Source organism: Staurois parvus, unplaced genomic scaffold, assembly GCF_062004578.1.
Source record: "Staurois parvus isolate SC_StPar_1 unplaced genomic scaffold, SC_StPar_1.0 ptg000942l, whole genome shotgun sequence".
NCBI classification, from domain to species: Eukaryota; Metazoa; Chordata; class Amphibia; order Anura; family Ranidae; genus Staurois; species Staurois parvus.
The window spans coordinates 404,728-548,906 of NW_028318738.1; the positions used below are offsets into that span (position 1 = coordinate 404,728).

The window sequence follows — 144,179 nt, forward strand, 5'->3', positions numbered from 1 at the left end:
TCCTCCTGCTATCCAATCCCTTCTCTTACTGAAGAGAGTGACAGTGACATCACTCCTGTCAGTCAGCAGGCTGCCGGAGATTGGAGCCTTGCAGCCGGATATCGGGCAATTATCCTGATTATCCAGCAACTCCAATCAAAAGCAAGTTCCCCTTCCTGGACCTCATGATGAGCCGACATTGACCTCCCAGCACTGCCTCAGAGCAAACAAGTCATAGGAAGGATCAGATTTATCATTCCTTGTCTGCAGATCTAAAACTCATCAAAACCAGTTCAGAGACCAAACAAACCCAACAGAGAAAAGGGGATTTCTGATCCAGCAAGCCGAGGACCTTGAAAATGTACTAAACGTTAAGCAGTCCCAGCGATGTGGAAATTTATCAAAAAACTATTTGTCCAAGGGACTAAATCGGGGTCCCAAACTACTTGTCCCTCATGACAATCTACTTGTCCTGATAAAAATAATAATGTAACCCAAACCATATTTATATCCGGTGTTTATTGTTCCACTATTACTGAATGAGACGTTTTATCACGAAGGACTGTCAATGGATGGATGTCCCTTTAACCACTTGCTGTCTGCCTGATGTTTAAAAATGGCAGGATGGTGGCACTCCAGGGGCAGGTTGCAGTTCATAAATGGCACCCGCTATTTCTAGCTGTGTGCACTCCCTGGTAGTGCGTAGCACCGCAATCCTGTGCCCGCTGTGTCCTCTGGACACAGTGAAACACCGATCGTCGGATGGGACCTCTGTACGAGGTCCCGATCATGTGATCACTGATTGGCCAATCAGTGATCACATGCAAAGTAATAAGCAAGATGTCACTTGTGACATCATTGCTTACTAAGTGTGAAATCTGTGAATGATCACTGAGGTCACATGGTACAGGGCCATTCACAACAGCCTTGTACCATGTGACAAGCTGTGACCAATCACAGCTCACTTAGTAGTTCTCAATGGCTGCAAGAATGCAGACAGAGAGAAAGAGAAATGATTGTTTTTGCATCCTATATGGGTGTAAAAGCAATCACTGTAAAAAAAAAAAAAAAAATCTTCATCACCCCCCACCATGGTGACACTGTACTGCTAGGGTGACAGTTTGTAAAAAAAAAAAAAAACATAAATAATAATATAAAAAAATAAAATAAAAATGTAAAAAAAAGTTTTAAAATTATAATTTTTGGTTATAAACTAATTTGGCTTACTTTTTTTTTTTACTAAAAAGATAACGGAATAAATTTTGGCCAAGATTTATGATGAAATATTATTTATTTGCAAAATCTTATAAGAAAAACACTTTGTTTCAAAATTTTTGGTCTTTTTCATTTACATAGCAAAAAAATAAAAATCCCAGTGGTGAATAAATACCACCAAAATAAAGCTTTATCTGTCTCAAAAAAATGGTAAAAATGTATATGGGTACAGTGTTGCATGACCGCGCAATTGTCATTCCAAGTGTGATAGCGCTGAAAATTGCCCTGAACAGGAAGGGGGTGAGAGTGTCCGGACAGGAAGTGGTTAAAGCATGAAATGACTTTGCCAGGGTGGAGAATATGAAGGTTGATGCACATGGAAGCACTTGGGTGCTCAGAACAAGCACATGCTGAGCAGACAAATCAAGCTCCAGTGTCCTCCAGGATTGGATCATTTTGTTTTCCGTTCAGCCCACTGATTGGATGAGCAATGTGAGTAATGTATGGACTGCCTTAATGAGCCGACCTTAAAGAAGGATTTCATTCCAACCAGCAACTGTTGGGACAATGAACATCTTAGTCAGGTCTACATACAACATAATGTATAGAGTGCAGGGGCCAGGAGTAAGTACAAAACACAACATAGAGAGTGCAGGGGCCAGGAGTAAGTAGAAACACAACATAGAGAGTGCAGGGGCCAGGAGTAAGTACAAACACAACATATAGAGTGCAGGGGCCAGGAGTAAGTACAAACACAACATATAGAGTGCAGGGGCCAGGAGTAAGTACAAAACACAACATAGAGAGTGCAGGGGCCAGGAGTAAGTAGAAACACAACATAGAGAGTGCAGGGGCCAGGAGTAAGTACAAACACAACATAGAGAGTGCAGGGGCCAGGAGTAAGTACAAAACACAACATAGAGAGTGCAGGGGCCAGGAGTAAGTACAAAACACAACATAGAGAGTGCAGGGGCCAGGAGTAAGTAGAAACACAACATAGAGAGTGCAGGGGCCAGGAGTAAGTACAAACACAACATAGAGAGTGCAGGGGCCAGGATGAGCACCATGTTCACATAAGAGTCCCCCCTTGCATCAAAGTCCCCATCTTTACCCCTTACGTCAGTGTCCAGCGGAGACCCCCCTTACGTCAGAGCTCAGCGGAGTCCCCCCCCCTTACGTCAGAGCTCAGCGGAGTCCCCCCCCCTTACGTCAGAGCTCAGCGGAGTCCCCCCCCTTACGTCAGAGCTCAGCGGAGTCCCCCCCCTTACGTCAGAGCTCAGCGGAGTCCCCCCCCCTTACGTCAGAGCTCAGCGGAGTCCCCCCCCCTTACGTCAGAGCTCAGCGGAGTCCCCCCCCCCTTACGTCAGAGCTCAGCGGAGTCCCCCCCCTTACGTCAGAGCTCAGCGGAGTCCCCCCCCTTACGTCAGAGCTCAGCGGAGTCCCCCCCCTTACGTCAGAGCTCAGCGGAGTCCCCCCCCTTACGTCAGAGCTCAGCGTAATCCCCCCCCTTACGTCAGAGCTCAGCGGAGTCCCCCCCCTTACGTCAGAGCTCAGCGGAGTCCCCCCCCTTACGTCAGAGCTCAGCGGAGTCCCCCCCCTTACGTCAGAGCTCAGCGGAGTCCCCCCCCTTACGTCAGAGCTCAGCGGAGTCCCCCCCCTTACGTCAGAGCTCAGCGGAGTCCCCCCCCTTACGTCAGAGCTCAGCGGAGTCCCCCCCCTTACGTCAGAGCTCAGCGGAGTCCCCCCCCTTACGTCAGAGCTCAGCGGAGTCCCCCCCCTTACGTCAGAGCTCAGCGGAGTCCCCCCCCTTACGTCAGAGCTCAGCGGAGTCCCCCCCCTTACGTCAGAGCTCAGCGGAGTCCCCCCCCTTACGTCAGAGCTCAGCGGAGTCCCCCCCCTTACGTCAGAGCTCAGCGGAGTCCCCCCCCTTACGTCAGAGCTCAGCGGAGTCCCCCCCCTTACGTCAGAGCTCAGCGGAGTCCCCCCCCTTACGTCAGAGCTCAGCGGAGTCCCCCCCCTTACGTCAGAGCTCAGCGGAGTCCCCCCCCTTACGTCAGAGCTCAGCGGAGTCCCCCCCCTTACGTCAGAGCTCAGCGGAGTCCCCCCCCTTACGTCAGAGCTCAGCGGAGTCCCCCCCCTTACGTCAGAGCTCAGCGGAGTCCCCCCCCTTACGTCAGAGCTCAGCGGAGTCCCCCCCCTTACGTCAGAGCTCAGCGGAGTCCCCCCCCTTACGTCAGAGCTCAGCGGAGTCCCCCCCCTTACGTCAGAGCTCAGCGGAGTCCCCCCCCTTACGTCAGAGCTCAGCGGAGTCCCCCCCCTTACGTCAGAGCTCAGCGGAGTCCCCCCCCTTACGTCAGAGCTCAGCGGAGTCCCCCCCCCTTACGTCAGAGCTCAGCGGAGTCCCCCCCCCCCTTACGTCAGAGCTCAGCGGAGTCCCCCCCCCTTACGTCAGAGCTCAGCGGAGTCCCCCCCCCCTTACGTCAGAGCTCAGCTGTCAACTGGACATAGAATAGGGAAGTATGAAGCTCCTGGAAGAACAGGGAGGGGGGAGGTAGATAAGGAGAGAAGGGAAGGAGGTGGGGAAAGCTCCATGGTAGAGCAGAGATCGCTCACCCCCAGGCTGCTCTCTGCAGGCTCAGACATCACCAATTGTACAACCAGATGGATCTTCAAATATCCCGCCCACGGGGCAGTCACAGAGCAGAGGGGCGGGAAGAGGCGGAGCAAAACAATCTCTCTCCTCTCCCGTCTATGCGGGGAGGGAGGGGGGAAGTGTGCTGTCTGAACAAGTGTCACAGACACTGAGAGTGCCCAGCTATAGCTCGCCCCCCCCCTCGGAGTCTACCAATCACTTTCTTAAGTAAGCCCTGCTGCTTGCCTGCAACAGGGATAAATGTAAGAACACATCCTGCACAGCGCCCAGAACTACATGTCCGGAGAGTCGGGGGATAGGATTTGTAAATCCCTGAGTCCAAACTAAATGTGTTCCCATGGGGGGAGTAGTCCTTCAATGTCCAGCAACCCTCCTATTCCCCCCTCACATCCACATCCTATTATTGTGTGACCAATACCATCCAAATCATTCTTACTTTCATTTCCCAAAGTTATCCGTCTACAAGGAGACCTGTATAGATCACATGATGGCACCAATGAGGATGGAGGAGGACCGGAGTCACATGACTGAGAAGATACTAAACCTCACCCTGGAGATCATCTACCTGCTGACCGGAGAGGTGAGGAGGATTCTGGGAGGTCACATGACATCACTCTTATCTCTATTAATAAAACACAGACCTGACCGGAGAGGTGAGGAGGATTCTGGGAGGTCACATGACATCACTCTCATCTCTATTAATAAAACACAAATCCGACCGGAGAGGTGAGGAGGATTCTGGGAGGTCACATGACATCACTCTCAACTCTATTAATAAACCACAGACCTGACCGGAGAGGTGAGGAGGATTCTGGGAGGTCACATGACATCACTCTTATCTCTATTAATAAAACACAGACCTGACCGGAGAGGTGAGGAGGATTCTGGGAGGTCACATGACATCACTCATCTCTATTAATAAAACACAGACCTGACTGGAGAGGTGAGGAGGATTCTGGGAGGTCACATGACATCACTTATCTCTATTAATAAAACACAGACCTGACCGGAGAGGTGAGGAGGATTCTGGGAGGTCACATGACATCACTCTCATCTCTATTAATAAAACACAAATCCGACCGGAGAGGTGAGGAGGATTCTGGGAGGTCACATGACATCACTCTCAACTCTATTAATAAACCACAGACCTGACCGGAGAGGTGAGGAGGATTCTGGGAGGTCACATGACATCACTCTTATCTCTATTAATAAAACACAGACCTGACCGGAGAGGTGAGGAGGATTCTGGGAGGTCACATGACATCACTCTCATCTCTATTAATAAAACACAGACCTGACCGGAGAGGTGAGGAGGATTCTGGGAGGTCACATGACATCACTCTCATCTCTATTAATAAAACACAGACCTGACTGGAGAGGTGAGGAGGATTCTGGGAGGTCACATGACATCACTCTCATCTCTATTAATAAAACACAGACCGGACCGGAGAGGTGAGGAGGATTCTGGGAGGTCACATGACATCACTCTCATCTCTATTAATAAAACACAGACCGGACCGGAGAGGTGAGGAGGATTCTGGGAGTCTAACATGATATTCCTATTGTTTCCTCTATACAGAGATTTCCTCTTCTGAAGTCAGGTGATCATATGACCATCACAGTGCCTCCATGTGACTCCCTAAACCCTGAGAGACACAACATGCAGAAGATTCTAGAAGTCACCAAGAAGATGATGGAGCTGCTGACAGGAGAGGTGAGCGGTGCCGGGAATTCTGGGACATTCTCCAGTAACAGACAAGGGATGTGTCTGGATGGTGACTGTATCATTGTGTGTGTCAGGTTCCTATAAGGTGTCAGGGTGTCACTGTCTATTTCTCCATGGAGGAGTGGGAGTATTTAGAAGGACACAAGGATCTCTACAAGGACGTCATGATGGACAATCAGCCGCCCCTCACATCACCGGGTAAGAGGAGACTTTATTGTAAAGGAGAGAGCAGTACGGAGGATCCACCTAGATCCCCCATCATCTGATAAACACATAGAAACAATGGATTCAGTCAGTGTGTGTGTTTCCTACAGATGGATCCAGTCATGGGAACCCACCAGAGAGATGTCCCCGTCCTCTGTATTCCCGGGATTCCACACAGGAAGGTCACACCATCCCTCACCATCATCAGGTAGATGATGACAATTATTGGTAGTTGTGATTTATACACAGCATGTTTGTTACAATGAATGTTTTATTATATCTTTCAGAGTGGAATCCTCGGGGATGATAATATTGATGTTAAAGAAGAGTATAAAGAGGAGGATGAGGAGTATGGAGTGATGGAGGAGTTTTCAGAAGGACACAAGGATATGATGGAGCCACCTAATACCAGGAACCCACCAGAGAGATGTCCCCGTCCTCTGTATTCCCGGGATTCCACACAGGAAGGTCACACCATCCCTCCCCATTGCAAGGTTGGTGGGATGGAGCATCTAGAACATGAACTCATAGAGACAATGTGTGGATGTTTATGTGACATTATATTTTACAGATGATATTTTCTCTCATTTCCTTGATTTAGAGTGGAGATCCAATCGATATAGAATTTGAGGTGAAAGCAGAAGAAGAAGAGGCGTATGTGAGGGATGATCAGCAGTCTATGGAGGAGGATGGAATAACGGGGACATTTATAGAGGAGGACACTCCTACAGAGATCAGCACAGGTGGGTCATGAACACTAAATCCATTCCTCCACCCATACTGCTCACTGATTGGTCCAGAGTAGGGCGGGGACTGGGTGATATCAGCCTGTAATCCCCTGGTCACTTTCCTGAGCTGTGTTCCCCGTCCTGTATTCCTGGATTTCTCTCGGATAATCTTCCTTCTCTGTGCTGCAGACACAATTTATGTCTCTAGACTGGATTTATGGAGGTTCTGGGGTTCAGCTGGCAGCAAAATGTGGATTTTCGCCATAGACATTACTAGACCTAGACACCTGGGGTGTGTGATTTGAGTCTTCTTCCCCATTCCCGGGTCTAGTAAGATCTCTGACAGAACATTTCTCCCAGGGTTCCTTGCTCTGTTATCTGCTGGCTGTGCCGGGTGGAGGGATATGTCTGTAATGTCTCAGACCCAAGTCACTGAGTGCAGTCTCAGGAGATGGGAGGCAGCAGTAAACATTTAATCTTCCACTGATTACTGAATACCAGTATTATGAGTCCTGACCCTTACACTGTATAATTTATATTGTACATTACATACTCCTGACCCCTGCACTATATACTCTATGTTGTACATTATATACTTCTGACCCCTGCATTATATTCTCTGTTGTAAATTACATACTCCTGACCGATGCAATATATAGTCTATTTTTTATAATACATACTCTTGACCCCTGCACTATATACTCTATGTTGTACATTACATACTCCTGACCCCTGCACTATATACTCTATGTTGTACATTACATACTCCTGACCCCTGCACTATATACTCTATGTTGTACATTACATACTCCTGACCTTTACACTGCATACTCTATTTTGTACATTACATACTCCTGACCCCTGCATTATCTACTCTGTTGTGCAATACATACCCCTGACCCCTGCACTATATGCTTTATGTTGTACATTGCATACTCCTGACCCCTGCACTATATGCTTTATGTTGTACATTGCATACTCCTGACCCCTGCTCTATATACTCTTATGTTGTACATTACATACTCCTGACCTTTACACTACATACTCTATTTTGTACATTACATACTCCTGATCCCTGCACTATATACTTTATGTTGTACATTATATTCTCGTTACCCCTGCACTTTTTATTATGTTGTGCATTACATACTCCTAACCCCTGCACTATATACTCTGTTGTGCATTACATACTCCTGATCCCTGCACTTTATACTTTATGTTGTACATTACATACTCCCCACCCCTGCACTATATACTCTGTTTTACATTACATACTCCTGACCCCTGCACTAAATACTCCATGTTGTACATTACATCCTTCTGACCCCTGAACTATATACTCCATGTTCTGCATTACATCCTCTGGACCCCTGCACTATATACTCCATGTTGTACATTACATACTCCTGACCCCAGCAATATATAGTCTATGTTGTACATTACATACTCCTGACCCCTGCACTATATATCTATGATGTGCATTACATTCTCCTGACCCCTGCACTATATACTCTGTTGTACATTACATTCTCCTGACCACTGCACTTTATACTCCATGTTGTACATTACATACTCCTGACCCCTGCACTATATACTCTATGCTGTACATTACATACTTCTGACCCCTGCACTATATACTCTATGTTGTACATTACATACTCCTGACCCCTACATTATATACTCTGTTGTGCATTACATATCCCTGCACTATATACTATATATTGTACATTAAACTCTGCTGCCCCCTGCCCTATATACTCTGTTGTACATTACATACTCCCCACCCCTGCACTATATACTCTGTTTTACATTACATACTCCTGACCCCTGCACTAAATACTCCATGTTGTACATTACATCCTTCTGACCCCTGCACTATATACTCCATGTTCTGCATTACATCCTCTGGACCCCTGCACTATATACTCCATGTTGTACATTACATACTCCTGACCCATGCACTATATAATCTATTTTGTGCATTACATTCTCCTGACCCCTGCACTATATACTCTGTTGTACATTTCATACTCCTGACCCATGCACTATATACTCCATGTTGTACATTACATACTCCTGACCCCTGCACTATATACTCTATGCTGTACATTACATACTCCTGACCCCTGCACTATATACTCTGTTGTACATTACATTCTCCTGACCACTGCACTTTATACTCTTAGTTGTATATTACATTCTCCTGACCACTGCACTTTATACTCTGTGTTGTATATTACATACTCCTGACCCCTGCACTACATACTCTGTGTTGTATATTACATACTCCTGACCCCTGCACTATATCCTCTATGTTGTACATTACATACTCCTGACCCCTGCACTATATCCTCTATGGTGTACATTACATACTCCTGACCCCTGCACTATATACTCCATGTTGTACATTATATACTCCTGACCCCTACACTATATACTCTGTTGTACATTCCATACTCCTGACCCCTGCACTATATACTCCATGTTGTACATTACATACTCCTGACCCCTGCACTATATACTCCATGTTGTACATTACATACTCCTGACCCCTGCTCTATATACTCCATGTTGTACATTACATACTCCTGACCCCTGCTCTATATACTCCATGTTGTACATTACATACTCCTGACCCCTACACTTTATACTCTGTTGTACATTCCATACTCCTGACCCCTGCACTATATACTCCATGTTGTACATTACATAGTCCTGACCCCTGCACTATATACTCTATGTTGTACATGACATACTCCTGACCCCTGCACTATATACTCTATGTTGTACATGACATACTCCTGACCCCTGCACTATATACTCTATGTTGTACATTCCATAGTCCTGACTTCTTCTCTCCCCCCTCCCCCCACTGCTATATATACACATAATATGGATTCTCTTTTGTTCCCCCCATTTCCTCCCAACTGGACATTTTATATCGGATGATGTGATTGGAGCACAGACTTTTACATGGTGATAATAATGTGATAACACCCTCCAACTTTGGACCCTTAAACAGAAAGTGATAATGAGGGAGGAGTCAATACCCCAATGATGGTGGTCTTCAGGATCAGTCCAGTCTTCATCTTGGTTGTTCTCCCCCCATCCTCACTCTCTGACCTCTGGTGGGGCTCAGCCCCGCTGTTCTTCATGACTAAATCATGGACTAAATAAGGAAGTGCAGTACTTCTTGTGTTGGGAAGATGGCGATGAGTGATAGAGGGGGTGGGGACCCTCGTCCTATAATCCCCTCATCACTGTCCCTCCTATAAAAGACAGTTCTGGTTGTTTCCTCACTCTCTGACTAAGGTCCATGAATAAAGAAATGACCTGGTAGGAGATCAGAGGAGCCATTTCCTAGTTCCCTTGAGGGTGGAATTGTAAGCTCCTCAGAGACCAAGCTGCCTGATGTGGGCGGAGTCCTGGTTTGAGGGAACCAATCAGCTCCTGTCTAGTAATCCTCTTTGTCTTTGTATTTTAGTCCATGGCCGGGAGATGAGGAAAACCTCTGAGGATTGTCTCACTTTGTCTCCAGACTGGAAAGTAGAAGATGAGGACATCACACAGTATAGTCCAGGAGAAAACCCGGCTCCCTCCAATGTCCATCCGGCACCACCCAGTGTAGATGGACCATCGGATTCCTTGTATCCTGAGGAACCTCAGACTGTGCGGGACCGGCCCGCCCTTCCAACAGAGAAAAGCTTCTCCTGTACTGAGTGCGGGAAGAGGTTCCATTCTAAATCTGGTCTTAATGTGCATAAAAGATCTCATACAGGGGAGAAACCGTATTCCTGTCCTGAGTGCGGGAAATGTTTTTCAGTGAAGTCCAATCTTTACAGTCATCAGAGATCTCACACAGGGGAAAAGCCATATTCCTGTCCTGAGTGCGGGAAATGTTTTTCAAGGAAGTCCATTCTTTACACCCATCAGAGATCTCACACGGGGGAGAAGCCGTATTTCTGTCTTGAGTGCGGGAAATGTTTTTCACAGAAGCCCAATCTTTATAAACATCAGCGATATCATACAGGTGAGAAGCCATATTCCTGTCCTGAGTGCGGGAAGGATTTTTATTCTAAATCTAGTCTTAATATGCATAAAAGATCTCACACGGGGGAGAAGCCATATTCTTGTCCTGAGTGTGGGAAAAGTTTTTCACAGAAGTCCGATCTGCACATACATCAGAGATCTCACACGGGGGAGAAGCCGTATTCTTGTCCTGAGTGTGGGAAAAGTTTTTCACAGAAGTCTGATCTGCACATACATCAGAGATCTCACACGGGGGAGAAGCCGTATTCTTGTCCGGAGTGTGGGAAATGTTTTTTAGTGAAGTCCCATCTTTCCAGACATCAGAGATCTCACACGGGGAAGAAGCCATATTCCTGTCCTGAGTGCGGGAAGGATTTTTGTTCTAAATCTAGTCTTAATATGCATAAAAGATCTCACACGGGGGAGAAGCCATGTTCTTGTCCTGAGTGTGGGAAAAGTTTTTCACAGAAGTCCGATCTGCACAAACATCAGAGATCTCACACGGGGGAGAAGCCGTATTCTTGTCCTGAGTGTGGGAAAAGTTTTTCACAGAAGTCCGATCTGCACATACATCAGAGATCTCACACGGGGGAGAAGCCGTATTCTTGTCCGGAGTGTGGTAAATGTTTTTTAGTGAAGTCCCATCTTTCCAGACATCAGAGATCTCACACGGGGAAGAAGCCATATTCCTGTCCTGAGTGTGGGAAATCTTTTTCAGAGATGTACAGTCTTTACACACATCAGAGATCTCACACGGGGGAGAAGCCATATTCCTGTCCTGAGTGTGGGAAATCTTTTTCAGAGATGTACAGTCTTTACACACATCAGAGATCTCACACGGGGGAGAAGCCACTTTCCTGAGTGAGGGAAATGTTCCTCACTGAAGTCCTGTCTTCCTTTACATCAGGGGTCCCACACAACCCTGGAGGTGTATTAGTGCCTTGAGTGTGGGAAATGTCTTCTAGATGAATGTTGCTGGACATCCCAGCTCTCATGTGGGGAAGAAGCACACCCTGATATACACCTCAGATATACTCCATGGCTGATCTTCATCATGGAAGAAACAGTCCATAAGGAGATCAGAGGTCCCCAAAGACATGGATGAAGTGTGGGACCGGGTTGGCCATTGATGGCAGGAGAAGAATAAAAATGGAGTCCTGCCCTGTGATTGGCTGAGTACATTTTGTGGTGGGAGATTTCACAAACACTTGGAGGTGTATGGAGAACAATGTTGAACGGATGTGACCGACATTCTCCAGCTGGGAGGAGTTTTGGCCGTATTTTATTTCTTATGATCATTGGCTCCATCTAGTGGCCATAAAATATATTGGGCTAGTTTTACTGATGGAGATATTTCATAAATATCACCTCATTGTGGCCACTAGATGGAGCCGGCGATCATAGGAAATCACTGTGTTACTTAACATAGGGCCGGATGTTGTCACAGCTGGAGGAATGATTGTCTCATTGGTCCAATGAATGTTCTATAAATAGAGCCCTTGGGGGGTACATGCGTGGCCGGCTCCTGGATGGACGCGCTTTGAGTTCAGCTCCATCCACCCGCCAGATACAGTGCGGCTCATCCCGACACCGAGTGCTCTAACCTGCACCGATCAGCAGATAAAGGGTGTACAACCCTCGGTAGCCATGCCTCGCCGCCGAAAAACCTCTGGACAGCCAGGGAAATGAACCCAATTCTTCCCTGCTGTCACAACAGGGGTCCAAGATGGCGCCGGCTGCATGGACACAGGACACAGCAGCCATGAGGGGGACAGCAGATCCCAGCAGCCGGACATCAGACTCTGTTCTCCACTATAACCTGGGGACCCGGGTGAGTTATCTCCCCCCTGTCACCCACCACAAGCAGCCCAGCCAAATTTACACCCCGTCTAGATTCAAACTCACTATCTGCCTGTCAGCCTCTCATTCCTCCATCACCTCAGCACATCACAGAACCATCCCTGATAGAATCTTTCCCTGCCTCAGCCCAGCCTATCACAGAAATGTGTATGAAGAACATGCGTCTATCCCTGCGACAAACACTACATAACGATATGACAGGATCACTATCCCAGATCTCAAATGTGGTCCAGCAACAAGATCACAGATTACACCATATTGAGACGAGAATGGGAGGTATAAGTACAGCACACAACCATTTGACGCACATGATGACCACGCTTCTGAAATCGAGCAAATAAACCTGAAAATAGCGGAGTTTGAAGATCGCTCAAGACGCAACAATATAAAATTCAGAGGTATCCCTGAAAATATCGCCAACGATACACTACTATCATCCATCCAACAATTCACAAAGCATCTCATTCCATCTCTCTCAGATATGGAGCTCGTCATAGATCGAGCACATAGAATACCCAAACCTGCATTCCTATCAGCGTCCATCCCCAGAGATGTCCTGGCTCACATTCACTTCTACCAGATCAAAGAAAAAGTAATGACAGCAGCCAGAACCCCCCCCCCCCGCCTGCTCCCGCCATCACATACAAACATCAGATTATATACGGATTTGTCAAAGGCCACTCTCCTTAACTGCAAAAGATGATCAACATTACCAAAGCCTTACAAAATCACGGAATAGGCTATCAATGGGGATTCCCCACAAAACTGACCGTCAGACATCAGGGCAGAACACACACAATCAAAAACCTAGAGGCAGGCATCAACCTATTGAAGACATGGAACATAATACCCGTGGAACCCCACCAATCCACCTCTACCAATCTGCAACAAATGGAGGCAGAGTGAACCTGACTTACTACACTCTATACAATCCAACCACACCACCTCGGACGCTATACCTCAACCTATTATTCTCTGGCAATGGCCCCAACCACACCACCTCGGACACTATACCTCAACCTATTATTCTCTGGCAATGGCCCCAACCACACCACCTCGGACGCTATACCTCAACCTATTATTCTCTGGCAATGGCCCCAACCACACCACCTCGGACGCTATACCTCAACCTATTATTCTCTGGCAATGGCCCCAACCACACCACCTCGGACGCTATACCTCAACCTATTATTCTCTGGTAATGGCCCAACCACACCACCTCGGACGCTATACCTCAACCTATTATTCTCTGGCAATGGCCCCAACCACACCACCTCGGACGCTATACCTCAACCTATTATTCTCTGGCAATGGCCCCTTACAGAATATTCTTACATTACGAGACTCTGTTTGGCATAACCCTTTCTACGGTCTATGCTTGTTCACACCCCCCTGTTTTGAAGTGGCACTCCCTGCTACTCATGTTACTTGCATTTTCCGCAAGTCTTTTTTATTCCTGTTTACTTTCACCCCCCCTGCACCATCAGTCGATCATCCGAACCAACTGTTCACCTGAAACCAACCAAACAACATGGAAAATACCACACGCATCATCAAGCAAACCAATACCACTCTACCAAACACATAGAAATTTCTCTTGTCCTACCAATTCTCTCCATTCTATGTCAATTCGCACAGAAATGACTCCTCTACTACACCAACCCAACCAACGAACTACAAAATGATTGACATAACATCACTTAATGTTCGGGGTCTAAACTCCCCCTTTAAGAGATGGATGCTCCAAAAGGAAGCCCGTACGCTTCATGCTGATATACTTTTCATACAAGAATCACATTTCACAACCACCAAGACCCCTAAACTACAACTGCACCGATTCTTCCATATTTATATGGCCAATAACTCTAAGAAGAAAAATGGGGTTATTATAGCCATAAAAGACTCTATACAATTCCACCACATCTCAGAAATAGCAGATCCTCAAGGTCGCTACCATGTCTTAATCTGCAAAGGTAACAATATACCATATACCCTAGTAAATGTTTATGGACCCAACAACAACCAAATGCAATTCTACCACAATCTCCATTCCAGCATCTCTTCTCACAAACAAGGCGGACTTCTCATTGGCGGAGACTTCAATGTCATCGGCAACCCACTCCTGGACTCTTCCACCAACAAACGCTCCCCAAAACATTACTTTAATTGTTTCTTACATGACCATGATCTATACGACATCTGGAGATGCCATCACAGCAATGAAAGAGACAACACCTACTACTCCCCATCTCACCTATTCTACTCTAGAATCGACTTCTTTGTTACAGACAAATAGACCCTACAACATATAACGTCATCCAAAATTGGCACCATAACCTGGTCTGATCACGCTCCAATCAACATAACCCTGGACGACAAGCAACATTCCTCAATCCCCCCATAGCTGGAGACTGAATTCCTCGATATTGAAGAACCCAGACAACCAAAAACACTTGCTAGAAGCTCACAGAGTATTTTTTGAATTTAACCACTTCCTGTCCGGACACTTTCACCCCCTTCCCGTCCAGGCCAATTTTCAGCTTTCAGCGCTCTCACATTGTGAATGACAATTACTCAGGCATACAGCACTGTATCTAAATGAAATTATTATCATTTTTTTCAAACAAATAGAGCTTTAATTTGGTGGTATTTAATCATCACTGGGGTTTTTATTTTTTGCTAGAAAAATTAAAAAGACTGAAAATGTTAAAAAATAACATGTTTTTCTTAGTATTTGATAATAAATTTTGCAAATAAATATACTTTCTTCATAAACTTAGGCCAAGATCCATTGTGCTAGTTTTTTTGGTAGACATAACCCAAATCAGTGTGTATTATTTAGTCTTTGTGAAAGTTATAGAGTCCACAGACCATGGTATATATATTTGAAAATGTATCAATCCTGATGGACGGACTACCTATATAATTTCTTGGGGCCCTAAAATGACCCCTTTTTGGAAAGTAGACAGTCTGAGGTATTTAATGAGAGGCATGGGGAGTTTTTTGAAGTTGTCATTTTTTGCCAATTTTTGAAGGAAATGATGAAAGTAAACACTATTTTTTTTTTCCACAAAGTTGTCATTTAACAAGTTCTTTCTCTCACACGGCATAGGCATACTTGCAATTACACCCCAAAACACATTCTGCTACTCTTCCTGAGTATGGCGCTACCACATGTGTAAAACTTTTTCACAGCCTAACCACATAGAAGGGCCCCACATCCAATAAGCACCCTTAGGCGTTCTAGGGGCAAAAATTACACATCTAATTTCTTGACTATCACAGTTTTGGAGGTCCTGGGGAATTACCCAAGAAAACACCTCAAGGTATGTTTTAAGAGGCATGGGGAGTCCTCTGAAGACTTAATTTTTTGCCACATGTTTTTGGAAAATGTGAAAAGAAAATGAAAATGTATTTTTTTTACACAAAGTTGTCAATCTATGAGATATTTCTATTACACAGCATAGGCATACTTAAAATTACACCTCAAAACGCATTCTTTAACTCCTGCTGAATATGGCAATACCAAATGCGTGAGACGTTTTCACAGTCTGGCCACATAGAGGGGCTCTGCATCCAATAAGCAACTGTTAGCGTTCTAAGGGCAAAAATTACACATCTAATTTCTTAACTACCTATTGCTGTTTTGGAGGTCCTGGAGCATCAGGACAATGGAATTATCCACAAAAAGACCCCATTTTGGAAAGCAAACACCCCAAGGTATGTTTTAAGAGGCATGGGGAGTCTTCTGAAGACTTCATTTTTTGCCACAAGTTTTTGGAAAATGTGAAAAGAAAATGAAAATTTATTTTTTTCTACGCAAAGTTGTCAATATAGAAGATATTTCTAATACACTGCATAGGCATACTTAAAATTACACCCCAAAAACACATTCTCTAACTCTTCCTGAGTATAATGATACCACACGTGCAAGACTTTTTCACAGCCTTGCCAAATAGGGGCCCCACATGCAATAAGCACCGTTAGGCATACTAAGGGCAAAAATTACACATCTAATTTATTGACTACGTATCACAATTTTGGAGGTCCTGGAGCAGCAAAGTCTTCTGAAGACTTAATTTTTTAAAGATTTTTATAAAATGTGAAAAAAAGTAGTTTTTTTTTTTTTAATGCAATGTAACCAATAATAACATATTTCTAACACACTGCATAGGCATTCTTAGAATAACACATCAAAACACATTCTGCTACTTTTCCTGAGTATGGGGATACCACATGTGTAAGACATTTTCAGTGTTTGGACTGATTACTGGTCATTGCAACCTGTTTATCACAAACATTAGCAAACATTATATATCAATAAAGCATAGTGTAGCTTCACCTACGGCCTGTTCCTAAAAGCTTAACCTACTAGTACGTGGCTGTCCACATAGCACTATGTTCATTCACCAAGAAGTTGAACAAAAGATAAACCAAAGAGTACCTGTGGTTTCAGTGCAGAGGATGGGTGGCACCAGTGTCTCGCAGGAAGGTAGTCAGTGGGATGTGCAGATGGATCAGTACCGGTGTCATGCATAGACGTGGTGAGCAAACAGGCAAAGCAGTGGTCCAGGAAGAAGACAGGAACATGGTCCATAAAAAGGCCACAGTCAATACAGACAGCAAGCAAAGACGTGGGAAAAGGATTGGTCCAGGCAGAAACATTAAGCTTAGGGCCTTGGTTAGGTAAGACTGGACAAAGGGGTAGAGGCTTCATCCCACCCAAATCTCTTTGAAGCCTCTGGTCTCCAGACCCTGATCCGGGAATTAAAAAACCCAAAGAAAACGAAAAGTTTTCTCTGCTCAGAAACACTACTCTGGATCCCCTCACATACATGAGACCCCTGTGTTGTCTTGAATCCCACTACTAAAGTGGGAGGGCAAAAGATCAGTCCAGGAGGCAGGCAGAGGCATGGTTGATTAACAGGCCGAGGTCAGTTCAGGCAGCAAGCAGAGGCATGGTTGATTAACAGGCCGAGGTCAGTTCAGGCAGCAGGCAGAGGCATGGTTGAGTAACAGGCCGAGGTCAGTTCAGGCAGCAAGCAGAGGCATGGTCGATTAACAGGCCGAGGTCAGTTCAGGCAGCAGGCAGAGGCATGGTTGATTAACAGGCCGAGGTCAGTTCAGGCAGCAGGCATAGGCATGATCGAGTAACAGGCCGAGGTCAGTTCAGGCAGCAAGCAGAGGCATGGTCGAGTAACAGGCCGAGGTCAGTTCAGGCAGCAGGCAGAGGCATGGTTGATTAACAGGCCGAGGTCAGTTCAGGCAGCAGGCATAGGCATGATCGAGTAACAGGCCGAGGTCAGTTCAGGCAGCAAGCAGAGGCATGGTCGAGTAACAGGCCGAGGTCAGTTCAGGCAGCAGGCAGAGGCATGGTCGAGTAACAGGCCGAGGTCAGTTCAGGCAGCAGGCAGAGGCATGGCAAATAAACAGGCCAAGGTCAGTTCAAATGGAAGGCAGGAAAATGAATTCAGGCAACAGGCAGAAACGTGGCAGGGAAATAGCAAACAGAGGACAAAGAGATATATCTTCACCGTACTTCACTAATAATGCAGTGCGGTATGGTAGATACGGAAGCACTCTTCTATACAAAGACCAAGCTTTGAGGGACACTGGGGACAGTAGTATCGGGTGTCAGATCGAATTCTATGTTTGGAGCATACCCGACATCTCTTTTGAGGATTGCAGTCTGTTTCGGTAGGGGGGACGATATGGGGGAAATGTCTTTCATTCAATCGGCTCACTGCATCAGACCGAATTTGTTCAGGTACGGGTCTTCCTTGATAGATGAGGGATGTGATAATCTCTTCCTGATATTGTAAGAAGGTGACAGGTCTTTGTGTGGACTTCTGGAAAACGATGTAGGAATTGTACAGGGCCATATGGAAAGGTAGAAGGATACTTTTTTATACCAGTAGATTGATCTTCTGTTGGGTATGTAGGGCTGTAACATTTGATCATTTAAATCCACTCCCCCCATGAACAGGTTGTATTCATGTATGCATTGGGGTTTTCAGATGGGACCACGACTTCCTTGAATTTCCAATGAGCTGCTGTTATGGATAGATGAAAGGACATACACATCCCGTTTGTCTCTCCACTTAAGGGCCATGATCTCTTTATTTCTCAAGCTAGCTGACTCCCCCCTGTTTAGCCTGGTGGCAACCAATTGTTGTGGAAAGCCCTTCAGATTGGGTCGAACTGTGCCACAGGCTACAGTGTCCTTGAGATAAAGGTGGCGGAAAAGGGGCAGGCTTGTGTAGAAATTGTCCACGTAAAGGTGGTACCCCTGATTGAAGAGGGGGTATACCAGGTCCCAGACAACGTTTCCGCTACTCCCCATATAGGCTGGGCATTCAGGGGGCTCTAGCTGACTGTCCTTTCCCTCGTAGATACGGAACTTGTACACATACCCTGTGGCCCTTTCGCAGAGTTTGTTCATCTTCACCCCGTATCTGGCCCGTTTACTTGGAATGTACTGTTTTATGATCAGCCTCCCAGTGAAATGGATTAGGGATTCATCCATACAGATGTTTTTTTCAGGACAATATATTTCTGAAAATTTTTGGTTGAAATAATTGATTAGTGGACGAATTTTATAAAGTTTGTCATACTCGGGGTGATCTCTGGGGGGGAACAGGGAATTATCGTTGAAATGTAGAAAGTACTTAATTGTTTTATAGCGGGTCCTGGACATAGTGGCAGAAAAGAGCGGCATGTGTTGAATGCGATTTGTCGACCAATAAGCATGCAGTTCATTTTTTTTGTTAGTCCCATATTAAATGTAAGGCCAAGAAACACTTTAAATTCTTCAACTGTGAGGCATTTCCACTCAAATGTTTGAGCATAACAGGAGTTGGGATTTTGGGTGATGAATTGCTGGGTGAACATATTGCATTGGTGCACAACTGAATTCAAAAAATCTTCAGTGAAAAATAAATGGAAATAATCAATGGCTGTAAAATTTTGGGTTTCTGCCTGAATGCCTGGTTGGGCTATGAATGGGGGAATTATAGGTACTCCTGATCCTGAAGGTAGCCACACAGGGTTTAAAAGAGCATCTGGGACAGCAGTATGGGCCCTAATCCTTGGTGGCTGATGTTACACCCGAGTACTAGAACTTGCACTTACAGTGCTGGTAGTAGCCATGTCAGAGGAACGTATTGAGCTGTTGGTGGTTGCTTGCTGCTCCTTGGAGTTCCTCATTCTTTTTGTTGGAACACCTTCTTCTGAGTCAGAGAGTGAACCGCTGCTGTGTACTGGTTGATATACAGAATCTGAGTCTGACAGTGAGAGTTCTCCGTCACTCTCATCTGTCATACTCAGAATTTGAAATGCCTCCTCGCTTCTATATGATCTTTTGGCCACATTTTTGACACGGATCAGGAGCCACTGGTATGGCAGTGATCAGGATGATGGTGTTGCAGTGAGGGACAGATATCTGGCTGCGGTTGGTTCACACTAGTCACTGTTGGGCAAAGATCAGAGATACCGTGAGCTGGCAGGCAATGTTTTGTGAGTGTGTAGGGTGAAATCTACTCACAGTTAGCTGTACTGGATCTCTCTCCTCACACACGATGGCAGTGAACAGGATCCACTGGTGTGGCAGAGATCAGGGACACTGTATGAACAGGGACACTGTAAGGTGATCAGGGACACTGCTGGACCACTTGTGTGGCGATCAGGGACACTGCTGGGCCACTGCGGTGATCAAGGACACTGCTGGGCCACTGCGGTGATCAAGGACACTGCTGAGCCACTTGTGTGGCAATCAAGGACATTGCTGGGCCACTGCGGTGATCAGGGACACTGCTGGGCCACTTGTGTGGCGATCAGGGACACTGCAGCAATCAGGGACACTGTGGCGATCAGGGACACTGCTGGACCACTTGTGCGGCGATCATGGACACTGCTGGGCCACTGCGATGATCAGGACACTGCTGGGCCACTTGTGTGGCGATCAGAAACACTGCTGGGCAACTGTGGTTATCAGGGACACTGCGGTGATCAGGGACACTGCTGGACCACTTGTCCGGTGATCAGGGACACTGCTGGGCCACTTGTGTGGTGATCAGGAACACTGCTGGACCACTTGTGTGGCAATCAGGGCACTGCGGTGATCAGGGACACTGCTGGGACACTGCGGCGATCAGGGACACTGCTGGACCACTTCTGCGGCGATCAGGGACACTGCTGGGCCACTGCGATGATCAGGACACTGCTGGGCCACTTGTGTGGCAATCAGAAACACTGCTGGACTACTGCGATGATCAGGGACACTGCGGTAATCAGGGGCACTGCTGGACCACTTGTCCGGCGATCAGGGACACTGCTGGGCCACTTGTGTGGTGATCAGGAACACTGCTGGGCCAATGCGGTGATCAGGGACACTGCTGGGCCAATTGTGTGGTGATCAGGAACACTGCTGGGCCAATGCGGTGATCAGGGACACTGCTGGGCCAATTGTGTGGTGATCAGGAACACTGCTGGGCCACTGCGGCAATCAGGAACACTGCTGGGACACTAAGCGGCGATCAGGGACACTGACAATCAGGGACACTGCTGGGCCACTTGTTGGGCGATCAGGGCCACTTGTGGGCAATCAGGACCACTTGTGGGCAATCAAAGCCACTTGTGGGCAATCAGGGCCACTTGTGGGCGATCAGGGACATTTGTGGGTGATCAGGGACACGTGGGGCAATCAGGGCCACTTGTGGGTGATCAGGGACATTTGTGGGTGATCAGGGACACGTGGGGCAATCAGGGACACTTGTGGGCGATCAGGGCCACTTATGGGGGCGATCAGGGCCACTTATGGGCAATTAAAGCCACTTGTTGGGGTGATCAGGGACACGTGGGGCAATCAGGGCCACTTGTTGGGGTGATCAGGGACACTTGTGGGTGATCAGGGCCACTTGTGGGCGATCAGGGCCACTTTAGGGGCGATCAGGTGTCACTGAGGTGGAGGGCAGTTAGCTACTACCTATTCTTCGCTCCTTCTCCTCTCACAGACAACTCCGTGTGAGGAGGAGGCGGAAGTCGCACCATGCGGCTTTTGTTTACACTTAAGATGTGTCCTTATTGGACACAGCTGATCACATGGTATGGGACCGATTTCATTGGTCCCATACCATGTCACGTAATCCACCGTGTCCGTTGGACTCGGCGATCATCGGGCTCGCAGGTGCGCGCTCTAGGAGCCGTGCACGAGCCTCAGATACAAGGTGCCGTTTAGAAACGGCAACCCGCTCCTGGAGGTGTCCCATCCTGCCGTTTATAAACAGCGGCCGGATGGGAAGTGGTTAATACTTGGAATAAATTTCCAGTAGAGGTAGTGAGCCAGTGACAAATCACAGAGATCATCACAATAGTACACAATGAATGGCTATGAATGAAAGCCATTCATTGTATACAACTGTCGTGTGATCACTGTGGAAGTCCATGTGTGGACATTTCTACCTATGATAAATGACAGGCTAAACCCACCTGGAGACTTTCTCCACACCTGGAGTGTGCTGAGTTCTTGGAGAACGTCTACACAGTGTTTCCAGATTGGCTTTATCACCCCAACGAGCTCGCTCCAGTTCATGGATGTCATCATTATGTTTGGAGGATCTCACCAGTCAGGAGCCTTTCCTGTCATCCTACATGTTCCCTTCTGAGGATTGTTCTATCCTTCCAAACAAATGTATGAAATCATGGATGAGTCCTCCTTCTATGTGATCTAGAAGATCTTCAATCACAATGTCTTTATGGATGAAGTGGATGGCCCAGTTTATATATTATTTATTGCTTTACAGCTTTATTCCCTCCAGGATTCATTCTTTATTTATAGAACCATTCAAGGAAGTGTTCTTACTTTGAGAGATCTCCACCACCATTCCTCTGTGACCATTACATCCTTGTCATTTATGTCTAACATCCTCATTATGAGTGGATTGATAGATATTTTTATACTTTAGGATGTATTTTTGCATTTTGTTTACCCAAAAAGATCTGTTTTGGAGGTCTCTGTTTTATTATGTATACCTTTGTTTGTATCTTGTGTTCTGTGTCTTTAAGACTTTTCTATCTGTAATAAAATATATTATATAAACAGTTGGTTGCATAAGAGTTAGGTTTATTGTTTCTTACTGTTTTTTAGTTATTTTGGCACTTCCCTGGTATCCCTGTAAGGTAGATATAATGCTGGAATGGTTATTAGGGGACGTTTCTCGGGGCTGCAGTTTTTCTGAAATCCACAAGATGGTGATCTCATTTCTCACGAAACAGGACTTCTCTATGGAATACAGACAGGAAGTGATGTCAGGAACAGAGAGGAAGTTCCAGGTGAGAGGTGAGTTGGGGGGAATCAGATCGGAGACGTTGGTGGAAGTGGCAGCAGAGGAGGTAATAAGATGTTATGTTCTATTTACAGCCAGTAACCCCCCATCATGTCCGTCCTCTTCCTCCATAGTCACTGTGACGTTTTTATCTCCAGCAGATGATGATACGCTTCAATATTTAGACGGACACAAGGATCTCTACAAGGACGTCATGATGGACAATCAGCCGCCCCTCACATCACCGGGTAAGAGGAGACTTTATTGTAAAGGAGAGAGCAGTACGGAGGATCCACCTAGATCCCCCATCATCTGATAAACACATAGAAACAATGGATTCAGTCAGTGTGTGTGTTTCCTACAGATGGATCCAGTCATGGGAACCCACCAGAGAGATGTCCCCGTCCTCTGTATTCCCGGGATTCCACACAGGAAGGTCACACCATCCCTCACCATCATCAGGTAGATGAGGAACAATCACTGATAGTATCATTAGGATCTGTACATTATCTGCATTGTTACCATTGATGTCATTTTTATTATATATTCAGAGTGGAATCCTCGATGATTATATTATTGTTGTTAAAGAAGAGTATAAAGAGGAGGATGAGGAGTATGGAGTGATGGAGGAGTTTTCAGAAGGACACAAGGATATGATGGAGCCACCTAATACCAGGAACCCACCAGAGAGATGTCCCCGTCCTCTGTATTCCCGGGATTCCACACAGGAAGGTCACACCATCCCTCACTATTACAAGGTTGGTGGGATGGAGAATCTAGAATATGGATTCATAGAGACAATGTGTGGATTTTGTGTGTGATGTCACAATAATAAATCTTACATTTTACAGATGATATTTTCTCTCATTTCCTTGATTTAGAGTGGAGATCCAATCGATATAGAATTTGAGGTGAAAGCAGAAGAAGAAGAGGCGTATGTGAGGGATGATCAGCAGTCTATGGAGGAGGATGGAATAACGGGGACATTTATAGAGGAGGACACTCCTACAGAGATCAGCACAGGTGGGTCAGGAACACTAAATCCATTCCTCCACCCATACTGCTCACTGATTGGTCCAGAGTAGGGCGGGGACTGGGTGATATCAGCCTGTAATCCCCTGGTCACTTTCCTGAGCTGTGTTCCCCGTCCTGTATTCCTGGATTTCTCTCGGATAATCTTCCTTCTCTGTGCTGCAGACACAATTTATGTATCTAGACTGGATTTATGGAAATTCTGTGGTTCAGCCGGCACAAAAATGTTCATTTCACCATAGATGTTACTAGACCTAGGCACCTGGGGTGTATGCTTTTGATCTTCTGCCCCATGATGGGTCTAGTAAGATTTCTGAGAGAAATTCTCCCAGGGTTCCTTGCTCTGTGGTCTGCTGGCTGTGCCGGGTGGAGGGATATGTCTGTAGTGTCTCAGACCCAAGTCACTGAGTGCAGTCTCAGGAGATGGGAGGCAGCGGTGTGGGATCTCTGCAGCTTGTCTACAGTAAACATTTAATATTCCACTGATTACTGAATACCAATATTATGAGTCCTGACTCTTACACTATATAATTTATATTGTACATTACATCCTCCTGACCCCTGCACTATATACTCTATGTTGTACATTACATACTCCTGACCCCTGCACTATATACTCTATGTTGTACATTACATACTCCTGACCCCTGCACTATATACTCTATGTTGTACATTACATACTCCTGACCCCTGCACTATATACTCTATGTTGTACATTACATACTCCTGACCCCTTCACTATATACTCTGTGTTGTACATTACACAATTCTGATAATGTATATAGTCCTAACATTTGTATCCTATATAATAAGTTGTACACTACATAGTCCTTACTTCTGTTACACCCATATCCTCCCAGCTGGACATTTTATATCGGATGATGTGATTGGAGCACAAACTTTACATGGTGATAATAATGTGATAACATCCTCCAACTTTGGACCCTTAAACAGAAAGTGATAATGAGGGAGGAGTCAATACCTCAATGATGGTGGTCTTCAGGATCAGTCCAGTCTTCATCTTGGTTGTTCTCCCCCCATCCTCACTCTCTGACCTCTGGTGGGGCTCAGCCCCGCTGTTCTTCATGACTAAATCATGGAGTAAATAAGGAAGTGCAGTACTTCTTGTGTTGGGAAGATGGCGATGAGTGATAGAGGGGGTGGGGACCCTCGTCCTATAATCCCCTCATCACTGTCCCTCCTATAAAAGACAGTTCTGGTTGTTTCCTCACTCTCTGACTAAGGTCCATGAATAAAGAAATGACCTGGTAGGAGATCAGAGGAGCCATTTCCTAGTTCCCTTGAGGGTGGAATTGTAAGCTCCTCAGAGACCAAGCTGCCTGATGTGGGCGGAGTCCTGGTTTGGGGGAACCAATCAGCTCCTGTCTAGTAATCCTCTTTGTCTTTGTATTTTAGTCCATGGCCGGGAGATGAGGAAAACCTCCGAGGATTATCTCACTTTGTCTCCAGACTGGAAAGTAGAAGATGAGGACATCACACAGTATAGTCCAGGAGAAAACCCGGCTCCCTCCAATGTCCATCCGGCACCACGCAGTGTAGATGGACCATCGGATTCCTCGTATCCTGAGGAACCTCAGACTGTGAGGGACCAGGCCAGCCTTCCAACAGGGAAGAGCTTCTCCTGTACTGAGTGTGGGAAATGTTTCAGTTATAAATCCCAGCTTAATGTGCATAAAAGATCTCACAGGTGGGAGAAGCCATATTCTTGTCCTGAGTGCTGGAAATGTTTTAGAAGGAAGTCCGATCTTTCCAGACATCAGAGAACTCACACAGGGGAGAAGCCGTATTCCTGTCCTGAGTGTGGGAAATGTTTTACAAGGAAGTCCGATCTTTACAAACATCGGATATCTCACACAGGGGAGAAGCCATATTCCTGTTCTGAGTGTGGGAAATGTTTTTTAATGAAGTCCGAACTTTACAGACATCAGAGATCTCACACGGGGGAGAAGCCGTATTCCTGTCCTGAGTGCGGGAAATTTTTTACAAGGAAGTCCGTTCTTTCCAGACATCAGAGATCTCACATGAGAGAGAAGACATATTCCTGTCCTGAGTGCAGGAAATGTTTTTCGCAGAAGTCCCATCTTTACAGACATCAGAGATCTCACACGGGGGAGAAGCCATATTCCTGTCCTGTGTGCGGGAAATGTTTTTCACAGAAGTCCCATCTTTCCACACATCAGAGATCTCACATGGGGAAGAATCCACCTTCCTGTCCTGAGTGAGGGAAATGTTCCTCACTGAAGTCCTGTCTTCCTGTACATCAGGGGTCCCACACAACCCTGGAGGTGTATTAGTGCCTTGAGTGCGGGAAATGTCTTCTAGATGAATGTTGCTGGACATCCCAGCTCTCATGTGGGGAAGAAGCACACCCTGATATACACCTCAGATATTCTCCATGGCTGATCTTCATCATGGAAGGAACAGTTGATAAGGAGATGAGAGGCCCCCAAAGACATGGATGAAGTGCAGTAAATGTCGGGGTACAGAGTGGTCAGTAGATCCTGGAAATGAAGGACACAACTTCAGCCCTTCTTGGGTGTCGGAGTTGCGTTTCCTGATAATGATATAGCGGGTTACAGAGCTAGAAGCCGGGAGAGCCCAGATCTCGTTATCGGGGAACTTTACACAGACAACAAGAACTTCTGAAGTTGATGTCCTTCATTTCAAGGCTCTACAGAACAGTGGTGACCCCGAAGCGTCTCTCTGTCTTCAGTCCATCCTTCTCCCATCCCCCAACAGGAGGGAAGGAGAACTCCGCCCCAAACTAGGGGGGAACTTCCCTCTCATTATTTCCCTTTGCTTCTGTGTGGGTTTGGGTGGTTGGAGGAGTGCGGCACGAGAGGGAACACAGCTTGTTGTTCTATGTCTACATATGGGGTCTGGGTAGAGGGGATCCACCGGAAAATATTTCTACTCTTTGATTTTGTGCAAATCGTTTCAGTTTGAAGGGCGATATTATGTGTGGTTTGTAAAAAGGATTGGCCTAATAGTTACCACCCCACTTAGAGAATAGATGAACTAATATAACCAGCATTCATTCAGCCATGTCACAATGTGGGATCTTTTCATACAGTGATTTCCTATGATCATTGGCTCCATCTAGTAGCCATAATGTGGTATTGAACTGTTTTTCCTGATTGAGGCATTTTGGAAATAATACCTCATTATGGCCACTAGAGGGAGCTGATGATTATAGGAAGTCACTGAGTTTAATACCGGAGATCACACCCCCCAACATATTATTAGTGTGCTATGTGAGGGGCGGTGTCATACAAATACCGGAGATCACCCCCCCAACATATTATTAGTGTACTATGTGAGGGGGCGGTGTCATACAAATACCGGAGATCACACCCCCCAACATATTATTAGTGTGCTATGTGAGGGGCGGTGTCATACAAATACCGGAGATCACCCCCCCAACATATTATTAGTGTACTATGTGAGGGGGCGGTGTCATACAAATACCGGAGATCACACCCCCAACATATTATTAGTGTACTATGTGAGGGGTGGTGTCATACAAATACCAGAGATCACACCCCCCCGACATATTATTAGTGTACTGTGTGAGGGGCGGTGTCATACAAATACCGGAGATCACACCCCCAACATATTATTAGTGTACTATGTCAGGGGGGTGTCATACAAATACCGGAGATCACCCCCCAACATATTATTAGTGTGCTATGTGAAGGGCGGTGTCATACAAATACCGGAGATCACCCCCCCAACATATTATTAGTCTACTATGTGAGGGGGGTGTCATACAAATACCGGAGATCACCCCCCCAACATATTATTAGTGTACTATGTGAGGGGCGGTGTCATACAAATACCAGAGATCACACCCCCCAACATATTATTAGTGTACTATGTGAGGGGCGGTGTCATACAAATACCGGAGATCACACCCCCCAACATATTATTAGTGTACTATGTGAGGGGCGGTGTCATACAAATACCGGAGATCACACCCCCAACATATTATTAGTGTGCTATGTGAGGGGCGGTGTCATACAATTACCGGAGATCACCCCCCCAACATATTATTAGTGTACTATGTGAGGGGCGGTGTCATACAAATACCGGAGATCACACCCCCCCAACATATTATTAGTGTGCTATGTGAAGGGCGGTGTCATACAAATACCGGAGATCACACCCCCCCAACATATTATTAGTGTACTATGTGAGGGGCGGTGTCATACAAATACCGGAGATCACCCCCCCAACATATTATTAGTGTACTATGTGAGGGGCGGTGTCATACAAATACCGGAGATCAAACCCCCAACATATTATTAGTGTGCTATGTGAGGGGCGGTGTCATACAAATACCGGAGATCAAACCCCCAACATATTATTAGTGTACTATGTGAGGGGCGGTGTCATACAAATACCGGAGATCACACCCCCAACATATTATTAGTGTGCTATGTGAGGTGCGGTGTCATACAAATACCGGAGATCACCCCCCCAACATATTATTAGTGTACTATGTGAGGGGGGGTGTCATACAAATACCGGAGATCACCCCCCAACATATTATTAGTGTGCTATGTGAGGGGCGGTGTCATACAAATACCGGAGATCACACCCCCCAACATATTATTAGTGTACTATGTGAGGGGCGGTGTCATACAAATACCGGAGATCACCCCCCCAACATATTATTAGTGTACTATGTGAGGGGCGGTGTCATACAAATACCGGAGATCACACCCCAACATATTATTAGTGTACTATGTGAGGGGCGGTGTCATACAAATACCGGAGATCACACCCCCAACATATTATTAGTGTGCTATGTGAGGGGCGGTGTCATACAAATACCGGAGATCACACCCCCCAACATATTATTAGTGTACTATGTGAGGGGCGGTGTCATACAAATACCGGAGATCACCCCCCCAACATATTATTAGTGTACTATGTGAGGGGCGGTGTCATACAAATACCGGAGATCACACCCCCAACATATTATTAGTGTGCTATGTGAGGGGCGGTGTCATACAAATACCGGAGATCACACCCCCAACATATTATTAGTGTGCTATGTGAGGGGCGGTGTCATACAAATACCGGAGATCACACCCCCAACATATTATTAGTGTACTATGTGAGGGGGGGTGTCATACAAATACCGGAGATCACACCCCCCCAACATATTATTAGTGTGCTATGTGAGGGGCGGTGTCATACAAATACCGGAGATCACACCCCCCAACATATTATTAGTGTGCTATGTGAGGGGCGGTGTCATACAAATACCGGAGATCACACCCCCCAACATATTATTAGTGTGCTATATGAGGGGCGGTGTCATACAAATACCGGAGATCACACCCCCCAACATATTATTAGTGTGCTATGTGAGGGGCGGTGTCATACAAATACCGGAGATCACACCCCCCAACATATTATTAGTGTGCTATGTGAGGGGCGGTGTCATACAAATACCGGAGATCACACCCCCCAACATATTATTAGTGTACTATGTGAGGGGCGGTGTCATACAAATACCGGAGATCACACCCCCCTAACATATTATTAGTGTACTATGTGAGGGGCGGTGTCATACAAATACCGGAGATCACACCCCCAACATATTATTAGTGTGCTATGTGAGGGGCGGTGTCATACAAATACCGGAGATCACACCCCCCAACATATTATTAGTGTACTATGTGAGGGGCGGTGTCATACAAATACCGGAGATCACACCCCCAACATATTATTAGTGTGCTATGTGAGGGGGGGTGTCATACAAATACCGGAGATCACACCCCCCCAACATATTATTAGTGTGCTATGTGAGGGGCGGTGTCATACAAATACCGGAGATCACACCCCCCAACATATTATTAGTGTGCTATGTGTGGGGCGGTGTCATACAAATATCGGAGATCACACCCCCCCAACATATTATTAGTGTGCTATGTGAGGGGCGGTGTCATACAAATACCGGAGATCACACCCCCCAACATATTATTAGTGTACTATGTGAGGGGCGGTGTCATACAAATACCGGAGATCACACCCCCCAACATATTATTAGTGTGCTATGTGAGGGGCGGTGTCATACAAATACCGGAGATAACCCCCCCAACATATTATTAGTGTGCTATGTGAGGGGCGGTGTCATACAAATACCGGAGATCACCCCCCCCCAACATATTATTAGTGTGCTATGTGAGGGGCGGTGTCATACAAATACCGGAGATCACACCCCCCAACATATTATTAGTGTACTATGTGAGGGGCGGAGTCATACAAATACCGGAGATCACACCCCCCAACATATTATTAGTGTACTATGTGAGGGGGGGTGTCATACAAATACCGGAGATCACACCCCCCAACATATTATTAGTGTGCTATGTGAGGGGCGGTGTCATACAAATACCGGAGATCACACCCCCAACATATTATTAGTGTGCTATGTGAGGGTCGGTGTCATACAAATACCGGAGATCACACCCCCCAACATATTATTAGTGTACTATGTGAGGGGCGGTGTCATACAAATACCGGAGATCACACCCCCCAACATATTATTAGTGTACTGTGTGAAGGGGCGGTGTCATACAAATACCGGAGATCACACCCCCAACATATTATTAGTGTACTATGTGAGGGGCGGTGTCATACAAATACCGGAGATCACACCCCCCCAACATATTGTTAGTGTGCTATGTGAGGGGCGGTGTCATACAAATACCGGAGATCACACCCCCCAACATATTATTAGTGTGCTATGTGAGGGGCGGTGTCATACAAATACCGGAGATCACACCCCCCAACATATTATTCGTGTACTATGTGAGGGGCGGTGTCATACAAATACCGGAGATCACCCCCCAACATATTATTAGTGTACTATGAGGGGCGGTGTCATACAAATACCGGAGATCACACCCCCCCAACATATTATTAGTGTACTATGTGAGGGGCGGTGTCATACAAATACCGGAGATCACACCCCCAACATATTATTAGTGTACTATGTGAGGGGCGGTGTCATACAAATACCGGAGATCACACACCCAACATATTATTAGTGTGCTATGTGAGGGGCGGTGTCATACAAATACCGGAGATCACCCCCCAACATATTATTAGTGTGCTATGTGAGGGGCGGTGTCATACAAATACCGGAGATCACACCCCCCAACATATTATTAGTGTGCTATGTGAGGGGCGGTGTCATACAAATTCCGGAGATCACACACCCCCCAACATATTATTAGTGTACTATGTGAGGGGCGGTGTCATACAAATTCCGGAGATCACACACCCCCCAACATATTATTAGTGTGCTATGTGAGGGGCGGTGTCATACAAATACCGGAGATCACACCCCCAACATATTATTAGTGTACTATGTGAGGGGCGGTGTCATACAAATACCGGAGATCACACCCCCTGACATATTATTAGTGTACTATGTGAGGGGCGGTGTCATACAAATACAGGAGATCACACCCCCCAACATATTATTAGTGTGCTATGTGAGGGGCGGTGTCATACAAATACCGGAGATCACACCCCCCAACATATTATTAGTGTGCTATGTGAGGGGCGGTGTCATACAAATACCGGAGATCACACCCCCCAACATATTATTAGTGTACTATGTGAGGGGCGGTGTCATACAAATACCGGAGATCACACCCCCCAACATATTATTAGTGTACTATGTGAGGGACGGTGTCATACAAATACCGGAGATCACACCCCCCAACATATTATTAGTGTACTATGTGAGGGACGGTGTCATACAAATACCGGAGATCACACCCCCCAACATATTATTAGTGTACTATGTGAGGGGCGGTGTCATACAAATACCGGAGATCACACCCCCCCGACATATCATTAGTGTACTATGTGAGGGGCGGTGTCATACAAATACCGGAGATCACACCCCCAACATATTATTAGTGTGCTATGTGAGGGGCGGTGTCATACAAATACCGGAGATCACACCCCCAACATATTATTAGTGTGCTATGTGAGGGGCGGTGTCATACAAATACCGGAGATAACCCCCCAACATATTATTAGTGTACTATGTGAGGGGCGGTGTCATACAAATACCGGAGATCACACCCCCCCCCAACATATTATTAGTGTACTATGTGAGGGGCGGTGTCATACAAATACCGGAGATCACACCCCCAACATATTATTAGTGTGCTATGTGAGGGGCGGTGTCATACAAATACCGGAGATCACCCCCCAACATATTATTAGTGTGCTATGTGAGGGGCGGTGTCATACAAATTCCGGAGATCACACACCCCCCAACATATTATTAGTGTGCTATGTGAGGGGCGGTGTCATACAAATACCGGAGATCACACCCCCAACATATTATTAGTGTACTATGTGAGGGACGGTGTCATACAAATACCGGAGATCACACCCCCCAACATATTATTAGTGTACTATGTGAGGGACGGTGTCATACAAATACCGGAGATCACACCCCCCAACATATTATTAGTGTACTATGTGAGGGGCGGTGTCATACAAATACCGGAGATCACACCCCCCCGACATATCATTAGTGTACTATGTGAGGGGCGGTGTCATACAAATACCGGAGATCACTCTCATACATTTATGAGTTGAAGAACATAAATAAATAAAACCATATCATTAATCTAATCATTGATAGAAAACTCAAAATTGCTAATTTGGCCTTTAGATGGCGCTAAGTATCATAGTAATCAGCGCCACCTAGTGTACAAGGGCAACATGTTTCATTTGAAATCAATGGGAAATATTCATCCAGCTCAGCAAATAGACTCCTAACATTCACCATTCCCCATTCACACAGCAGGAATGGACATGAACTCTCACTGAGGGAATTGCTATACAAACATTCTATGAATGGACCCCCAAATGTCAGGAGACGTTTCTATAAAGACGGGAAGTATGGAGCAGAGAAATGAATAGACCTCCCAGCAATGTTATTACCAGGCTGCAGCTAGGGGGAGCTCTAATGTCACCCCAGCAGAGTGATCCCATCTAGCCCACATTAACCCTCTCACTGCCAGAGCTGTTTCTGCATGATTTTGCACACATGGGAAAATGCAGATTTTGGTCCTGAAGATGAGATAAACCCCCAAACATCTATTCTGTGACATCAGAGGCCCTGGAGAATAAAATGGTGGTGATTGTTAAGGTGTTCCCCGTACACAGATTCCCCTTCATATCCGCCTTTATTTCCTCCTTTCCCCCATTTTCTATGTTGGGATCTTTTCTACAATACTTTGTTATAATAATGGAACACGTTGTGTATTGTATTGTACACCAATAATAATGACTCCGCCCCCACATTCCAGACAAGGGATCTTCCTGACCAATCGGATTCCTTCCTTTACTTTTTCCTGATTCTATGATTACAATTAGAGATGAGCGAAGAAATGAAAAATTCGATTCGACTGATTCGGCGAATTCGTGGACAATATTCGATTTGAGTCGAATATATTCGCTGTGAATTTAACTTAAAAAAGGGTGTTTCTAGGCTTCAGAGAGACTTAATATTAGTGCAGAACACTGTACCTTTAATTTAAATGCCCTTGGAGTCTGCTGGGGAAGAGAAATAATACTGTCAGTCAGTATGACATGCAGATGAGTGCCGTCGATCTTAGAATCACCGCACACTTCACTCATTTGGCCAGTCACGGGGCCAAAACCAGTGTTTGGAGCCACAGTGTGGCGGTGGAGGCAGCAGCAATGGGAGGCCATACAGCACCCTATGACAAAATGGAAACCAGCAGGAGTGTGAGGAGACCTCAAAGTGGCACATGGCAGAGTGGGAGCAATGGGAGGCGGTACAGGGACCCAGGTCACACTGTGGGACCAGCATCAGCGTGAACAGGCGGTACGGGGGCCCATGGCCGATTTGACCTCGTTCATCCCATAGTCCTGCCGACTCACGAATAGCGTGGCCTCCTCAAAGGGCCTGAGCAAGCGCAGGTGTCACGCATGAGCTGCCAATGGCTGACATCTAAGTTACACAGGGGAGTACCTTTATCCGCTTTTAACATCAGGAAATCTGTGATGGCCTTTCGCTGTTCGTAAAGGCGGTCTAACATATGTAGTGTTGAATTCCACCTTGTTGCAACGTCACAGCATGAGGAGTCGGTACGGGGGCCCATGGCAGATTACGTGCCTGGCAGCAGCAATGGGAGGCCCGTAATCTGCCAGCACCCTATGTCAAAAAATTGAACACACCAGCAGTGTGAGGAGACCTCAAAGTGGCACATGGCAGAGTGGGAGCAATGGGAGGCGGTACAGGGACCCAGGTCACACTGTGGGCTCAGCAGCAGCGTGACCAGGCGGTACGGGGGCCCATGGCCGATTTGGGGCCTGGTGGCACCTATGGAAGGCCTGTAATCTGCCAGCAACCTATGACAAAATGGACAACCGCAGGAGTGTGAGGAGATTTCAAAGTGGCACATGGCAGAGTGGAAGCAATGGGAGGCCGTACAGGGACCCAGGTCACACTGTGGGCTCAGCAGCAGCGTGACCAGGCGGTACGGGGGCCCATGGCCGATATGGGGCCTGGCGGCACCTATGGAAGGCCTGTAATCTGCCAGCAACCTATGACAAAATGGACAACCGCAGGAGTGTGAGGAGACCTCAAAGTGGCACATGGCAGAGTGGGAGCAATGGGAGGCGGTACAGGGACCCAGGTCACACTGTGGGCTCAGCAGCAGCGTGACCAGGCGGTACGGGGGCCCATGGCCGATATGGGGCCTGGCGGCACCTATGGAAGGCCTGTAATCTGCCAGCAACCTATGACAAAATGGAAAACCGCAGGAGTGTGAGGAGACCTCAAAGTGGCACAAGGCAGAGTGGGAGTAATGGGAGGCCGTACAGGGACCCAGGTCACACTGTGGGACCAGCAGCAGCGTGACCAGGCGGTACGGGGGCCCATGGCCGATATGGGGCCTGGCGGCACCTATGGAAGGCCGCTAATCTGCCAGCAACCTATGACAAAATGGAAAACCGCAGGAGTGTGAGGAGACCTCAAAGTGGCACATGGCAGAGTGGAAGCAATGGGAGGACGTACAGGGACCCAGGTCACACTGTGGGACCAGCAGCAGCGTGACCAGGCGGTACGGGGGCCCATGGCCGATTTGGGGCCTGGCGGCACCTATGGAAGGCCTGTAATCTGCCAGCAACCTATGTCAAAATGGAAAAGCACAGGAGTGTGAGGAGACCTCAAAGTGGCACATGGCAGAGTGGAAGCAATGGGAGGCCGTACAGGGACCCAGGTCACACTGTGGGCCCAGCAGCAGCGTGACCAGGCGGTACGGGGGCCCATGGCCGATTTGGGGCCTGGCGGCACCTATGGAAGGCCTGTAATCTGCCAGCAACCTATGACAAAATGGACAACCGCAGGAGTGTGAGGAGACCTCAAAGTGGCACATGGCAGAGTGGGAGCAATGGGAGGCGGTACAGGGACCCAGGTCACACTGTGGGCTCAGCAGCAGCGTGACCAGGCGGTACGGGGGCCCATGGCCGATATGGGGCCTGGCGGCACCTATGGAAGGCCGCTAATCTGCCAGCAACCTATGACAAAATGGAAAACCGCAGGAGTGTGAGGAGACCTCAAAGTGGCACATGGCAGAGTGGGAGCAATGGGAGGACGTACAGGGACCCAGGTCACACTGTGGGACCAGCAGCAGCGTGACCAGGCGGTACGGGGGCCCATGGCCGATTTGGGGCCTGGCGGCACCTATGGAAGGCCTGTAATCTGCCAGCAACCTATGTCAAAATGGAAAAGCACAGGAGTGTGAGGAGACCTCAAAGTGGCACATGGCAGAGTGGAAGCAATGGGAGGCCGTACAGGGACCCAGGTCACACTGTGGGCCCAGCAGTATCGTGACCAGGCGGTACGGGGGCCCATGGCCGATTTGGGGCCTGGCGGCACCTATGGAAGGCCTGTAATCTGCCAGCAACCTATGACAAAATGGACAACCGCAGGAGTGTGAGGAGATTTCAAAGTGGCACATGGCAGAGTGGAAGCAATGGGAGGCCGTACAGGGACCCAGATCACACTGTGGGCTCAGCAGCAGCGTGACCAGGCGGTACGGGGGCCCATGGCCGATATGGGGCCTGGCGGCACCTATGGAAGGCCTGTAATCTGCCAGCAACCTATGACAAAATGGACAACCGCAGGAGTGTGAGGAGATTTCAAAGTGGCACATGGCAGAGTGGAAGCAATGGGAGGCCGTACAGGGACCCAGGTCACACTGTGGGACCAGCAGCAGCGTGACCAGGCGGTACGGGGGCCCATGGCCGATTTTGGGCCTGGCGGCACCTATGGAAGGCCTGTAATCTGCCAGCAACCTATGTCAAAATGGAAAAGCACAGGAGTGTGAGGAGACCTCAAAGTGGCACATGGCAGAGTGGAAGCAATGGGAGGCCGTACAGGGACCCAGGTCACACTGTGGGACCAGCAGCAGCGTGACCAGGCGGTACGGGGGCCCATGGCCGATTTGGGGCCTGGAGGCACCTATGGGAGGCCCGTAATCTTCCAGCACCCTATGACAAAATGGAACCCTGGGCTGGGGCAGGCAGAACTGCCGTATCTTTATCACGTTTTTCCCAGGCCACCGAATGGCGACGCTGCATATGCTGACGCAACGCTGTAGTCCCAACATGGGCCCCCTGGCCACGCTTGACTTTCTGGCCACATAGTCGACATTAGGCTACGTTTACTTCCTCGGGCGGCTTGACGAAAACTTGCCACACCGCCGAGTAGGAAACTTTGCACCCGCTACTCCTCACTGGCTGACTGCTACTTCCTCCGTGCACACCGGCACCACTACTGGCTGTGGTGGTAGGCTGCAGTGGAGCTGCTGCTCTACTCCGTGGCCGTTTGCCTCCACTGACACAGCTGCGACCCTGCTGCCTCCTGGCAGCAGCAATGGGAGGCCGTACAGGGACCCAGGTCACACTGTGGGCCCAGCAGCAGCGTAACCAGGCGGTACGGGGGCCCATGGCCGATTTGGGGCCTGGTGGCACCTATGGAAGGCCTGTAATCTGCCAGCAACCTGTGACAAAATGGACAACCGCAGGAGTGTGAGGAGATTTCAAAGTGGCACATGGCAGAGTGGAAGCAATGGGAGGCCGTACAGGGACCCAGGTCACACTGTGGGACCAGCAGCAGCGTGACCAGGCGGTACGGGGGCCCATGGCCGATTTGGGGCCTGGCGGCACCTATGGAAGGCCTGTAATCTGCCAGCAACCTATGACAAAATGGACAACCGCAGGAGTGTGAGGAGATTTCAAAGTGGCACATGGCAGAGTGGAAGCAATGGGAGGCCGTACAGGGACCCAGGTCACACTGTGGGCTCAGCAGCAGCGTGACCAGGCGGTACGGGGGCCCATGGCCGATATGGGGCCTGGCGGCACCTATGGAAGGCCTGTAATCTGCCAGCAACCTATGACAAAATGGACAACCGCAGGAGTGTGAGGAGATTTCAAAGTGGCACATGGCAGAGTGGAAGCAATGGGAGGCCGTACAGGGACCCAGGTCACACTGTGGGACCAGCAGCAGCGTGACCAGGCGGTACGGGGGCCCATGGCCGATATGGGGCCTGGCGGCACCTATGGAAGGCCGCTAATCTGCCAGCAACCTATGACAAAATGGAAAACCGCAGGAGTGTGAGGAGACCTCAAAGTGGCACATGGCAGAGTGGGAACAATGGGAGGCGGTACAGGGACCCAGGTCACACTGTGGGCTCAGCAGCAGCTTGACCAGGCGGTACGGGGGCCCATGGCCGATATGGGGCCTGGCGGCACCTATGGAAGGCCGCTAATCTGCCAGCAACCTATGACAAAATGGAAAACCACAGGAGTGTGAGGAGACCTCAAAGTGGCACATGGCAGAGTGGGAGCAATGGGAGGCGGTACAGGGACCCAGGTCACACTGTGGGCTCAGCAGCAGCGTGACCAGGCGGTACGGGGGCCCATGGCCGATATGGGGCCTGGCGGCACCTATGGAAGGCCGCTAATCTGCCAGCAACCTATGACAAAATGGAAAACCGCAGGAGTGTGAGGAGACCTCAAAGTGGCACATGGCAGAGTGGGAGTAATGGGAGGCCGTACAGGGACCCAGGTCACACTGTGGGACCAGCAGCAGCGTGACCAGGCGGTACAGGGGCCCATGGCCGATATGGGGCCTGGCGGCACCTATGGAAGGCCGCTAATCTGCCAGCAACCTGTGACAAAATGGAAAACCGCAGCAGTGTGAGGAGACCTCAAAGTGGCACATGGCAGAGTGGGAGCAATGGGAGGACGTACAGGGACCCAGGTCACACTGTGGGACCAGCAGCAGCGTGACCAGGCGGTACGGGGGCCCATGGCCGATTTGGGGCCTGGCGGCACCTATGGAAGGCCTGTAATCTGCCAGCAACCTATGTCAAAATGGAAAAGCACAGGAGTGTGAGGAGACCTCAAAGTGGCACATGGCAGAGTGGAAGCAATGGGAGGCCGTACAGGGACCCAGGTCACACTGTGGGCCCAGCAGCAGCGTGACCAGGCGGTACGGGGGCCCATGGCCGATTTGGGGCCTGGCGGCACCTATGGAAGGCCTGTAATCTGCCAGCAACCTATGACAAAATGGACAACCGCAGGAGTGTGAGGAGATTTCAAAGTGGCACATGGCAGAGTGGAAGCAATGGGAGGCCGTACAGGGACCCAGGTCACACTGTGGGCTCAGCAGCAGCGTGACCAGGCGGTACGGGGGCCCATGGCCAATATGGGGCCTGGCGGCACCTATGGAAGGCCTGTAATCTGCCAGCAACCTATGACAAAATGGACAACCGCAGGAGTGTGAGGAGATTTCAAAGTGGCACATGGCAGAGTGGAAGCAATGGGAGGCCGTACAGGGACCCAGGTCACACTGTGGGACCAGCAGCAGCGTGACCAGGCGGTACGGGGGCCCATGGCCGATTTTGGGCCTGGCGGCACCTATGGAAGGCCTGTAATCTGCCAGCAACCTATGTCAAAATGGAAAAGCACAGGAGTGTGAGGAGACCTCAAAGTGGCACATGGCAGAGTGGAAGCAATGGGAGGCCGTACAGGGACCCAGGTCACACTGTGGGACCAGCAGCAGCGTGACCAGGCGGTACGGGGGCCCATGGCCGATTTGGGGCCTGGCGGCACCTATGGGAGGCCCGTAATCTGCCAGCACCCTATGACAAAATGGAACCCTGGGCTGGGGCAGGCAGAACTGCCGTATCTTTATCACGTTTTTCCCAGGCCACCGAATGGCGACGCTGCATATGCTGACGCAACGCTGTAGTCCCAACATGGGCCCCCTGGCCACGCTTGACTTTCTGGCCACATAGTCGACATTAGGCTACGTTTACTTCCTCGGGCGGCTTGACGAAAACTTGCCACACCGCCGAGTAGGAAACTTTGCACCCGCTACTCCTCACTGGCTGACTGCTACTTCCTCCGTGCACACCGGCACCACTACTGGCTGTGGTGGTAGGCTGCAGTGGAGCTGCTGCTCTACTCCGTGGCCGTTTGCCTCCACTGACACAGCTGCGACCCTGCTGCCTCCTGGCAGCAGCAATGGGAGGCCGTACAGGGACCCAGGTCACACTGTGGGACCAGCAGCAGCGTGACCAGGCGGTACGGGGGCCCATGACCGATTTGGGGCCTGGCGGCACCTATGGAAGGCCTGTAATCTGCCAGCAACCTATGACAAAATGGACAACCGCAGGAGTGTGAGGAGATTTCAAAGTGGCACATGGCAGAGTGGAAGCAATGGGAGGCCGTACAGGGACCCAGGTCACACTGTGGGACCAGCAGCAGCGTGACCAGGCGGTACGGGGGCCCATGGCCGATTTGGGGCCTGGCGGCACCTATGGAAGGCCTGTAATCTGCCAGCAACCTATGACAAAATGGACAACCGCAGGAGTGTGAGGAGATTTCAAAGTGGCACATGGCAGAGTGGGAGCAATGGGAGGCGGTACAGGGACCCAGGTCACACTGTGGGACCAGCAGCAGCGTGACCAGGCGGTACGGTGGCCCATGGCCGATTTGGGGCCTAGCGGCACCTATGGGAGGCCTGTAATCTGCCAGCAACCTATGTCAAAATGGAAAACCACAGGAGTGTGAGGAGACCTCAAAGTGACACATGGCAGAGTGGAAGCAATGGGAGGCCGTACAGGGACCCAGGTCACACTGTGGGACCAGCAGCAGCGTGACCAGGCGGTACGGGGGCCCATGGCCGATTTGGGGCCTGGCGGCACCTATGGAAGGCCTGTAATCTGCCAGCAACCTATGACAAAATGGACAACCGCAGGAGTGTGAGGAGATTTCAAAGTGGCACATGGCAGAGTGGAAGCAATGGGAGGCGGTACAGGGACCCTGGGCTGGGGCAGGCAGAACCGCCGTATCTTTATCACGGTTTTCCCAGGCCACCGAATGGCGACGCTGCATATGTTGACGCAACGCTGTAGTCCCAACATGGGCCCCCTGGCCACGCTTGACTTTCTGGCCACATAGTCGACATACGGCTACGTTTACTTCCTCGGGCGGCTTGACGAAAAATTGCTACACCGCAGAGTAGGAAACTTTGCCTCCGCTACTCCTCACTGGCTGACTGCTACTTCCTCCGTGCGCACCGGCACCACTACTGGCTGTGGTGGTAGGCTGCAGTGGAGCTGGTGCTCTACTCCGTGGCCGTTTGCCTCCACTGACACTGCTGCGACCCTGCTGCCTCCTGGCAGCAGCAATGGGAGGCCGTACAGGGACCCATGAGACACTCTGGACCTGGCAGCAGCATGAAGAGGCGGTACAGGGGCCCATGGCAGATTACGGGCCTGGCAGCAGCAATGGGAGGCCCGTAATCTGCCAGCACCCTATGTCAAAAAATTCAACACACCAGCAGTGTGAAGAGACCTGAAAGTGGCACATGGCAGAGTGTGGCGATGGAGACAGCAGCAATGGGAGGCCGTACAGGGACCCATGAGAGACTCTGGACTTGGCAGCAGCATGAGGAGGCGGTATATAGTGGCCCATGGCAGATTAGGGGCCTGGCAGCAGCTATGGGAGGCCCGTAATCTGCCAGCACCCTATGTCAAAAAATTCAACACACCAGCAGTGTGAAGAGACCTGAATGTGGCACATGGCAGAGTGTGGCGATGGAGAGAGCAGCAATGGGAGGCCGTACAGGGACCCATGACAGATTCTGGACTTGGCAGCAGCATGAGGAGGCGGTATAGGGGCCCATGGCAGATTAGGGGCCTGGCAGCAGCTATGGGAGGCCCGTAATCTGCCAGCACCCTATGTCAAAAAATTCAACACACCAGCAGTGTGAAGAGACCTGAATGTGGCACATGGCAGAGTGTGGCGATGGAGACAGCAGCAATGGGAGGCCGTACAGGGACCCATGAGAGACTCTGGACTTGGCAGCAGCATGAGGAGGCGGTATATAGTGGCCCATGGCAGATTAGGGGCCTGGCAGCAGCTATGGGAGGCCCGTAATCTGCCAGCACCCTATGTCAAAAAATTCAACACACCAGCAGTGTGAAGAGACCTGAATGTGGCACATGGCAGAGTGTGGCGATGGAGACAGCAGCAATGGGAGGCCGTACAGGGACCCATGACAGACTCTGGACTTGGCAGCAGCATGAGGAGGCGGTATAGGGGCCCATGGTAGATTAGGGGCCTGGCAGCAGCTATGGGAGGCCCGTAATCTGCCAGCACCCTATGTCAAAAAATTCAACACACCAGCAGTGTGAAGAGACCTGAATGTGGCACATGGCAGAGTGTGGCGATGGAGACAGCAGCAATGGGAGGCCGTACAGGGACCCATGAGAGACTCTGGACTTGGCAGCAGCATGAGGAGGCGGTATATAGGGGCCCATGGCAGATTAGGGGCCTGGCAGCAGCTATGGGAGGCCCGTAATCTGCCAGCACCCTATGTCAAAAAATTCAACACACCAGCAGTGTGAGGAGACCGGAAAGTGGCACATGGCATGAGAGACTGTGGACCTGGCAGCAGCATGAGGAGGCGGTACAGGGGCCCATGGCAGATTAGGGGCCTGGCAGCAGCTATGGGAGGCCCGTAATCTGCCAGCACCCTATGTCAAAAAATTCAACACACCAGCAGTGTGAAGAGACCTGAATGTGGCACATGGCAGAGTGTGGCGATGGAGACAGCAGCAATGGGAGGCCGTACAGGGACCCATGAGAGACTCTGGACTTGGCAGCAGCATGAGGAGGCGGTATATAGGGGCCCATGGCAGATTAGGGGCCTGGCAGCAGCTATGGGAGGCCCGTAATCTGCCAGCACCCTATGTCAAAAAATTCAACACAACAGCAGTGTGTGAGGAGACCTGAAAGTGGCACATGGCAGAGTGTGGCGATGGAGACAGCAGCAATGGGAGGCCGTACAGGGACCCATGAGAGACTCTGGACTTGGCAGCAGCATGAGGAGGCGGTATATAGGGGCCCATGGCATATTAGGGGCCTGGCAGCAGCTATGGGAGGCCCGTAATCTGCCAGCACCCTATGTCAAAAAATTCAACACAACAGCAGTGTGTGAGGAGACCTGAAAGTGGCACATGGCAGAGTGTGGCGATGGAGACAGCAGCAATGGGAGGCCGTACAGGGACCCATGAGAGACTCTGGACTTGGCAGCAGCATGAGGAGGCGGTATATAGGGGCCCATGGCAGATTAGGGGCCTGGCAGCAGCTATGGGAGGCCCGTAATCTGCCAGCACCCTATGTCAAAAAATTCAACACAACAGCAGTGTGAAGAGACCTGAATGTGGCACATGGCAGAGTGTGGCGATGGAAACAGCAGCAATGTGAGGCCGTACAGGGACCCATGAGAGACTCTGGACTTGGCAGCAGCATGAGGAGGCGGTATATAGGGGCCCATGGCAGATTAGGGGCCTGGCAGCAGCTATGGGAGGCCCGTAATCTGCCAGCACCCTATGTCAAAAAATGCAACACAACAGCAGTGTGTGAGGAGACCTGAAAGTGGCACATGGCAGAGTGTGGCGATGGAGACAGCAGCAATGGGAGGCCGTACAGGGACCCATGAGAGACTCTGGACTTGGCAGCAGCATGAGGAGGCGGTATATAGGGGCCCATGGCAGATTAGGGGCCTGGCAGCAGCTATGGGAGGCCCGTAATCTGCCAGCACCCTATGTCAAAAAATTCAACACACCAGCAGTGTGAAGAGACCTGAATGTGGCACATGGCAGAGTGTGGCGATGGAGACAGCAGCAATGGGAGGCCGTACAGGGACCCATGAGAGACTCTGGACTTGGCAGCAGCATGAGGAGGTGGTATATAGGGGCCCATGGCAGATTAGGGGCCTGGCAGCAGCTATGGGAGGCCCGTAATCTGCCAGCACCCTATGACAAAAAATGGAACACACCAGCAGTGTGTGAGGAGACCTGAAAGTGGCACATGTTTGGGGCATGATTAATGGCGGATTTAGTCAGTTGTGTCAGGAACTGGTGGTTTGAAATCCAGACTAATCCACGCCTGATTCATTTTCACAAACGTGAGTCTCTCCACACTTTGGGTGGACAGTCGTGTCCTCCGCGGAGTTACAATACCTCCTGCCGCACTAAACACGCGCTCCGATGCCACGCTACTGGCCGGGCATGACAGCCTTTCAAGGGCAAATTCAGCTAGTTGGGGCCAAAGGTCAAGTTTCGTTGCCCAGTAGTCAAGGGGATTGTCTACCTCGGTTGGCAGGGTGCTGTCCAAGTAGGCCCAAGCCTGTTGTTTGAGCTCCTGCTCCAGGTCCACCTGATGCTGCTGCTGCTGCTGCGGCTGGTTAGTAGTTTCCTCACTGCGCTGGTGAAGAAAGCTACTCATCATCGACTGCAGACTGAGGCAGCCGCTGCTGGTGGAGCTGCCACTGCTCCTACCACCCCACCCCTCCCCTGCTGCCATGGCAGCGGAACGCGAGCGCACAGGGCCCACAGTGTCTGAGGATGGACGTTGGCGCACAAAGGCAGAGACCAACTGACTACATAGGTGGTTTTTATAGTACGTAATTTTGGCCTCCCTCTCAGCAGGTGTGAAAAAGGCCACCATTTTGGAACGATAGCGAGGGTCCAACAAGGTGGACAGCCAAAAGTCATCCCTCTGTCTGATGGTTATTATTCGGCTGTCGCTACGCAAGCAACCGAGCATGCTATGGGCCATTTGTGCCAAGGAATGCGAGGCACTCCCTGCCTCCATCTCCACAGCATACTGCCACGGTGCGTCTGGGTCCTCTGTCTCCTCCTCCTCTACCAGATGCTCCTGCTCCTCCACTCCTGTCCGCTGAGTGGAAAAACCACCCATTTCACTCAATAATTCCTGAGCACAAATGTCCTCCTCTACCTCCTCCTCTTCTTCATGTCCTGGCCCCACAGGGGTCATGTGGCGTTGAGATCTGTGCGCCACCTCTACCGCACCCTGACCAGCCATTGTTAACAGCATTTGTTCCAGGACGTGCAACAGAGGAATGACGTCGTTCATCCCATAGTCCTGCCGACTCACGAATAGCGTGGCCTCCTCAAAGGGCCTGAGCAAGCGGCAGGTGTCACGCATGAGCTGCCAATGGCTGACATCTAAGTTACACAGGGGAGTACCTTTATCTGCTTGTAACATCAGGAAATCGGTGATGGCCTTTCGCTGCTCGTAAAGGCGGTCTAACATGTGTAGGGTTGAATTCCACCTTGTTGCAACGTCGCAGATCAGGCGATGCTGTGGAATTCCGTTCTGCCGCTGCAGCTCAATGAGGGTGTTCTTTGCGGTGTAGGAATGGCTGAAATGCATGCAAAGTTTACGTGACATTTTAAGGATGTCTTGCAGTGGGATAGTGGATTTTAGGAACCGCTTGACAACCAGATTGAACACGTGAGCCATGCATGGCGCATGGCACAACCTTCCTTGACGCAGAGCAGACACCATGTTCTTTCCGTTGTCGGTCAACATGGTTCCGATTTTCAGTTTGCGCAGAGACAGCCATCTGTCGATTTCTCTGTTCATTACACTCAGAAGTTCCTCCCCTGTGTGACTACGTTCGCCAAGGCATAACAGGTGCAGCACAGCGTGACACCGTTGCGCCCTGCACATGTGATATGCCGGTCGGGTAATGGGACTTGGCACGGGGGTGGCGGCTGAGGACACGGCGGAAAAAGAGGTGGTAGAGGCGGACATGTTTGCTGGACCAAGGACGTGCAAAGGTGGAGGCAAAAGCGTCGTGACCTGTCCAAGTTGCTGGTGCGGCTGTGCCGGCACCACGTTCACCCAGTGGGCCGTAAATTACATATACTGTCCCTGACCGTAGTTACAGCTCCACACGTCGGCGCTGCCGTGCACTTTGGCAGAGACCGACATGCTCAAAGACTGGCCCACCATCTCTTCTACATGTGAATGCAGGGCTGGCACTGCCTTTATGGCGAAGAAATGACGGCTTGGCACTCTCCACCGCGGCGCGGCACAAGCCATCATTTCTCGGAAAGGTGCTGAGTCCACCAGTTGGAAAGGGAGGGACTGCAGCACCAGCAACTTGGACAGGAGGACGTTCAGCTTTTGCACCGTCGGGTGCGTGCTCGCAAACTGTTGTCTCTTGGAAACGGATTCCAAGAAAGACTGCTGACGGAATCCGAGAAGAGGAGTAGCAGGAGAAGGAGCATCTGAACGAGCGGAAGATGCCAACGAGCGACAACTCCCCTCAGCAGAGGTGTTGGAGCCTTGACTGGCTGATAGAGGGTGATTGACGACGTCGGGTGACGGAGCAAGTAACGGAGCGGGTGATGGAGCAGGCAGAACCGCCGTATCTTTATCACGGTTTTCCCAGGCCACCGAATGGTGACGCTGCATATGCTGACGCAACGCTGTAGTCCCAACATGGGCCCCCTGGCCACGCTTGCATTTCTGGCCACATAGTCGACATACGGCTACGTTTACTTCCTCGGGCGGCTTGACGAAAAATTGCCACACCACCGAGTAGGAAACTTTGCCCCCGCTACTCCTCACTGGCTGACTGCTACTTCCTCCGTGCGCACCGGCACCACTACTGGCCGTGGTGGTAGGCTGCAGTGGAGCTGGTGCTCTACTCCGTGGCCGTTTGGCTCCACTGACACTGCTGCGACCCTGCTGCCTCCTGGGCAACCCACCGACTGTTTCACTCGCTGCCAAGCTGGCACCCTCTTCTCCTGATGATGCGGAAGAAATTGCCTGATGACGACGAGGCAGCCAAGTGCGATCAACCTCCTCATCATCAAGTACGGTCTCCGCCTCACTACTAGCCCCCTCGGCTGCATCTGGGTCAGGAGACAGACCTGTCTCTAGACCGGCTACCGAGCCACTCTCCTCGCCAGTACTTGTTCGCCTGGCTGCTGAAAAGGCCAATGTCTCCCCTCGTTCCTGACCGCCCTCTGTTAGCTCTTCCTCACTGTACAGTGGGGCTGAGCCCACAGCATGCGATACTTCACTTGGTGAGGGAACAGCAAAGGACAGGGGCAGGTAGAGGACATGTGATTTCAGTGGGCTTGCTCCCGGGCCATGCCAACTAACGGTTGTGTCTGACGTACCCACCGACCATTGGCTGTAGGTGTCAGAGGTGACCTGGGAAGAGGAAGACGACCGAGCCAACCAATCAATGACGGCAGGGTTGTCGGTGGAGACACGACCGCTGGATGACACCGGGAGCACTGGCCTCTGGCTGCGAATAGTGCTGCCTCGACCCCTTCCTCTGCTGCCACGTCTGCTCGCTCCTAAAACATTGCCTCCTCTGCCACTCCTCTGCATGTTGTCTGACATACTCTTTAATTCAACGATTATGTGTCCCTGAGTAACAATTCTGTGTCCCTGAGTAACAATTCTGTGTCTGTCCGAGTAACAATTCTGTGGCCCTAAGTAACAGTTCTGTGGCCCTCAGTAACAATTCTGTGTCCCTGAGTAACAATTCTGTGGCCCTAAGTAACGGTTCTGTGGCCCTCAGTAACAATTCTGTGTCCCTGATTAACGTTTTTGTGGCCCTAAGTAACGGTTCTGTGGCCCTCAGTAACAATTCTGTGGCCCTCAAGAAACAATTCTGTGTCTGTCCCTGAGTAACAATTCTGTGGCCCTAAGTAACGGTTCTGTGGCCCTCAGTAACAATTCTGTGTCCCTGATTAACGTTTCTGTGGCCCCAAGTAACGGTTCTGTGGCCCTCAGTAACAATTCTGTGTCCCTGATTAACGTTTATGTGGCCCTAAGTAACGGTTCTGTGGCCCTCAGTAACAATTCTATGTCCCTCAAGAAACAATTCTGTGTCTGTCCCTGAGTAACAATTCTGTGGCCCTAAGTAACGGTTCTGTGGCCCTCAGTAACAATTCTGTGTCCCTGATTAACGTTTCTGTGGCCCTAAGTAACGGTTCTGTGGCCCTCAGTAACAATTCTGTGTCCCTGATTAACGTTTATGTGGCCCTAAGTAACGGTTCTGTGGCCCTCAGTAACAATTCTGTGTCCCTCAAGAAACAATTCTGTGTCTGTCCCTGAGTAACAATTCTGTGGCCCTAAGTAACGGTTCTGTGGCCCTCAGTAACAATTCTGTGTCCCTGATTAACGTTTCTGTGGCCCCAAGTAACGGTTCTGTGGCCCTCAGTAACAATTCTGTGTCCCTGATTAACGTTTATGTGGCCCTAAGTAAAGGTTCTGTGGCCCTCAGTAACAATTCTGTGTCCCTGAGTAACAATTCTGTGTCTGTGCGAGTAACAATTCTGTGGCCCTAAGTAACAGTTCTGTGGCCCTCAGTAACAGTTCTGTGTCCCTGAGTAACAATTCTGTGTCTGTGCGAGTAACAATTCTGTGGCCCTAAGTAACAGTTCTGTGGCCCTCAGTAACAGTTCTGTGTCCCTGAGTAACAATTCTGTGTCTGTGCGAGTAACAATTCTGTGGCCCTCAGTAACAATTCTGTGTCCCTGTGTAACAATTCTGTGTCTGTGCGAGTAACAATTCTGTAACCCTAAGTAACGGTTCTGTGGCCCTCAGTAACAATTCTGTGTCCCTGAGTAACAATTCTGTGTCTGTGCGAGTAACAATTCTGTGGCCCTAAGTAACAGTTCTGTTGCCCTCAGTAACAGTTCTGTGTCCCTGAGTAACAATTCTGTGTCTGTGCGAGTAACAATTCTGTGGCCCTAAGTAACAGTTCTGTGGCCCTCAGTAACAATTCTGTGTCCCTGAGTAACAATTCTGTGGCCCTAAGTAACGGTTCTGTGGCCCTCAGTAACAATTCTGTGTCCCTGTGTAACAATTCTGTGTCTGTGTGAGTAACAATTCTGTGGCCCTAAGTAACAGTTCTGTGGCCCTCAGTAACAATTCTGTGTCCCTGAGTAACAATTCTGTGTCCGTGCGAGTAAAAATTCTGTGGCCCTAAGTAACAGTTCTGTGGCCCTCAGTAAAAATTCTGTGTCCCTGAGTAACAATTCTGTGTCTGTGCGAGTAACAATTCTGTGGCCCTAAGTAACAGTTCTGTGGCCCTCAGTAACAGTTCTGTGTCCCTGAGTAACAATTCTGTGTCTGTGCGAGTAACAATTCTGTGGCCCTAAGTAACGGTTCTGTGGCCCTCAGTAACAATTCTGTGGCCCTGAGTAACAATTCTGTGTCTGTGCGAGTAACAATTCTGTGGCCCTAAGTAACGGTTCTGTGGCCCTCAGTAACAATTCTGTGTCCCTGTGTAACAATTCTGTGTCTGTGCGAGTAACAATTCTGTGGCCCTAAGTAACAGTTCTGTGGCCCTCAGTAACAGTTCTGTGGCCCTGAGTAACAATTCTGTGTCTGTGCGAGTAACAATTCTGTGGCCCTAAGTAACGGTTCTGTGGCCCTCAGTAACAATTCTGTGGCCCTCAGTAACAATTCTGTGTCTGTGCGAGTAACAATTCTGTGGCCCTAAGTAACGGTTCTGTGGCCCTCAGTAACAATTCTGTGTCCCTGTGTAACAATTCTGTGTCTGTGCGAGTAACAATTCTGTGGCCCTAAGTAACAGTTCTGTGGCCCTCAGTAACAGTTCTGTGTCCCTGAGTAACAATTCTGTGGCCCTAAGTAACAGTTCTGTGGCCCTCAGTAACAATTCTGTGGCCCTAAGTAACGGTTCTGTGGCCCTCAGTAACAATTCTGTGTCCCTGTGTAACAATTCTGTGTCTGTGCGAGTAACAATTCTGTGGCCCTAAGTAACAGTTCTGTGGCCCTCAGTAACAATTCTGTGTCCCTGAGTAACAATTCTTTGTCTGTGCGAGTAACAATTCTGTGGCCCTAAGTAACAGTTCTGTGGCCCTCAGTAACAATTCTGTGTCTGTCCCTGAGTAACAATTCTGTGGCCCTAACTAAAGTTTCTGTGGCCCTAAGTAACAGTTCTGTGGCCCTCAGTAACAATTCTGTGTCTGTCCCTGAGTAACAATTCTGTGGCCCTAACTAAAGTTTCTGTGGCCCTAAGTAACAATTCTCTGGCACTCAGTAACAATTCTGTCTGTCCCTGAGTAACAATTCTGTGGCCCTAATAACGTTTCTGTGGCCCTAAGTAACAGTTCTGTGGCCCTCAGTAACAATTCTGTGTCTGTCCCTGAGTAACAATTCTGTGGCCCTAACTAAAGTTTCTGTGGCCCTAAGTAACAATTCTCTGGCACTCAGTAACAATTCTGTCTGTCCCTGAGTAACAATTCTGTGGCCCTAATAACGTTTCTGTGGCCCTAAGTAACAATTCTCTGGCACTCAGTAACAATTCTGTCTGTCCCTGAGTAAGAATTCTGTGGCCCTAACTAGCGTTTCTTTGTCCCTAAGTAACGATTCTGTGGCCCTCATTAACAATTCTGTGTCCCTGAGTAATGGTTCTCTGTCCCTAAGTATCGTTTCTCTGTCCCTAAGTAACGTTTCTGTGGCCCTAACTCTGTCCCTAATACAGAGCGGTCTGCCTCTGTTCAATGACTGCAGGCAAATGAAGAATTCCAAAATGGCCGCTATTTATAGCTCGACCATTACACAGTGCTGGCTGGCTGGCTGCTGATTGGCTGATGCGATCACATGTCGTTGAGGAATGCATTATGGGTCAGCGCGCCTTGTCTGCGCGCCTTCACAGACATCCCCGCTGCGTCGCCGCACATGTCCGCCGCCATTTTCGGAAAAATTTCGATTCGCGCGTCCGAAGTAGGCTATTTTTCGGATTCGGCGCGAATCGAAATTTTTCCGATATTCGACTCGAATTCCACTTTGGCTACTTCGATTCGCTCATCTCTAATTACAATCTTGTTAAAAATATAATTACAATAAAAAGTTTATTGAATGAAAAAACAAAATTGTGTTGTGAGTGACAAACGTCTTCATCATAAATTGTTCATAGATGACACATTGAGAGCCTTCCCAGGTCATCAGCCTAGAGTGCAGTGGTCAGGAGTATGTCCTATACAGCCCTGTGTATAGAGTGCAGTGGTCAGGAGTATGTCACATACAGCCCTGTGTACAGAGTGCAGTGGTCAGGAACATGTCACATACAGCCCTGTGTATAGAGTGCAGTGGTCAGGAGTATGTCATATACAGCCCTGTGTATAGAGTGCAGTGGTCAGGAGTATGTCATATACAGCCCTGTGTATAGAGTGCAGTGGTCAGGAGTATGTAATATACAGCCCTGTGTATAGAGTGCAGTGGTCAGGAGTATGTCATATACAGCCCTGTGCATAGAGTGCAGTGGTCAGGAGTATGTCCTATACATCCCTGTGTATAGAGTGCAGTGGTCAGGGGTATGTCATACACAGCCCTGTGTATAGAGTGTAGTGGTCAGGTGTATATCATAAATAGCCCTGTGTATAGAGTGCAGTGGTCAGGAGTATGTCAGATACAGCCCTGTGTATAGAGTGCAGTGGTCAGGAATATGTCCTATACAGCCCTGTGTATAGAGTGCAGTGGTCAGGAACATGTCATATACAGCCCTGTGTATAGAGTGCAGTGGTCAGGAGTATGTCATATACAGCCCTGTGTATAGAGTGCAGTGGTCAGGAGTATGTCATATACAGCCCTGTGTATAGAGTGCAGTGGTCAGGAACATGTCATATACAGCCCTGTGTATAGAGTGCAGTGGTCAGGACCATGTCATATACAGCCCTGTGTACAGAGTGCAGTGGTCAGGAACATGTCATATACAGCCCTGTGTACTCACCCAATCAGCTGCTTTCTTCATTTAGAGGTAGGTGATCAGGGGGCGGGTCTGTGACATCATCCTCTTCTAAGCCCCTCCAATCTGACCGTGCCCATTACTCTCCATGGCATGCCGAGCAGAACTTGGTTTTCATGTGTCTGCGTTTGGCTGATTTGTGGTCACCATGGATTGAATTATTAGGTGTAAACCAGGCAGATGGCTTGTTCTGGGGATTGTCAGTGATCACATGTCCTGTCATATGGATTCAATATCCATCACTCAAACAGGGGCACCCACTACCCACCAGGGACTGCAAACCACCAAGGACCCTAGGCTACTATCCCACCTGGGATTGCAAGTCCACCACCCCACCAGGGACTACCAGCCCACCACCCTGCCCTCCAGCACGCTATCCCTCTGGAGAAATTCCGGCGACCCAACACCTCCTGACGCCGGGCCCTCATCCCGAAGCTGTGCACTCAACACCTCCCGACGCCGGGCCTCCAGCGCCCCTGATGTGGGGGGCCTACAACACCTCCAATCACCATGTCCCACGGCTCATCCACCACTGTGCCCACCGACGCCATGCCACAACATCCACGAACGCTGGCCTACAGCACCCACAGACTGCAACCAGCCAGCTGCAGCCCCAGCTGCCCACCACTCCCTCTCCCCTCCTACGATTGGACACCGATGAACTCCATCATGGCATAACGGACTCTCCCCATCCTCATGTCCTGACCGAAGCCTCCCTCCTATCCGACCCGATCAGCATTCTGCCCACCCTAACATGCCTCTTTCTCTCCTCCATCCCCAAACTTGCCTCCCTCTACCCCCCTACTCCCCCAAAACAGCTCTACATCGCACCCTCACTTCTTTCCTCCCCCCTCTATGGCTCTCACCACCTCCTCCTAATACTCCACTCCCCCACCGACCCACATGCCACCACCAACAGACCCACGCGCTCCTGCACCTCCCGTTCCCATGCCACCTTCCTCACCCTCCTCCTTCTCCTAACCGCCGGTGACATCTCCCCGAACCCTAACCCTCCATCTCCCCACTCCCCCATCCGGCACCCCCCTACTCACGCCAAAAACCGCAACCCTCTCAATCTCATATCTGTCCCCCTCCTCCCCACATCCACCCCTCCCCTCTCGGTTGCACTCCTGAACGCCCGTTCGGTTTGCAACAAGCTCACCGCCATCCATGACCTCTTTGTCTCCCACTCCCTCACCCTCCTAGCGGTCACTGAAACCTGGATCCCAGCCACTGACTCCGCCTCCCCTGCGGCCCTCTCCTATGGAGGCCTCGTCTGGACCCACTCACCCAGACCAAGCAGACGCAGAGGCGGAGGGGTATGCTCCTACCACCGCTGATCACCTTCCAGGTCCTCCCTAACCCCCCCTCCCTATCCTTCTCCTCATTCGAGGCCCACTGCATCTGGCTCTTCTCTCCCACCCCCCTAAGGATTGCAGTAATCTATCAGCCTCCTGGTTCCGCATCCCCCTTCCTAGACGACTTTGCCGCCTGACTTCCCTTCTTCCTCTCCTCTGAGCTACCGACCATCATTCTAGGCGACTTCAAAATCCCGATCAACGCCAACACCCCTGCGACTTCCCAACTCCTCCTTCTAACCTCCTCCTTCGCACTCACACAGCACACTCAGTCCTCCACCCACTCCAACAGAAACACCCTGGACCTCATTTTCTCCCACCTCTGCACCCCCCACGACTTCACTAATTCCCCCTTCTCCTTCTCTGACCACCACCTCCTCACATTCTCCATCTCCCCCTCCCTCAACTCCCCCCCCGAAGCGTCTAACCATCACCCGCAACCTCCTCAATCTGGACCCGACCCATCTCCACCGCTTCAACCCTGGCAAAATGACCACACAAAATGCCTCAAACGACGCAGTCGTGCACTGGAGTGCTTATGGCGCAAAACCAGATCACTCACGCGTTCTCCCTCTATAAAGCCGCCTACCTCGCCTACACCTCCTCCCTCCATGCCGCCAAGCAAGCCTATTTCATAACCCTTATCAACACCCTCTCCACCTGTCCTCGCCGGCTCTTCTCCACTTTCAAATCCCTGCTCTCTCCCCCCCACCCCCACCCAGCACCTCACTCACCGCCCACGAGATTGCCAATCACTTCCAAAACAAGATTGTCGCAATCCGTAAGGACATTGTCAACTCGCAATCCACCTCTCCACCCAGCCTCCCGCCCTCCTTCAACACCTCAACCGTCCCCTCCCCCGACCTCATGGCCACACTACCCCCCACTATACCTAATGCCCCGCACATCATCACCTCCCTAACACTTCGCTCCCTCAGCCCAACTACCCCCGAGGAGGTCTCTAAGGTCTTCACTGAAGCCCGCCCTACCACCTGCCCCCTGGACCCTATCCCCTCACAGCTCCTCCAGTCACCCCCCCCCTCCATCATTCGCTCCCTCACCCACATCTTCAATCTCTCCCTCTCCACTGGCACCTTCCCCTCCCTTCTAAAGCACGCACACATCACTCCCATACTCAAAAAACCCTCCCTTGACCCCACCAACCTTAGACCCATATCCTTGTTGCCCTTCACTTCCAAGCTCCTTGAGCGCCTGGTCTACAATCGCCTAAGCGCCCACCTCACTGATAACAACCTCCTTGACCCCCTATAGTCCGGCTTCTGCCCCCTGCACTCCACCGAAACCGCCCTACTTAAAATCACCAATGATCTGCTAACTGCCAAAGCCAATGGCCACTATTCTATCCTCCTGCTCCTCAACCTCTCTGCAGCCTTCAACACTGTTGACCACCCCCTCCTCCTTGCCAAACTGCACTCCCTTGGCATCAAGGACGCTGCTCTCTCCTGGTTCTCCTCCTACCTTTCCCAACGCTCCTTCAGCGTCACCTACAACACTGCCACCTCCCCCTCCCTCCCCCTCTCTGTCAGGGTCCCCCAGGGCTCTGTCCTCGGGCCCCTTCTCTTCTCCATCTATACCTTCTCCCTTGGCAAACTTATTCACTCCCACGGCTTCAATTACCACCTCTATGCCGACGACACCCAAATTTACCTCTCCACCCCCCACTTCACCCCCTCACTCTCCATCCGCATTGCCCACCTCCTAAACAACATATCAGACTGGATGTCGCTCCACTTCCTCAAACTTAACCTATCCAAAACCGAGCTCCTGGTCTTCCCCCCACCCCGTGCCCCCCCATCTTCTCCATCACTACAAACAACGCCACCATCTCTCCCACCCCACACGCCAAAGTCCTGGGTGTCACCCTGGACTCCCACCTCTCCTTCCTACCCCACATCCAACTGCTATCTAGATCTTGCAGACTCCACCTCCGAAACATCTCCAAGATACGCACATTCCTCACCCCAGACACCATCAAACAACTCGTTCACTCCCTCATCATCTCACGCCTGGACTACTGCAACTCCCTCCTCACCGGCCTACCCAAACAAACGCTATCCCCACTCCAGTCTATCCTAAACTCAGCGGCCAGACTCATCCACCTCACCAACCGCTCCACATCTGCCTCCCCCCTCTGCCAATCCCTTCATTGGCTCCCAGTTGCACAACGCATCAAATTCAAACTGCTAACTCTGACCTACAAAGCCATTCACAATGCCGCCCCAAACTACATAACTGACCTGATACCCAAATACTACCCTACCCGTGCCCTCCGCTCCTCCTACTCTCTAGCTCCCTGGTCTCCTCCTCCCACGCCCGATTGCAGGACTTCTCCAGGCCTTCCCCCATCCTCTGGAACTCTCCACCCCAATCCATCAGACTGTCGCCTACCCTCCTCACCTTCAGGCGCACCCTGAAAACCCATCTCTTCAGGGAAGCCTACCCCAACCTCACCTAACACCCGACCTCACCTAACAACTAACCTCCTCCCCTCCTCCCACCACTCCATCCCCTACAACCATCTCCTCCTGTACCACCTTCCCCTCCCTCCTAGATTGTAAGCTCCAAAGAGCAGGGCCCTCGATCCCCTCGTGTAGTGTATTGTCACTGTCCTGTCTCATGTTCTGTCCCCCCCCGCTACTGTACAGCGCTGAGCATACCCTTTGGTGCTATATAAATACTGTATAATAATAATAATCCTAACAGGAGTTCTGTCATTTTTCAGGATGTCAGGAAAAACATGTCCTCCGTCAGTAAATGTTCATGTTGTGTCAGTAATAAAAGTCACGGAGGGTTGGGAACCCTGCAAGGGGGGCAGAGATATGTGACTGCCTAGTCCAGCCTTTCTCAGCCAGGGTTCCTCCAAAGGGTTCTAGGGCTTCCTTGTCACTTCATTGGGCTGTATATGGAAGTGTCACCGACCAGCCGTTTCTGGATACACAGCTTTGTCATCATTGCACACACACACCATTTTGTTTTTGTTCAATACATTTTTTATTATAATTTCACTTTTAACAAAATTGCAGAAAAAAAACATTCAGGAAATAGTAAACGAAGAAATCCGATTGGTCAGGAAGTTCCCTTGTCTGGAATGTGGGGGCGGAGTCATTATTATTGGCGTACAATACAATACACAACGTGTTCCATTATTATAACAAAGTATTGTAGAAAAGATCCCAACATAGAAAATGGGGGAAAGGAGGAAATAAAGGCGGATATGAAGGGGAATCTGTGTACGGGGAACACCTTAACAATCACCACCATTTTATTCTCCAGGGCCTCTGATGTCACAGAATAGATGTTTGGGGGTTTATCTCATCTTCAGGACCAAAATCTGCATTTTCCCATGTGTGCAAAATCATGCAGAAACAGCTCTGGCAGTGAGAGGGTTAATGTGGGCTAGATGGGATCCCTCTGCTGGGGTGACATTAGAGCTCCCCCTAGCTGCAGCCTGGTAATAACATTGCCCTCCATCGATTGGACATAATGGGGGATTTTTCCAGAAATACAGCAATCAATAACAGCACAATACCACATTATGGCCACTAGATGGAGCCAAAGGAATCAGAGTGTGAAATAAAGTATGCCCAATATTCGTCATGGCCGGGCGAATGTCACTCACATTTCTTTTTTTTTTTTTACTAAACCTCTAAGTGTTTGTGAAAGCTTCCACCATAAATATACTCAGCCAATGAGAGCTGATGACTCCATATTTATTACAGGTACTTCTATAGCACTGTTCATTTATACATAAATTGTTCATTCCCATCAGTCCCCGCCCCTGAGGAGCGTACAATCTAAGGTCCCTAACTCACATTCATACATACACATACTAGGGGACAATATACCTACCAGCACGTCTTTGGCATGTGGGAAGAAATCAGAGTACCTGGAGGAGACCCATGCAGGCACAGGGAGAACATGCAAACTCCAGGCAGGTGGTGCCATGGTTGGGATTCAAACTAATGATCCGAGTACTGCCAGGCAGAAGGGCTAACCACTGAGCTGCTATCAATAGCCAACCCGGTCCCACACTTCATCCATGTCTTTGGGGACCTCTGATCTCCTTATCAACTGTTTCTTCCATGATGAAGATCAGCCATGGAGTATATCTGAGGTGTATATCAGGGGGTGCTTCTTCCCCACATGAGAGCTGGGATGTCCAGCAACATTCATCTAGAAGACATTTCCCGCACTCAGGGCACTAATACACCTCCAGGATTGTGTGGGACCCCTGATGTACAGGAAGACAGGACAGTGAGGAACATTTCCCTCACTCAGGACAGGAAAGTGGCTTCTCCCCCGTGTGACATCTCTGATGTTTGTAAAGATTGGACTTCACTGAAAAACATTTCCCACACTCACAACAGGCATACGGCTTCTCCCCCGTGTGAGATCTCTGATGTGTGAAAAGATTGGATTTCTGTGAAAAACATTTCCCACACTCAGGACAAGCATATGGCTTCTCCCCCGTGTGAGATCTTTGATGTGCGTGAAGATTAGACTTCTCTGAAAAACATTTCCCACATTCAGGACAGGAAAATGGTTTCTCCCCCGTGTGCAATCTCTGATGAATACGAAGACTGGACTTATCAGAAAAACATTTCCCGCACTCAGAACAGGAAAGTGGCTTCTCCCCTGTGTGAGTTCTCTGATGACTGTAAACATGGAACCTCAGTGAAAAACATTTCCCGCACTCAGGACAGGCATATGGCTTCTCCCCCGTGTGAAATCTCTGATGTCTGTAAAGACTGGACTTGTCTGAAAAACATTTCCCACACTCTGCACAGGAATATGGCTTTTCCCCTGTGTGAGATCTCTGATGTCTGTAAAGATCAGACTTCTCTGAGAAACATTTTCTACACTTAGGACAGATATAAGGTCTTTTCCCTGTGTGAGATCTTTGATGCTTAACAAGATCTGATTTTGCTACAAAACATTTCCCACACTCAGGACAAGAAAATGGCTTCTCCCCCTTGTGAGATCTCTGATGTCTGGAAAGATTGCACTTCTGTGAAAAACATTTCTCGCACTCAGGACAGGAATGTGGCTTCTCTCCTGTGTGAGATGTTTTATGCTCATTAAGACGACATTTAAAACGGAAACATTTCCCGCACTCAGGACAGGAATACGGCTTCTCCCCCCTGTGAGTTCTTTTATGCACATTAAGATGGGATTTATAACAGAAACATTTCCCGCACTCAGTACAGGAGAAGCTCTTCCCTGTTGGAAGGCCGGCCCGGTCCCGCACAGTCTGAGGTTCCTCAGGATACGAGGAATCAGATGGTCCATCTACACTGGGTGGTGCCGGATGGACATTGGAGGGAGCCGGGTTTTCTCCTGGACTATACTGTGTGATGTCCTCATCTTCTACTTTCCAGTCTGGAGACAACGTGAGACAATCCTCGGAGGTTTTCCTCATCTCCCGGCCATGGACTAAAATACAAAGACAAAGAGGATTACTAGACAGGAGCTGATTGGTTCCCCCAAACCAGGACTCCGCCCACATCAGGCAGCTTGGTCTCTGAGGAGCTTAGAATTCCACCCTCAAGGGAACTAGGAAATGGCTCCTCTGATCTCCTACCAGGTCATTTCTTTATTCATGGACCTTAGTCAGAGAGTGAGGAAACAACCAGAACTGTCTGTTATAGGAGGGACAGTGATGAGGGGATTATAGGACGAGGGTCCCCACCCCCTCTATCACTCATCGCCATCTTCCCAACACAAGAAGTACTGCACTTCCTTATTTAGTCCATGATTTAGTCATGAAGAACAGCGGGGCTGAGCCCCCCCAGAGGTCAGAGAGTGAGGATGGGGGGAGAACAACCAAGATGAAGACTGGACTGATCCTGAAGACCACCATCATTGGGGTATTGACTCCTCCCTCATTATCACTTTCTGTTTAAGGGTCCAAAGTTGGAGGATGTTATCACATTATTATCACCATGTAAAAGTCTGTGCTCCAATCACATCATCCGATATAAAATGTCCAGCTGGGAGGAAATGGGTGGAAAATAATTAAGGCCTAAAGTGAAGGAAATGTGTATTTGCTCCCCTGCTGATGCTGAATGTTCGCCCCTCACACAGAAATGATCGGTCTAACAATGGAATGTTCGCCCCTCACACAGAAATGATCGGTCTAACAATGGAATGTTCGGTGTAACACTGAGAGACAGAATACAACAACAAATTCAGCAGAAATGCGTCTAACAAATGATGACGGATCTGCATGTTCATGAGGGAAAGAAGGATTTGATCCCATTCACAAAACATGACTTAGTACTTGGTGGCAAATCCCTTGTTGGCAATCACAAAGGTCAGACGTTTCCTGGAGTTGGCCCCCAGGTTTGCACACATCTCAGGAGGGATTTTGGCCCACTCCTCTTGGCAGATCCTCTCCAAGTCATTAAGGTTTGGTGGCTGACATTTGGCAACTCAAACTTTCAGCTCCCTCCACAGATTTTCAATCGGATGAAGGTCTGGAGACTGGCTAGGCCACTCCAGGGCCTTAATGTGCTTCTTCTTGAGCCGCTCCTTTGTTGCCTTGGCCGTGTGTTTTGGGTCATTGTCATGCTGGAACACCCATCCACCACCCATTTTCAGTGCCTTGGCTGAGGGAAGAAGGTTCTCACCCAAGATTAGACGGTACATTGCCCCGTCCATCATCCCTTTGATGCGGTGCAGTTGTCCTGTCCCCTTAGCAGAAACCCCCCACCCAAAGCAGAATGTTTCCACCACCACGTTTCACAGTTGGGATGGTGTTCTTGGGGTCATAGGCAGCATTCCTCTTCCTCCAAACACGGCGAGTTGAGTTGATGCCAAAGAGCTGGATTTTGGTCTCATCTGACCACAACACTTCCCACCAGTCCTCCTCTGCATCATTCAGATGTTCAGTGGCAGACTTCAGACGGTCCTGGACATGGGCTTTCTTGAGCAGAGGGACCTTGCGGGCACTGCAGGATTTCAGTCCTTGTCGGCGTAGTGTGTTACCAATTGTTTTCTTGGTGACTGTGGTCCCAGCTGCCTGGAGATCATTGACAAGATCCTCATGTGTAGTTCTGGGATGATTCCTCCCTGTTCTCATGATCATTGACACTCCACGAGGTGAGATCTTGCATGGTGCACCAGACCTAGGGAGACTGACACTTGTTTTGTGTTTCTTCCATTTGTGAATGATTGCACCAACTGTTGTCACCTTCTCACCAAGCTGCTTGGCCATAGTTTGGTAGCCCAGTCCAGCCTTGTGTAGGTCTACCATCTTGTCCCTGACATCCTTGGACAGCTCTTTGGTCTTTGCCATGGTGGAGAGTTTGGAATCTGATGGTTTGATGGCTCCTGTGGACAGGTGCCTTTTATACAGGTAACACAATGAGATTAGCAGCACTCCCTTTAAGAGACTGCTTCTAATCTCAGCTTGTTACCTGTATGAGAGACACCTGGGAGCAAGAAATCCTGCTGAATGATAGGGGATCAAATCCTTCTTTCCCTCATGAACATGCAGATCCGTCATCATTTGTTAGACGCATTTCTGCTGAATTTGTTGTTGTATTCTGTCTCTCAGTGTTACACCGAACATTCCATTGTTAGACCGATCATTTCTGTGTGAGGGGCGAACATTCAGCATCAGCCGGGGAGCAAATATGCATTTCCTTCGCTGTATGTAATGTACAACTTACCATATAGGATACAAAAGTTAGGACTAAACAGTATTAGTTTTAATTTTTCAGGATTTCTTCTACATTCATCTGGTGATCTAGCCAGTAAATCTGTTTTATAAAAACTCTACAGCAGAATGTATCAGTTCCAGGGATGAGGCAGACCATTTACCACTGACAGGGGGCTTACAATGATCAGCTTTTATTTATTCATGTAAAACTTTTAACCCAAAAGGAAAAAATTCTGTTTGATGAAACTGATTATGAAGTGTGAGCTGGAGTTTGGCTTCAATTAGTTACTGTTTTTAAATCTGCTAATACATCTAACACTCCCCTCCCCCAGACTGACTGCTGCTGTCTCCACAGTGGGGGTGCTGTGATAGGGGGTGTGTGTTTTACTGGCCAGATCACCAGGTGAAAACAGGGAAAAAAGTCAAAGAAAAGGAATGCAGCCGCCACACCCAATGATTGGTAAGCTGCAATATGGGACATTTGTGGTTTAATATCCCTTTAGTTTGGTTGGTGAAATCTCATCCTATGTCCAGTGATAGCAGTGACATCTACTGGCCACAGTGAGACATCACAAGACAACCTAAACTTAGGGAGAAACCAAGTGAAGAACTATACAATCAGCCTGAGCCAAGTACAGCCCAGCCACAAACTAAACCCACATAGTACCTCTATTCAGGACAAGGGGGGCCACACTAATAAATAGTGTAAGGATCACATCAAATTGGTGTTTAGTAATCAGAGATCACTTACAGGGGTTGTAACCCTCAGACATGGAATATGAACAAACATATCCCTCTACAGTGTGTACTTGTCTCACTCCAGAGCAATAAGAGCCATTTCTGTCTGCTGTCTCCTTCCTCTGCGATCAGCAGCTGAGTCACTTCTGACAAGTCTTCCTGACACCAAGAGAAGAAATGTGAAAGGGGAGAAGCTCCAGCACACAGCCTGTGATTGACAGCCTCAGCTCTGTTCCTGTGTGAAAGGGGTGTGTAACTTCCCTCCAATCATCTTTCAGAGCTCACCTCACTGAGCTCTGCAGAATGTGACTTTATCTCTCTGTCTCTTTTTTCTGACTTCTCAGACAATCTGTTTACATTCTGGGCTTTGAACAGTTGTAGAGAAGATTGTTACAGATAAAAAGGTGCAACATACGTAGGATTTGTTTTATCTCTGTGTATCACCTGAGGCCAGTCACTGCACTGGGTATATGGAGGGATTACAACCACTTTAAATGTCTACTGTAGACAAGTTGCAGAGATCCCACACCGCTGCCTCCCATCTCCTGAGACTGCACTCAGTGACTTGGGTCTGAGACACTACAGACATATCCCTCCACCCGGCACAGCCAGCAGACTACAGAGCAAGGAACCCTGGGAGAAATGTTCTGTCAGAGATCTTACTAGACCCGGTGATGGGGAAGAAGTACCAAATCACATACCCCAGGTGCCTAGGTCTAGTAACGTCTATGGTGAAAATGAACATTTTGCTGCCAGCTGAACCCCAGAACCTCCATAAATCCAGTCTAGATACATAAATTGTGTCTGCAGCACAGAGAAGGAAGATTATCCGAGAGAAATCCAGGAATACAGGACGGGGAACACAGCTCAGGAAAGTGACCAGGGGATTACAGGCTGATATCACCCAGTCCCCGCCCTACTCTGGACCAATCAGTGAGCAGTATGGGTGGAGGAATGGATTTAGTGTTCATGACCCACCTGTGCTGATCTCTGTAGGAGTGTCCTCCTCTATAAATGTCCCCGTTATTCCATCCTCCTCCATAGACTGCTGATCATCCCTCACATACGCCTCTTCTTCTTCTGCTTTCACCTCAAATTCTATATCGATTGGATCTCCACTCTAAATCAAGGAAATGAGAGAAAATATCATCTGTAAAATTTAAGGTCACATACAAATTCCACATATCATCTCCACAAGTCCATGTTCTAGATGCTCAATCCCACCAACCTTGCAACAATGAGGGATGGTGTGACCTTCCTGTGTGGAATCCCGGGAATACAGAGGACGGGGACATCTCTCTGGTGGGTTCCCATGACTGGATCCATCTGTAGGAAACACACACACTGACTGAATCCATTGTTTCTATGTGTTTATCAGATGATGGGGGATCTAGGTGGATCCTCCGTACTGCTCTCTCCTTTACAATAAAGTCTCCTCTTACCCGGTGATGTGAGGGGCGGCTGATTGTCCATCATGACGTCCTTGTAGAGATCCTTGTGTCCTTCTAAATACTCCCACTCCTCCATGGAGAAATAGACAGTGACACCCTGACACCTTATAGGAACCTGACACACACAATGATACAGTCACCATCCAGACACATCCCTTGTCTGTTACTGGAGAATGTCCCAGAATTCCCGGCACCGCTCACCTCTCCTGTCAGCAGCTCCATCATCTTCTTGGTGACTTCTAGAATCTTCTGCATGTTGTGTCTCTCAGGGTTTAGGGAGTCACATGGAGGCACTGAGATGGTCATATGATCACCTGACTTCAGAAGAGGAAATCTCTGTATTGAGGAACCAATAGGAATATCATGTTAGACTCCCAGAATCCTCCTCACCTCTCCGGTCAGGTCTGTGTTTTATTAATAGAGATAAGAGTGATGTCATGTGACCTCCCAGAATCCTCCTCACCTCTCCAGTCAGGTCTGTGTTTTATTAATAGAGATGGATGATGTCATGTGACCTCCCAGAATCCTCCTCACCTCTCTGGTCAGGTCTGTGTTTTATTAATAGAATAAGAGTGATGTCATGTGACCTCCCAGAATCCTCCTCACCTCTCCGGTCAGCAGGTAGATGATCTCCAGGGTGAGGTTTAGTATCTTCTCAGTCATTCCCGGCACCGCTCACCTCTCCTGTCAGCAGCTCCATCATCTTCTTGGTGACTTCTAGAATCTTCTGTGTCTTCTGTCTTGTAGGGATCAGGGATAGAGGTGGGGGGATGGTGATTAGATTCTGGATTCTCGAGGATCTTGTGGTCATACGATGAGATCTCCTTCTGGTGTCATTGTCGGTAGATTTCTTCATGACTCCTGTACAGTTCTGTGTGATACAAAGATAAATCTCACTCTCCCATAATCCCTCCCTTCTATGGTCAGCTCTAGATTTATTCTCCAGGGATTGGCCACAATGTGCCGACTCAGCAAAGGACAGACATCTCCATCCAATGATATGATGACAATGGGGTCAGATTTATAGCTCCTTCTAGAAGTCATATAATAGAGTCACTAATGGTTTACTAGTAAGGCTCACTGACCCACCAGGAAATGTCACCCATGGATTTAGTGGTCAGTGGGCGTGGCATGCTGGTAATCATGGGTCTCACTGATTGGACTAAAGCTGAGATTGTTCTCTTCTATAACAAATGCCGCCATCTTGTGCTATAACCAAATCTCATAGAGTCCGGACACTTTATGTATTCATAGTACTTGTGTGGATGTCGTTATTGATTACAGAACATCAGAAGACTTCAAGTGACTCTGAATCCCTCCCAGTGTACAGCCGAGTCAGATTTAACTCCTTCATTACACTCACCTCTCCAGTCAGCAGGCTGAGGATCTCCAGGGTGAGCTTCAATATCGTCTCATTCCGGGGAAATTCCTTCCTTACAATCTTCACAAAACCCAAAGTCTGCTGATTGTCCATCATGACGTCCTTGTAGAGGTCCTTGTGTCCTTCTAAATACTCCCACTCCTCCATGGAGAAATAGACAGTGACACCCTGACACCTTATAGGAACCTGACACACACAATGATACAGTCACCATCCAGACACATCCCTTGTCTGTTACTGGAGAATGTCCCAGAATTCCCGGCACCGCTCACCTCTCCTGTCAGCTGATGGACCATCATGGTGGTCAGTTCCAGAATCTTCTGCTCTTTCTCCCTCTCAGGTATCAGAGAATGAGATGGAGGCACCATGGTGAGGCTCTGGGTTCTGCTCCATCCTCCTGAGATTGGCTCCCCACTAGACTTCTTCTTTACAACATAATCCTACAGATCAGGAGACAAATAAAACATCAACCACCTGACATCATCTAAATGTGTGCAAAAATAAAATGGTCTATTGACCAGAATAGACAAGAGTGATGTCATGTGACCTCCCAGAATCCTCCTCACCTCTCCGGTCAGGTCTGTGTTTTATTAATAGAGATGAGAGTGATGTCATGTGACCTCCCAGAATCCTCCTCACCTCTCCGGTCAGGTCTGTGTTTTATTAATAGAGATGAGAGTGATGTCATGTGACCTCCCAGAATCCTCCTCACCTCTCCGGTCAGGTCTGTGTTTTTTTTAATACAGATCAAAGTGATGTCATGTGACCTCCCAGAATCCTCCTCATCTCTCCTGTCAGGTCTGTGTTTTAATAATAGAGATAAGAGTGATGTCATGTGACCTCCCAGAATCCTCCTCACCTCTCCGGTCAGCAGGTAGATGATCTCCAGGGTGAGGTTTAGTATCTTCTCAGTCATGTGACTCCGGTCCTCCTCCATCCTCATTGGTTCCATCATGTGATCTATACAGGTCTCCTTGTAGACGGATAACTTTGGGAAATGAAAGTAAGAATGATTTGGATGGTATTGGTCACACAATAATAGGATGTGGATGTGAGGGGGGAATAGGAGGGTTGCTGGACATTGAAGAACTACTCCCCCATGGGAAGACATTTTGTTTGGACTGTTTAGTGTTTACTACAATTTTGGGGTCCGGGGCCCCTTTTCTCTGTTGGGTTTGTTTGGTCTCTGAACTGGTTTTGATGAGTTTTAGATCTGCAGACAAGGAATGATAAATCTGATCCTTCCTATGACTAGTTTGCTCTGAGGCAGTGCTGTGAGGTCAATGTCGGCTCATCATGCAGGGATGGTCACTTTACATCACCCGACGCCCGGGATATGTAGTTCTGGGGGCCGGGCAAGTATTGTTTTTAATCTTTATCCCTGCTGAGGGCAAGCCGCAGGGCTCTCCTTTCAGGTGCCAGCCTCTGCCACCCCCGTGTGTGTGAACCTCTCCTGTACCTACTATGCTTCCCCGGCTCTGCTTGCCCATCTGTGGGCCCGGGTCAGCGGGTGTCGGAGGGTAGAGGGGACGGAGGAGAGCGGACACGTTCACTCCCTTCTTGTCCTGACCCAGAAGTGACGTTATGACAGATTTCCCGACCATTGAGGCCAGCAAAGAATGTAATGCGGTGCGATGTGCTCTACATTACATCCAATGCTGTGCAGGGGAGACATTGGGGGTCTTTTAGACCCTGGATGTCTCAATAAAGAGAACCTGTCATTAAAAGTCATCTCATAGAGGACTTTGTCCCCTTAAGTAAAAATACTTTTTTTTAATTGTAAAGAATTAAAGTTACACCAAAGTACATAACTCCACCCCTTAAAAAATTTTGAGGCCCCCCCCCACCCCCACATATATGCACACCCAAACATAAGAGCACACGCTGGATCGCCTACGCGTGATAACATTGATTGTGATACACGTTACATATCGCCGGTCACACCAGAATGAGAGGATAATTCTAGGAGCAGACCTCCTCCGTACTCTATACTGATGACCTGGAAGGAGCTATAAATGTGTCACCTATAGATAATACCGGGACTAAAGGTTGTCACCATTTCAGCACACACAACTTAAGGTTTGACATGTTGGATATCTATTTACTCGCTGCAACCTCGGCTTTTATATTATTACACATAAATGGGTCATTTATTGCTTTTTTGTGCCCTGAAATCAGCTTAAGAGTATTTTTTAATGAAATTTGGCATTTCCTAGACTTTGTGATAATGTTTTGTGACATAAAATTTTGGAACTGCCGCTATTTTATTCTCTAAAGTCTCTACTTTCAGAAAATTGATATTTTGGGGGTTTTGTGTCATCTTCAGGATAAAATGATTTTTTAAATGTGCAAAAAGTGCAAAAATGGCTCTGGGAGTGAAAGGGAGGAAGGATAAGCCGGACACTCCCCTTTCCTGAGGAGCAGCCAATCGGTTCTCATTACACTGCAAGGTCTCTCTCCTCCCTGCTAGTCCCCGGGTGCGGTGCTGGAGACAGGCGGGGGAGGGGAGGAGGAGATAAACAGAACAATGTTACACATATTACACATTTAAGTTGCTATAAAGCCCCTTCCATTTTTTAACCCCCCAACATTCCTAAAAGAGCCTCAGATTTATATACATTTGTTGTAAATAGGAAATTACATCTTATTACCTCCTCTGCTGCCACTTCCACCAACGTCTCCTCTATACTTCTTCCCACCTCACCTCTCATCTGGAACTTCCTGTCTGTCCCTGACATCACTTCCTGTCTGCATCTGACATCACTTCCTATCTGCACCTGACATCACTTCCTGTCTGTGCCTGACATCACTTCCTGTCTGTGCCTGACATCACTTCCTGTCTGCATTCCATAGAGACTTCCTGTGTGAGTATGGGTGAGATCCCCACCTTGTGGAGTTCAGAGGAACTGCAGCCCCGAGATCCATCCCATAATCCCCCTTCCTGTATAATATGTACCTTACAGGGATACTACGGGAGATGAAACATTACTGAATAAAGGAAAAAGAAATAAATGTAACTCTTATGTAACTAACTGTTCAACAAACATCTCTTATTACATATAGAAAAGTCTTACAAACACAGAACACAAAATACAAATGTATAGCTAATGAGAGCGATCCCGCCAAACCTGATCCTTCTGGGGGGGACAATGCAAAAATATATATCAATCCACTCATAATGACATCATCTTCTGGGAGTGTCTGCACATCCATCCATTTCATACACATTTCATTGTCTCAGCAGATCTCCTGCAGCCTATTAGCACCCATTTCCCTTTCTATGTCTCAGCAGATCTCCTGCAGCCTATTAGCTCCCATTTCCCTCTCTACGTCTCAGCAGATCTCCTGCAGCCTATTAGCACCCATTTACCTCTCTATGTGTCAGCATATCTCCTGCAGCCTATTAGCTCCCATTTCCCTTTCTATGTCTCAGCAGATCTCCTGCAGCCTATTAGCTCCCATTTCCCTCTCTATGTCTCAGCATATCTCCTGCAACCTATTAGCACCCATTTACCTCTCTACGTCTCAGCGGATCTCCTGCAGCCTATTAGCTCCCATTTCCCTCTCTACGTCTCAGCATATCTCCTGCAGCCTATTAGCTCCCATTTCCCTTTCTATGTCTCAGCATATCTCCTGCAGCCTATTAGCACCCATTTACCTCTCTACGTCTCAGCGAATCTCCTGCAGCCTATTAGCACCCATTTCCCTCTCTACGTCTCAGCGGATTTCCTGCAGCCTATTAGCTCCCATTTCCCTTTCTACGTCTCAGCGGATCTCCTGCAGCCTATTAGCACCCATTTCCCTCTCTATGTCTCAGCAGATCTCCTGCAGCCTATTAGCACCCATTTCCCTCTCTATGTCTCAGCAGATCTCCTGCAGCCTATTAGCTCCCATTTCCCTCTCTATGTCTCAGCGGATCGCCTGCAGCCTATTAGCACCCATTTCCATCTCTATGTCACACATTACAACAAGCAGTCACAAAGGTAAATGTAAAATAAAAGCAGAGAGGGAGAGAAGGCTGATAAAGCAGCTCATCGATGAGAGGTACATAAGAACATACAATGTCAATACAAAACAGTGACATGGCCATCAATCACAAACGATCGGAGCAGACAGATCGGTGTCATAGGTGTCCCGTGGGTCCTGAACTGCCTCCAGCGCAGGGACAGTAGCAGGGTGTAAAGCAGGTAGGTACTCCAACTTTCTCATTTCTGCTCTGACCTTCATCAGTGCCGGTAACATGGGGGACATAGAAGACAGCCAATGCATGGGAATGGTTCTCCTGGCTGCCCTCATGTAGGTGGAAAGTTTCCTCGCACATTTAGAGAGACCCGAAAAGGTAGACCCAACAGAAAGTAAATGGGCTCAAAAGGGACAGGAGCCCACAGAAGTAACCACAATGTGGTAAGGACCTCCTCCAAAAGGGCGCAATGGACCGGCAATCCCAAAAAAATGTGGAAAAGAGTGTCAGTTTCCGTCCCACAACACCAGCAAACGGAGGAAACATTCAGGTTACTATCATGGAGAACCTCAGGGGTCCGATACCAAAACATTGGGGTCTTAGAAGGATTTCTGTACACATTACACACACAGAAGATTTAGAAGAGGCCTCCCAAATCCTACTCCATGGATCCAACCCAATATCACATTGAAGGAAACGGGACCATTTACACATATAAAGGGGAGAACCAATAGAAAAAGGGCGACATCTACAAGCAATGTATACGTAGCGGAAATGATGTCCCGGTGGTGTGGGCCTTGGATGCAGATATGATCTAAAGGGGTAGGTTGTTCAAGAGTCAGAGAAGAGGCTTTGGGGGCAAAAATGTGTTGTATCTGTAGATAAACAAAATACTGATGGGGTGGAATGCGAGCAGCTTTTTGAATGTCAGGGAAGGATTTAAGGTTGTGAATTCCCGGGATTGACCAAATGTTGCAATTGGAATAGATTAACCTCAGCCCAAGGATGGACTCGACCAATGGCCAGACCATCTGGGAGACTTGGATTAAAAATGATGTTGGTCAAGGGGGAACACTTAGAGCCTAGGATGAATCTAACCCTACACCTCCTCCATATAGACAACATAAACTGCATGGGTCCTAATATGAGAGGAGAGGTAGTGCGGGCTGTGACAAAATAAGTCCCCCTCATTCCCTCTTTACACCAAGTCATGGCCAGACATGCATGCCTCGGTTAGCTAGTCGCTGTGGGCGTGTGCATGTGGGTGGGATCTGTGACAACCTCTGATGACTCCTTTCATCCAATAAAGCTGATGGACCTCAGATGTCTTCCTTGTCCTACGATGAAGCTGATGGACCTCTGATGTCTCCCTTGTCCTCTGATGAAGTTGATAGACCTCTGATGACTCCCCTGTCCTCCAATAAAGCTGATGGAACTCTGATGTCTCCCTTGTCCTCCAATAAAGCTGATGGAACTCTGATGTCTCCCTTGTCCTCTGATGAAGTTGATGGACCTCTGATGACTCCCCTGTCCTCCAATAAAGCTGATGGAACTCTGATGTCTCCCTTGTCCTCCAATAAAGCTGATGGAACTCTGATGTCTCCCCTGTCCTCTGATGAAGCTGATAGACCTTTGATTTCTCCTCTGTCCTCTGATGAAGTTACTGGACCTCTGATGTCTCCCCTGTCTCCAATGAGGCTGATGGACCTCTGATGTCTCTCCTGTCTCCAATGAGGCTGATGGACCTCTGATGTCTCCCCTGTCCTCTGATGAAGCTGATAGACCTTTGATTTCTCCTCTGTCCTCTGATGAAGCTAATGGACCTCTGATGTCTCCCATCTCCAATGAAGCTGATGGACCTCTGATGACTCCCCTGCCCTCTGATAAAGCTGATGTACCTCTGATGTCTCCCTTGTTCTACATTGAAGCTGATGGACTGTCAGGGATCTCCTCGATCCCTGCCGCGATGATCCCGGCGCAGGCGCAGTGCACCGCCCTGTGCAGGGACATGGGCACTAGGTCCGGGCCGGCCGTGGCGTTCGAGTTCGCGCATGCGCAGTAGAAGCCGCGGCCGCCCGCTGGGCACCAATGGCAGCGCAGGGTGGGATATTTAAATGGCCCTGAGCTGTCATTCAGTGCCTTCTGGTCTTTCCTGCATCCTGTATCCTGCGAACCTGTGAATTGTAAGTTGCTGACCCGGATTGTACCTGACCTTGCTGCTTTCTCCTATTCTGACCCTTGCTTTGCCTGACCTCTCTCCTGAATGCCCCCTATTGGATTTGACCTGCTGTTGCTGACCTGGCGTGTGACCCGACCATTCTATGCCCGCTGCCTTGTACCTTGCCGTCCTCTCCGTTACCGACCTGGCCCATCTGACCTTGCTCATCCATCCATCCCTTGCAGTGGGGTCTTCTGACCTCCTCATAGACTCTTCCCCGTGGGAGCCCTTGGCGCATACCACTACCACTGACGGACGCACCCAGTAGCCACGACCTGGTCTCGGGGGGCTCCAAGTCCATCCCCACCATCAGGGGCCCTGGTGAACAAGCACCCTGGGACTTAGATTCCGTGCGCTGGGGACGCCTATTCAGTGGAGTGCTAGTGGTACCGCCAGGCGGTCCCTCACATGGTCATTTTGATATCTCTCCTGTTCTCAGATGAAGCTGATAGACCTCTAATGTCTCTCCTGTCATCTGATGAAGCTGATGGACCTCTGACATCTCCCCATCCTCTGATATCCACCAGTCAATGTTCACTGAAGGAAGAGAGATCCAGGAGCGAACATTCACTAAAGGAAGGGGAGATCCAGGAGCAAAGGCTCACTCCAGGAGGGAGAAATCCAGGAGTGAACGTTCACCATGGGAAGTGGAAATCCAGGAGTAAATGTTCAATGAAAGAAGGGGAGATCCAGGAGAGAATGTTCACTAATCTCCCACCCCTCTAACTGGCATCACCCCCTGTGCCGATCCTAGGTGTGCCTGGAGGAGAGCAGAAGAATGACTCTGTTGTGTCAGACTTCTCCCTTCTAACCCCCGACACCACAAGCCCAATAGGCAAACACTGCGCCCAACTGATGCTTCATAGCTACTTTCCAAGGTAGAGCTATTCCCTCCCACACCATGCAATATAGAGGCCTGAATACGCATGCGCGTGCCCATATGGCACCAGTAACTTCAGTCTCTTGGTAACAGGATGAATGTTGGGGTCTTCAGCGAGACACTTTCATTGGTGCACTTACACTCCTATGGTAAAGTATCATTGTAATCCCGTGGCAGGATTTGTATAGCAAAGCAAACACTGTGTCTGTATAGCAGGACCATCTACACAACCCAGTGCCTGGTGAGTATGGGAGAAGTGTCATGTCTCTGTGTGCCGTGTTCCTGTCATCTGCCAGGGGGCAAAATCCCTCTCACCAGATCCTGGGACTAAGGCCCAAACCATGGTCCTGGAAATGACCGGCTCCTGTGGTCACCTCACGATGAGCCCTTCACACTGTCGGTGTAGGCACTGTACTGTAGGCCACATCTCTCAGGTTGGATGTTCCCTGACTGATGCAGATACCTAAACATGGAGTGAACTGACCCTGAGCACTTCTCTGCCAGGTCCAGACTGTCTCCTGCCACATGCAGACTGCCTCCCCTCAGGAAAAACAAGATGGAGTCCTTCACTCTGCTCTCACTAAGCATGCTGGTCTCTGTAGTTCCATCCCTCATATCAGCCTATCTGGCCATTTCTGTTCAGGACTGCATATCCCACAATGCTTTGCAGCTGCACCTCCTGCTTGAGAAAGTGCCTGTCATTGGCTCCTTTAATACCTCTTCTGATTGGCTCTCTCTGTATTACAGTCTGAGAGGAGAAGGGAGGGGCTGAAATCCCTCACTGCCTTGTGTGTATCCAGTGCAAGTGTCAGATTTCACAGGAGATGCCAGTCAGCAGGTTACAGCAGTCACAGATAGGAGTCATTTCCTCCTCTACACAAGGATCTACAGTCCATACACACCCAGCACAAGGCCGGGGCCACACTACCAGACGCTTCTCGGGGCTGCAGTTCCTCTGAGCTCCACAAGGTGGGGATCTCACTTCTACCCACACAGGAAGTCTCTATGGAAGACAGGAAGTGATGCCAGGCACAGACAGGAAGTGATGTCAGGCACAGACAGGAAGTTCCGGGTGAGAGCTGAGTTGGGAGAAAGCAGAGAGGAGACGTTGCTGGAAGTGACAGCAGAGGAGGTAATAAGATGTTATTTCCTATTTACACCCAGTAACCCCCCATCATGTCCGTCCTCTTCCTCCATAGTCATGTCCGTCCTCTTCCTCCATAGTCATGTCCGTCCTCTTCCTCCATAGTCATGTCCGTCCTCCATAGTCACTGTGACATCTTTTATCTCCAGCAGATGATGATACACACATATATAGTGTGGGAACCCAGAATAACCCCTTCAGGGGCAGAACATTCTCCTCATTGTGGAGAGGTGTCACCTCACCTCATCAGTCTATACCAAAGGATTATACCACTTTTATAAGTGGCGGGGAATGGAGAATCCTATGACATCACACTGACCTCGCAGCTCCTCCCCCAATGTCCTTCCAACCAGAGTCAGAGAATCCTATGACATCACACTGACCTCACAGCTCCTCCTCCCAATGTCCCTCCATCCAGAGTCAGGGAATCCTATGACATCACACTGACCTCACAGCTCCTCCTCCCAATGTCCTTCCATCCAGAGTCAGAGAATCCTATGACATCACACTGACCTCACAGCTCCCCCTCCCAATGTCCTTCCAACCAGAGTCAGAGAATCCTATGACATCACACTGACCTCACAGCTCCTCCTCCCAATGTCCCTCCATCCAGAGTCAGAGAATCCTATGACATCACACTGACCTCACAGCTCCTCCTCCCAATGTCCTTCTATCCAGAGTCAGAGAATCCTATGACATCACACTGACCTCACAGCTCCCCCTCCCAATGTCCTTCCAACCAGAGTCAGAGAATCCTATGACATCACACTGACCTCACAGCTCCTCCTCCCAATGTCCCTCCATCTGGCATTTTTCTGATGCTCTTAGGATGTGGGGTCCCTTGGTATCCTCACATGTAAAGTGGGACTGTTGGTCCTGCGTTGTATGTAATGACATCAGAATGCTGCAACAAGCCTATACCCTGCGTAGTGTGGGGGTCCTGTGGGGGGGAATTATACCTCAGCCTGAAGTGGGGCTTTAATAAAATGGAGACCTGAATGGAGAGGTGAGGAGGATTCTGGGAATATCATTTGATGTGACTATTTGTGTTCAGATGTAGAGTTTTCCTCCTGTGAAGTCTGGAGATCATATGACATCACATTGCCTCCACCTCCCTCCCTGATAGAAGAGAGAAAGAAGAAGAAGATTCTAGAAGTCACCAGAGAGATCACTGAGCTGCTGACAGGAGAGGTGAGCGGTGCCGGGAATTCTGGGACATTCTCCAGTAACAGACAAGGGATGTGTCTGGATGGTGACTGTATCATTGTGTGTGTCAGGTTCCTATAAGGTGTCAGGGTGTCACTGTCTATTTCTCCATGGAGGAGTGGGAGTATTTAGAAGGACACAAGGATCTCTACAAGGACGTCATGATGGACAATCAGCCGCCCCTCACATCACCGGGTAAGAGGAGACTTTATTGTAAAGGAGAGAGCAGTACGGAGGATCCACCTAGATCCCCCATCATCTGATAAACACATAGAAACAATGGATTCAGTCAGTGTGTGTGTTTCCTACAGATGGATCCAGTCATGGGAACCCACCAGAGAGATGTCCCCGTCCTCTGTATTCCCGGGATTCCACACAGGAAGGTCACACCATCCCTCATTGTTGCAAGGTTGGTGGGATTGAGCATCTAGAACATGGACTTGTGGAGATGATATGTGGAATTTGTATGTGACCTTAAATTTTACAGATGATATTTTCTCTCATTTCCTTGATTTAGAGTGGAGATCCAATCGATATAGAATTTGAGGTGAAAGCAGAAGAAGAAGAGGCGTATGTGAGGGATGATCAGCAGTCTATGGAGGAGGATGGAATAACGGGGACATTTATAGAGGAGGACACTCCTACAGAGATCAGCACAGGTGGGTCATGAACACTAAATCCATTCCTCCACCCATACTTGTCATGCTTCCCTTCACATTGATCCAGCACCGGGTTTTGCCTCCTGTCCGTGTTGCTCGGGTTCCTGCCTATCCCCCCTGAACCTAGGTATTATCAAGTCTTTGTACCTGTGTATTAGTGTTCCAGCAACGTGTCTTCATGTGGAAGCCGCACCCCTCTGGTTCCTGTGGTGTTCACTGCTGCTTGAGTATTCCCATATTCTGTGTGCTGTTTGATCCTGTCTTTGTTCTCAGTGTTTTCCCTCTGGCTGTGCAGTTATATTCCCTTTGGTTTCTGTCCGTGGATCCCCTCATTTCCTGTTGCTGTGTGTGTCCTTCTCAGCATTGTTTCCTGTTGTTTGCCTGCAGCCCTTTCCATCTTGCTGAGTCTCTCTGTCTGCACCATTGCTCAGCATCCCTCCCTCTCCTGCACTTTACACGTGTTCCCTGCGTCCTCTCCCCCGGAGCCCCTTCCTAGGTTGCTGCAGTAGGTGACCTTGGTTCCTAGTATCCTGTGTGTACCGCGTGTCCTTCCAGCATGCTATTTGGTTGCACTGTGCCTGCACGGGTGTGTTAGAGAGCCGCAACCTGGGGGCTGCCATGCAGCACAACATCCACCCCTCCAGGGGCTCTGGTGAAGACCGGATGGCCCCTTAGATCCTGCAACTCTTGTGTGTGGTCACAATGCTCCTGTATATGTGAGGACCGGTTCCCAGGTACACCTGTTTAGTTGTTTCCACTGGTCCACTATAGATCCTGAGTTTACAGTCCCAGGTGGTCTTCTCCTCTGATCGTGACAATACTGCTCTCTGATTGGTCCAGAGTAGAGTAACCACTGCAATATCAGCACATGGGACACAATTTATGTATCTAGACTGGATTTATATCGATTCTGGGGTTCAGCTGGCAGCAAAGTGTTCATCTTCTTCATAGGTGTTGCTCTACCTTGGCACTTGGGGCATGTGTCTTGGGGTTCTTACCAATGGCCGGATCTAGCAAGATCTGTTGTCTGCTGGCTGTGCCGGGTGGAGGGATATGTCTGTATAGTCTCAGACCCAAGTCACTGAGTGCAGTCTCAGGAGATGGGAGGCAGCGGTGTGGGATCTCTGCAACTTGTCTACAGTAAACATTTAAACTTCCTCTAAATACCCATAATTTGATTCCTGACCCTTATACTGTATATTATATAGTATATTGCATGTTACATACTCCTGACTCCTGCACTATATACTCCATGTTGTACATTACATACTCCTCACCCCTGCACTACTCAGTTGTACATTACATAATCCTGACCCCTGCACTATATACTGTATGTTGTACATTACATAATCCTGACCCCTGCACTATATACTCTATGTTGTACATTACATACTCCTGACCCCTGCACTATATACTCTGTTGTACATTACATAATCCTGACCCCTGCACTATATACTGTATGTTGTACATTACATACTCCTGACCCCTGCACTATATACTCTATGTTGTACATTACATAGTCCTGACCCCTGCACTATATACTCTATGTTGTACATTACATACTCCTGACCCCTGCACTATATACTCTATGTTGTACATTACATACTCCTGACCCCTGCACTATATACTCTATGTTGTACATTACATACTCCTGACCCCTGCACTATATACTCTATGTTGTACATTACATACTCCTGACCCCTGCACTATATACTCTATGTTGTACATTACATACTCCTGACCCCTGCACTATATACTCTATGTTGTACATTACATACTCCTGACCCCTGCACTATATACTCTATGTTGTACATTACATACTCCTGACCCCTGCACTATATACTCTATGTTGTACATTACATACTCCTGACCCCTGCACTATATACTCTATGTTGTACATTACATACTGCTGACCCCTGCACTATATACTCTATGTTGTACATTACATACACCTGACTTCTGCTCTCCCCCTCCCCCCACTGCTATATATACACATAATATGGACTCTCTTTTGTTACACCCATTTCCTCCCAGCTGGACATTTTATATCGGATGATGTGATTGGAGCACAGACTTTTACATGGTGATAATAATGTGATAACATCCTCCAACTTTGGAGCCTTAAACAGAAAGTGATAATGAGGGAGGAGTCAATACCCCAATGATGGTGGTCTTCAGGATCAGTCCAGTCTTCATCTTGGTTGTTCTCCCCCCATCCTCACTCTCTGACCTCTGGTGGGGCTCAGCCCCGCTGTTCTTCATGACTAAATCATGGACTAAATAAGGAAGTGCAGTACTTCTTGTGTTGGGAAGATGGCGATGAGTGATAGAGGGGGTGGGGACCCTCGTCCTATAATCCCCTCATCACTGTCCCTCCTATAAAAGACAGTTCTGGTTGTTTCCTCACTCTCTGACTAAGGTCCATGAATAAAGAAATGATCTGGTAGGAGATCAGAGGAGCCATTTCCTAGTTCCCTTGAGGGTGGAATTGTAAGCTCCTCAGAGACCAAGCTGCCTGATGTGGGCGGAGTCCTGGTTTGGGGGAACCAATCAGCTCCTGTCTAGTAATCCTCTTTGTCTTTGTATTTTAGTCCATGGCCGGGAGATGAGGAAAACCTCCGAGGATTGTCTCACTTTGTCTCCAGACTGGAAAGTAGAAGATGAGGACATCACACAGTATAGTCCAGGAGAAAACCCGGCTCCCTCCAATGTCCATCCGGCACCACCCAGTTTAGATGGACCATCGGATTCCTCGTATCCTGAGGAACCTCAGACTGTGCGGGACCGGGCCGGCCTTCCAACAGGGAAGAGGTTCTCCTGTACTGAGTGCGGGAAGGGATTTAATTTTAAATGCCATCTTAATGTGCATAAAAGATCTCACACAGGGGAGAAGCCGTATTCCTGTCCTGAGTGCGGGAAATGTTTTTCAGTGAAGTCCAATCTTTACACACATCAGAGATCTCACACGGGGGAGAAACCGTATTCCTGTCCTGAGTGCGGGAAATGTTTTTCAGAGAAGTCCACTCTTTACACACATCAAAGATCTCACACAGGAGAAAAGCCGTATTCCTGTCATGAGTGTGGGAAATGTTTTTCAGATAGGTCTATTCTTTACACACATCAGAGATCTCATACAGGAGAGAAGCCGTATTCATGTCCTGAGTGTGGGGAATGTTTTTCACAGAAGACCAATCTTTACACACATCAGAGATCTCACACGGGGGAAAAACCATATTCCTGTTCTGAGTGTGGGAACTTTTTTTCATTGAAATCCCATTTTCACAAGCATCAGAGATATCACACGGGGGAGAAGCCGTATTCCTGTCCTGAGTGCGAGAAATGTTTCTCAGAGAAGTCCAGTCTTTACAGACATCAGAGATCTCACACGGGGGAGAAGTTGTATTCCTGTCCTGAGTGTGGGAAATGTTTTTCACAGAAGTCCCATCTTTATACACATCAGAGATCTCACACGGGGGAGAAGCCGTATTCCTGTCCTGAGTGCGGGAAATGTTTTTCACAGATATCCCATCTTTACACACATCAGAGATCTCACACGGGGGAGAAGCCGTATTCCTGTCCTAAGTGCGGGAAATGTTTTTCAGTGAAGTCACATCTTTCCAGACATCAGAGATCTCACACGGGGGAGAAGCCACTTTCCTGTCCTGAGTGAGGGAAATGTTCCTCACTGAAGTCCTGTCTTCCTGTACATCAGGGGTCCCACAGAACCCTGGAGGTGTATTAGTACTTTGAGTGCGGGAAATGTCTTCTAGATGAATGTTGCTGGACATCCCAGCTCTCATGTGGGGAAGAAGCACCCCCTGATATACACCTCAGATATACTCCATGGCTGATCTTCATCATGGAAGAAACAGTTCATAAGGAGATCAGAGGTCACCAAAGATATGTATGAAGTTTCTCTATTCCTAGTTCAGATTTGTAGCAGAAATCCCCAACATGTAGCAATACACGGACAATTGATATCAGACAATGAGGCAGAGGAAGGCCAATCATGAAGCTTTGGGTGGTGCAGCATAGACTGTAACAGGGTCCTCCAGGAGTGCAGCTCACACTGCGGGCAGAACTCCTCCTACTGGGACATTCAGGCTTCACACAGCCACAGCTGCACTCCCGGGACTGCCACGCCTGGACTGTATATGGGGCAGGTGTGGAGGGATGAGGAGCAGGTCTTGGCTAATGGAAAGTGGGAGCATCTCTGAGTTACTGATGGATATACAGTATATGGAGATCAAGGAGAGTTCATCTTCTTCCGGCTATAGATGGGGCCCTTCAACAGTTGGGGTATAGGGGGTGATAATGACTGGGTCAAATCTGCAGAGAAGATGGAGCAATGGGATCTCCTTGGATGAAGTGGGGTAGAGGTGTCTGCTAGCTGTGTCCACATGTGAGAAGTAGAGCGGAAGAGGGGGAGGGTAAAGGTGTCTGCTAGCTGTGTCCACGTGTGAGAAGTAGAGCTTAAGTGGGGGAGGGTAAAGATGTCTGCTAGCGGTGTCCACGTGTGAGAAGTAGAGTGGGGGAGGGTAGAGGTATCTGCTAGCTGTGTCCACGTGTGGGAAGTAGAGTGGAGGTGGGGGAAGGTAGAGGTGTCTGCTAGTGGTGTCCACGTGTGAGAAGCAGAGCGAAAGTGGGGGAGTGTAGAGGTGTCTGCTAGCGGTGTCCACCTGTGAGAAGTAGAGCGGAATTGGGGGAGGGTAAAGGTGTCTGCCAGCGGTGTCCACGTGTGAGAAATAGAGTGGAAGTGGGGGAGGGTAAAGGTGTCTGCCAGCGGTGTCCACGTGTGAGAAGTAGAGTGGAAGTGGGGGAGGGTAAAGGTATCTGCTAGCAGTGTCCACATGTGAGAAGTAGAGGGTAGAAGTGTCCGCCAGCAGTGTCCACGTGTGAGAAGTAGATGGGAAGTGGGGGAGGGTAAAGGTGTCTGCTAGCCATGTGGGTGGGTCTGCTCCTCACGCTCCTGGGGAGATCTCATCTTTTTAAAATGGCGACTTTCCTAAAACTACTTTATCCACTTCAATCCATTCCTCTACTACTCCGGCATGGAGACGTAACCAAACTAAACACAGCTCTCTCACAATTTCTCTGGAGGGGTCGCCGTCCACGCATAGCTTTGCAAAACCTCTATCTCCCGAGGAGCGAGGGGGGATCGGGCCTTCCCAACATTCACATACCGGAGGAGCGAGGGGGGATCGGGCCTTCCCAACATTCACATACCGGAGGAGCGAGGGGGGATCGGGCCTTCCCAACATTCACATACCGGAGGAGCGAGGGGGGATCGGGCCTTCCCAACATTCACATACCAGAGGAGCGAGGGGGGATCGGGCCTTCCCAGCATTCACATACCGGAGGAGCGAGGGGGGATCGGGCCTTCCCAACATTCACATATATTACCTTGCATGTCTCTTACACATCAGTCTAGACTGGCTATCCAAGTCGTCTATTTACTCCACCAGCTAGAATCTGACATGGTAACCCGCACAATGTAGCTGCTATTTTACACGGCAATATAAACCAGCTTCCAACTCTAAAAAAAACAACCCTCTTTTACATGACACTTTGGTGGCCTGGAGAGAAATCAGATGCAAATTGGGAGTGTCCCCATGGGTTTCCCTCTACCTCCCTATTCATGGTAATACATCTTTCCCTCATCCACAACAATACGCGGCCTACGCTAAATGGCACACCCAAGACCTTACACTTGTTTCACAATCTTTGACTCTTCCTCCGGTAAACCTCCACCAATCCTGCGGACATTAGGGACCCTGGACTTGCCCTCACACCATTTTATATATGCAATGCAAGTAATAAACTTTGTTAAATCACTAGCTCCTGACAAGCCTTCTCTTTTTCAAACCACATTGGTTGACACTCTGTTGAGCAGAGGCAGGTTCAAGATTTCAGATATTTACTCCCCACTTAACCTTTGCTTTACTAAACCTTTAGGCCCTGATTTACTAAGACTTGAGTCTACCAGCAGACTCTGACCATTCAGGCAGACTCAGTGAAATCAATGAGGACCTGTCAGTCTTCTGAGTGGCGTCTAGCAATCTCATTGACGAACGTCTACTTTGCTATTAGTAAATGTGGAATCGCGTCTGGCACATTTTTAGATGCAATACCGGATATGTTCGCTAGATGGCGCACAAGCGCGGGCTTTATAGTGTTGGCGTTTTTCTGTTAGCAAAAGAGAATACTTAGAATGTAACATAATTAGTACTCCTGTATTAGAATTGTTTTGTTTTTTTTGCTGTTTCTCCAAAATGATCAGACAACTAATGCATTTACTAATGAATGTCATACATTCTATTTTCAAATGTTAAACATTTTCACACTTATATCTCAAATAATTTGGATAGTTCTAATTTCCCAATATAATGAGATATCTTCCTTCTCTGTAATCATGTAACTATTCTATGTTAAAGTCAAGTGCAGCGCTATAAATGCATGTGATCAATAATGAACGCATGTAAAAACCAAAAAGTGCAAATAATTGCAATAATGACGTAAACTGGTAAATGGTGCTAAAATAAGTTCATATAATCATTCCTGAATAATGGAATGTCCTTGGTGTGAGAGTACCAACTCAGAGAGTGCCTATGAATGGCACGTGTGGTCTCTCCGTGACGGACAGTAGTGCATGAGCTCGTGAAAGATAAACCACCCTTGGGACTGGTCTACACTCACCAGAACAAAAGCATTAATGTGCATGGGTTATACACATCACACATCTGGGGGTGCAGCGGTATGCTGGCAGCTATGGGTTAGTCATCCAGCTCCAGCCATCCATCCATCAGGGTGGGTGCCCAAATGGTCCTGGGGAGGAATTAGCTCAGCCACAGGAGCCAGAAAGGTGCTCAATAGTGTAGTACACTGTCACAGGGGTGGATGATCTTTCACGAGTTCATGCACTACTGTTCGTGGTTATATTTATCTTGTGTAAGACCATTTTACTAGTCTATATCATTTGACCAGCGCTCGCTCTATCATTTTTAAACAATATAACTATTCTACATTGTAGCTCAAACTGTGTCTCCCACAGTGGTTTAGTGGTTAGAGCTCAGAACTTGGGTCATGGGTTCTAATCCCAGTCATGGCTGCATCCCAGTTTGCATGCTTTCCCTGTATGGATGTGTTTCTGCCAACACTCAAAAGACATGTTGTTAGGTTCATTGGGCCTGCATAAATGTTAAAAAATAACATTTATGAATGTTAACAAAATGGAGATCAATTTTCTGGGTTGTGTCAGCGCCAGGAATATTGATCAATCAATTATGATTTTGCCTAATGACTAGAAAGTGGATGAATGTTACCTGCGTCCTGTTCTTCCACCAATTTGGAAATGTGCAAGTTTCATGCTGTGTATATTTCATTGTAACTTTTTTATCTTCTTTTAAATCTGTCTCCTTATACAACTTAACCCCCTCCCCCACCCCATCATCACCTGTCCCATATGCAAATCTATGGATCACCGCCCCACTCTTTTTAACTATTTACTGATTAAGTGAATGTGTCTCATTTTCTATCAGCTACAGCTCAGATCTCACATTATTATACGATTGCTGATTGTATATCACCACTAGTCTGTTTGAATTCACAATTCCTGGTCAGTCCCGTTCCCTTACCTCTAATAATCTTTAGGACCAGTTCACCCTACATGTGTTTCAGTTGCTTTTTCGGCATCACAAACGCACAGAAAGAAGGTTATATGGTTGTCAATGTCATAGTTCACATCAGTGCTTGCATTTTCAGTGCATTGCAGGTGCTGTAAACAAAGTTGACCACGCTGCATTGTTTCTGCACAGAACTGTACTGGAACACATTGAAATGCCCTTGAATGCACTAAAACGCACACGTCCCTAATTAAATTGAATAAAACAAAAGTAGAAAAAACTAACTGGAAGGGATACAAAAATGCAATGCAACGTGTCCAAAACGCATCCAAAATGTACTGGAACACACTAAACATGCATGCCAAAAGGGCATGAAAAAAAATGCATCAGGAACGCATCTAGACTGTTTCTATAGTGTGAACTGGCCCTTGGGACTTGTTCACACCATTGGTGGTGCAGAAATGCATTCAAGAACACACATTTTCCAGCACAGCAAAGAAATGCAATGCCCTCTGTAGATGTGCACAGGTACTATAATGAAAACGTAATTGCACCTCCACACATCTATTAAAAACAGCCCCATTCACAGCCACAAAAACACATGGCACCACACTACTGTGCGGTTAGGTGTAACAGACTTTGAAAATAACATGCCTGCAGTATTTTGGCATGTTTCCACATGTTAAGCAGCCCATTGAATTCAATGGGCTGAGGACAAAAAAAACACAAAATGCCCCATTCACACAGGTTCCTTGGCCTGTACAACACTGTTTATGTGGCTGGAGCCACCTATTACACTATGGGGACACAGCAGCTGTATGAACACAGGTTGTCATCTGACAGGTGTGAAAGCGTGGGGAAGTGGCCCTGAATGCTCACTTTCTGTGTTCAGGGCTGTACACCTGCAACCATATGCTTGTCAAATTAGGATCTGCAGCATTCACATAGTGTAACATAGGTTGCATGCTAATGGCGACAGCCACAAAAACCAACCACTGATTCACACTCTACAGGCCACAGCACCCATGTGAATGAGCCCTCAATTACACAACGTTTGATTTATTAACTTAGTACAGTTTTATCATTTGGATTGAACAGGAATTTATTTGTGAATGTGTCCATGAAGAAAATGCTGTGTATTTTTACCATATATATAATTTGGATATTTTCTCTGGTGGTGGGGGCCTGTCAGGTATGCTGTATGGGGCCCCGTGATATCTAACAGTGGCCCTGGGTGTATGCTTGTGTCTGTGCCACCTGTATAGTTAGGAAGAACAATAAGTTCTTCTATGGAGTATCTTGAACCTCTGCTATGTACCTCAATGCATCTAGGGATCGGCCACGTTTTCCTATGAAAAATAACAAAATTGGTTGTAATGTTTCCCCTGAAGCAAGCGTGAACTGACCCCTTCATATTATAAAACAGACCGAATCGGCATTTTCCACAATTATGGATAGGCCAGATCTGTGTGCCCAGATAGGACCTCCCAGTGGCCATTCTATGGACAAGGTACACCTTCCTGTATGCCTGATCTTTATTGAGCTGCAATAGTCAATACGCTGCAATGGGCAGAAATATTTGGAAACAAACCACATGAGCTCAAGTATCCAAACGTGAATGTTCCTTCATAGCAAGCCTCCATGATGTACTGTATGGGCCTGGCCCACTCCAAATGAATGCATTGTTCTGGTAGGTCCTCCTATGACAGACTTTAGCTACTTGTGAAGGACATTGCACTGACTTTTCCTCAGATTGCATATTATCTGGCCAGTCTGAAGTCTCGGGAATACAATCAAGAGGATCTGACACTTTTTTAAGGTAACAAAAAATAGTCTTTAATTGACTCAACATAAAAATAAGCCAACATGGCTAAAACATATCTTGAAAATATGGGGACTCTGATATCCGGCGACAGTCCGTTCACCAACGAGAAGCAATTCTGCACCCTAAAACCAACATAGAGGAAAGGGATGGTCAAATTGCTGTGCTGCTTCCAAACCACCTCTGGCATGCCAGGGTCATTATGCAGGTCCTCGATGCCAATTCTTGCCTGGGGCCACAAAATATCCACTGGCCACGAGTGAAGGTGAGTGGAGGACGTGAAGGTGGATTTCTACCAGCTTCAACCGCAAGCAGTACCACTCCTGAAAAATGAGAGCAAATAATCATTGACACGTCATCATGACAGTCAATTCTCAGTGCAGGCTATCTAGAGTGTCTTTCCTTTTTAACCATTTCAAGAGTTCAAGGAAACATTCTTGGAGCATCTACTGTGTTTGGAAAGGCCCAAGGTCCCCCCCTCCCCCAGGCACACTAATGCTTACTTGAAGTGGAGCCCCATCCTGATTTCATGATGTGCTTGAAAAGCTTGCCTCTCTGGTCTACGTGGCTCATGAAGGAGTGTTCTGGGGCTCACACCAAAACAAGGTGCTTGTTCGGGGAGCAATGGACAGGAGAGAGGGGCCAAGGAATGCTGGCATGGGAGCAGCTAAATGAATGATCTTGGCTGCTCTGTGGCAAGCGGCTGTTCAGAGCAGGTAAAGCAGTCCTTAGACGGGTTGAAAATTGGCTGATCTTAAAAGAAAGAAAAAAAGAAACACTGGTCATTAGAGATGAGCGAAGTATTCAAAAATTCGATTCGACTGATTCGGCGAATTCGTGGAAAAATTTCGATTCGAGTCGAATATATTCGCTGTGAATTTAACTTAAAAAAGGGTGTTTCTAGGCTTCAGAGAGACTTAATATTAGTGCTGAACACTGTACCTTTAATTTAAATGCCCTTGGAGTCTGCTGGGGAAGAGAAATAATACTGTCAGGCAGTATGACATGCAGATGAGTGCCGTCGATCTTAGAATCACCGCACACTTCACTCATTTGGCCAGTCACGGGGCCAAAACCAGAGTGTGGAGCCACAGTGTGGCGGTGGAGGCAGCAGCAATGGGAGGCCATACAGCACCCTATGACAAAAATGGAAACCACCAGCAGTGTGAGGAGACCTGAAAGTGGCACATGGCAGAGTGTGGCGATAGAGACAGCAGCAATGGGAGGCCGTACAGGGACCCATGACACACTCTGGACCTGGCAGCAGCATGAGGAGGCGGTACAGGGGCCCATGGCAGATTACGGGCCTGGCAGCAGCATGAGGAGTCGGTAGGGGGGCCCATGGCAGATTACAGGCCTGGCAGCAGCAATGGGAGGCCGTACAGGGACCCATGACACAATCTGGACCTGGCAGCAGCATGGGGAGGCGGTACAGGGGCCCATGACAGATTACGGGCCTGGCAGCAGCATTTGGAGTCGGTACGGGGGCCCATGACACACTCTGGACCTGGCAGCAGCATGAGGAGGCGGTACAGGGGCGCATGACAGATTACGAGCCTGGCAGCAGCAACTTGGACAGGAGGACGTTCAGTTTCTGCACCGTCTGGTGCGTGCTCGCAAACTGTTGTCTCTTGGAAACGGATTCCAAGAAAGACTGCTGACGGAATCCGTGAAGAGGAGTAGCAGGAGAAGGAGCATCTGAACGAGCGGAATATGCCAACAAGCGACAACAGGGGCCCATGGCAGATTACGGGCCTGGCAGCAGCATGAGGAGTCGGTACGGGGGCCCATGGCAGATTAGGGGCCTGGCAGCAGCTATGGGAGGCCCGTAATCTGCCAGCACCCTATGACAAAAAATGGAACCCACCAGCAGTGTGAGGAGACCTGAAAGTGGCACATGGCAGAGTGAGGCGATGGAGACAGCAGCAATGGGAGGCCGTACAGGGACCCATGACAGACTCTGGACCTGGCAGCAGCATGAGGAGGCGGTATAGGGGCCCATGGCAGATTAGGGGCCTGGCAGCAGCTATGGGAGGCCCGTAATCTGCCAGCACCCTATGACAAAAAATGGAATACACCAGCAGTGTGAGGAGACCTGAAAGTGGCACATGGCAGAGTGTGGCGATGGAGACAGCAGCAATGGGAGGCCGTACAGGGACCCATGAGAGACTCTGGACTTGGCAGCAGCATGAGGAGGCGGTATAGGGGCCCATGGCAGATTAGGGGCCTGGCAGCAGCTATGGGAGGCCCGTAATCTGCCAGCACCCTATGACAAAAAATGGAACACACCAGCAGTGTGAGGAGACCTGAAAGTGGCACATGTTTGGGGCATGATTCATGGCGGATTTAGTCAGTTGTGTCAGGAACTGGTGGTTTGAAATCCAGACTAATCCACGCCTGATTCATTTTCACAAACGTCAGTCTCTCCACACTTTGGGTGGACAGTCGTGTCCTCCGCGGAGTTGCAATACCTCCTGCCGCACTAAACACGCGCTCCGATGCCACGCTACTGGCCGGGCATGACAGCCTTTCAAGGGCAAATTCAGCTAGTTGGGGCCAAAGGTCAAGTTTTGTTGCCCAGTAGTCAAGGGGATTGTCTACCTCGGTTGGCAGGGTGCTGTCCAAGTAGGCCCAAGCCTGTTGTTTGAGCTCCTGCTCCAGGTCCACCTGATGCTGCTGCTGCTGCTGCTGCGGCTGGTTAGTAGTTTCCTCACTGCGCTGGTGAAGAAAGCTACTCATCATCGACTGCAGACTGAGGCAGCCGCTGCTGGTGGAGCTGCCACTGTTCCTACCACCCCACCCCTCCCCTGCTGCCATGGCAGCGGAACGCGAGCGCACAGGGCCCACAGTGTCTGAGGATGGACGTTGGCGCAGACAGGCAGAGACCAGCTGACTACATAGGTGGTTTTTATAGTACGTTATTTTGGCCTCCCTCTCAGCAGGTGTGAAAAAGGCCACCATTTTTGAACGGTAGCGAGGGTCCAACAAGGTGGACAGCCAAAAGTCATCCCTCTGTCTGATGGTTATTATTCGGCTGTCGCTACGCAAGCAACCGAGCATGCTATGGGCCATTTGTGCCAAGGAATGCGAGGGACTCCCTGCCTCCATCTCCACAGCATACTGCCACGGTGCGTCTGGGTCCTCTGTCTCCTCCTCCTCCTCCTCTACCAGATGCTCCTGCTCCTCCACTCCTGTCCGCTGAGTGGAAAAACCACCCATTTCACTCAATAATTCCTGAGCACCAATGTCCTCCTCTACCTCCTCCTCTTCTTCCTGTCCTGCCCCCACAGGGGTCATGTGGCGTTGAGATCTGTGCGCCACGTCTACCGCACCCTGACCAGCCATTGTTAACAGCATTTGTTCCAGGACGTGCAACAGAGGAATGACGTCGTTCATCCCATAGTCCTGGCGACTTACGAATAGCGTGGCCTCCTCAAAGGGCCTGAGCAAGCGCAGGTGTCACGCATGAGCTGCCAATGGCTGACATCTAAGTTACACAGGGAGTACCTTTATCCGCTTTTAACATCAGGAAATCGGTGATGGCCTTTCGCTGTTCGTAAAGGCGGTCTAACATATGTAGGGTTGAATTCCACCTTGTTGCAACGTCACAGCATGAGGAGTCGGTACGGGGGCCCATGGCAGATTACGTGCCTGGCAGCAGCAATGGGAGGCCCGTAATCTGCCAGCACCCTATGTCAAAAAATTCAACACACCAGCAGTGTGAGGAGACCTGAAAGTGGCACATGGCAGAGTGTGGCTATGGAGACAGCAGCAATGGGAGGCCGTACAGGGACCCATGACACACTCTGGACTTGGCAGCAGCATGAGGAGGCGGTATAGGGGCCCATGGCAGATTAGGGGCCTGGCAGCAGCAATGGGAGGCCCGTAATCTGCCAGCACCCTATGTCAAAAAATTCTACACACCAGCAGTGTGAGGAGACCTGAAAGTGGCACATGGCAGAGTGTGGCGATGGAGACAGCAGCAATGGGAGGCCGTACAGGGACCCATGAGAGACTCTGGACTTGGCAGCAGCATGAGGAGGCGGTATAGGGGCCCATGGCAGATTAGGGGCCTGGCAGCAGCTATGGGAGGCCCGTAATCTGCCAGCACCCTATGACAAAAAATGGAACACACCAGCAGTGTGAGGAGACCTGAAAGTGGCACATGTTTGGGGCATGATTCATGGCGGATTTAGTCAGTTGTGTCAGGAACTGGTGGTTTGAAATCCAGACTAATCCACGCCTGATTCATTTTCACAAACGTCAGTCTCTCCACACTTTGGGTGGACAGTCGTGTCCTCCGCGGAGTTGCAATACCTCCTGCCGCACTAAACACGCGCTCCGATGCCACGCTACTGGCCGGGCATGACAGCCTTTCAAGGGCAAATTCAGCTAGTTGGGGCCAAAGGTCAAGTTTCGTTGCCCAGTAGTCAAGGGGATTGTCTACCTCGGTTGGCAGGGTGCTGTCCAAGTAGGCCTAAGCCTGTTGTTTGAGGTCCTGCTCCAGGTCCACCTGATGCTGCTGCTGCTGCTGCTGCTGCTGCTGCTGCGGCTGGTTAGTAGTTTCCTCACTGCGCTGGTGAAGAAAGCTACTCATCATCGACTGCAGACTGAGGCAGCCGCTGCTGGTGGAGCTGCCACTGCTCCTACCACCCCACCCCTCCCCTGCTGCCATGGCAGCGGAACGCGAGCGCACAGGGCCCACAGTGTCTGAGGATGGACGTTGGCGCAGACAGGCAGAGACCAGCTGACTACATAGGTGGTTTTTATAGTACGTTATTTTGGCCTCCCTCTCAGCAGGTGTGAAAAAGGCCACCATTTTTGAACGGTAGCGAGGGTCCAACAAGGTGGACAGCCAAAAGTCATCCCTCTGTCTGATGGTTATTATTCGGCTGTCGCTACGCAAGCAACCGAGCATGCTATGGGCCATTTGTGCCAAGGAATGCGAGGGACTCCCTGCCTCCATCTCCACAGCATACTGCCACGGTGCGTCTGGGTCCTCTGTCTCCTCCTCCTCCTCCTCTACCAGATGCTCCTGCTCCTCCACTCCTGTCCGCTGAGTGGAAAAACCACCCATTTCACTCAATAATTCCTGAGCACCAATGTCCTCCTCTACCTCCTCCTCTTCTTCCTGTCCTGCCCCCACAGGGGTCATGTGGCGTTGAGATCTGTGCGCCACGTCTACCGCACCCTGACCAGCCATTGTTAACAGCATTTGTTCCAGGACGTGCAACAGAGGAATGACGTCGTTCATCCCATAGTCCTGGCGACTCACGAATAGCGTGGCCTCCTCAAAGGGCCTGAGCAAGCGCCGGTGTCACGCATGAGCTGCCAATGGCTGACATCTAAGTTACACAGGGAGTACCTTTATCCGCTTTTAACATCAGGAAATCGGTGATGGCCTTTCGCTGTTCGTAAAGGCGGTCTAACATATGAAGGGTTGAATTCCACCTTGTTGCAACGTCACAGCATGAGGAGTCGGTACGGGGGCCCATGGCAGATTACGTGCCTGGCAGCAGCAATGGGAGGCCCGTAATCTGCCAGCACCCTATGTCAAAAAATTCAACACACCAGCAGTGTGAGGAGACCTGAAAGTGGCACATGGCAGAGTGTGGCTATGGAGACAGCAGCAATGGGAGGCCATACAGGGACCCATGACACACTCTGGACTTGGCAGCAGCATGAGGAGGCGGTATAGGGGCCCATGGCAGATTAGGGGCCTGGCAGCAGCAATGGGAGGCCCATAATCTGCCAGCACCCTATGTCAAAAAATTCTACACACCAGCAGTGTGAGGAGACCTGAAAGTGGCACATGGCAGAGTGTGGCGATGGAGACAGCAGCAATGGGAGGCCGTACAGGGACCCATGAGAGACTCTGGACTTGGCAGCAGCATGAGGAGGCGGTATAGGGGCCCATGGCAGATTAGGGGCCTGGCAGCAGCTATGGGAGGCCCGTAATCTGCCAGCACCCTATGACAAAAAATGGAACACACCAGCAGTGTGAGGAGACCTGAAAGTGGCACATGTTTGGGGCATGATTCATGGCGGATTTAGTCAGTTGTGTCAGGAACTGGTGGTTTGAAATCCAGACTAATCCACGCCTGATTCATTTTCACAAACGTCAGTCTCTCCACACTGTGGGTGGACAGTCGTGTCCTCCGCGGAGTTGCAATACCTCCTGCCGCACTAAACACGCGCTCCGATGGCCGGGCATGACAGCCTTTCAAGGGCAAATTCAGCTAGTTGGGGCCAAAGGTCAAGTTTCGTTGCCCAGTAGTCAAGGGGATTGTCTACCTCGGTTGGCAGGGTGCTGTCCAAGTAGGCCTAAGCCTGTTGTTTGAGGTCCTGCTCCAGGTCCACCTGATGCTGCTGCTGCTGCTGCGGCTGGTTAGTAGTTTCCTCACTGCGCTGGTGAAGAAAGCTACTCATCATCGACTGCAGACTGAGGCAGCCGCTGCTGGTGGAGCTGCCACTGCTCCTACCACCCCACCCCTCCCCTGCTGCCATGGCAGCGGAACGCGAGCGCACAGGGCCCACAGTGTCTGAGGATGGACGTTGGCGCAGACAGGCAGAGACCAGCTGACTACATAGGTGGTTTTTATAGTACGTTATTTTGGCCTCCCTCTCAGCAGGTGTGAAAAAGGCCACCATTTTTGAACGGTAGCGAGGGTCCAACAAGGTGGACAGCCAAAAGTCATCCCTCTGTCTGATGGTTATTATTCGGCTGTCGCTACGCAAGCAACCGAGCATGCTATGGGCCATTTGTGACAAGGAATGCGAGGGACTCCCTGCCTCCATCTCCACAGCATACTGCCACGGTGCGTCTGGGTCCTCTGTCTCCTCCTCCTCCTCCTCTACCAGATGCTCCTGCTCCTCCACTCCTGTCCGCTGAGTGGAAAAACCACCCATTTCACTCAATAATTCCTGAGCACCAATGTCCTCCTCTACCTCCTCCTCTTCTTCCTGTCCTGCCCCCACAGGGGTCATGTGGCGTTGAGATCTGTGCGCCACGTCTACCGCACCCTGACCAGCCATTGTTAACAGCATTTGTTCCAGGACGTGCAACAGAGGAATGACGTCGTTCATCCCATAGTCCTGGCGACTCACGAATAGCGTGGCCTCCTCAAAGGGCCTGAGCAAGCGCAGGTGTCACGCATGAGCTGCCAATGGCTGACATCTAAGTTACACAGGGAGTACCTTTATCCGCTTTTAACATCAGGAAATCGGTGATGGCCTTTCGCTGTTCGTAAAGGCGGTCTAACATATGTAGGGTTGAATTCCACCTTGTTGCAACGTCACAGCATGAGGAGTCGGTACGGGGGCCCATGGCAGATTACGTGCCTGGCAGCAGCAATGGGAGGCCCGTAATCTGCCAGCACCCTATGTCAAAAAATTCAACACACCAGCAGTGTGAGGAGACCTGAAAGTGGCACATGGCAGAGTGTGGCTATGGAGACAGCAGCAATGGGAGGCCGTACAGGGACCCATGACACACTCTGGACTTGGCAGCAGCATGAGGAGGCGGTATAGGGGCCCATGGCAGATTAGGGGCCTGGCAGCAGCAATGGGAGGCCCGTAATCTGCCAGCACCCTATGTCAAAAAATTCTACACACCAGCAGTGTGAGGAGACCTGAAAGTGGCACATGGCAGAGTGTGGCGATGGAGACAGCAGCAATGGGAGGCCGTACAGGGACCCATGAGAGACTCTGGACCTGGCAGCAGCATGAGGAGGCGGTATATAGGGGCCTATGGCAGATTAGGGGCCTGGCAGCAGCTATAGGAGGCCCGTAATCTGCCAGCACCCTATGTCAAAAAATTCTACACACCAGCAGTGTGAGGAGACCTGAAAGTGGCACATGGCAGAGTGTGGCGATGGAGACAGCAGCAATGGGAGGCCGTACAGGGACCCATGAGAGACTCTGGACCTGGCAGCAGCATGAGGAGGCGGTATATAGGGGCCTATGGCAGATTAGGGGCCTGGCAGCAGCTATAGGAGGCCCGTAATCTGCCAGCACCCTATGTCAAAAAATTCTACACACCAGCAGTGTGAGGAGACCTGAAAGTGGCACATGGCAGAGTGTGGCGATGGAGACAGCAGCAATGGGAGGCCGTACAGGGACCCATGAGAGACTCTGGACCTGGCAGCAGCATGAGGAGGCGGTATATAGGGGCCTATGGCAGATTAGGGGCCTGGCAGCAGCTATAGGAGGCCCATAATCTGCCAGCACCCTATGTCAAAAAATTCAACACACCAGCAGTGTGAGGAGACCTGAAAGTGGCACATGGCATGAGACACTGTGGACCTGGCAGCAGCATGAGGAGGCGGTATATAGGGGCCCATGGCAGATTAGGGGCCTGGCAGCAGCTATGGGAGGCCCGTAATCTGCCAGCACCCTATGTCAAAAAATTCAACACACCAGCAGTGTGTGAGGAGACCTGAAAGTGGCACATGGCAGAGTGTGGCGATGGAGACAGCAGCAATGGGAGGCCGTACAGGGACCCATGACAGACTCTGGACCTGGCAGCAGCATGAGGAGGCGGTATATAGGGGCCTATGGCAGATTAGGGGCCTGGCAGCAGCTATGGGAGGCCCGTAATCTGCCAGCACCCTATGTCAAAAAATTCTACACACCAGCAGTGTGAGGAGACCTGAAAGTGGCACATTTCAGAGTGTGGCGATGGAGACAGCAGCAATGGGAGGCCGTACAGGGACCCATGAGAGACTCTGGACCTGGCAGCAGCATGAGGAGGCGGTATATAGGGGCCTATGGCAGATTAGGGGCCTGGCAGCAGCTATAGGAGGCCCATAATCTGCCAGCACCCTATGTCAAAAAATTCAACACACCAGCAGTGTGAGGAGACCTGAAAGTGGCACATGGCATGAGACACTGTGGACCTGGCAGCAGCATGAGGAGGCGGTATATAGGGGCCCATGGCAGATTAGGGGCCTGGCAGCAGCTATGGGAGGCCCGTAATCTGCCAGCACCCTATGTCAAAAAATTCTACACACCAGCAGTGTGTGAGGAGACCTGAAAGTGGCACATGGCAGAGTGTGGCGATGGAGACAGCAGCAATGGGAGGCCGTACAGGGAACCATGAGAGACTCTGGACCTGGCAGCAGCATGAGGAGGCGGTATATAGGGGCCTATGGCAGATTAGGGGCCTGGCAGCAGCTATGGGAGGCCCGTAATCTGCCAGCACCCTATGTCAAAAAATTCTACACACCAGCAGTGTGTGAGGAGACCTGAAAGTGGCACATGGCAGAGTGTGGCGATGGAGACAGCAGCAATGGGAGGCTGTACAGGGACCCATGACAGACTCTGGACCTGGCAGCAGCATGAGGAGGCGGTATATAGGGGCCTATGGCAGATTAGGGGCCTGGCAGCAGCAATGGGAGGCCCGTAATCTGCCAGCACCCTATGTCAAAAAATTCAACACACCAGCAGTGTGTGAGGAGACCTGAAAGTGGCACATGGCAGAGTGTGGCGATGGAGACAGCAGCAATGGGAGGCCGTACAGGGACCCATGAGAGACTCTGGACCTGGCAGCAGCATGAGGAGGCGGTATATAGGGGCCTATGGCAGATTAGGGGCCTGGCAGCAGCTATGGGAGGCCCGTAATCTGCCAGCACCCTATGTCAAATAATTCTACACACCAGCAGTGTGTGAGGAGACCTGAAAGTGGCACATGGCAGAGTGTGGCGATGGAGACAGCAGCAATGGGAGGCCGTACAGGGACCCATGAGAGACTCTGGACCTGGCAGCAGCATGAGGAGGCGGTATATAGGGGCCTATGGCAGATTAGGGGCCTGGCAGCAGCTATGGGAGGCCCGTAATCTGCCAGCACCCTATGTCAAAAAATTCTACACACCAGCAGTGTGTGAGGAGACCTGAAAGTGGCACATGGCAGAGTGTGGCGATGGAGACAGCAGCATTGGGAGGCCGTACAGGGACCCATGAGAGACTCTGGACCTGGCAGCAGCATGAGGAGGCGGTATATAGGGGCCCATGGCAGATTAGGGGCCTGGCAGCAGCAATGGGAGGCCCGTAATCTGCCAACACCCTATGTCAAAAAATTCTACACACCAGCAGTGTGTGAGGAGACCTGAAAGTGGCACATGGCAGAGTGTGGCGATGGAGACAGCAGCAATGGGAGGCCGTACAGGGACCCATGAGAGACTCTGGACCTGGCAGCAGCATGAGGAGGCGGTATATAGGGGCCTATGGCAGATTAGGGGCCTGGCAGCAGCTATGGGAGGCCCGTAATCTGCCAGCACCCTATGTCAAAAAATTCTACACACCAGCAGTGTGTGAGGAGACCTCAAAGTGGCACATGTTTGAGGCATGATTCATGGCGGATTTAGTCAGTTGTGTCAGGAACTGGTGGTTTGAAATCCAGACTAATCCACGCCTGATTCATTTTCACAAACGTGAGTCTCTCCACACTTTGGGTGGACAGTCGTGTCCTCCGCGGAGTTACAATACCTCCTGCCGCACTAAACACGCGCTCCGATGCCACGCTACTGGCCGGGCATGACAGCCTTTCAAGGGCAAATTCAGCTAGTTGGGGCCAAAGGTCAAGTTTCGTTGACCAGTAGTCAAGGGGATTGTCTACCTCGGTTGGCAGGGTGCTGTCCAAGTAGGCCCAAGCCTGTTGTTTGAGGTCCTGCTCCAGGTCCACCTGATGCTGCTGCTGCTGCTGCTGCGGCTGGTTAGTAGTTTCCTCACTGCGCTGGTGAAGAAAGCTACTCATCATCGACTGCAGACTGAGGCAGCCGCTGCTGGTGGAGCTGCCACTGCTCCTACCACCCCACCCCTCCCCTGCTGCCATGGCAGCGGAATGCGAGCGCACAGGGCCCACAGTGTCTGAGGATGGACGTTGGCGCACAAAGGCAGAGACCAACTGACTACATAGGTGGTTTTTATAGTACGTTATTTTGGCCTCCCTCTCAGCAGGTGTGAAAAAGGCCACCATTTTGGAACGGTAGCGAGGGTCCAACAAGGTGGACAGCCAAAAGTCATCCCTCTGTCTGATGGTTATTATTCGGCTGTCGCTACGCAAGCAACCGAGCATGCTATGGGCCATTTGTGACAAGGAATGCGAGGGACTCCCTGCCTCCATCTCCACAGCATACTGCCACGGTGCGTCTGGGTCCTCTGTCTCCTCCTCCTCCTCCTCTACCAGATGCTCCTGCTCCTCCACTCCTGTCCGCTGAGTGGAAAAACCACCCATTTCACTAAATAATTCCTGAGCACAAATGTCCTCCTCTACCTCCTCCTCTTCTTCCTGTCCTGCCCCCACAGGGGTCATGTGGCGTTGAGATCTGTGCGCCACGTCTACCGCACCCTGACCAGCCATTGTTAACAGCATTTGTTCAAGGACGTGCAACAGAGGAATGACGTCGTTCATCCCATAGTCCTGCCGACTCACGAATAGCGTGGCCTCCTCAAAGGGCCTGAGCAAGCGGCAGGTGTCACGCATGAGCTGCCAATGGCTGACATCGAAGTTACACAGGGGAGTACCTTTATCCGCTTGTAACATCAGGAAATCGGTGATGGCCTTTCGCTGTTCGTAAAGGCGGTCTAACATGTGTAGGGTTGAATTCCACCTTGTTGCAACGTCGCAGATCAGGCGATGCTGTGGAATTCCGTTCTGCCGCTGCAGCTCAAGGAGGGTGTGCTTTGCGGTGTAAGAATGGCTGAAATGCATGCAAAGTTTACGTGACATTTTAAGGATGTCTTGCAGTGGGATGGTGGATTTTAGGAACCGCTTGACAACCAGATTGAACACGTGAGCCATGCATGGCGCATGGCACAACCTTCCTTGACGCAGAGCAGACACCATGTTCTTTCCGTTGTCGGTCAACATGGTTCCGATTTTCAGTTTGCGCGGAGACAGCCATCTGTCGATTTCTCTGTTCATTACACTCAGAAGTTCCTCCCCTGTGTGACTACGTTCGCCAAGGCATACCAGGTGCAGAACAGCGTGACACCGTTGCGCCCTGCACATGTGATATGCCGGTCGGGTAATGGGACTTGGCACGGGGGTGGCGGCTGAGGACACGGCGGAAGAAGAGGTGGTAGAGGCGGACATCTTTGCCGGACCAAGGACGTGCAAACGTGGAGGCAAAAGCGGCGTGACCTGTCCAAGTTGCTGGTGCGGCTGTGACGGCACCACGTTCACCCAGTGGGCCGTAAATGACATGTACTGTCCCTGACCATAGTTACAGCTCCACACGTCGGCGCTGCCGTGCACTTTGGCAGAGACCGACATGCTCAAAGACTGGCCCACCATGTCTTCTACATGTGAATGCAGGGCTGGCACTGCCTTTTTGGCGAAGAAATGACGGCTTGGCACTCTCCACCGCGGCGCGGCACAAGCCATCATTTCTCTGAAAGGTGCTGAGTCCACCACTTGGAAAGGGAGGGACTGCAGCACCAGCAACTTGGACAGGAGGACGTTCAGCTTTTGCACCGTCGGGTGCGTGCTCGCAAACTGTTGTCTCTTGGAAACGGATTCCAAGAAAGACTGCTGACGGAATCCGTGAAGAGGAGTAGCAGGAGAAGGAGCATCTGAACGAGCGGAAGATGCCAACGAGCGACAACTCCCCTCAGCAGAGGTGTTGGAGCCTTGACTGGCTGATGGAGGGCGATTGACGTCGGGTGACGGAGCAAGTAACGGAGCGGGTGATGGAGCGGGGGCTGGGGCGGGCAGAACCGCCGTATCTTTATCACGGTTTTCCCAGGCCACCAAATGGCGACGCTGCATATGCTGCCGCAACGCTGTAGTCCCAACATGGGCCCCCTGGCCACGCTTGACTTTCTGGCCACATAGTCGACATACGGCTACGTTTACTTCCTCGGGCGGCTTGACGAAAAATTGCCACACCGCCGAGTAGGAAACTTTGCCCCCGATACTCCTCACTGGCTGACTGCTGCTTCCTCCGTGCACACCGGCACCACTACTGGCCGTGGTGGTAGGCTGCAGTGGAGCTGGTGCTCTACTCCGTGGCCGTTTGGCTCCACTGACACTGCTTCCACTGACACTGCTGCGACCCTGCTGCTGTCTCCTGGGCAACCCACCGACTGTTTCGCTCACTGCCAAGCTGCCACCCTCTTCTCCTGATGATGCGGAAGAAATTGCCTGATGACGACGAGGCTGCCAAGTGCGATCAACCTCCTCATCATCAAGTAGGGTCTCCGCCTCACTACTAGCCCCCTCGGCTGCGTCTGGGTCAGGAGACAGACCTGTCTCTAGACCGGCTACCGGGCCACTCTCCTCGCCACTACTTCTTCGCCTAGCTGCTGAAAAGGCGGATGTCTCCCCCCGTTCCTGACCGCCCTCTGTTAGCTCTTCCTCACTGTACAGTGGGGCTGAGCCCACAGCATGCGATACTTCGCTTGGTGAGGGAACACCAAAGGACAGGGGCAGGTAGAGGACACGTGATTTCAGTGGGCTTGGTCCCGGGCCATGCCAACTAACGGTTGTGTCTGACGTACCCACCGACCGTTGGCTGTAGGTGTCAGAGGTGACCTGGGAAGAGGAAGACGACCGAGCCAACCAATCGATGACGGCAGGGTTGTCGGTGGAGACACGACCGCTGGATGACACCGGGAGCACTGGCCTCTGGCTGCGAATAGTGCTGCCTCGACCCCTTCCTCTGCTGCCACGTCTGCTCGCTCCTAAAACATTGCCTCCTCTGCCACTCCTCTGCATGTTGTCTGACATACTCTTTAATTAAACGATTATGTGTCCCTGAGTAACAATTCTGTGTCCCTGAGTAACAATTCTGTGTCTGTGCGAGTAACAATTCTGTGGCCCTAAGTAACAGTTCTGTGGCCCTCAGTAACAATTCTGTGTCCCTGATTAACGTTTCTGTGGCCCCAAGTAACAGTTCTGTGGCCCTCAGTAACAATTCTGTGTCTGTGCGAGTAACAATTCTGTGTCTGTGCGAGAAACAATTCTGTGGCCCTAAGTAACAGTTCTGTGGCCCTCAGTAACAGTTCTGTTTCCCTGAGTAACAATTCTGTGTCTGTGCGAGTAAGAATTCTGTGTCTGTGCGAGTAACAATTCTGTGGCCCTAAGTAACAGTTCTGTGGCCCTTAGTAACAGTTCTGTGTCCCTGAGTAACAATTCTGTGTCTGTGCGAGTAACAATTCTGTGTCTGTGCGAGTAACAATTCTGTCTGTGCGAGTAACAATTCTGTGGCCCTAAGTAACGGTTCTGTGGCCCTCAGTAACAGTTCTGTGTCCCTGTGTAACAATTCTGTGTCTGTGCGAGTAACAATTCTGTGGCCCTAAGTAACAGTTCTGTGGCCCTCAGTAACAATTCTGTGTCCCTGATTAACGTTTCTGTGGCCCCAAGTAACAGTTCTGTGGCCCTCAGTAACAATTCTGTGTCTGTGCGAGTAACAATTCTGTGTCTGTGCGAGTAACAATTCTGTGTCTGTGCGAGTAACAATTCTGTGGCCCTAAGTAACGGTTCTGTGGCCCTCAGTAACAGTTCTGTGTCCCTGTGTAACAATTCTGTGTCTGTGCGAGTAACAATTCTGTGGCCCTAAGTAACAGTTCTGTGGTCCTCAGTAACAATTCTGTGTCTGTGCGAGTAACAATTCTGTGGCCCTAAGTAACAGTTCTGTGGCCCTCAGTAACAATTCTGTGTCTTTCCCTGAGTAACAATTCTGTGGCCCTAACTAAAGTTTCTGTGGCCCTAAGTAACAATTCTCTGGCACTCAGTAACAATTCTGTCTGTCCCTGAGTAACAATTCTGTGGCCCTAATAACGTTTCTGTGGCCCTAAGTAACAATTATCTGGCACTCAGTAACAATTCTGTCTGTCCCTGAGTAACAATTCTCTGGCACTCAGTAACAATTCTGTCTGTCCCTGAGTAAAAATTCTGTGGCCCTAAGTAAAGTTTCTGTGGCCGTGAGTAACAATTCTCTGGCACTCCGTAACAATTCTGTCTGTCCCTGAGTAACAATTCTCTGGCACTCAGTAACAATTCTGTCTGTCCCTGAGTAAAAATTCTGTGGCCCTAAGTAAAGTTTCTGTGGCCCTGAGTAACAATTCTCTGGCACTCCGTAACAATTCTGTCTGTCCCTGAGTAACAATTCTCTGTCACTCAGTAACAATTCTGTCTGTCCCTGAGTAAAAATTCTGTGGCCCTAATTAAAGTTTCTGTGGCCCTAAGTAACAATTCTCTGGCACTCAGTAACAATTCTGTCTGTCCCTGAGTAACAATTCTCTGGCACTCCGTAACAATTCTGTCTGTCCCTGAGTAACAATTCTCTGGCACTCAGTAACAATTCTGTCTGTCCCTGAGTAAAAATTCTGTGGCCCTAAGTAAAGTTTCTGTGGCCCTGAGTAACAATTCTCTGGCACTCCGTAACAATTCTGTCTGTCCCTGAGTATGAATTCTGTGGCCCTAACTAGCATTTCTTTGTCCCTAAGTAACAGTTCTGTGGCCCTGAGTAACAATTCTGTGTCTGTGCGAGTAACAATTCTGTGGCCCTAAGTAACAGTTCTGTGGCCCTCAGTAACAGTTCTGTGTCTGTGCGAGTAACAATTCTGTGTCTGTGCGAGTAACAATTCTGTGGCCCTAAGTAAAGTTTCTGTGGCCCTCAGTAACAGTTCTGTGTCTGTGCGAGTAACAATTCTGTGTCTGTGCGAGTAACAATTCTGTGGCCCTAAGTAAAGTTTCTGTGGCCCTAAGTAACAATTCTCTGGCACTCGGTAACAATTCTGTCTGTCCCTGAGTAACAATTCTCTGGCACTCAGTAACAATTCTGTCTGTCCCTGAGTAAAAATTCTGTGGCCCTAAGTAAAGTTTCTGTGGCCCTGAGTAACAATTCTCTGGCACTCCGTAAAAATTCTGTCTGTCCCTGAGTAACAATTCTCTGGCACTCAGTAACAATTCTGTCTGTCCCTGAGTAAAAATTCTGTGGCCCTAAGTAAAGTTTCTGTGGCCCTGAGTAACAATTCTCTGGCACTCCGTAACAATTCTGTCTGTCCCTGAGTATGAATTCTGTGGCCCTAACTAGCGTTTCTTTGTCCCTAAGTAACAGTTCTGTGGCCCTGAGTAACAATTCTGTGTCTGTGCGAGTAACAATTCTGTGGCCCTAAGTAACAGTTCTGTGGCCCTCAGTAACAGTTCTGTGTCTGTGCGAGTAACAATTCTGTGTCTGTGCGAGTAACAATTCTGTGGCCCTAAGTAACAGTTCTGTGGCCTTCAGTAACAATTCTGTGTCTGTGCGAGTAACAATTCTGTGTCTGTGCGAGTAACAATTCTGTGGCCCTAAGTAAAGTTTCTGTGGCCCTAAGTAACAATTCTCTGGCACTCAGTAACAATTCTGTCTGTCCCTGAGTAACAATTCTCTGGCACTCAGTAACAATTCTGTCTGTCCCTGAGTAAAAATTCTGTGGCCCTAAGTAAAGTTTCTGGGGCCCTGAGTAACAATTATCTGGCACTCAGTAACAATTCTGTCTGTCCCTGAGTAACAATTCTCTGGCACTCAGTAACAATTCTGTCTGTCCCTGAGTAAAAATTCTGTGGCCCTAAGTAAAGTTTCTGTGGCCTTGAGTAACAATTCTCTGGCACTCCGTAACAATTCTGTCTGTCCCTGAGTAACAATTCTCTGGCACTCAGTAACAATTCTGTCTGTCCCTGAGTAAAAATTCTGTGGCCCTAAGTAAAGTTTCTGTGGCCCTGAGTAACAATTCTCTGGCACTCCGTAACAATTCTGTCTGTCCCTGAGTATGAATTCTGTGGCCCTAACTAGCGTTTCTTTGTCCCTAAGTAACAGTTCTGTGGCCCTGAGTAACAATTCTGTGTCTGTGCGAGTAACAATTCTGTGGCCCTAAGTAACAGTTCTGTGGCCCTCAGTAACAGTTCTGTGTCTGTGCGAGTAACAATTCTGTGTCTGTGCGAGTAACAATTCTGTGGCCCTAAGTAAAGTTTCTGTGGCCCTCAGTAACAGTTCTGTGTCTGTGCGAGTAACAATTCTGTGTCTGTGCGAGTAACAATTCTGTGGCCCTAAGTAAAGTTTCTGTGGCCCTAAGTAACAATTCTCTGGCACTCAGTAACAATTCTGTCTGTCCCTGAGTAACAATTCTCTGGCACTCAGTAACAATTCTGTCTGTCCCTGAGTAAAAATTCTGTGGCCCTAAGTAAAGTTTCTGTGGCCCTGAGTAACAATTCTCTGGCACTCCGTAACAATTCTGTCTGTCCCTGAGTAACAATTCTCTGGCACTCAGTAACAATTCTGTCTGTCCCTGAGTAAAAATTCTGTGGCCCTAAGTAAAGTTTCTGTGGCCCAGAGTAACAATTCTCTGGCACTCCGTAACAATTCTGTCTGTCCCTGAGTATGAATTCTGTGGCCCTAACTAGCGTTTCTTTGTCCCTAAGTAACAGTTCTGTGGCCCTGAGTAACAATTCTGTGTCTGTTCGAGTAACAATTCTGTGGCCCTAAGTAACAGTTCTGTGGCCCTCAGTAACAGTTCTGTGTCTGTGCGAGTAACAATTCTGTGTCTGTGCGAGTAACAATTCTGTGGCCCTAAGTAACAGTTCTGTGGCCTTCAGTAACAATTCTGTGTCTGTGCGAGTAACAATTCTGTGGCCCTAAGTAAAGTTTCTGTGGCCCTAAGTAACAATTCTCTGGCACTCAGTAACAATTCTGTCTGTCCCTGAGTAACAATTCTCTGGCACTCAGTAACAATTCTGTCTGTCCCTGAGTAAAAATTCTGTGGCCCTAAGTAAAGTTTCTGGGGCCCTGAGTAACAATTCTCTGGCACTCAGTAACAATTCTGTCTGTCCCTGAGTAACAATTCTCTGGCACTCAGTAACAATTCTGTCTGTCCCTGAGTAAAAATTCTGTGGCCCTAATTAAAGTTTCTGTGGCCCTAAGTAACAATTCTCTGGCACTCAGTAACAATTCTGTCTGTCCCTGAGTAACAATTCTCTGGCACTCAGTAACAATTCTGTCTGTCCCTGAGTAACAATTCTGTGGCCCTAATAACGTTTCTGTGGCCCTAAGTAACAATTCTCTGGCACTGAGTAACAATTCTGTCTGTCCCTGATTATGAATTCTGTGGCCCTAACTAGCGTTTCTTTGTCCCTAAATAACGATTCTGTGGCCCTCATTAACAATTCTGTGTCCCTGAGTAATGGTTCTCTGTCCCTAAGTAACTTTTCTCTGTCCCCAATTATCGTTTCTGTGGCCCTAACTCTGTCCCTGTCCCTAGTACAGAGCGGTCTGCCTCTGTTCAATAACTGCAGGCAAATGAAGAATTCCAAAATGGCCGCTATTTATAGCTCGACCATTACACAGTGCTGGCTGGCTGGCTGCTGATTGGCTGATGCGATCACATGTAGTTGAGGAATGCATTATGGGTCAGCGCGCCTTGTCTGCGCGCCTTCCCAGACATCCCCGCTCCGTCGCCGCACATGTCAGCCGCCATTTTCTGAAAAATTTCGATTCACGCGTCCGAATTAGGCTATTTTTCGGATTCGGCACGAATCGAAATTTTTCCGATATTCGACTCGAATTCCACTTCGGATACTTCGATTCGCTCATCTCTACTGGTCATTCAATCGGTCGACGTTATCAGCAACGTTATAAAAATTTTCTGATTTTCAACCCGTCTATGGCTGGCATTAGTCTTACATGTTTATTATTGCAGTTTGGAACAATTGTTAAGATCACTTTTCCAAATCCACCTGTGACATCAGACAGCCAATCACAACAGGTTTCCCAGGGTCGCCATCTGCCTTCCCCTCCAGCAGTTAATCAGCTGAAAGAAAAATAAACACATTTAGATCCATAGAGGTTTTTTCCTTCAGAAATCTACAGGTGGCACAGACAATAGGCCCAACTGGCCGGCTGTTCTACTTCCTCTTCACTCTCCAAAGCCACAGCATTTCTTCATGTAATGTTTGATTGGCCAGGACAACTTGTCATGTTGACTACACACTGGCTAAAATGGCGACCAATGCTTGGCACCCACCCTCTACCCAATATCCTGCTACAGGGCATCATGGGTGCTCGTACCTTGGCCGTGTTGCCATTTTTCCTCGGCTGTCAATCCCTGGGTCCTTGCTACTGATGACTCGGCTGTGCCCGCTGATGGGGAGGATAACTGCATGTAAACCAGACAGTTCTCCTCCCTGTCAGCTTGTGCATACTGCTTTGGATGGATGTGCATAGCAAAGCGATCCTGATCAGTGTCCTTACAGTGAAGCACACAGACACAGCACAGAGTAAAACAGCACACAGGTAACCCTTCCTCGCCCCACATGTTAACCCCTTCCTGCCCAGTGCCATTAGTACAGTGCCAGTCTTTTTGGTCAGCAGTGATCACTGCATTGGTGTCACTGGGGATGTCAGGGACAGCAAGTTAATTCCCCCCAGTACCAAGAATGTCCGCCGCAGTCCCGCTATAAATTGCTGCTCCCCACCATTACTAATACAAATAACCCCATTAAAACAGGATCTATTCTGTCATTTGTAGACACTCGAACATTCACAGCAACAAAATAATTTACACGTATTGTGATTTTAGGAAGCAAAGACATGGAGCAGAATACATTTTGCACTACAGAAATGGACATGTTTAATCCCAAAAAGGGAGAAATATTGCTTGAGTCACAAAAGTGAATGGCTTGGGTGATTTAGCGCAAGTAATTACAAAACACACAGGTGACAAAATAACTCCAAAAGAAAGCTCAAATTCTGGGATACAAAGGATTTACATTTCATTTGGGGGCAGCGTTGCAGGACCACACAATTGTCAGTTCAAGTAACGCATTGCTTTAATGCTATAAATGGCCTGGTCAGGAAGGGGTGAAATCCTCAGGAGGGCATGTGGGTAACATCTGTGTCCGTGGGAGGGAGAGTCCGCAAACTTGCCATATACGGCTGTTGCAAGGCAACAAGCAAATCAGTTGATACAGCAGGGTGTTTGCTACAAAGGGTCACTAATGGGAAGTCATCTCACAAAGGATGTTCTCACATAGCTCACCCCTGTGATTTATGGAGGGAAAAAAGCAGGAGGAGTGGGGGTCGGTGCAACCATACACATTGGTCCAGCTTCCTCCACAGCCCCCACTACCTCTGGGGAAACTGACACAGGAGGATCAGACACAACATCCATGGACACTGACTCAGGGGGCACAACACAAGGAGATGACACATTGGATGGATCATCAGACACTGGGACCACAGGGACAGAGACATTGGGGACCCCTGGCACAGCCCCCCTCTCCTCTGCCTCCTCCACGTCCAGACAAAAAAATCTCTTCCACCAAAGCTGACTGGTTATGCATGGCCTCAGGGCACCGGTTGTATGAATGGCCAACCTTACCACACAGATTGCACCTGATGATGTTACAATCCTTAGCCAGATGCCCCAGATCCTGACATAGGGAGCATTTCATCTCTGGACATGAGGAGGCGAAGTGACCCCGAGAACCAGATGCCCCAGATCCTGACATAGAGAGCACTTCATCTCTGGACATGAGGAGGCAAAGTGACCCCGAGAACCAGATGCCCCAGATCCTGACACAGAGAGCACTTCAGCCAAGTGACCCCGAGAACCGCACTTATTGCAGAGCTTGGGCTGTCCAGGGTAGAACACCATAATCCTTTCCTTCCCAATGAAGGCTGAGGAGGGCAGATGCTGGACCACATTCCCACACACTTACAGCCTCATCTGCACCGACCACCCACCAGTCCATATCCCTCTCTCATCCACAATCTTCTTCAGGGGTGTAAGTAGCTCCCCAAATCTCCTCAGCCAGACAGCCAAGTCAGCAGAAGGAATTGACTCATTCCGTACTAGAATGGTGACCGTCTTCACTAGAGGTTGGCGTGAGACAACCTTTGGGACGAGTCCCTTCCACTCTGGCAGACCCTTATACATGTGTTCATATTTCTCCCAGAATATATCCAGAGACTCGGGGCGCACAAAGGACAGATCATATTCATAGGATCCTACAGGGCTGATCAAGGCGAAGATGTCATCTGCCCTAAACCCCATCTCCAAAATCCTGTCCACCACCAACTTCCTGACCGGGGGAGCACCCCCACCTTCCCATCTGAGCTGCACCAAATTCCTCCTCCTGAAGGACAGGGGTGCAGATGGCAGACCTGCCCCCAGAGCTGACAACATGATGTGACCCCCTCCTCCCAGCCAGAGCCCCAGCATAGGTCTTTGACGGGGAAACCCAAAACTCATGGGTTCCAGTAACATTTTGACTGCTGAAGCCGGATTGAAAAGTAGATGTTTATTATACAAGCATGTAGCTAGACCTCCATGCAGGGAGAGCAGAACAATACATGGTGTTGGATTCAAAGAAAATGCTCTATCTAACTAAGGCTTTCTAATACAATTTATATGCTCTACAGTGGGTGGTACCTAGCTATCTGATCTTTCTTTGAAGAGTCATCTGTGTCTTTGGTGTAACTCATTGAGATGCGAATAGTACACATGTTATTGTTACTTCCATTGTCCTTTGGGTTTAGCAGGATGTCAAAGAAGTCTGGTCATGGTCATTAAAAAGTTTGAGAGGAGTACATGCATCTATGCATAAAGCCCTAAAACAATCACACAGCTGTATAAAGCTCTATTCATTGTAACTGTGTCATTGTGAAGACCAAGACAAGGATAGAGAGAGATAAAGAACTAAATCAATATTTATATCTAGAAATGGCTGCTCCATTTTCCCTTACAATCCCTCCTCTTGGACATCATATTGTCCAAACAATTATCCCTTCATAAAAAGAAATTTGAGAAACATATTTACTTTACAATTCCTCCCCTCCTTTAAATTCTCATACATCTCACTTTGTTTGCCTAATATTTCTTTCTAGTTCATATTTCTCCTGATATATACATCCAATTTACTTCTGCAGAAAAATCTAATTTTGCTTCACAAAGGCTGAAAAATGCAAAACATTAAACAAAATTAAAAAATCAAAAAGTCTAAAAAAAACTGTGTTGGGCTAACTGTTTATGAACGCCAAGTCTGTAGTTGATTCCTCCAATGTATCCTTGACAGCTAGTCCTCCATAAGACTGTACTGCAACACCTAAGAACTCGTACAATGTTCATATATAATATTTTCTTCAGGACCATCGCAGTCCACATGACAAGAAACTTCCGGTAGGTGTGCAGATCTGCTGCAATTATAGCAAATTGAGCTTTGACTTCTATTCATGGACAGCTGAAATGATAAGTGGAAATGTTCTTCAGATACTCAAAAGTTTTGAACCCACTTTTCTCCATCACTGTTGTTTGTGGCTGATGTCAAGAAGTCCAGGAATAAGGGAGGATATTTTTGAAGATGGCGTCATTCAGATTGCTAGTCCAACATTAGGTATTTAACAAAAATGCCCATGAAGCCATGACGTTTTTATTTTTCTGCCAAAGTAAATCTGTGTTATAGAGACAATAAAACCTAGAAGAAAAGAAATACATCTTAATACGAGGAGAAACCATTCTCACTTTGTATAATGTGTTACTCAGTCGTCATCCAAACTTAACTACACTATTCATAATTCAATCATAAACTATCAGCCATCTTAAAAAGGGCCTATCATGTATGGCTGGGATCAGTGACCAGGAACATGTAAGTACAGAGACAGGAGACTTGGAGAGCACAGAATACAGGACTTAGAAGAATGGCAGGAGGACAGTTCAGCACTGGGGCACTGGTCTTAAAATCAAGCAGGACACAAAATGCTAGTAAGAAACACTTGTAGCTCTGGGGATTAGGGCTCACAGGGAATGCAGGCACACAGGATACAGCTGATATATCAAGGATTCTAAGACAGGAAGGATACCCAACAGTATCATCTGGGGAGAACACAGCATGTCCGCACATGCAACAAGGGCGAGGGCCCTTGTAAGGGCCGAGGCGCAGAGTCTAAGGAACTGCCTTGTCTTCTCCAGAGCTCTTGAAGGTAGAGATGGGTTTGCTGCAGACAGTCCCCAGGTTGCGGTTCTCGTACTCACCCAGGCAGGAAGCTACTGGGAATTACTAACTGATAAATAAGAACCCCTTGCAGCGATGAGGCACAGGGATCACTGGACAGTAGGGAGCTCAGTTCAAGCTGACATGCATAGAAACACACAGACACTGGGAACAGAAAACTAGGAGTAGGTAGTAAAGCAAGCAAACAAACAGGAGTCTCTAAGAGCAGATAGAGATGTACGGTGACACCAAACAGGAAACAGGATTGAAACACATTCGGAGACACAGAGACAATCTGCTAGGAACTTTAAGGTGTAAAGCCTGAGGCAATGAGCCACATTAGAATGAGAAGAGATGGCCTGGCTGGGCTCATTAAATCATCAGCAGGAGGTTAAGCAGCCTTAAACACAAGTCTTGTGGGACAATACGCAACAGCAGAACCTTATAATTTAAAGTCATGGAACTACATGTACCAGCATACCCCTGCTGCTCTTTGGAAATAGAGGAGACAGATCTGAAGAAAAGCTGAAGACCCCGACATAGATTTAATTTAAAATCTGGACAATATCTAACTGAGCTTAACAATCAATATAGTAACACTAACATACATTAATTGTATTTCTTAGGATATTATAGGTGTTAAAATAGAGAAACAATTATTCAACTCAATAGTCAAACTTTCATTTCGCAATAATATAAAAACTTTATAAGATAGAAAACGCTCAGTTCTATTGTCACTGGTATCAGGGGATTTCTGGCTTTGATTCGTTTGGGGACCTCTCTTAGAGTGTTGAACTCGTTAATACCAGAGCCCATACATGTTAGATCAGAACACACAACAAAGAAGATCTAACACCCAATAAATAAGCAACTAGGAACTTCCAAAGAAGGTACAAACTTAACCAACTACACCGATATCAGCTAATGGGGGTGAAACATTTAAGTATTTACAAAAGAAAACAGACTAATAAAACAAGGAAGAAAACAATTTGGAACAATGCTTCCATTGGTTGATTTTTTTTTTTTTTTATGAAGGCTGTGATCTTCCGTTCTGAAAGCCTGAAAGAAGTCCAACCAAGGCATTGATCTAATCTGATGAATAAGCATCAATTACATTTAGTAACAAACATGACACTTTCCTTCTAATAAACCAATGGTTAAAGATCTAACAACAAAACATACAGTACATACTTTTAAAATGTTCTCTTAGTTGTTCTAACAGTGCACTTTTCTAATACCAAAAATTATTGACGTCAAATTAATTATTACCACGTGGATTTTGTTTATGGTATACCATTAAGAAAAAAATTATTATTATACACCATGGTTAAAAATGAGCAGCTCAATGTAAACCTTTTAGTAAGCTACCATTTGTGTGCAAGAGTTATACTTCACCATACTGAACACATTGGAAACTTCCAAAACTGTATCTTCTAAAAAACAAACACAAGATAGTGAATACACATAACAATTCACTATTAACATCTGATTTCCTTTTAGAGTTCACTTGGCTCAGTAAATTTGCATGACCATACAGCTGTTCTCATTCACAAACCATGCAATTAACCTGTGTTAAAGAAAAGGGGGGTCAGCACTCGGTGGGCTGTCAGCACCTTAAACATATGAGACAGCACTCCTGATTTTTAAACTTTAAATAAGATCAGTGAAAATGCTTTTTACATGTCACTAATTCTTTTAACATTCCCCTTGACTTCTTATCAATTTTAATACCGGCAATGGGTGTGGCTTAAATGTCCAAACCAATAGTTACCCCAGCAAGCGTTTCACAATTTTCAACTTACAATTTTCTTAGATTAATTTTTTTAGAATGAGCAGTATATTTTACATGTTTTTTTTTTTTTTTCCTACATTAAATTTATCACATTCCTAAATTGGAAAGTGCAAAACTTCTGCATATTACACTTATAGCTTTACGATTTTAAGTGATTAGTTACCCCAATCATGTCTCAATTTGTTTAAACTTCTAAAAGTCAAAAATCAAAATTTAGTAATTTTAAGGTCAAAATGTGTTTATCTTCTAGATGTTGCCATGACCAACATGGTATTGACTCGTTACCTTTACTTGCAACATCACATCACCTTAAAACATAAGTAACAAACACAAAACAAATCATTATAAGTAACAAACACAAAACAAATCATTATGCCACTGATATTGAATCAGTATTGTCAAATATTTTGCTGACAGGGCACTTTAGGCACATTAATACAGTCATCCCAGACAATACAACATACAATCCATGGATCTCACACATCTTAACACAACAACATACTCTCACAATTAGCTTGCTTAAATTCTAGACTAAAATATGGGCACATTTCTCTAATAAGGCTGCATTCTCTCTTATTTTTTTTCTGGACTGTACCTCAAATCTATATATAGATCTCATTATTTCCCCTTTTTTTTTTTGTTTTATCTGGTGTTCATACTTACAGTAGGCTTTAACCCATGCCTCTAGTTAGGTCATTGTAAGTAGGCAGGGCGGTAGTATAAGCTATCATGTGCTTACAGTTATTTGGCAATATTACCAGGTTCATGTTCTTATATAGGACTATAAGTCTCTTTTATTTCCTTTTTTCAACAATTTTGTTCACATTGTTCACTCAGATTTGTTCAATTGTCTTATCTTTGAAAGTATCTGGGTAGTACTTTTTTTTTACATTCTTTCAAGAGTTTAAGGTGAAATTTCCCTTCTAGGGGTACTAAACCCCTGTGTGCCTTGGTTCCATTCCTTGAGGGATTCAGCCACTCCTGTTCCAAAGTTATATATCATGTACTTTGGCAATCCAGGAGGAGCTCCCGGTGGTATCACACAGATACCCATTTGGGGTGTACACGGTGGTACAATTCCCCATCTCACACGGTGGTGAGACTTCCTCAAGAATTAATCTATTACTAAGCCCCCACGATCAAATGCAAGATACGATATACCTAGATAATGTCAGAATTCATCTATTACTAGGCCCCCACGATCATATGCAAAGATACGATATACCTAGATAATAGCAGGAACCGTATATCTGGCCCCCAATCCTGGCCAAGGATATATACCAGACTATACTATGCATAAATCAGCCACACAGACTGAACAGGGACACCTCAGTCACATAGGCTGAGGGGATTCAGTTATGCAGAGTAAAACAATTCAGGAATGTAAAAAAAAGTACTTTCTACAAAAAGAGAGACAGTCCACTTATATGTAAAACACATGGCAGTGCATAAAGAGATCAATACAGTACAACCAAAGCAACCAAAATTTCAATAGGAAAATATTATAGAACTTTTTAGAGAAAGTATAGTATCTGACAGCTTTGTTTCCCTAAAAAGTCTTCCACATCAGTTTATAGACACTTCTGTAGAATAGAAAAGACAGTTCCTCTACTTATGGTGTGACTTTATGGAGAGCCACGCAGAAGAGAAAAAAAGAAGAAAGCTTCATCAATCAAAAGCTGTTTTTTAAGCAACCTGTCACCCATGGCAATGGACCACATGGCCCCACCACACTTAGTACCTTATCAGTCATACCTCAAGATATTTTGAGTCAGAAGACCCGATCCCTGACCTGCCCAGTCGCCCGGTAACAGGAACTGCAGAGATCCTACCTAACCACACATTGCACCTGAAATAGGGCAAATCATTCAGCAGAACACATTCATGCAAAAGGACAGAAATAAGTAACAGATAGTATGGAAAGTAAAAAGAAAATAAAAAAATTTCAACAGTCAAGGTTCTTCGAAAGGGTACTTTTCCACAACATCGACTTTACATACAAAGGCACAGCACAAGGGGAAATCATAGTAAGCAGAAAGTTAGCCTACCACTGCCAGCAGAGATGACTTCCCAGGTTGTGCTGTCCTTCTGTGTCTAAACGATGTCTGTAGAGTTTCCCTTTCCGGCTCGAAGGACCAAATTGACGGGGAAACTCAAAACTCATGGGTTTCAGTAACATTTTGACTGCTGAAGCCAGATTGAAAAGTAGATGTTTATTATACAAGCATGTAGCTAGACCTCCATGCAGGGAGAGCAGAACAATACATAGTGTTGGATTCAAAGTTATGCTCTATCTATCTAGGGCCCTCTAATACAATTTATATGCTCTACAGTGGGTGGTACCTAGCTATCTGATCTTTCTTTGAAGAGTCATCTGTATCTTTGGTGTAACTCATTGAGATGCGAATAGTTATCCACATGTTATTGTTACTTCCATTGTCCTTTGGGTTTAACAGGTCTTCAAAGGCTGTGATAATAATCTTGTAGACAATAGGTGGTGTGAATGATGCTGAACTGGAAGTAGGAGTGAAGTGCCAAATGTTGAGCCAGCAGGAGAGGGAAATAGGTTGTTAGGCCATCTAATTCAATACCAATATATTTCATATTTATATCTAAAATGGCTGCTCCATTTTCCCTTACACTTGTGATATCATAGGCCATGACAGGTCCTCTTCATGGAGATCTCTAGGCTCTGTTAGACACCATATCTCTCCGCTGGCCTCCAAAGCATCTGATTAAATGGAGATTGGTTTGTCGGATGCGATATCAGCCGGTAATGGCTTGTGAACCACAAACTGAAACCGGAAGTGACACAATCCTCACCATTTCTGGTTTCCTATATGAGGGGAGGCGGGTATGGATGAACATGTCTCTCCTAAGCACACTGAACGGCAATGATCCCTGGCCCCCCGATCACTCGGGAGAGCTTAGTAATGGTGGCAGGAAGCAGCCAGAGGAAGACCCCCATCCACGCTCTGCAAAAGTGTATAGCCGCTCGGATCACTTCTAAAAAGGTGGCCATAGATGGGTGGAAAAATTGCTCAAAAGTTCATTTGAAAGCCTCAGTCATTTGCCTTTCTAAATGTGTTTGGGCTCATATCTATTCTCAAAATGCAAAGATTTATGGCAAACCCCCCTCCCCCAAAATGCTGGAAATGCCCGGAAGGCGACATGTGTGAAGTCACTTTTGGGTCACCTTCTCTAGCATAGCCAAGCAGCAATGTATGGCATCGCAATACATTGAGTGGATCCCAGAGGAGACATTGGGGATATTTTAGACCCTGCATGTCTCAATAAAGAGAACCTGTCACCTAAAAATCATCACATTAAGGGACTTTGAGTTCCCTATGTGATGAAAAAAAAAGTTTTTTTTTTTAAAAGTAAAAAATAAAGTTACACCCAAGCACACAACATACCCACCAAACAATTTTGAGCCACACATATATACATACACATGTACGAACGTAAACGCACATATTATTATACAGTATTTATAAAGCGCCAATAGTTCACTCAGCGCTGTACATTACAAAGGGGGACAGAACATGTGACAGAACAATACCAATACAATGCAAAACATGAGGGGATTGAGGGCCCTGCTCTTTCGAGCTTACAATCTGGAGGGAGGGGATAGTGGTACAGGAGGAGATAGCTGTGGGGGATGGAGTGGTAGGAAGAGTGGAGGAGGTCGGCAAGTTAGCAGGGGGTGGGGTAAGCTTCCCTGAAGAGATGGGTTTTCAGGGTGCGCCTAAAGGAGAGGAGAGTAGGTGATAATCTGATGGGTTGGGGCAGGGAGTTCCAGAGGATGGGTGACACCCTGGAGAAGTCCTGAAGGCGGGCATGGGAGGAGGAGACCAGGGAACTAGAGAGAAGGAGGTCTTGTGAGGAGCAGAGTGTGCGTGTTGGGTGATACTTGGATATTAGGTCAGTGATGTAGTTCGGGGCAGTATGGTGGACAGCTTTGTACGTCAATGTTAGGATTTTGAATTTGATCCGTTGTGCAATCGGAAGACAGTGGAGGGATTGGCAGAGGGGGGTGGCGGAAATGCAGCGGTTGGAAAGGTGAATGAGTCTGGCAGCCGTATTCAGGATCGACTGAAGCGGGGATAGCCAGCGGCGAGGCAGGCCAGTGAGGAGGGAGTTGCAGTAGTCGAGTCGTGATATGATGAGGGAGTGGATGAGCTGTTTAGTGGTTTCTGGGGTTAGGAACGTGCGAATTTTGGCGATGTTGCGGAGGTGGAGTCTGCATGAGTTTGTTTAAGATTGGACTTGGGGCTGTAAGGATAGGTTGGAGTCCAGAATGACACCAAGTACTCTGGCCTGCGGGGCGGGTTTGATGGTGGCGTTGTTGGATGTTATGGAGAAGTCAATGGGGGGTGGGGTCCGGGCTGGGGGGAAGACAAGAAACTCAGTTTTGGAGAGGTTCAGTTTAAGAAAGTGGAGCGACATCCAGTCTGATATGTCGCTCAGTAGGTGTGTGATTCGGGCGGAGGCTGAGGGGGTGAGGTGGGGGGTTGAGAGATATATTTGTGTGTCGTCGGCATAGAGGTGGTAGTTGAAGCCATGAGAGTGTATGAGTTGGCCAAGGGAGGAGGTGTAGATGGAGAAGAGAAGGGGCCCAAGGACAGAGCCTTGAGGGACCCCAACAGAGAGGGGGAGTGTGGGGGATGTGGTAGCATTATAGGAAACGCTGAAAGAGCGTTGTGACAGGTAGGATGAGAGCCAGGAGAGAGCAGAATCTCTGAGGCCGAGGGAGTGTATTTTTTTTTGAGGAGGGGGTGGTCGACTGTGTCGAAGGCCGCAGAGAGGTCAAGGAGTAGGAGCACTGAATAGTGGCCATTAGCTTTGGCAGTTAGCAGGTCGTTGGAGAGTTTGAGTAAGGCGGTTTCGGTGGAGTATAGGGGACGGAAGCCAGACTGTATGGGATCAAGAAGGTGGTTGTCGTTGAGGTGAGAGCATAGGCGGGTGTAGACGAGGCGCTTGAGGAGTTTAGATGTAAAGGGGAGCAGGGAGATGGGTCTGAGGTTGTTCGGGTCATTGGGGTCCAGGGAGGGCTTTTTAAGTATGGGGGTGATGTGTGCATGTTTCAGAGGGGAGGGGAAAGTGCCTGAGGAGAGGGAGAGATTGAAGATGTGGGTGAGGGAGCGTAGGATGGAGGGGAGGGAGGTCATAGGAGTTGTGAGGGGATAGGGTCGAGGGGGCAGGTGGTGAGGCGGGCATCAGAGAGGATCTTGGAGACTTCCTCAATGGTGGGGTGGAAGTGGAGGTCAGAGCAGTGGTGGGGCCGTGGGAGAGGGGTGATGAGGGGGTGGCTGAGGGAGGGGGAACGGGGTTGGAGGGAGTTTGAGCAGCGACGAAGTCCCTGCGGGTTATGTCGAGGGGGAGGAGGGATGAGGGGGTAGCTGTGTGAGAGGGGACGGGTTGAGAGGGCGTGTGAGTTGCGGCGATGTCCTTGCAAATTGTGTCAATCTTGTTTTTGAAGTGATTGGCAATCTCAAGGGCGGTGAGTGAGGTGCTGGGTGGAGGTGGGGGTGGAGAGAGTAGAGAGTTGAAGGTGGAGAAGAGTCGGCGAGGATTGGAGGAGAGGGTCTTGATGAGGGTCAGGAAGTAGGCTTGTTTGGCAGCATGGAGGGAGGAGGTGTAGGTGCTGAAGGCAGATTTGTAGCGGGTGAAGGCTTGTTGGGATTTGGTTTTGCGCCATAGTCGCTCCAGGGCACGACTGTGTCGTTTGAGGGTTTTGGTGTGATCAGTCTGCCAGGGCTGGAGTGGTCGGGGTCTGATGTTGCGTGTGGTTAAAGGCGCTAGTGAGTCAAGGGCTGTTGACAGCGCGTTGTTGTACTCCGTAGGAGAGTGCAGCAGGGGAGGTAGAGTCAGTGGGCTGGATCCAGGTTTCTGTGATCGCTAGGAGGTTGAGGGAGCGGGAAACAAAGAGGTCGTGGATGGCGGTAAGCTTGTTGCACACCGATCAGGCGTTCAGGAGTGCACATGAAAACGGGGGGGAGATTTTAGGGAGCAGGGGGACAGATACTAAGTTGCGGGGGTTGCGGCAGGATGTGGAGGCAGGAGGGTGTTGTGCAGGTGAGGGAGGTGGTGGAGGGCCAGGATTCGGGGAGATGTCCCCCACGGCTAGGAGGAGGAGAAAGGTGAGAAAGGTGGCATGGGAGCGGGATGTGCAGGAGCGTGAGAAACTACTAGTGGAGTTGTTTGTGTCAGTGTGAGAGTGGAGTAATAGGAGGAGGTGGTGGGTGCCTACATATCAGGGCGCCTACACGTGAACATCGATTGTGATACACGTTACATTCACTGTAGTGACAGCAATAATTCTAGCGCCAGACCTACTCCATAACGTTAAGCAGATTGGGACTTAGACCCCGCGCCCTGAAGAACCCCGCGCTGTGGGTTGCTAGAGACTCTGCCAGGCGGTGCATGACAGATATCCCCCAAATGTCAGGACGGTACAGATATCCCCCAAATGTCAGGATGGTACAGATATCCCACAAATGTCAGAACGGTACAGATATCCCCCAAATGTCAGGATGGTACAGATATCCCCCAAATGTCAGAACGGTACAGATATCCCCCAAATGTCAGAACGGTACAGATATCCCCCAAATGTCAGAACGGTACAGATATCCCCCAAATGTCAGAACGGTACAGATATCCCCCAAATGTCAGCACGGTACAGATATCCCCCAAATGTCAGAACAGTACAGATATCCCCCAAATGTCAGGACGGTACAGATATCCCCCAAATGTCAGGACGGTACAGATATCCCCCAAATGTCAGGATGGTACAGATATCCCCCAAATGTCAGGACAGTACAGATATCCCCCAAATGTAAGGACAGTACAGATATCCCCCAAATGTCAGGATGGTACAGATATCCCCCAAATTTCAGGACGGTACAGATATCCCCCCAAATGTCAGGACAGTACAGATATCCCCCAAATGTCAGGACAGGACAGATATCCCCCAAATGTCAAGACAGTACAGATATCCCCAAAATGTCAGGATGGTACAGATATCCCCCAAATGTCATAACAGTACAGATATCCCCCCAAATGTCAGGACAGTACAGATATCCCCCAAATGTCAGGACAGAACAGATATCCCCCAAATGTCAGGACAGTACAGATATCCCCAAAATGTCAGGACAGTACAGATATCCCCCAAATGTCAGCACGGTACAGATATCCCCCAAATGTCAGGACAGTACAGATATCCCCAAATGTCAGGACAGTACAGATATCCCGCAAATGTCAGCACAGTACAGATATCCCCCAAATGTCAGAACGGTACAGATATACCCCAAATGTCAGGACAGTACAGATATCCCCCAAATGTCAGGACAGTACAGATATCCCGCAAATGTCAGCACAGTACAGATATCCCCAAATGTCAGAACAGTACAGATATCCCCCAAATGCAAGGACAGTACAGATATCCCCCAAATGTCAGGACAGGACAGATATCCCCCAAATGTCAGGACAGTACAGATATCCCCCAAATGTCAGGATGGTACAGATATCCCCCAAATGTCAGAACGGTACAGATATCCCCCAAATGTCAGAACGGTACAGATATCCCCCAAATGTCAGGATGGTACAGATATCCCCCAAATGTCAGCACGGTACAGATATCCCCAAAATGTCAGGACAGTACAGATATCCCCCAAATGTCAGCACGGTACAGATATCCCCCAAATGTCAGGACAGTACAGATATCCCCAAATGTCAGGACAGTACAGATATCCCCCAAATGTCAGCAGAGTACAGATATCCCCCAAATGTCAGAACGGTACAGATATACCCCAAATGTCAGAACGGTACAGATATCCCCCAAATGTCAGAACGGTACAGATATACCCCAAATGTCAGGACAGTACAGATATCCCCCAAATGTCAGAACAGTACAGATATCCCCCAAATGTCAGGACAGTACAGATATCCCCCAAATGTCAGGACGGTACAGATATCCCCCAAATGTCAGGACAGTACAGATATCCCCCAAATTACCTCTTTTTGCAAAGTAGACAGTCCGACGTATTTCATAAGAGGCGTGGCAAGTTTTTTGAAGTTGTAATTTTTTGTCATATTTTTTCGGAAAATGAAAAAAAATAAAAAAAATTATTTGCACTATTTATTTTTTTACATACTGTCACCAGTGCAGTACAGCGTCATCATATAACTGGCATGGCGGTGATCAGGGACACTGACTGGTGACAGTATGAACAAAAAAAATTATACTTTTTTTATTTTTTTTATTAGTTTTAATTTTTTATTACACTTTTTTTATTTTTTTTAGATTTTTTTCATATTTCACTATGACCAAAATAGTACAATATTACCATAGTAACGTTGTACTACTTTGGGGAAGTGATCTATATATTTTTTTTTTTTACACAATTTGCTTATAGCAAAGAATTACTTTGCTATAAGCAAACATTTACCTGAATGAAATCGATTCATTCAGGGTTTTTTTGTGCTTAGCTGTGATTTGGCCACAGCTAATCACATGACACAGTTGGGCTGTGATTGGCCTAGCTTGTGCATGTGATCACTGTGACCATTCACAGCTAGACACACTTGTATACAATGGATGGCTTGAAAGGAAGCCATCCATTGCATACAACTAACATGTGACCTGCTGTGATTGGTCACAGCAGGTCACATGGTACTGGCAAAGGAGCACATATCTGTTATCGGCCGTGTCCGAGGTACACGGCTGGTGACAGACTGCACCACAGCGTGGCCCTGCGGGCATGCGCAATACACTCTCCGGGAAGGAAGCCATATGGTGTCCACCCGGAGGGACGAGTTATTCGCCCGGCCACCATCTGGCTATAGGTTGGGCGGCAACATGTTAATCTGGAGGGAATGATCTCAGTGGAAAGAGTGCCTTGAGTGGGGGAGGGGTGACAACACTAGGGAGAGAGTGTCCTCAGAAGGGGAGGGGGAAAGGTGTCCCCAGTGCAGAAAAGGAGAGAGAGGGGTGTAATCAGAGGAGGAAATGAGAGGAAGGGAGTATCCTCAGTGGAGAGGGTGTTTTTAGTGGAGGAAGGGTGTCCTCTGTGGGGGGGAGAGGGTGTTCTTAGTGGAAGAGGGGAAGTTTTTTTTTGGGTAAATGACACCAGATCAAAGTCCTCCTGAGAAGTTCCTAAAAAAAAAAATGTCTTGTCTATGTAAAAAAGATAACTTTAGCTGAACATTAGAAAGCACAGTGTATTCCAAGGTGGCTAGGAGGTAAACTGACCCCAACTTTGTTTGCCTACAAGGAGGAGGACAATGGTCTGTTTACACAACTCCTAAACAAAAGCTCCATTGTTCTCAGAGTTTCATTTCTCCAGAAGGAAGAACCTGTTCTGGCTGTACAGATCACACAGGTGGAGTCTACACTGCAGTCTGCATTGTCAGCCGAGCAGCTGAAGGAGTCCAACATCTAAACGTCTACTAATCAGGCGTACTCTTGGAGCACCACCTACACAAGACTCACCTCGTCCATCTAGACTGCTCACTAGAGCTTCTTCTACAGCCTCTGACCCATCACTTCCCTCCTCTGCTGGAGGCACTTTATTAGGATCTATAGAGGGACAGCACCGGCCTCGTTTTGTATATCGGAATCAAGGAAACAGCAGAGATCCGGCCACAGGGGAGCTAAGAAACATCAACGCTGCAACAAGGGATCTCCCACTCATCCAACCATCCCAACAGATGATTCATCATCAACAGAAATAGATGGAATTGTCACCTTCTCCTCAGCTGGACTGACATTGGGTAAGATGGACCTTCTGGGGAAAGGTTTGGGCTTTAGCCCTAAAGGTATCATGAAGTTTTTGTTGGCTCAGGACTTGTATAGATGTTTTAGGAATATTAGATTGAAGGTACATTATTCTTGGAGAGGTGATATTGAGGGATCATCTGTAGTCACACCACTGAATAGGTCTGTCTGAGGTTTGCAGACAAAATGGAAGTTTCCACCACCCACTACATATGCAGCAGCAGAAATGTTTCTTCATTTGGATGATAAAGATGGTGAGGTATGACAGTCTATAATCAGGAACTCTGGGGTCATATCCTAATAATGGGACCATTGAGGAGAAAGGTGCATTGCCATCATTAGCAGCAAGGGGAGATATAACATTGAAGCCAGCTAATAAGGGGGGATGGGTGGTCATTATGGACACAGCCTATGATGACAATGAGACACTGGAGAGTGCAAAGTCTGGTGCAGATCTGCATAGGAACCAATCAGCTTCCAGGTTTATGGTCAAAGCTTAATTGAACAAGCTGAAGTCAGAACCTGATTGGCTCCCATGCACAGCTGCACCAGATTTTGCACACTCCAGGTTTAGTAAATCAGCCCCATTGTGTCCATCTGAGATGGTTTGTGCCAGATCCCGGGTTGTGAGTTCCATTCAGTACAATGTCTTTGGGTTCTCTTGCTAGTTGACTGCCCCCTTGTTAGTTGAGGTGTTTGTAGTCATAGAGGTGTTGGGTCATGATGGAATAATGTTGTGTCAGGTGAATGGTAGGCTCTGACCTGGTTTTATCTGCCAGCTCTGTGTTGATTTGCTGAGTTTTATATTGTTTGTTATGTTCATCCTTGGAATGTCCATCCTTAAATCTGATGAGGCCAAGATGGCGGTCAGAGGAGCCGCATGACCCAGAGCTCTGGTCGCCCCCAAACTCCATCCCATTCCCACCAGCTAAACTGACTTAACAGCGGCCACCCCAACCCTCCTTGACCCCCCCTGTACCTGGAGAGGGAGCGGTGCCACGTGATCCACCAACGTGCCCTATCCGCCACCTCTGCCACGCTGGTCCCATCACCACGTGGCCCGAATCTCTGCCGCCGCCGCCATGCTGGTCTCATCACCACACGGCCCGGTTCTTTGCCGCCGCCGTCACCGCTGGCCACATCCAAGCTCCTCGGGCCCTGGACACACCAGGAGAGGGGAAGCCACCGCCCTCTAAGAAGTGAAGCCGCCGCCCAAGCCTCCATGGTGCCTGTCCCTGCAGCCCCGCCCAGGCCTCCCGAATCCACCGGCCCTCCCGACAAACCACCCACAACCTGATCAGCTGCACACAAGCAGCCTGCATATAAGCTACCGCTGGGTAGCAGCAGGCAGGGGGCAAGCATTGGTGCCCCCCAGCCCTACCTCTGCCCCCAGGGCCCTATAACTGCCCAGGACTATCCTTGCATGGCCTGCTGTTGCCCACCAAGGCGCACCCCCCATGACACCTACAGGGAGTCTGCATGGCAGCACCACCACGCGCATGGCCACCACCACCAAAACGGGCCACTGAGAACCAGGATGCCTCCTCTCCAACCCGAGGGGTTAAAGACACTTCCACCACCCCCACCCTGTGAGGGAAATCCACCACCACCAACATGGACAGGGTAAGCCACCACCACCAACTCAGCACCCCTGCTCCCCACCATGTGCTACAAAGCCGCCCCCGTGACCCGCCACCGCACAACCCCATGGCCCATCATGCGAGCCTGCCACGCGGCCTACAGCACATGCCGGGCCCTACAACACCTACAGGTGCCAGACCCTGCTGCTCCCACAGACGCCGGACCCTACGGCACCCACTAACGCTGGCACACAGCGCCCATAAGCACAGTTGAGAGAAGGCAAAACTGCCATCACCTCCGGGATGCTGCCACACCGCCGTTTTTCTCCACAACGAGGGGAAGCTGCCATCACCCCCAACAAAGCTGCCACCACAAACCCAGGGGATACCACCAGAACCTAGAGGGCCACAGGAGCACACAAGGCTCCAAGGACAACCACAGTCAACCCACACACCAGCACCACCACCCTGGGACTTCCACCTGGACCCTGAACCCTGCCAAGCATGTCTCCGCAGGAGCACACGCAAGTTGCAGCCACACATCACTCCTGACCTGATCACCCTGACAGCACTCACACCGACCCCAACCCAGCTCAACCCAAAGGACAAGTAACAGCCGCACAACAATCCAGATCCGTCCACCCAGGGACTATTCACACCAACCCCCATCTCTGCTCGACCTAAAGACACGAACCCTTGATGTAAGACACCACAACAAGAGACCCCACTGCTCACCAGACTGTCTACAATCAAGCGCCCCTGGAAACCATCCACCCTCACCCATTCCCCCTCCTTACTCCCCTACTACCCAGCTACTAGAAGCCACAGCAACAAGATACGCCACTGCACACTGGACTATCGACAGCCAAGCCTCCCACCACTCCTATCTGCCACCCTTAAATGCCTCTTCCACTCCTTCTCATATTCCTCTCCTCCGTTCCCAAAATCTATTCTCTATATCACTCTGCTCCTCCCAGACAATTGTATATTGTGTCCTCACTGCTTCCTTTGCCCCTCTACGGCACCCACCACCTCCTTCTAACACTCCACCCTCCCACAGACCCGAACACCTCCACTGGCAGATTTGCTCGCTCCTGCACATCCCGCTCCGATGCCACCTTTCTCACCCTTCTTCTCCTCCTAACCTCCGGGAACATCTCCCCGAACTCTGGCCCTCCACCACCTCGCTCACCCACACAGCACCCTCCCGCTTCCACGTCCTGCCGCAACCATTGCAACTTAGTATCTGTCCCCCTGCTCCCTAAAACCACCCCCCCCCCCATTTTCATGCGCACTCCTGAACGCCCGATTGGTGTGCAACAAGCTCACCGCCATCCATGACCTCTTTATTTCCCACTCCCTCAACCTCCCAGCGATCACGGAAACCTGGGTCCAGGCCACTGATTCTACCTCCCCTGCTGCGCTCTGCTATGGAGGTCTCACCTGGACCCACTCACCCAGGCCCAACGGTCGTAAAGGTGGTGGGGTTGGTCTGCTCCTGTCACCGCAGAGCACCTTCCGAGTCCTCCCAAACCCCCCCTCTCTATCCTTCTCCTCCTTCCAGGCCCACTGCATCCGACTATTCTCCAATACCCCCCTGAAGGTTGCCGTTATCCACCGGCCTCCTGGACCTCTATCCTGCTTCCTGGATGACTTTTCCTCCTTAATATTCTTCCTCTCCTCCGAGCTACCCACCATCATCCTTGGGGATTTCAACATCCCTGTCAACGTTGACAACCCAGCCACATCCCATCTCCTCCACTTAACCTCCTCCTTTGCACTTGCACAGTGTGTACAATCCACCACCCACTCTAACGGAAATATCCTGGACCTTGTCTTCTCCAAACGCTGCGCTCCCCACAACCTCACAAACTCCCCCTTCCCTCTTTCTGACCACAACCTTATCACCTTCTCTATCTCCTCGTCCTCCAACGCCTACCCCTCCAAATATCTTACCACCACCAGTCGCAACCTCCGCAACCTGAACCCTGCCCCCCTCCACTCTGCAGCTGATCAACTCCACGACCGCATCCTCCCCCTGTCCTGCCCCGACTTGGCTATGACTGCCTACAACAACACGCTGTCAACAGCCCTTGACTCACTAGCGCCTTTAACCACACGAAACATCAGACCTCGACCGCTCCAGCCCTGGCAGAATGATCACACTAAAACTCTCAAATGATGCAGTCGTGCCCTGGAGTGACTATAGCACAAAACCAGATCCCAACAAGCCTTCACCCGCTACAAATCTGCCTTCCGCACCTACACCTCCTCCCTCCACTCCGCCAAACAAGCCTACTTCCTGACCCTCATCAAGGCCCTCTCCTCCCATCCTCGCCGACTCTTCTCCACATTTAACTTCCTACTCTCTCTGCCCCTACCTCCACCCAGTTCCTCACTCACTGCCCTTGAGATTGCCAATTACTTCAAAAACAAGATTGACACTATTCACAAGGACATTGCCGCAACTCACACTCCCTCCAAACCTTCGACCTTACTACCATCGAGGAGGTCTCCAAAGTCTTCACTGATGCCCGCCTCACCACCTGCCCCCTCGACCCTATCCCCTCACAACTCCTACAACCTCCCTCCTCCTCCATACTATGCTCCCTCACCCACATCTTTAATCTCTCCCTCTCTTCCGGCACATTCCTCTCCCCTCTGAAGCATGCACACATCACCCCCATACTTAAAAAACCCTCTCTGGATCCCAATGACCTGAACAACCTCAGACTCATCTCCCTGCTTCCACTCACATCCAAACTCCTCGAGCGCTTTGTCTACACTTGCCTAAGCTCTCACCTCAACGACAACAACCTCCTTGATCCCCTACAGTCCGGCTTCCACCCCCTACACTCCACCAAAACTGCCTTACTCAAACTCTCCAACGGCCTCCTAACAGCCAAATCCAATGGCCACTATTCTGTACTCCTACTCCTGGACCATCTGGCCTGCCTCGCCACAGGCTATCCCCCTTTCAGTCTATCCTGAATTCGGCAGCCAGACTCATTCACCTTACCAACCTCTCCGTTTCCGCCACCCCCCTCTGCCAATCCCTCCACTGGCTTCCGATTGCCCAATGGATCAAATTCAAAATCCTAACAGTGACGTACAAAGCTGTCCATAATACCACCCCAAACTACATCACCGACCTAATATCCAAGTATCACCATTCACGCACTCTCTGCTGCTCTCAAGACCTCCTTCTCTCTAGTTTCCTGGTCTCCTCCTCCTATGCCCACCTCCAGGATTTCTCCAGGGTGTCACCCATCCTCTGGAACTCCCTGCCCCAACCCAACAGGCTATCACCTACCCTCCTCTCCTTTTGGCATGCCCTGACCCATCTTTTCAGGGAAGCCTACCCCAACATCTGCTAATCCTCCTACCTCCTCCACTCTTCCTACCATTCCATCCCCCACAGCTACAGTATCTCCTGTACCACTTTCCCCTCCCTCCTAGATTGTAAGCTCCAAGGAGCAGGGCCCCCTCATGTATCACATTATATTGTGTTGTATTGTTACTGTTTTGTTTGTTGCTTGTTCTGTCCCCCTTTGTAATGTACAGCGCTGAGCGAACTGTTGGCGCTTTATAAATTCTGTATAATACTAATAATTAGGGAGGACAGTATGATGTTGGAGTGAGGACATTTTTGTTGTGCGGTCTCTGTTAGTTGTAATAGTTTATTCTCAGAGGCTTCCTTTGGTCCCTGGAGGATGTTTGGGTCGGTGTGTATGATGATACGTTTGGGTCGGTGTGTATGATGATATGTTTGGGTCGGTGTGTATGATTATATGTTTGGGTCGGTGTGTATGATGATATGTTTGGGTCGGTGTGTATGATGATACGTTTGGGTCGGTGTGTATGATGATACGTTTGGGTCGGTGTGTATGATGATATGTTTGGGTCGGTGTGTATGATGATATGTTTGGGTCGGTGTGTATGATGATATGTTTGGGTCGGTGTGTATGATGATATGTTTGGGTCGGTGTGTATGATGATATGTTTGGGTCGGTGTGTATGATGATATGTTTGGGGTTGGTGAAATACGGATCATTGATGACTCCTATCGCTTGTTCAGTTGTTGAACTTGAATTTTGTTGTCTCTTGTTCCTGGGAAGAGCCGTTTGGTGTTTAGATATTTCCCATTGGAGTCTATTATTACAAAAAGAATCCGGAGTTTGTTGGCTGTTCTTGTGGTTTGATGATTGTTTGTTTGTAGGGATGGGCTTCATGTTCGAGTTGAACAAAGTTTGATTTGAACATGGCCGTTCATGTGTTCGGCAAACACAAAGGGTACGGGCATTCAGTGGGCTGTTTACCCTGACAGTGCATTGTGTTTGGACAAAGCAATGCACCTAATCACAAGTCAGGTGTAATACTTTGACCAATCACAGTGTGTGGTGATGTCACAAGGGGGCGGGGTATATAAAAACTGTTGTCACGGGCACAGCTGTCAGCCAGGAGCCAGCATCGCAAGCGGAGCTTTTTCCCCCCTTTTTTGGGTAGCGGTGGTGGCAGCATCATGACTGACGTTGGATCTACTTTGGGGGACATTTTTTAAAATGTTTATTTTTAATAAAGGACTTGTCAAAGACTGTCTCCTATCATTTTTTACACTACCCTTTTTTTTGTGAATGGGTAGCAGTACCACATACCGCCTACTCATTCACATAGGTGGGGGGCGGGATCTTGAGGCCCCCTTGTTAAAGGGGGTTTCCATATTCCAATAAGCCCCCCAGGCTGCAGACCCCCACAACCTCAGGCTATGGTTGTGGGAAAGAGGCCCTTGTCCCCATCAATATGTGGACAAACACCCCCCCATGTTGAGGGCATGTGGCCTAGTATGGTTCAGGAGAGGGGGTGCTCACCTCCTGATATGGATTTTTGGGGGACCCCCATACCATTTTTAAAAAAATGATTGGCATAGAGGGTTCCTCTCAAAATCCATACCAGTCTCGAAGTGCTTGGTGTGGATGAGAGGGGGGACAAGTTTTTTTTTTTTTAATTGTTGGGCAATGCTGACAATTCTTTTGACATTCAGCTGTCAGCGGGGAGCCCCATTGACACCAGAACATGAATGAATGTCTCACTACTAAAATACCGCGTGACTTCATCATAGAACTCATGCCGGATATTAGTAACTGAGCGGGATCTTCATACTCAGATGCGGTAAGACACCTCTCAGTCCTTCATCTTCGACATTCACTGTAGAACATTCTGTAGGTTCGGATGTTTGACCGCGACCTGAACAGGGGGGTGTTCGGCCATCACTATTTGTGGTCTCAGGATTAGTAGAGTTGTCTTGGCTATTGCTGGTCTTTGTCTTGTTACATTTCGGAAGCTGATTGGTCTCACCGGTCTGTTGTTCCTTGATGGGTACTTTGTATAAATCATCCTCTTTGATTCTCTTTCCTGGTTGTTGAGCTCCGTTTGTATCTTTGGTGTCATTATCTCTTCCCTCAGTTGAGGGTTTTCTTGGTGTAATTGTTACATTTTAGATTGAATTTCTAGGATAGATCTGGGGGGGTATTTTTAGTGTTTTTAGCTCTTCTCTAAGCTACTTATTTACATTTTCTCACCTGTCTTTGACATTTTTCTTTTAATTGAACAAAGTCTCTCCCTAGTTGGGATTAAGCTTGTAATTTTTGGATTTTTAGATGTACTTTCTGAACGAACCTGCAAATCGAATCCAAGCATTCTGGTTATCAACTCATACTCCCACCAGGCATGGATTGAGCAGGTGAACCCCATAATAATACATGAAAACCTAACTTCTCCTAGGAGACTTATGGCTCTCTGGCAGAACTGGCTGGATACTCCGGTACTCACTCCCCATACTTCATTTGTCATAGGTTTTTATAGGTTTAACTTTTTTAGGCCCCTAAAAATGGACCCGGCCAATTGTACCCTACTAAATGGTAACTACATTGGAGGCCGATACTTGGTGTATGATCCTGTAGACACAGGCCTACTTGAACGGTGTCAGCTATCTATGTATGTACTGGAGAGAGTTACTTGCCATGTACAGGTGAATTGTTCTACGTTGCTTCTTATTTCTCTTTTCATTTGTTTATAGAAAGTAAAAGTGACACCAGAGACAAAGCAAGTTATTGTTCTGTATGATCTGTAACATTGCCACAACTGCTTATACATTAGAATGTATGACTCCATTGTCTGGGCTGGATGTTGGATATACTGTGTGCACTTAAAAACTTAAATAATACAATTTAGTTTAATTAAAAAAAAAAATATTTATATATATATATATATATATATATATATAAATAAACAAATGATGATGTACATATGCTTTCTATATATATAACACAGGTGTCAAACACCTGTATCCAGATCCTGCCCTCTAGGTTATTTCATGTGGCCCTTGCATCTCTCCTGCAGGTACCCCCTTGTTTCCTCCCCCACCTTGTCTCAGCAGTCGGCAGCAGAGAGGAGAAAAGAACTCCTCTGCCAAATCCTGCACCTCTCAGTGCAGCTGCAGCATCCCCTCATCTCCACCTCCCTTGGTCTCAGCATTCAGCAGACTCTGGTAATTGACTCCACTCCTCCTCTGGTCCTCCTCCAGACCCTACACTTTCTGCTTTCCAGCTCTGCCCCCAAAGGATGTGCACAGTGATGTTAGGGTGGGTGTGGGGTTCTTGGCATCTGATGTAATGGGGGGGTGAGGTGCTCTGGACATCTAGTCTTACAGTTACACCTGGTCCTTTGAGGACAACCATAATGCTGACACAGCCTGCGATGATATATAAGATATATTTATTAATGATCATTAAAAATAAAAACCAACTTTAGCCCCTTTATATAGAATTCTGATTTTTATTTTTAATTTTTTTTTGTACAGGTGGATTGATGAACCACGTTTTCGGTCATGCTGGTGTTTGTGAATACAACTCAGTCACATGGAAAAACCAAACATCTGGGTGTTGTAATTGACTGAAAGTTTTTATTGCAGTTCACTGGAGGAGTCACACAGGACACAAGTCATATCCGTGTTCTAAATGTCATAAGAGCTTTGGGTCCTCTTCAACACTGATCCAACCTCAGAGGACAACATGAGAAAAGTCATTTCAGTGTTCTGGATGTGACAATTGCTTTACAGTAAAGTCCAACCCATGTATACATAAGAGGAGTCATTTCAAGCTATTTCTTGTTTGGAACGTGACAAAGATTTTACAATGGAGGCAAAACATATCACACACCAGAAGGTCCACACTGGAGAGAAGCCATATCAGTGTTCTGAATGTGACAAAGCTTTTACATGCAAGTCAAATCTTATCATACACCAGAGGAGTCACACTGGAGAGAAGTCATATCATTGTTCTGAATGTGACAAAGCTTTTACACAGAAGTCACATCTTATCAGACACCAGAGGATTCACACTGGAGAGAAGCCATATCAGTGTTCTGAATGTGACACAGCTTTTAGACATAAGTCAGATCTTATATCACACCAGAGGATTCACACTGGAGAGAGGCCATATCAGTGTTCTGAATGTGATAAAGCTTTTATATGGAAATCACATCTTATCAGACACCAGAGGATTCACACTGGAGAGAAGTTATATCAGTGTTCTGAATGTGACAAAGCTTTTACAAATAAGTCATATCTTATCATACACCAGAGGATCCACACTGGAGAGAAGCCATATCAGTGTTCTGAATGTGACAAAGCTTTTACATGGAAGTCAGATCTTATTATACACCAGAGGATCCACACTGGAGAGAAACCACATCAATGTTCTGAATGTGATAAAACTTTTACACATAAGTCAGTTCTCATAGCACACCAGAAGGTCCACACTGGAGAGCAGCTATATCAATGTTCTGAATGTGATAAAACTTTTACACAGAAGTCAGTTCTCATAGCACACCAGAAGGTCCACACTGGAGAGCAGCTATATCAATGTTCTGAATGTGATAAAACTTTTAAACGGAGGGGAAACCTTGTCATACATGAGAGGATTCACACTGGAGAGAAGTTATATCAATGTTCTGAATGTGATAAAGCTTTTACACAGAAGTCAAATCTTATCAGACACCAGAAGGTTCACACTGGAGAGAAGCCATATTAATGTTCAGAATGTGACAAAGCTTTTACAGGTAATTCCAGGCTAATCTGTCACCAGAGGATTCACAAGCTTGAGCTGCATAGAGGAAACTCCAGAAGAAGGGGCAATATTAAAGAAGTCACAGCTGTCCCATTAGGTTCACAGGCCCAATGTCTTCCCACAAACTAGGGAAGACATGATGCTACTTAATAGAAAAAACATTTTTTGAACAAACAGGACTCTAATGATCGGATTCATTGATTTTAGTGCTTATATCCATCAGAAACACACCTAGAAGGCCTGTGAATATTTTACCTTTGGACATTTTTTCAGACAAGCAGCAATGACTGAACTGTATTCCTCATCATTCTCATCTTTATCCTTTTTTATGGAGCATTGACTGAACATGTAATGCATTTTCATCATTCACTAACTGAGCTATGTTCCCATGTGTTTTCTTCATTGCCAGAATCTGACCAACCAATACATGACCAACAATGCCTCAGTACCAGAGTCTAGGATGGGGTCCAATGGCTTCTTGCCAAGCCTCTGAAACCTCATTAGGAGAGTCCATTCCAGGTTCTTTTGAGAATTTATAAATCATAAGCTAGGCTTGAGGGCTCCAGCTAAGCCCACCTTGTCCACACCTCCCATTACATGTTCCACCTCCTCTCCCATGATCAATGCCTCCTTTCCATGTTCTATATCCTCTCATGGATGACATCTTTCCAGGCAGGTCTGTAGCTGAGATACCAGCCAGATAGAGGTCTCTGGTTAGAGAGTAACTTCTTAAGCTGCTGTAGGCCTTCCAACACGGAGTTAATGCTGTTTTAGGGGATGTATTCAACAGTATCACCTACTCCCAGCTGGCCACTTGTGTTTCATCTGGTTTTCTCAAAAGGGATTCTATCAGGTGATGATTGGATGTCCTTGTTATCTTTTTTTTTTTTCTGTCCAGCTATTGCTCATCTCCATAAACTATTCACACGGTACAACTGCAAGAGATCTGAACTTACAAAGTGCTAAGTGTGCGGTCATATTCCTACCACTTCTTCTGGGAGACTGAAATTCCTCTTATTGGGGTTCACCTTAATGACTCTGAATGGACGAGTTAAGACATCGGCGCCACAGTGTAACAATGGGCAAAATCAATAATTACATAAATGGTGCAATCTGTCATTAGCATAAACGTTTTTGTTTTTCCGAGTCTCCCCTTGTAACTTTTTTATTACCTGTTGACCCTCCCAGTTTTTTTCTGCTTCTTGTAGAAGGCCAAGCTATTTGGCAAAAATGAAAGTTGGATGGTTGGGAAACACCATATAAGACTGCTGGGGGTGCTTACAACTGTCATCTTCCATTGATATGGTGGGTTGAACCTTATATAAATCCTGTTGCTGTAACTGCTGTAGAAGCGTTAGCTGAAGTTGGACTTTACTTGTTGTGTGTCTTCCTTATAATCTATCTAAGACTTCCCTGTACAGGGTGACAACGCTGCTGTGTAATGTTCCTACAGAATGATCAGGGTTGTCACCCTGTTACAGAAGGTGGGGAAATAACAGATCTACAGACAGGACCAACAGCTGATACAACTATGTTGCAGAGGGAACTCTGGGAATGCTAATGACAGATTGCATTACACATTCAGTTAGCAGACTTCCTGCTGTTGGTCTTCTGTTTGAATTGTGTTCTGATATTTACTGTCCTGCTGTAAAAGGTGTAAATGATTGTCCATGTTTTCTGTATAGCAGGGAATACAACCTCATATCAGGAATATTAGCATGGGTACTTACCCAAGGGGATCATCTTTTTGGATTTGGAAGAAACATTTCACATGGTTTCTTTCCATTAATGACACCGATAAGGGGAGTCTCACTTACTTCACTAACAATAGGAGAGCCAATCACAGGCCAGTAACATTTCATGGTTTCTCAATGTAATTGCAGAATGTTTAATCCCCATTGGTCCAATGGATTCCTAGTCCTTCCAGATAACATTTGCTTCTTGTGTGGAAGGAGCACCCTAAAAAGGCTACCCTTCAATTGCACCCATAGATGTACTTTAGGTTATGTTCCCCCCCCATATCTGTAAGGGAAAGCCTCAATTTCTCCCAATACTCCCCTGGCCTTCCAGTGAGAAGAAACATTTTCTCTGGATTGGAGCTGCTTTATGCCAGGATGGGGAATCTAAGAAAAGTAAGATGGACCGGTGTACTGGAGTCATGGATCAGGTAACCAATGACACCATTGATGTTATAGCAGAGCTGACAGCAGAAGTGGCTCCACCACCTAAGGTGGTGTCACAGAACTGCATGGCAGCTGACTATCTCTTGGCAGACCAAGGTGGGCTCTACAAACTGGTGTCAGATAGAGAGTGTTGTACATTTATATTAGATCATGAGGATCTCAGAAGGAGATATCTACACAAGGTAAAGGAGTTCCAACAGGAACCTGGGTGGGAGGAGGTGGGATCCAATGTTTTGGGTGGGTTTAGATGGAACCTGGTTGAGTAATATGGTGGGTTTGCTTCTTAAGCCATTAGTTGCTACCATAGATTTGATTTTGAAATGTTATATATTGCTGTATTTTCTTTCACTGCCAGAGTTTATTTTGCTTTTGATTTTAGTTAATTTCACATTTTAGGCCATATGATTAGTTAAACCCCAAACATTTCTTTTATTTTCTGAAAGCAGAGGCTCTGGAGAATATAATGGTGGTAGTTGCCATTTTTCATGTCACAGAATATTAGCACAGCTGTTTATCAAATACATATTTTCTGTAAAAAAAGATAATGTTAGTGCACAACGAACACAATATATGACCCAATTTGTTTGGTGAAATATAAAATATGGGGTTGTCATCAAGTATATAGATACCAAACATGTCAAACTTTACACATTGTGCGTACTTGTGAAATGGTGACAAACTTCAGTACCAAAAATTGTTCAAAGGTGACGCTTTAAGAGCCTTTATAGGTTATCAGTTCAGATAGTTAACCGTGAACGATGGCCTCAGAATGATTGTTCTCACTCTCGCTTGTGTAAATACGTAAAATGTGTCGTGTGATTTGTTTTATGGGTTTTTATAGTGTTACTTAAATTTTTTTCATCTCTTTTTTCACCTAACATGGCTTCTATCAGATAGGGGGTTGATAGCTCCCCGTGATACATATTTCTGGTCACAGGTCCTTTTTAAAGAGACATCAGAACATTATTAGACCCCCAATGTCACCTCTGTACCCCGAGAAAGATGTTCAAGCACAGATCATGCCTAATCAGCTCCTTCCCAAACCATAGTGACTGGAGAATGACAGCGCTGAACCCAGAAATGACATAATCTCCCACCTCCCACATCCATTCACTGAAGGGGAGATCAGAGATCAGATGTTTGCTGATCTCCTTCTGCTCTCACCGCTGACACCCACCTTGTCTGTCTTGGGCTTGCAGGAGGGACAGCTGAGCCCGGTATACATGGTGGGGGGAGGACCTTCAGTGCGTCTGAATCACTTCTACCAGAAAGCTGACAGTTGGCCTAACAAATGTAGACAACCCCCGGGTGCTGTAGCTATAAGGCCGTGCTGCTGCTGATGGAAACCTTACATTGGCCGGAGTGAAAGGGTTCCACTAATGTACATCTGCCAAATCCGTATCTGAGGAGACCATAGAAGCAGCATTAGAAAGAAATGTGAGCATGGCTTCAGTCAGGCGATGGTCCTGGTGGTCATAGTCTTGTTCTCCTTCAGGTCCTCTCACCTTGTAGATGGTGACATGGACTTGTGTGGGAATGAGTAGGAGGGGCTCGGGGTTCTCTTGTACCCAGTCAGCTTGTTATGGATAAAAGATGAAAGTGTCTTCTGGGAATTTACAGGGATTTGGATGTTTAGAGGGTCACATAAGTGGGCGGGGCTGGTATTAATGAGGGGTGTGTCATATGTTAATCAGTTTTTTAGAATAGATTATATAAATGGTATAAATAGATCAACAATTTATCTCTTTTCTTCTGTTGTTAAAGTGTCACATATATATGATTAATAAAGTTGAATTATAATTTCATCACACAATACCGTGGTCTGGGTTCTTCTACAACACATCCCCCCAAACATGTCCTCTTCCAGTTATAGGGGTCTGGTGGAATGGGACACCAGCTGATGGTATCTCTTAGGCCCCTTGTACATGGGGGGTCCAGTCCCTGTGGGTGCAATGCTGGCATTATAATACACCTGGTAGGCACAGGTACAGCGTCCAGCCCCGCTGCCTGCAGCCTGTCAAAGTCTACACTACAGCTGGACGGGGCTCAGTGCTGCACCACGTTTACCTCGTGTTTAGGGCGCTCCATGTTCAGGGAGAAATGACCGCCATCCTGATCAGACAAAGCATAAAGAAGATGTAGGCAGGTGCAGTCTGCTTCTTCTACTGTAGGGGGCACCCAACCAGGGGGACATCCCAGCCTGGAGAGGAAGGCGGGGGACACTTGGTTTCTCTGTGGTTTCCCGGTTCCTGGAGACTGTGTGGAATGAAGGGGTCCATGGAGTCCTGGAGACATTTTTAATTCTTTTGTTTACATGTTTTAAAAATAATTTATACCTTAAAATTACTTAAATCCCCAAATATTATATATATTTCTTCACAACAGCAGACACACTAGAGGATAAATTGTTAGTAGTTCTGATGTTTTATGAGTTTTATTATTTTACACAATATTAGTGCAATGATTTATGAAAGGTACAATTTCAGTTAAAAATACAGCAGATGAGAATTCAGAGAAAGCTCCACTCTCATTCATTCTCCACCAATCAAGGATCTCACTGCAGTTACCCAGTCACAGTGGGCATGATTTCCTTGACATCCATCATTGGTGTCAGTGAGATAAATAAGCCCCATTGTTGGTGTCAGTGATATAAAATAAGCCCCATTGTTGGTGTCAATGAGATAAATAAGCCCCATTGTTGGTGTCAGTGAGATAAAATAAGTTCCATTGTTGGTGTCAGTGAGATAAAATAAGTCCCATTGTTGGTGTCAGTGAGATAAAATAAGTCCCATTGTTGGTGTCACTGAGATAAAATAAGCTTCATTGTTGGTGTCAGTGAGATAAAACAAATGCCATTGTTGGTGTCAGTGAGAATAAAGTGTACCCTCAGCCCAGCATTGGTGGTCAGTGGTGGTACTTACCTGATCCCACCCTCCCTCTGCCTCTCTGCTGATGTCACAATTATACTTTCACTGTAGGATAGGAGATGACGGTTCCCACCAGTCGGGTATAATTGCAGTGCCTGGTGATGGAACCCAGAGAGTGTTCCGGAGTCATCACCTCACTGCCACTCTGAAGAGTCCTGGAACCTGCCAGACATGGACATGAACATTCCAGAACACTTGGAAACAATAACAAGATTCAAACTATGAGACATTTCTTAGAGCTGCAGTTCCTCTGAGCTCCACCACATGGTGAGCACCCTTCTACCCAGACAGGAAGTGATGTCAGGTACAGACAGGAAGTGATACCAGTTACAGACAGAAAGTGATGACAGGTACAGATGGGAAGTGATGTCAGGTACAGATGGGAAGTGATGTCAGGTACAGACGGGAAGTGATGTCAGGTATAGACGGGAAGTGATGTCAGGTATAGACGGTAAGTGATGTCAGGTACAGACAGAAAGTGATGCCAGGTACACATGAGAAGTGATGTCAGGTACACATGGGAAATCATGTTTGGTACATACAGGAAGTGATGTCAGGTACAGACAGGAAGTGATGTCAGGTACAGACAGCAAGCTCTGGGTGAGAGGTGATTCAGGAGGAAGTAGAGAGGAGACATTGCTTTGTCTCCCAGCAGACAGAGGGTGTCAGTAATGAGGCTCCACCTGATGCTGGCTGCTGGGAAGGTATATAATCCCCCTGTAGTTTTCATCAGTGCCTCAGTGTTCTGCCTGTGAGCTGCTTCCCTGCTGGATCCTGCGTCCTGTATCTTGTATACTTTCCCCTGATTCTGGTTTCCTGCATCCTGTTCCCCCATCTCTGCTCCCGATTCCCAGTCCCGGGTCTGCCCGGTGTATGTCAGCTTCCCTCCATTTGTACACAGTGTATTATAGTCAGGTTGTTGGGTTGGTTATTTGCTGTCACATTTATTTGTCACTTTTGCTTTGTTTATGATCTGTGGGTGTCGGAGGGTGTCATGTCCATTAGTAAACTCCACTTAAAGCGATTGTAAAGGCAACATTTTTTTTCTTTTAAAACAAACATGTCATACTTACTGCTGTGTGTGATGGGTTTGCACAGAGCAGCCTGGATCCTCCTCTTCTCGGGTCCCCCACAGGTGCTCCTGGCCCCTCCTTCCTGTTGAGTGCCCCCACAGCAAGCATCTTGTTATGGGAGTAATTTAGTCCGGACTAAGTGTCCGATGATTATCTGTTCCTGTCCTAATTAATCATGCTAGCTCTTTAGTGCACACATATGAAGAAAGCCACACTGACACACGTGTAGTCTGTGAAAACTTCTAGTTTATTGGAATGAAAAAGTGAGTTTATATATGCAAGATAATGCAAGGGTGGTGAGCAGTGTTACTGGGCTACGTATACGCTTCTAATTGGTCATGTCCATACAAGGCAAACTTCCTTCAGGGCTCCTGGTGATCTCCTCTTAGGTGTTATCTTGGAAAGAAAATATTTTTGTTCTTCAAGTTCACTCGATGGGAGGGATTGCCAAGCAGCCATTTTTTGAGCAAGGATTTCTTAAAGTACCACAAAGCCCAGCAGGGAAAAGATATACACACATATATATATATATATATATTCATACAAAGCATTTAGAAAAATAAAAAGTATAAAAGTAGATATGTATAGAAAAATGTAAATATTCAACAGGAAACCAAATAGGCATTTTACCATATCCATCACAGGGGCATCCAAGCAGGCTCGAGAGCGAGCCACTGCTCTGTGTCCACAGAGTCCCCTCTCCCTCCTCCTTGGCTCACTAGATGTGATTGACAGCATCAGGAGCCAATGGCCCCTGCTCCTGCCTCAGCCAATGAGGAGGGAGAGTCCCCAGACTGCTGAGGATCTTGTGCACATTGCTGGATCAGGATGGGGCTCAGGTGAGTATTGGGGGGGCTGCTGCACAGAGAAGGGTATTTACCTTCATATATAGAATGCATGGAGGTAACAAACCTCCTGACTTTACACCCCCTGTAATCACACTCCTCCTACTCCATCTTATTCCACATTTCATAGGCATAGCCCACCGATCTGGTCCTCCCTGCTGTCGCTGGATACCTGCATTCCTTACAAGGGTTTATATTCTTCACCAGTGTACTCTGTATACCGGGCTGTATACCACAACATCCTGACCATTGTACTATGCATGCTGGGCTGTATATGACATACTCCTGACCACTGCACAATATATACAGGGCAGTATATGACATGTTCCTGACCACTGCGCTCTATACACAGGGCAGTTTATGAAATGTTCCTGACCACTGTGCTCTGTACACAGGCCTAAGATATAATCCTGACCACTGTACACAAGGCTGTATATGATATATTCATGGCCACTGTGCTCTATACACAGGGCTGTATCTGATATACTCCTGACCACTGCACTCTGTACACAGGGCTGTATCTGATATACTCCTGACCACTGCACTCTGTACACAGGGCTGTATATGATATACTCCTGACCACTGCACTCTATACACAGGGCTGTATATGACATACTCCTGACCACTGCACTCTGTACACAGGCCTAAGTTATAACACTGACCACTGCACTCTGTAGACAGGGCTGTATATGATATAATCTTGACCACTGCACTCTGTACACAGGGCTGTATATGATATACTCCTGACCACTGCACTCTGTACACAGGGCTGTATATGATATACTCCTGACCACTGCACTCTGTACACAGGGCTGTATATGATATAATCTTGACCACTGCACTCTGTACACAGGGCTGTATATGATATACTCCTGACCATTGCACTCTGTACACAGGGCTGTATATTATATACTCCTGACCACTGCACTCTACACAGGGCTGTATATGATATAGTCCTGACCACTGCACTCTGTACACAGGGCTGTATATTATATACTCCTGAACATTGCACTCTGTACACAGAACTAAGATATAAACCTGACCATTGCACTCTGTACAAAGGGCTGTACATGACAGGTTCCTGACCTCTACACTCTGTACACGGGCCTAAGATGTACTCCTGACCACTGCACTCTGTACACAGAGCTGTATATTATGTGCTCCTGAACACTGAACTCTGTATGATGGGCTGTACATGACATGTTCCTAACCACTATATTCTTTTTTCTGAGCCGTGTATGACATGTTCCTGACCGATGACCATTTCTAAATGCTGGGCTGTATAAGACATGATCTTACCCACTGTGCCCTGTACATGACATACTACTTCTGACTACTTCACTCTGTATAGGGACTGTATATCATATACTCCTGACCACTACACTCCTCGATGTAAATCACATACTCCTGACCTCTGTACTCTGGGGTGTAAATCACATACTCCTGACCACTACACTCTGTATTCTGGGATGTAAATCACATACTCCTGACCACTACACTCTGTACTCAGGGATGTAACTCACATACTCCTGACCACTACACTCTATACTCTGGGATGTAAATCACATACTCCTGACCACTACACTCTGTACTCTGGGAGGTCAATCACATACTCCTGACCACTACACTCTGTACTCTGGGAGGGAAATCACATACTCCTGACCACTGCACTCTGGGATGGAAATCACATACTCCTGACCACTGCACTCTGTACTCTGGGATGTAAATCACATACTGCTGACCACTACACTCTGTACTCTGGGATGGAAATCACATACTCCTGACCACTACACTCTGTACTCTGGGATGGAAATCACATACTCCTGACCACTACATTCTGTACTCTGGGATGTAAATCACATACTCCTGACCACTACACTCTGTACTCTGGGATGTAAATCACATACTCCTGACCACTACACTCTGTACTCTGGGATGGAAATCACATACTCCTGACCACTACACTCTGTACTCTGGGATGTAACTCCTGACCACTGCACGTTGTTTGCAGGGCTGTATGAAGTAGTCTCCTGACCCCTGCACTCTGGGCCATTATTCATGGTGAACCAGAAACTGGATGACCTGTAAAGTCTTGTAAAGTGTCTCCTGTGAGAAATGTTTGGGCCCCAAAGATCCCCATCATGGCCCCGACACACAGAATTCTTTTCACTCAATAAATTCTTTATTATAGTTTTACTTCTAACAAGATTGTAATCATAGAATCAGGAAATAACAAAGGAAGGAATCCGATTGGTCAGGGAGATCCCTTGTCTGGAATGTGGGGGCGGAGTCATTATTATTGGTGTACAATACAATACACAACGTGTTCCATTATTATAACAAAGTATTGTAGAAAAGATCCCAACATGTGACATGGCTGAATGAATGCTGGTCATATTAGTTCATCTATTCTCTAAGTGGGGCGGTATCTATTGGGCCAATCCCTTTTACAAACCACACATAATATCGCCCTTCAAAGTGAAAACAGAAACGATTTGCACAAAATCAAAGAGTAGAAATATTTTCCGGTGGATCCCCTCTACCCAGACCCCATATGTAGACATAGAACAACAAGCGGTGTTCCCTCTCGTGCCGCACTCCTCCAACCACCCAAACCCACACAGAAGCCAAGGGAAATAATGAGAGGAAAGTTCCCCCCTAGTTTGGGGCGGAGTTCTCCTTCCCTCCTGTTGGGGGATGGGAGAAGGATGGACTGAAGACAGAGACGCTTCGGGGTCACCACTGTTCTGTAGAGCCTTGAAATGAAGGACATCAACTTCAGAAGTTCTTGTTGTCTGTGTAAAGTTCCCCGATAACGAGGTCTGGGCTCTCCCGGCTTCTAGCTCTGTAACCCGCTATATCATTATCAGGAAACGCAACTCCGACACCCAAGAAGGGCTGAAGTTGTGTCCTTCATTTCCAGGATCTACTGACCACTCTGCACCCCGACATTTACTGCACTTCATCCATGTCTTTGGGGGCCTCTCATCTCCTTATCAACTGTTCCTTCCATGATGAAGATCAGCCATGGAGTATATCTGAGGTGTATATCAGGGTGTGCTTCTTCCCCACATGAGAGCTGGGATGTCCAGCAACATTCATCTAGAAGACATTTCCCGCACTCAAGGCACTAATACACCTCCAGGGTTGTGTGGGACCCCTGATGTACAGGAAGACAGGACTTCAGTGAGGAACATTTCCCTCACTCAAGACAGGAAAGTGGCTTCTCTCTGTATGAGATCTCTGATGTCTGTAAAGATCAGACTTTTGTGAAAAACATTTCCCGCATTCAGAACAGGAATACGGCTTCTCACCTGTGTGAGATCTCTGATGTGTGTAAAGATTGAACTTCCGTGAAAAACATTTCCCGCACTCAGGACAAGAATAAGGTTTCTCCCCCGTGTGACATCTCTGATGTGTGTAAAGACTGGACTTCTGTGAAAAACATTTCCCGCACTCAGGACAGGAAAATGGCTTCTCCCCCGTGTGACATCTTTGATGTTTGCAAAGATATGACTTCTCTGAAAAACATTTCCCGCACTCAGGACAGGAATACGGCTTCTCCCCCATGTGCAATCTCTGATGTGTGCAAAGATGGGACTTCTGTGAAAAACATTTCCCACACTCAGGACAGGAATACGGCTTCTCCCCCGTGTGAGACCTCTGATGTATGGAAAGATGGGACTTACATGAAAAACATTTCCCGCACTCAGGACAGGAAATCAGCTTCTCCCCTGTGTGAGATCTTTTATGCACATTAAGATGGAATTTAAAACGGAAACATTTCCCGCACTCAGGACAGGAATACGGCTTTTCCTCTGTGTGAGACATTTTATGCCTATTAACAAGGAATTTTGAATGGAAACCTTTCCCGCACTCAGTACAGGAGAAGCTCTTCCCTGTTGGAAGGCCGGCCCGGTCCCGCACAGTCTGAGGTTCCTCAGGATACGAGGAATCCGATGGTCCATCTACACTGGGTGGTGCCGGATGGACATTGGAGGGAGCCGGGTTTTCTCCTGGACTATACTGTGTGATGTCCTCATCTTCTACTTTCCAGTCTGGAGACAAAGTGAGACAATCCTCGGAGGTTTTCCTCATCTCCCGGCCATGGACTAAAATACAAAGACAGAGGATTACTAGACAGGAGCTGATTGGTTTCCCCAAACCAGGACTCCGCCCACATCAGGCAGCTTGGTCTCTGAGGAGCTTACAATTCCACCCTCAAGGGAACTAGGAAATGGCTCCTCTGATCTCCTACCAGGTCATTTCTTTATTCATGGACCTTAGTCAGAGAGTGAGGAAACAACCAGAACTGTCTTTTATAGGAGGGACAGTGATGAGGGGATTATAGGACGAGGGTCCCCACCCCCTCTATCAGGGATCAGGCGTATGTAATGTATAACACAGAGTATATAGTGCAGGAGTCAGGAGTATATAATGTACAACATAGAGTATATAGTGCAGGGGTCAGGAGTATGTAATGTACAACATAGAGTATATAGTGCAGGGGTCAGGAGTATGTAATGTACAACATAGAGTATATAGTGCAGGGGATATAGTGCAGGGGTCAGGAGTATGTAATGTACAACATAGAGTACATAGTGCAGGGGTAAGGAGTATGTAATGTACAACATAGAGTATATAGTGCAGGGGTCAGGAGTATGTAATGTACAACATAGGGTATATAGTGCAGGGGTCAGGAGTATGTAATGTACAACATAGAGTATATAGTGCAGGGGTCAGGAGGATGTAATGTACAACATAGAGTATATAGTGCAGGGGTCAGGAGGATGTAATGTACAACATAGAGTATATAGTGCAGGGGTCAGGAGGATGTAATGTACAACATAGAGTATATAGTGCAGGGGTCAGGAGTATGTAATGTACAACATAGGGTATATAGTGCAGGGGTCAGGAGTATGTAATGTACAACATAGAGTATATAGTGCAGGGGTCAGGAGTATGTAATGTACAACATAGAGTACATAGTGCAGGGGTCAGGAGTATGTAATGTACAACAGAGTATATAGTGCAGTGGTCAGGAGGATGTAATGTACAACAGAGTATATAGTGCAGGGGTCAGGAGGATGTAATGTACAACATAGAGTATATAGTGCAGGGGTCAGGAGGATGTAATGTACAACATAGAGTATAGTGCAGGGGTCAGGAGTATGTAATGTACAACATAGAGTACATAGTGCAGGGGTAAGGAGTATGTAATGTACAATATAGAGTATATAGTGCAGGGGTCAGGAGTATGTAATGTACAACATAGAGTACATAGTGCAGGGGTCAGGAGGATGTAATGTACATCAGAGTATATAGTGCAGTGGTCAGGAGGATGTAATGTACAACAGAGTATATAGTGCAGGGGTCAGGTGTATGTAATGTACAACATACAGTATATAGTGCAGTGGTCAGGAGGATGTAATGTACAACAGAGTATATAGTGCAGGGGTCAGGACTCTAACATACAACAAATATGTATAGTATAGAGGTCAGTACTATGTAATGTGCAATATGAATGTAGAACCCCTCTGACACCCCAAAGGCAGGATGGCACCTCCAGAGGTCAGGGGTGCTCACCCCAGGGCCAAGTCCATGGCTAAAATACGGGGACTGAGAAAGGATATTGGGCACCAGTCACTTTTGTCTTTTTAAAGTTTTATTTAGAAGGGTTGGGGAGGTGAGGGTTAGGGGACCCAGATATCATGACAGATCACCGACAGACTCTGCAGATCAATGTCCAGCCTCACAGTGTCAGAACCTTTAAGTCGACTGAATGACTCTGTAAACACATTCCCAAATGTCAGTGCGTCCTCCAAGTGAGTCACCGGGTCCTTCTGAGAGACCAGCCTTCTTCATGGCTCCCTCCAGCAAGGGGCCTCCCCTGGGTCTCCTCCTTGGCACAGCTTCCTCCAGACCAGACAGGACAGCTTCAGGACCACTTCACACATTAGGTCCCAAAACAGGCTATTGGGCCTAACAGCAGAGCTCCGGCCAGCAGCACCTCCCTAGACCTCAGCCCATGGAAAGAGCACATGGCCTGGCCCAAATATTTATTTCCTGCCCCAGCATGCTCCAGGGGCATAAACCTCCTACTGGATTGGCTGAAGAAAATATAAACGTTAACTTAACCCATATTAAACACAAAGAAAACATTTATTATATTGCAGCTTACCGATTCTGAGATGTGATGGCTGCATTAGTTTTCTTCTATATTCATCTGGTGATCTAACCAGTAAATCTGTTTTATAAAAACTCTACAGCAGAATGTATCAGTTCCAGGGATGAGGCAGACCACTTACCATGAGGCAGACCACTTACCACTGACAGGGGGCTTACAATGAGCAGCTTTTATTCATTCATGTGAAACTTTTATCCCAAAAGGAAAAAAAAACTGTTTGATGTAACTGATTATGAAGTGTGAGCTGGAGTTTGGCTTCAATTAGTTACTGTTTTTATATCTGCTAGTACATCTAACACTCCCCTCCCCCCAGACTGGCCATGCTGCTGTCTCCACGGTGGGGGCGCTCTAATACAGAAGGTGTGTTACTGGCCAGATCACCAGGAGAAAACAGGGAAAAAAAGCCAAAGAAAAGGAATGCAGCCGCCACATCCAATGATTGGTAAGCTGCAATATGGGACATTTGTGGTTTAATATCCCTTTAGTTGGTTGGTGAAATCTCATCCTATGTCCAGTGATAGCAGTGACATCTACTGGCCACAGTGAGACATCACAAGACAACCTAAACTTAGGGAGAAACCAAGTGAAGAACTATACAATCAGCCTGAGCCAAGTACAGCCCAGCCACAAACTAAACCCACATAGTACCTCTATTCAGGACAAGGGGCCACACTAATAAATAGTGTAAGGATCACATCAAATTGGTGTTTAGTAAATAGAGATCACTTACAGGGGTTGTAACCCTCAGACATGGAATATGAACAAAGAATATCCCTCTACAGTGTGTACTTGTCTCAGTCCAGAGCACGAAGTGTCATTTCTGTCTGCTGTCTCCTTCCTATACAATCAGCATGAGTCACTTCTGACAAGTCTTCCTGACACCAAGAGAAAAAGTATGATAAGGGAGGAACTCCAGCACACAGCCTGTGATTGACAGCCTCAGCTATGTTCCTGTGTGAAGGGGGTGTGTCCCTTCCCTCCAATCATCTCTCAGAGCTCACTTTACTGAGCTCTGCAGAATGTGACCAGCTCTCTGCTCCTTTTTTTCTGACTTCTCAGACAAGCTGTATAAATTCTGGACTTTGAACAGATGTAGAGAGGGCTGAAGATAAAAAGGTACAACGTATGTAGGAGGATTTGTTTTATCTCTGTATCACCTGAGGCCAGTCACTTCACTGGATATATGGAAAGTTTATAACCACACTGCTGCCTCCCATCTCCTGAGACTGCACTCAGTGACTTGGGTCTGATACTATACAGACATATCCCTCCACCCGGCACAGCCAGCAGATAACAGAGCAAGGAACCCTGGGAGAAATGTACTGTCAGAGATCTTGGACATGTCTATGTCCACAGACATCTATGGTGAAAATTAACATTTTTCTGCCAGCTGAACCCCAGAACCTCCATAAATCCAGTCTAGATACATAAATTGTGTCTGCAGCACAGAGAAGGAAGATTATCCGAGAGAAATCCAGGAATACAGGACGGGGAACACAGCTCAGGAAAGTGACCAGGGGATTACAGGCTGATATCACCCAGTCCCCGCCCTACTCTGGACCAATCAGTGAGCAGTATGGGTGGAGGAATGGATTTAGTGTTCATGACCCACCTGTGCTGATCTCTGTAGGAGTGTCCTCCTCTATAAATGTCCCCGTTATTCCATCCTCCTCCATAGACTGCTGATCATCCCTCACATACGCCTCTTCTTCTTCTGCTTTCACCTCAACTTTTATATACATCAGATCTTCACCCTAAACCAAGAAAATGAGAGAAGATGTCATCTGTAAAACATGAGCTTCAATATTGTGGCATCACATAAAAAATCCACACATTGTGTCCACAAGTCCATGTTCTAGAAGCTCCGTCCCTCTAAAGTGTCTTCTTATCGGTGATGGGAAGGGTGGGGGGTGATGTGTCCTTCTAAATACTCCCACTCCTCCATGGAGAAATAGACAGTGACACCCTGACACCTTATAGGAACCTGACACACACAATGATACAGTCACCATCCAGACACATCCCTTGTCTGTTACTGGAGAATGTCCCAGAATTCCCGGCACCGCTCACCTCTCCTGTCAGCAGCTCCATCATCTTCTTGGTGACTTCTAGAATCTTCTGCATGTTGTGTCTCTCAGGGTTTAGGGAGTCACATGGAGGCACTGTGATGGTCATATGATCACCTGACTTCAGAAGAGGAAATCTCTGTATTGAGGAACCAATAGGAATATCATGTTAGACTCCCAGAATCCTCCTCACCTCTCCGGTCAGGTCTGTGTTTTATTAATAGAGATAAGAGTGATGTCATGTGACCTCTCAGAATCCTCCTCACCTCTCTGGTCAGGTCTGTGTATTATTAATAGAAGAGTGATGTCATGTGACCTCCCAGAATCCTCCTCACCTCTCCAGTCAGGTCTGTGTTTTATTAATAGAGATAAGAGTGATGTCATGTGACCTCCCAGAATCCTCCTCACCTCTCCGGTCAGGTCTGTGTTTTATTAATAGAGATAAGAGTGATGTCATGTGACCTCCCAGAATCCTCCTCACCTCTCCGGTCAGCAGGTAGATGATCTCCAGGGTGAGGTTTAGTATCTTCTCAGTCATGTGACTCCGGTCCTCCTCCATCCTCATTGGTGCCATCATGTGATCTATACAGGTCTCCTTGTAGACGGATAACTTTGGGAAATGAAAGTAAGAATGATTTGGATGGTATTGGTCACACAATAATAGGATGTGGATGTGAGGGGGGAATAGGAGGGTTGATGGACATTTAAGAACTACTCCCCCCATGGGAAGATGCTTATTTGTTTAGTATTTGCTACATTTTGGAAGTCCCGGGACCCTCTTGACCCGCAGGATCAGAAATCCCCTTTAATCTGTTGGGTTTGTTTGGTCTCTGAACTGGTTTTGATGAGTTTTAGATCTGCAGACAAGGAATGATAAATCTGATCCTTCCTATGACTTGTTTGCTCTGGGCAGTGCTGTGAGGTCAATGTCGGCTCATCATGATGTCCAGGAAGGGGAACTTGCTGACTATTGGCCGGAGTTGCTGGATAATCAGGACAATTGGCAGAACTCTGACTGCAAGGCTCCAATCTCTGGCAGCCTGCTGACTGACAGGAGTGATGTCACTGTCACTCTCTGCAGTAAGAGAAGGGATTGGATGGGATAGCAGGAAGATGGTGCTGGTGGAGTAGAGAGCTGGGGGGGAGGAGTCTGTTCTCTTCCCTCCAATGACAGCGCAGCGTAGGTAGGGGGGATGGCAGGGGGTAGGATCTTGTTTTTTTTTATTGCCAAGTATACTGTAGTACACAGAACATTGTACAGAGTGGTGGTGGGTTCCTGGGGCTCTGAATTCCAGCACCGGGTACTGCCAGAGCCTGTGTCATGGGAGGTATTGGAGTGTCTCCTGAAGGTGTTCAGCACTGACCCCTGACTACCTTTTAGTTGATAATTCACCAACAGACCTCCTCTAAGAACGAGTTCCCACCAAGGGGTGAAAGACTTCCCTTCTTCATTCCACTTGGTATCTTGGAAAATGTTATTTGACCAGTGAGATAAGAAGGTGAAGGTTTCTTTCCTTTCCTGGTAGGAGTTTTGTAAGGAGGTCTGGAA

General features: G+C 48.2%; 4 protein-coding genes across 5 annotated transcripts; 3 read left to right on the forward strand and 1 right to left on the reverse strand.

Moving 5' to 3' along the window:
* Positions 1–10,003: 10,003 nt before the first annotated feature.
* On the forward strand, positions 10,004–79,497 carry LOC149441821 (uncharacterized). Its single transcript, XM_089656861.1, has 3 exons — positions 10,004–11,189; positions 25,525–25,988; positions 76,269–79,497. The coding sequence occupies exons 1-3, from the start codon at positions 10,004–10,006 to the stop codon at positions 77,328–77,330; spliced, it is 2,712 nt and encodes a 903-aa protein (XP_089512987.1). The 3' UTR covers positions 77,331–79,497.
* LOC149441822 (uncharacterized) lies at positions 22,640–23,244 on the forward strand. The gene is made up of 2 exons (XM_089656852.1): positions 22,640–22,964; positions 23,081–23,244. The coding sequence occupies exons 1-2, from the start codon at positions 22,640–22,642 to the stop codon at positions 23,242–23,244; spliced, it is 489 nt and encodes a 162-aa protein (XP_089512978.1).
* A 46,919-nt stretch (positions 79,498–126,416) lies between the features above and the next one.
* LOC149441823 (uncharacterized) lies at positions 126,417–127,462 on the forward strand. 2 transcript variants are annotated; one of them, XM_089656846.1, is made up of 2 exons: positions 126,417–127,093; positions 127,178–127,462. In XM_089656846.1, the coding sequence occupies exons 1-2, from the start codon at positions 126,417–126,419 to the stop codon at positions 127,311–127,313; spliced, it is 813 nt and encodes a 270-aa protein (XP_089512972.1). In that variant the 3' UTR covers positions 127,314–127,462. The 2 variants fall into 2 exon arrangements, with proteins under 2 accessions (XP_089512972.1, XP_089512973.1); XM_089656847.1 differs by having other exon boundaries at positions 126,417–127,009.
* Positions 127,463–136,384: 8,922 nt separating this feature from the next.
* Positions 136,385–139,089, reverse strand: LOC149441824 (uncharacterized). Its single transcript, XM_089656845.1, has one exon. The coding sequence runs from the start codon at positions 138,473–138,475 to the stop codon at positions 137,561–137,563; it is 915 nt and encodes a 304-aa protein (XP_089512971.1). The 5' UTR covers positions 138,476–139,089; the 3' UTR covers positions 136,385–137,560.
* Positions 139,090–144,179: the final 5,090 nt, after the last annotated feature.

Excerpts from the sequence above, each read along its gene's own strand:
- LOC149441823 (XM_089656846.1), top strand. The coding sequence starts at position 126,417 with ATGGAGGCAAAACATATCACACACCAGAAGGTCCACACTGGAGAGAAG. Across the intron at positions 127,094-127,177 it reads GATAAAACTTTTACACAGAA|GGGAAACCTTGTCATACATG; the intron begins GTCAGTTCTCAT and ends TTTTAAACGGAG.
- LOC149441822 (XM_089656852.1), top strand. The coding sequence starts at position 22,640 with ATGGTGATCTCATTTCTCACGAAACAGGACTTCTCTATGGAATACAGA. Across the intron at positions 22,965-23,080 it reads GCCGCCCCTCACATCACCGG|ATGGATCCAGTCATGGGAAC; the intron begins GTAAGAGGAGAC and ends TGTTTCCTACAG.
- LOC149441824 (XM_089656845.1), bottom strand. The coding sequence starts at position 138,475 with ATGAGGAAAACCTCCGAGGATTGTCTCACTTTGTCTCCAGACTGGAAA.
- LOC149441821 (XM_089656861.1), top strand. The coding sequence starts at position 10,004 with ATGAGGAAAACCTCTGAGGATTGTCTCACTTTGTCTCCAGACTGGAAA. Across the intron at positions 11,190-25,524 it reads GAAGTCCCATCTTTCCAGAC|ATCAGAGAACTCACACAGGG; the intron begins ATCAGAGATCTC and ends ATCTTTCCAGAC. Across the intron at positions 25,989-76,268 it reads ATCCACCTTCCTGTCCTGAG|AGGAAAACCTCCGAGGATTG; the intron begins TGAGGGAAATGT and ends GGCCGGGAGATG.